General features: G+C 40.4%; 12 protein-coding genes and 2 long non-coding RNA genes across 21 annotated transcripts in view; 4 read left to right on the top strand and 10 right to left on the bottom strand.

Annotated features, from left to right (window-relative positions):
• commd5 (COMM domain containing 5) overlaps positions 1-685 on the bottom strand; it is a 6,808-nt gene extending 6,123 nt beyond the window's left edge. The window contains exon 1 of the mRNA XM_044363292.1: positions 401-685. Coding sequence (XP_044219227.1) covers positions 401-521 — 121 coding nt within the window. The 5' untranslated portion in view covers positions 522-685. The remainder of the gene's footprint in view (positions 1-400) is intronic.
• fam199x (family with sequence similarity 199, X-linked) lies at positions 684-9,873 on the top strand. The gene is made up of 8 exons (XM_044363291.1): positions 684-766; positions 3,001-3,179; positions 4,054-4,273; positions 4,412-4,570; positions 4,762-4,923; positions 5,631-5,814; positions 6,031-6,134; positions 6,439-9,873. The coding sequence occupies exons 2-8, from the start codon at positions 3,013-3,015 to the stop codon at positions 6,610-6,612; spliced, it is 1,170 nt and encodes a 389-aa protein (XP_044219226.1). The 5' UTR covers positions 684-766; positions 3,001-3,012; the 3' UTR covers positions 6,613-9,873.
• Positions 9,874-14,761: 4,888 nt separating this feature from the next.
• On the bottom strand, positions 14,762-18,649 carry LOC122990962 (lymphoid enhancer-binding factor 1-like). The gene is made up of 6 exons (XM_044364543.1): positions 18,617-18,649; positions 18,297-18,507; positions 18,099-18,206; positions 17,900-17,947; positions 15,049-15,221; positions 14,762-14,795 (listed from the first exon to the last, which is right to left on the bottom strand). Exons 2-6 carry the CDS (start codon positions 18,384-18,386, stop codon positions 14,762-14,764), a joined length of 453 nt encoding a protein of 150 aa, XP_044220478.1. The 5' UTR covers positions 18,387-18,507; positions 18,617-18,649.
• A 10,441-nt stretch (positions 18,650-29,090) lies between these two features.
• On the bottom strand, positions 29,091-48,177 carry LOC122990691 (extensin-like). The gene is made up of 11 exons (XM_044364147.1): positions 47,237-48,177; positions 45,916-46,179; positions 45,349-45,717; positions 32,751-32,882; positions 32,458-32,535; positions 31,872-31,936; positions 31,552-31,762; positions 31,354-31,461; positions 31,153-31,200; positions 30,633-30,680; positions 29,091-29,665 (listed from the first exon to the last, which is right to left on the bottom strand). Exons 2-11 carry the CDS (start codon positions 46,084-46,086, stop codon positions 29,639-29,641), a joined length of 1,257 nt encoding a protein of 418 aa, XP_044220082.1. The 5' UTR covers positions 46,087-46,179; positions 47,237-48,177; the 3' UTR covers positions 29,091-29,638.
• On the bottom strand, positions 41,669-45,310 carry LOC122990692 (transcription factor 7-like 1). Its single transcript, XM_044364148.1, has 6 exons — positions 45,177-45,310; positions 44,591-44,655; positions 44,271-44,481; positions 44,073-44,180; positions 43,436-43,483; positions 41,669-42,243 (listed from the first exon to the last, which is right to left on the bottom strand). The coding sequence occupies exons 1-6, from the start codon at positions 45,177-45,179 to the stop codon at positions 42,217-42,219; spliced, it is 462 nt and encodes a 153-aa protein (XP_044220083.1). The 5' UTR covers positions 45,180-45,310; the 3' UTR covers positions 41,669-42,216.
• A 1,802-nt stretch (positions 48,178-49,979) lies between the features above and the next one.
• Positions 49,980-51,547, top strand: smim19 (small integral membrane protein 19). Its single transcript, XM_044363653.1, has 3 exons — positions 49,980-50,263; positions 50,683-50,807; positions 51,008-51,547. Exons 1-3 carry the CDS (start codon positions 50,130-50,132, stop codon positions 51,070-51,072), a joined length of 324 nt encoding a protein of 107 aa, XP_044219588.1. The 5' UTR covers positions 49,980-50,129; the 3' UTR covers positions 51,073-51,547.
• A 931-nt stretch (positions 51,548-52,478) lies between these two features.
• On the bottom strand, positions 52,479-61,870 carry pld7 (phospholipase D family, member 7). 3 transcript variants are annotated; one of them, XM_044363063.1, is made up of 12 exons: positions 61,488-61,870; positions 60,857-60,964; positions 57,676-58,656; positions 57,292-57,479; positions 56,810-56,990; positions 56,596-56,710; positions 56,276-56,403; positions 55,713-55,916; positions 55,211-55,350; positions 54,483-54,648; positions 54,285-54,384; positions 52,479-53,546 (listed from the first exon to the last, which is right to left on the bottom strand). In XM_044363063.1, exons 1-12 carry the CDS (start codon positions 61,611-61,613, stop codon positions 53,344-53,346), a joined length of 2,640 nt encoding a protein of 879 aa, XP_044218998.1. In that variant the 5' UTR covers positions 61,614-61,870; the 3' UTR covers positions 52,479-53,343. The 3 variants fall into 3 exon arrangements, with proteins under 3 accessions (XP_044218998.1, XP_044218999.1, XP_044219000.1); XM_044363064.1 differs by lacking the exon at positions 61,488-61,870 and adding an exon at positions 61,160-61,443; XM_044363065.1 differs by lacking the exons at positions 60,857-60,964; positions 61,488-61,870 and adding an exon at positions 58,736-58,870.
• Positions 61,871-61,911: 41 nt separating this feature from the next.
• gpr137 (G protein-coupled receptor 137) lies at positions 61,912-68,434 on the top strand. The gene is made up of 8 exons (XM_044363068.1): positions 61,912-62,012; positions 63,491-63,957; positions 64,232-64,281; positions 64,436-64,676; positions 64,853-65,002; positions 65,501-65,626; positions 66,205-66,317; positions 66,461-68,434. The coding sequence occupies exons 2-8, from the start codon at positions 63,577-63,579 to the stop codon at positions 66,555-66,557; spliced, it is 1,158 nt and encodes a 385-aa protein (XP_044219003.1). The 5' UTR covers positions 61,912-62,012; positions 63,491-63,576; the 3' UTR covers positions 66,558-68,434.
• A 539-nt stretch (positions 68,435-68,973) lies between these two features.
• On the bottom strand, positions 68,974-77,509 carry syvn1 (synovial apoptosis inhibitor 1, synoviolin). The gene is made up of 16 exons (XM_044363067.1): positions 77,308-77,509; positions 75,129-75,280; positions 74,937-75,029; positions 74,652-74,804; positions 74,327-74,375; positions 73,945-74,048; positions 73,001-73,127; positions 72,768-72,867; positions 72,485-72,550; positions 71,938-72,054; positions 71,656-71,816; positions 71,237-71,383; positions 70,988-71,140; positions 70,382-70,565; positions 70,079-70,194; positions 68,974-69,895 (listed from the first exon to the last, which is right to left on the bottom strand). The coding sequence occupies exons 2-16, from the start codon at positions 75,258-75,260 to the stop codon at positions 69,699-69,701; spliced, it is 1,899 nt and encodes a 632-aa protein (XP_044219002.1). The 5' UTR covers positions 75,261-75,280; positions 77,308-77,509; the 3' UTR covers positions 68,974-69,698.
• A 1,612-nt stretch (positions 77,510-79,121) lies between these two features.
• Positions 79,122-90,650, bottom strand: smad5 (SMAD family member 5). 3 transcript variants are annotated; one of them, XM_044363706.1, is made up of 7 exons: positions 90,394-90,650; positions 85,995-86,945; positions 84,090-84,377; positions 82,790-82,897; positions 81,104-81,325; positions 80,727-80,983; positions 79,122-80,601 (listed from the first exon to the last, which is right to left on the bottom strand). In XM_044363706.1, the coding sequence occupies exons 2-7, from the start codon at positions 86,395-86,397 to the stop codon at positions 80,458-80,460; spliced, it is 1,422 nt and encodes a 473-aa protein (XP_044219641.1). In that variant the 5' UTR covers positions 86,398-86,945; positions 90,394-90,650; the 3' UTR covers positions 79,122-80,457. The 3 variants fall into 3 exon arrangements, with proteins under 3 accessions (XP_044219641.1, XP_044219639.1, XP_044219642.1); XM_044363704.1 differs by lacking the exon at positions 90,394-90,650 and adding an exon at positions 89,884-90,073; XM_044363707.1 differs by lacking the exon at positions 90,394-90,650 and adding an exon at positions 89,659-89,743.
• Positions 90,651-91,823: 1,173 nt separating this feature from the next.
• Positions 91,824-103,085, bottom strand: ap1ar (adaptor related protein complex 1 associated regulatory protein). 2 transcript variants are annotated; one of them, XM_044363838.1, is made up of 10 exons: positions 102,724-103,085; positions 100,437-100,485; positions 100,309-100,335; positions 99,795-99,820; positions 99,597-99,693; positions 99,291-99,389; positions 98,262-98,326; positions 97,594-97,667; positions 97,144-97,266; positions 91,824-96,886 (listed from the first exon to the last, which is right to left on the bottom strand). In XM_044363838.1, exons 1-10 carry the CDS (start codon positions 102,792-102,794, stop codon positions 96,615-96,617), a joined length of 903 nt encoding a protein of 300 aa, XP_044219773.1. In that variant the 5' UTR covers positions 102,795-103,085; the 3' UTR covers positions 91,824-96,614. The 2 variants fall into 2 exon arrangements, with proteins under 2 accessions (XP_044219773.1, XP_044219774.1); XM_044363839.1 differs by having other exon boundaries at positions 98,262-98,323; positions 102,724-103,084.
• A 759-nt stretch (positions 103,086-103,844) lies between these two features.
• cfap100 (cilia and flagella associated protein 100) lies at positions 103,845-110,405 on the bottom strand. Of its 3 annotated transcripts, none has more exons than XM_044363756.1 (16): positions 110,232-110,405; positions 109,214-109,285; positions 109,030-109,101; positions 108,829-108,929; positions 108,516-108,729; positions 108,283-108,347; positions 107,361-107,524; positions 107,113-107,193; positions 106,751-106,935; positions 106,547-106,652; positions 106,152-106,191; positions 105,883-106,037; positions 105,113-105,242; positions 104,771-104,973; positions 104,565-104,658; positions 103,845-104,113 (listed from the first exon to the last, which is right to left on the bottom strand). In XM_044363756.1, the coding sequence occupies exons 2-16, from the start codon at positions 109,230-109,232 to the stop codon at positions 103,988-103,990; spliced, it is 1,755 nt and encodes a 584-aa protein (XP_044219691.1). In that variant the 5' UTR covers positions 109,233-109,285; positions 110,232-110,405; the 3' UTR covers positions 103,845-103,987. The 3 variants fall into 3 exon arrangements, with proteins under 3 accessions (XP_044219691.1, XP_044219690.1, XP_044219692.1); XM_044363755.1 differs by having other exon boundaries at positions 109,214-109,288; positions 110,232-110,404; XM_044363757.1 differs by having other exon boundaries at positions 106,571-106,652; positions 109,214-109,288; positions 110,232-110,402.
• Positions 104,120-104,907, top strand: LOC122990402. The gene is made up of 3 exons (XR_006405346.1): positions 104,120-104,455; positions 104,643-104,706; positions 104,816-104,907. It is a non-coding gene; the product is annotated as an uncharacterized LOC122990402 (long non-coding RNA).
• Positions 110,406-125,712: 15,307 nt separating the features above from the next.
• Positions 125,713-126,435, bottom strand: part of LOC122991064 — a 15,529-nt gene continuing 14,806 nt past the window's right edge. The window contains exon 3 of the long non-coding RNA XR_006405521.1: positions 125,713-125,724. This is a non-coding gene — a long non-coding RNA (uncharacterized LOC122991064). The remainder of the gene's footprint in view (positions 125,725-126,435) is intronic.

Genomic DNA, 126,435 nt, shown 5'->3' on the forward strand with positions numbered 1-126,435 from the left:
TTTCCTCATCCAGACCACATTAGACTAGGTCCAGATCAAAAACCACTATTCTTAGACTCATCAAATCTGGACTAGATTAACAAGGAGACTCCAGAGACTCATTAAAACACAGTTTCAGATTTGTGAAATATTTATTTTGTTCATGAAAAAGGGCGATTCCACTGCTTTTTCTATCCAGTCCACATTAGACTAGATCTAGATCGAAAACCACTGTACTTAGACTTGTCCAATCTGGACTAGATTATTATTATTATGATTTGACAGGTCAGAAGATTTGAAGCTAACTTCTGCGTCTTGTTATAAGATGCAATTAGACGGCACAGGTCCGTAATAAGTGATATTAGAAACATTTAAATCTTATGCTATCTGTTTTAGAGACACAGTAACACCTTTCATGTACCTTTCAGTATTTTCCTGAACATCTCTTGGTCCACATCCTTGAGGTTTTTCGACATCGATTCGACTTCTGGTGGTATCCTGCTTCCCAAAAAGCTGGAGTCTTTTGCGTGGCTCGAAGACATGACTTATCATTCAATAATATGCGATATGCACGAATAAAAAGATAGAGAAACTGTAAATGGAAGTACGGGACTTTGAGGTTTTTTTTAATGTTCGTTTTCTGTTTATGTGACAGCTTCCGCCTCACGTCACGTGACACTGGTCTCGTCCCCGATAGTCTCGCGATGACAACTAAGATCATTGGTGTGGAAAAGAAAGGATTTGCAAATGGAGGTGGCAGAAACGGTTAGTCTTTGAACGACAAAAGGTGGGTGTTTCTGTTTGGACAGCTCTCTTATATAACACTTAAAAGGTGTCTAATGTGTCCAGAGTCAGTATTGTGGGGAAGAAAAATTTTATTTCTGTGTTGTTATGTGGTTTTGTAAACGCTACGTGGACACTTGGAGCATTAGCACGCAGCTAACGATATTAGCTAGCGCTATGTTACAAAAACATAATCTGTTTACCAAACGTTGTAACTTACATAAAGTATATCCAATCTGTTATATCTCATTTTAAGCTAGATTAGTGTATAGCATTTTTTGTACGATGACAGGATTGTAGTGTAGCTTTAGTGACAATTGTTAAGAAAAACAACAAGTGTGTGTTTAGAATAGGAGACATCTAACAGTTAACCTTAGTGCGAGTAATTAACGTTAACTACAGTAGTCTCTTAGAGAGCATTAACTTAGCAAGTGAAAATATATAGATACAGTACAATTAGTATAAAACATAGATACAGTATGATTAATACACATACACACAGAATAATTCATATAAAACGTATAGACACAGCATTAGTATAATATAGATACCGTATAATTACTATAAAATGTGTAGATACAGTATAATTAGTATAAAACATAGATACATTATAATAAATATAAAGCATATATACAGTATAATTAATATAAAACATAGATACAGTATAATTAGTATAAAACATATAGATACTGTATAATTAGTGGGTAACTAACTAAGCTAGTTTTGCCCACTAACTTCACTATACTACCAAAAACAAAATTAGCCTTAAATGCAAATTTGATCTGTATCACTACTCTCATTTTATTATATACTAGGTATATAATTACTGCACAATGTAAAATAACAATTTGTTGTATTCTATTGTGTGTGATGTGTGCTGTTGTGACACTTCAATGTCTCTCGGGATCAATGAAGTATTTCTTATCCTTATAGCTTATTTCATATTCTTATTCTTATTATATTTCTATAGCTCAGGTCATGTTATTGCTTGAATGAAAGTTTTGCTTTGGTCAGTGACTGTATGATATTTTTGTAGTATTTTTTTTCTGTCATTGTTTAGCACAAAGAGGCATAACGACAGCCACTCTAAAAAAATACAGTGAAATCCTTTTACAAGTAAGCAAATTCCTCTAAATTATAGAAAGTTGTCTTTGCTTTTTTGGTTCTTCGCATCTTTAATGAAGGTGTTATACCGTTGGGAGTTTGATAACATAATTATATTCAATTCAAAAAGACTTTATTCGTCCCTCAAGTGGCAATTTGAGGCAAGCTAGTTTGCAAACAAGTACACATATACAATTCATTAACACCTATAAAAAAGAAAAACATTACAAACATGACAATGTTCGAAAGAGTTTAAATATACAAGGATTAATGACAGTGGTTACATCAGTAGCGTTGGAGGCAGAGCTTTGAGTCTGTTTTGATTTCTAGGTGTGAAATGTGCCAAAAAGTTATCAGCAAGTGGGATATGTAGAACAACACTTAAGATACAACATACAACATCAAATACATCAATCTGCACATTATTAGAGCTGCAACAATTAGTCTATTAATTGATCAATTGCCATTGCTATTTTGATAATCACTTAATCGTTTGAGTCATTTTTTAAAACAAAAAATGTCAAAATTCTCTTGTATCAGCTTCTCAAATGTGAATACTTTGTGGTTCCTTTAGTCCTCTATGACCACAAACTGAGTATCTTTGGGTTGTGGACTGTTGGTCGGGACAACACAAGACATTTGAGGACATCTTGGGCTTTGGAAAACATTGCCCAACATTTTTCACTGTTTTCTGACAGTTTATAGACCAAACAGCTAATTAATTATCTGAGAAAATAATCAACAGATGAATTGATAATGAAAATAATCGTTAACAGCAGCCCTACACATTATTCATTATCATTAATATTGTAATGTGTCCAAATACAACAATAAATTAAAACTACAGTAGCTAGTTAGCTAATGTTAGTCGCCATTGGGGTATTAGCTGAAAAGTCAAAATATAAGCAGTGTTTCAGTAGACGTAGCATCAGTAGTTTTGCCACAAACAAACTGTGTGAAAGATAAAAACTGAGTGTGTGGACAAACACCTGTGCAACCCATCACAGTCTCATGTTATCTATCTAACAATACATACTAACTATTTTGAAGCCCTTGTTAAGACTGTGACCGCTGTGTGTATGGTAATAATTCAGGCTGTTGTAGTTGTATTGTAATATGTTGTTTCTGTTGCAGGTACATATAGCCATGTCTGATTCTCTATATGAGAAGTTTTTGGCCCCAGAGGAGCCTTTCCCTCTCCTCTCCCAGAGGGCCAACCTCAGTGATGTGGGAACTCTGGACGTCAGTGACTTTGGCTGTCAACTCTCCTCTTGTCACAGGACAGATCCTCTACACCGCTTCCACAGTAACAGGCAAGTAAAATGTGGGTTCACACATGCAGTATATACACAGTAGGGTCCAAAAGTCAGACTTTTGGACCCTACTGTGTGTCATCTGTCTGTGAGGTAAACTGAATTTCAAAAGATACTTTGAAAGTAAGATATTGCTATGATTGTATCATATATTTGATATGAAGTATCATATATTTAATATATCCATCTGTATTGTGGAGTATCTTTAGCACAAAGCTGACAGATCCTGCAGTTGGAGGCACTCACTGTACTCTGCCATTGAGAAATGTTTATAGGCTTGGCAGGTTTTGTCTGACCAAAAGTCCAAAACCTAAAGCTATATCATCTCTACATCTCACACCATGTTTATATGCTTGCATTGTCAAGCCCACTGTAACGCACTTAACAAGTCGGTGTAATTTACAAGTTATGGAGTTGCTGATGAAATAAAATTAACTAAAAACAAAGGCTTCCACATATACTCTGATAAAACCATCTTTTCTGCTGTTCTGACATTTCAATTATCTCTTGGCACTGAAAGAGAGGCAACAGTATGCAGAAAGCTACACATTACAACCTGAAGCCGCACATAATTATTCATAGCTCTGTCACTGGAAATTGTTGCCTTTCAAATGTGTGAAAGAGCAGCATATTGTTCTCTTAATTTAAAGTGCTACGTAGAACAATATCCCCAATGTTTTTATCTATATATTCAATATATGTCCTCTTCTTAAGACAAACTATTGTTTTCAGAGATTCACTTGTATAAAAGGCTTTTACACACAACTGAAACATACATCTGTATTTTGCATGGACAGTACGTCTGAACAATTTCAGCAAAAGTAAAGAAAATGACTCATTATATACTTTGATGCCCACTCATTGTTCTCCTCAGGTGGAACCTTACTTCCTGTGGGACCAGTGTTGCCAGTTCGGAGTGCAGCGAGGAGCTCTTCTCCTCTGTGTCCGTGGGTGATCAGGACGACTGTTACTCCCTCCTGGATGACCAAGAACTAACATCTCTGGACCTGTTTCCAGAGGGCAGTGTTTGCAGTGACGTCTCCTCCTCTATCAGCACCTACTGGGACTGGTCTGACAGCGAGTTTGAGTGGCAGGTTGGTTGTTAGCTGGTCAGTTAGCCAAGTTATATTTTTAAAGACTGATTTTTTCCAGCTTAAGTACTTTCTGTTTCTGTCATGAGATTCTGATTCAATCAAACTCCCCACGCATCACATTGTTGGTTTGTTTTCCAGTTGCCGGGAAGTGACATTGCCAGTGGCAGCGATGTCCTGTCTGACATCATCCCGAGTGTGCCAAGTTCACCCTGTTTGTTTTCCAAGAGGAAGCCCAAGCCCCACCCTCATCGCAACCTAGATGAGCTGCCTTGGAGTGCCATGACCAACGATGAACAAGTAAACAAAGCCAAACACACCTTTCTGTGCTGTTAGGGTGCTCAGAATTAGCATCAATAAAGCTGAAAAACTGTCAAACTGCTAGTATTGTTTTTGCCAGATATTTACCTGCTATGCATCATTAGGCAAGTAAAGACGCTTGGACAAAAGGAACAAAACTCAAATCTCCTTGTGTGTGTTTCCTCTTCCAGGTGGAGTACATCGAGTACTTGAGTCGGAAGGTCAGCACAGAGATGGGTCTGAGAGAGCAGCTGGACATCATTAAGATCATCGACCCGTGTGCTCAGATCTCTCCCACCGACAGCGAGTTCATCATAGAGCTCAACTGTCTCACCGATGAGAAACTCAAACAGGTGGGTGTAACTCTGAAACACATCACTTTCATATTACAGGACCGATACACCAGTAAACAAGTCTAATTTTCTTTTGCACAGAACCTCACACCTTTACCAAACTGTGAACAGCCCGACACAAAATAGGTGTGAGAACCTGATTTTAAAATAGCTGCTTGTTTGCCACCACCTGAGGAGTCCTAAAAATGTATGAAGTAATTTCACTTCCTGTGAAGTTTTAACAGATCACCAGTCAAAGTCTGGTTTTAAAATTAATTTTAAGGTATTTAAATTTAAAAATTGTACATCATTGGTATTGACCACACTTGTGCTTTCAGAGGTTATTTTTCAAGCCCATTTGACGCCTTAAATGCTTTAGGTAAACATAATAAATGCACTTTTTATGTGATTACAGCAGGTCCACTTGGTAATTAGTTTGTGTTAGTTAAAATAACATGTCCAATACATGGATGTATAATGAGAACTGGATACAGCACTGGAGGCGGGGCCCCGTTCAAGCCTATGAAAGATGCTCAATGGCCATGAAGTAAAAACAGTTAAACTTCCGGGTACAAAATTACTCGGATCTGTGCTTTCTCAATATTGGCTGTGTATTGGATAGGAGCGCTCCCTGCTATTGCATCAGTAAACCAGGGTGACAAAGATAGTAACCCAGAGTAGTACAGCATGTGAAAACGTTCATGTTTTGTCTCGTGCACTGTCACCAGGTGCGTAACTACATCAGAGAGCACAGCCCCAGGCAGCGAGCCAGCAGCACCAGAGAAGGCTGGAAGAGGAGCAGCCACAGCAGTGCCAGCACTGGTGGTGTCAGTGGAGCCAGCAGCAGTAACGCCAGCATGGTCAGCTCTGCTAGCTCCTCCACTGGCTCTACAGCCTCCAACTCTGTAGCAGGTAAGAATGCCACGTAGTTGACTAGCAGTTTGGTTACAGCCAGTAGTCCAACCACCAGAGCAGCCGCAGTGCTTTGAGCATTTACAGCTCAGTTTACTGGACAGAGCAGTGACAGACGGAGAAAAGTAATATTGAAGTATGGTGTTACGCTTCAGTTCAATGTAAAGTATTTTAGCTCCTCTTGGTTGTAACTGTTTCTATTATCTTGTGTTCCAGGTGGTACAGCTTCAGCCTGTAGTGGAAGCAGTGTTGCCAACATTAGCAGAGCTCACAGTGATGGCAACCTTTCCAGTGCTGCAGAGCGTATACGAGACTCTAAAGTAAGCAACACTTAACTGTGTGTATGTGTTTAAACTTATAGATTTGCAACTATGTTCTTATATGCTGTATGTTCAGAAATGAACTGACTAACATAACTTCTAATTGCATAAGTATGTTTGTAAACATGAAAAAGCTGTTACACTCCTGCATTTTTTCTTTACTGTACAATGCAGGAATTTTGGTGGGGGAAAAAAAACAACAGGGACAATTTTCTGATGTCACATGACAACCTTTTTTGTTGTTTTGTCTGGAAAAAAGTAACTAATACCTGTGTATTTTTATTATTACCATATCTCTTTTCAGAAACGTTCGAAGCAGCGTAAGCTTCAGCAGAAAGCTCTCCGGAAACGGCAGCTGAAAGAGCAGCGCCAGGCCCGCAAGGAGCGTCTGAGTGGTCTGTTTCTGAACGAGGAGGTGCTGTCACTGCGGGTGACGGAGGAAGACGACCACGGTGACGACCTGGACATACTGATGTGACACCAGTGAATCAATCAGTGCTCCCTCTACGTCTGCTCTCTCACCACCCAGGCGCTACCATAGAGCTTATAGATCGCGTTAATCCATAGGCCAAAACAGACCACTGTATGCTTTAGCTTTGGCTAACAAGCTCATAATGCATTTTGTAAGACAAAAGTCTGATAGGCAGTACAGTAGTAGCTTCTAACATAGCTCGACATATTGCTTGCTAATACTAGTGTAACACTGCTAGTGCTAAAAATGAATCACTGCTAAGCTACCGACAGTAATAGTGCTAAAATACTGCTAACGCTTTGATAGATCCTGACCTCTGTCTAACCTGCTGCTGCAACAGCCTAGAAGCCTGCAGATGCACATAATTATAAACCACTTACAGTTATTTCAGCTGAATATAATCAACATGAGGATTGCTTATAGATGCTGTAACAGCATATATCCACTGCTACTAATACAGCCACCACTGGCAGAGAGACAGATCAGGCATCAGAAAGCAGAGTTTGGCCAAATTATACAGCTGCAAATAGCAAAAAGTGTATTTCTTCATACCATCACAGGGAAGCATCGGCAGCGATGGTGGAGATTTTGAGCCAGGCTAAAAGCTGTTGTAATTTTCACTGCTCACTGTTAATGTCACTTTATTAAGTTTTAATATTTTTTCAGGCGAGAAAGTAACCATTTACATTTCCCAATATGTGGTCAGCCTATTTGGAAATTTGCTTTCGGAGATGTGAGGAAGATATACAGTAATTCCTTGTTGGTCTCACAGATGAAATCTTAATAATTGTAGCTGCCACATTAGTTTGTCTGAATGTAAAGTGAAGCATCATGTTTTTACTGGCGAGAACAACAGCGCTGAGGGGCTGTATATGTACAGATATCACCACATTTACATAAATATAAATGTATTAAAATGAACAGATCAGTCTATATTAACATACACTACACTACAGACTGAATAATATAATTTACTGCATCTCTCTGTCAATCAGGTTATTTTTTTGTGAGGAAAAAAAGTGTGAGTGGAGCTTTGAGTTGAGATTATTTTGTCATATTACAGTCAGGTAGTTATGTTGAAGCTGAGCTGCTGCTGTCAGCAGGCAGAATCATCATACTGCGTCCTCCTGAGTCAAACTTGCTAAATCCAAACTAGCAAGTACGCAAGTCTGAACTTGGCATACTGTCAAATTCAGTTAAATCCTGACGTACTTCCTGGAGGCTTGGTTGCCACTTCCTGTATCTGTTGTTTCAAAGTAAGCTTAGTTTTTTTTAGCTCGGTAGTAGTTTTCACCCATCTGCCTCCAAATACATGCATCCTCTGCAGGGCTGCATCTGCACTGGCCAAACTCTGCTCATCTGTAGCTCTACTTTAAACTGCTGCAGGTTAGGTTACTACAGACGGGAGCAGATACCTCAAGGCTAACAGACAACGTGGCTAGAGTTTAAAGTATCAGTATCAGCAGTTTCAACATGATAAAATATGGGGAAAACATACAAAATTCTGAACTTGAATGATAAGCAATTTCTTCAAATGGTGAATGATTTAAGCTTGATCTGATAACCATTCCAGGTGCAGATGCTGGTTTCTTTGTCTATGCAGAGAAATGTGACAAATCGCACAAAATGTGGTAACAAATAATGCACAGTTAAAACATTTCTGACGCGGAAGCTGAAGTGAGCTGTTCTGTCTTTCTATCTGCTGAGTGTTGTGGTCCCATTTCACTCTCAAGGCTTAGAGGGAGCACTGAAACACTGCATGTTTAAACTGTCACCCACACTGAGTCTCTGTGTGGTTCAATAACTAACAACTTGCATCATTATTTGCATCCACCTGTTAAAATAGCTTATCTGTGTTGTAAATACATGATAAATAACAGCATATTTACTGCTTGCTTTCAAGTTTTCCTTGGTGATAAAGGTTTAATTTAAAGGTTTTTTTTCCCTTTATGTGTTTATATATTATGACAAGGTAGTGAATTAATTGGTCATCAAAGCTTAAATGCTGTAAATTGCCAGTTCTTTTGAGTCTTTTTGATGCATTTAGTTGTTTTTTTGTTACATGTACTTTGAGTTTGGTCGTCGTGTCAGACATCTTTTGAACGTCTCGATATCGACCATGATCCTTTGTCAAGTCTTTGTTTTTCTCTGATAGCACTCCGACTGCATTTCTGCTTGAGACGACTCAAATAATCACACTGTCATTTTAAATGACAGATCTCTGTCATTCACTTCTGAGGAAGTTTCTGAGTGAAATGACCGCCAGTTTTAAGCATTCAAGCATTAAGTCTTATTAGAGGTTTTTACAGATCATATTGTGTCTGTCCATGTACTGTATGGCTGGTTTGGTTTTGGTGCTAAACTTGCACGGGTAGGGTTAGGGGTTGAGCCATTAACTTTCAGATGTGTGTTCATTTTGCTCTGTTTTAAAATCTGCATCTAAGTGTTGATGAAGCACTAACACCCCGAAAACAGCCTTTTGTGGAGTTGTAGCTACCATGTCGTTTTCAGATTTGCTAGAAGTAGCAACCTGAGATATTGTTTCTCTTTTTTTTCTGTCTACCTTGTAAGAAACACTTTTCCACAGCTTCTCAGCTGTAACCTGATGAACCACTTGCAATCCTTTTAAATACTTTATGTACTGAGCTTTGACTCTTGTCTCTGTCTCCTGTATAAAGTTATTAATTACAGCAATTGTGTTGAAAGCAGCTTTATGTATTATGTAGTAATAAGTAGTAAAACTCTATTTTGAAAAATAAGATAATTTTGAAAAAAAAAAAATTAAAAACAAGCCACAGTGTGATGCAACACAAAGTTATTTGTGTAAATAAGGTACCATGTATTTGCTGAAAATTAAAGGCATTGAACTGATAAAACATGGTTTTAAAGAAGTTTAATTAAATTAATTTTGTTTGGGTAAATTTACTTTACTTCCCTCAGTGTCATTGTTAGAATTAATTTACGCAAGTCACCTGTTGAGGTAAAAACATTTTTACCCTCAGCAACAATAACCAACACTGTTTCTCCATGTATTAGTTCAAACATATAAACCCCTGTGGAATCTGTATTTGTAGTCCCAGGTGCAATTCACACAGTTGTTGCAGCTGGTGTTGCCTGACCAGTGTAAATGTTGACTGTGTTATCACTGGCTGAAACATTGAATACCACAGATGCCATGTTAGTGCTGCAGGAAGGACTGTGTATAGTCCACTCAGTGGTTCTGAGACATTGAAAACTTGACAAATAAACTTACATTGTTGCATCCTATTGTTGTTGTCTTTTGAATTCTTCAAGTGTGAATGTGTTATTTTCTCACATGACAAAACCACAGCATATAAACCATAGTGAACAAAGGTGCGGGTGTCAGCCCAACTGGAAAGAAATGTGTGTGTGCAGCTCCTCCATACCAGCACCAATAATCTGAGAAAATTATATTTAGACAATATTGTATTACTGATTGAGGCCCTTAGAACATCTTCCGGATTTTCTGTTTGTTACTATGAAAGTGTCACACGTTTCCTGTTATCGCTGCACAGTCTGCATTTATAGTCAACCATTCACTGCACTGCTTGGTTTATACAATACAGAGATACCATACAGATGTGGTGCAGTCACAGACCCTTCTCGCCTTCTCTCAACATATACAAATTCACATCATACTCCATTATTAAATCGCCCATTTGAATGTTTACTTGGTCACAGGGAAATGGGCGTATCTCATGAGGCATTACTTTATTTATTAACAGATTCGTCAGGGTTTTCTAAGTAATTCGGCATTCATATAATTCCCCATACCGTATTATAAGTCAATTTTAATAATAGTCTCTCAACTACTGTCAGAAATAAATGGTGATGTTCTCTCTGTAGGATATGGTTAAAACCCACTGGGGCCTATACGGTATCTTTGTCTCACGTCGAATCTCTTAATATTCACGTATAATTTAGAAACAAGAGGAAGATCATGCGTATCTTCACTCTGCCTCCAACCGCTGGAAGCAACCCGGAGCCCAACTTCTACGACAGCCTGCAGAAGGTCCGCCTGCGACAGCAGCTGGAGATGTACTCTCTGGGTGAATCCGGTAGATGGTTCCATAGAAGAGGAGCCTGATAGCTGAAGGCTCTGCCTCCCATTCTACTTTTAAAGACTGTAGGGACCACCAGTAAGCCTGCATACTGGGAGCGCAGTGTTCTAGTGGGATAATACGGTATTATGAGCTCTTCAAGATATGGTGGTGCCTGACCATTAAGGGCTTTGTAAGTTAGGAGAAGGATTTTAAATTCTATTCTAGATTTTACAGGAAGCCAATGTAGCGAAGCCAAAATGGGAGAAATGTGGTCTCTTTCTCTAGTTTTAGTCAGAACACGTGCAGCTGCATTCTGGACCAGCTGGAGAGTTTTTAGAGACTTGTTAGGGCAGCCTGATAATAAGGAATTGCAATAATCCAGCCTAGAAGTAACAAATGCGTGAACTAGTTTTTCTGCATCTTTTAGGGACAGGATGTGCCTGATTTTTGTGATATTACGTAAGTGAAAAAAGGCAGTCCTTGAGATTTGATTTATGTGGGAGTTAAAGGACATATCCTGATCAAAGATAACTCCCAGATTCCTTACGGTGGTGCTGGAGGCCAGGGTAATGCCATCCAGAGTAGCTATATCATTAGATAATGTGTTTCTAAGGTGTTTAGGGCCAAGCACAATAACTTCAGTTTTATCTGAATTTAGTAGTAGAAAATTGCAGGTCATCCAGGTCTTTATGTCGTTAAGGCATGTTTGGAGTTTGTTTAACTGATTGGGTTCATCTGGCTTCATTGATAAATATAATTGGGTGTCATCTGCGTAACAATGAAAATTTATGTTTGTTTTTTTTATGAGTGTTTCCTAATAATATTACCTAAAGGAAGCATATATAAGGTGAATAGAATTGGTCCAAGTACAGAACCTTGTGGAACTCCATGTCTAACTTTTGCCTTCACGGAGGATTCATCATTAACATGTACAAACTGAAATCGGTCTGATAAATAGGACTTAAACCAGCTTAATGCAGTTCCTTTAGTGCCAATTAAATGTTCCAGTCTCTGCAAAAGGATTTGATGGTCAATTGTGTCGAATGCAGCACTAAGATCTAACAGGACAAGTATAGAGACAAATCCTTTGTCCAATGCAGTTAGGACTTTCACCAGTGCTGTCTCTGTGCTATGATGCGCTCTAAATCCTGACTGAAAATCCTCAAATAAACTATTATTATGTAGAAAGTCACATAACTGATTAGAGACTGCTTTCTCAAGGATCTTAGATAGAAATGGAAGGTTAGATATAGGTCTATAATTGGCTAAAATGCCTGAATCAAGAGTAGGCTTCTTAAGAAGAGGTTTAATTACAGCTACTTTAAAGGGCTGTGGTACATAGCCTGTTACTAAAGACAGATTGATCATATCTAGTAAAGAAGTGCTCACTAAGGGTAAGGCTTCCTTAAGCAGCCTAGTTGGGATGGGATCTAAGAGACAGGTTGATGGTTTAGCTGAACAAATCATTGAAGTTAGTTCAGACAAGTCTACTGGAGAAAAACAGTCCAAATATATGTCAGGATTTACTTCTGTTTCTAAGGTGCCTGTGTTTGGGGAGAGAACAGTGCCTGTTGAGAGCAGGAGGTGGTTAATTTTGTCTCTAATAGTTAGAATTTTATCATTAAAGAAGCTCATAAAGTCATTACTACTGAGAGCTATAGGAATACATGGATCAGTAGAGTTATGACTCTTTGTCAGCCTGGCCAAAGTGCTGAAAAGGAACCTAGGGCAGTTTTTATTCTCTTCTATTAATGCTGAGTAATAGGCGGCTCTGGCATTACAGAGGGCCTTCCTATATGTTTTAAGACTATCTTGCCAGACTAAGTGAGACTCTTCTACTTTGGTGGAACGCCAAATCCTTTCCCAATTTTCGCGATGTTTGCTTTAATTTGCGGGTTTGGGAGTTATACCATGGAGCTAACCTCTTATGTTTTATTATCTTCTTTTTTAAGGGGGCGATGGAGTCGAGTGTTTGTCTTAGTGAGCCTGCAGCACTATCAACAAGATTATCAATTTGGGAGGGACTAAAGTTAACATACGAGTCCTCTGTAGTATTAAGACATGGCAGTGAATTCAGTACTGACGGAATTGCTTCCTTAAATTTATCTACAACACTATCAGAGAGACATCTAGTGAGGACATTTTTGTCTAATGGTGTGTAATCCAGTAATAGGAATTCAAAAGTTATTAAAAAATGATCTGATAAAATAGGATTTTGTGGAAAAATTATTAAATGTTCAATTTCAATCCCATAAGTCAGAACAAGGTCTAGGGTGTGGTTAAAACGGTGAGTGGGATTATTTACACACTGAGAGAAGCCAATTGAGTCTAATAATGAGATAAATGCGGTGCTGAGACTGTCACTATCAACGTCCACATGAATATTAAAATCACCTACTATAATTACTTTATCTGTACTAAGGACTAAATACGACAAAAACTCTGAGAATTCAGATAGGAATTCAGAGTACGGGCCAGGAGGACGATACACTATAACAAATAGAACTGGCTGTAAAGTTTTCCAGGTTGGCTGAGAGAGACTAAGAACAAGGCTTTCGAATGAGTTATAATTAAATTTAGGTCTAGGGTTGATGATTAGGCTTGAGTTGAAAACGGCTGCAACTCCTCCTCCTCGGCCAGTGTCTCGAGGAATATGAGTATTAATATGACTGGGGGGAGTGGATTCATTTAGGCTGACATATTCTTCCTGACACAGCCAGGTTTCAGTGAGAAAAAATAAATCAATATGATGATCTGAAATTAAATCGTTTACTAAAACAGCTTTAGATGATAGAGATCTAATGTTCAAGAGTCCACATTTAATTATCTTATTTTGTTGTACTATTGCAGTAGTGGTTTTAATTTTTACTAGATTTTCATGAATGACTCTTCTTTTGTTTACTTTGGATTTAATTGATTTATGTGGTCGGGGGACAGACACAGTCTCTATGTAGTTTTGGGTGGGTAACTGCTCTAATGGAAGCGCAGAGAAGCGTGTAGGACTGCAGCTCTGCCTCCTGGTCTCAACTCTGGGTTGTCATGGTTTTGGTCTACTAATAAACTTGGCCATATTTCTGGATATGAGAGCAGCCCCATCCAAAGTGGGATGTATGCCGTCTCTCCTAATCAGACCAGGTCTTTCCCAGAAAGTCTGCTAATTATCTATGAAGCCCACATCGTTTGCTGGACACCACCTCGACAACCAGCGGTTGAATTGTGACATGCGGCTATACATGTCATCACTGGTCAGATTAGGTAGTGGTCCAGAGAAAATTACGGAGTCCGACATTGTTTTTGCAAACGTACACACCGACTCAACATTAATTTTGGTGATCTCCGATTGGCGTAATCGAGTTATTACAAAGTTTTTAATAACTTTTGCTCAGCACAGTGTGATAAGTCATGTATTAAAGTTTGAAGCCGATACCATTAACGCCCTAGGAGGAGATAGCGTTTATTCAAGGTCCAAAATTGGCACAAAATCGTATTTTGAAATTGAGATTGCAGACTTCCTGTTGGATTTAGGTCAGGGGTGTCAGCATATGATTTGTAGGGCTTGATGAGACGAATAATTGAGTTTTGGTTCGATCTCTCTACGACATTCCTATGGGCCGTGGCGGCCATTTTAGATACATAGGTAGCGCTCTCAAGCACATTTTGGCACTTCAGGGGTTAATTTTTACATTTTATCAAATTTTTCACCAGACCTGATGTGCGTGCCAGATTTGGTGAGTTTCTGAGCATGTTTAGGGGGTCAAATTTAGAGTTAAAGTGGCGTAACAAGAAAGAAAGAAACACACGAAAAACAATAGGGTCTTCGCCCTTTGGGCTCAGGCCCTAATTAAGTGTTGCTGTCAACTTCTGTCAAAAGCGCTGGCTTGAAACTCTATGCCAGTTTTTGTTTGGTGTTGATAAACCAAGTAAAAACGGAGATACGTTGATATAAAAATCATGTTTACTCAAGTGTAAAAGCGTGCGAGATGGGACGGGGCAGACGTCACATTTATTTTATATCTTCGTCATTTTTTGTCATATGACGAAACGGAAAAAAATGCTCAAATCTGCTGATCGTGCTCCACAGATTCAACATTTCAGGAATAGAGGATTACGTACTGTGAAGAGCACCTACGGAGGAGAAATGCGGGCGAGAGAAGCGGGAGAGAGAGAAAGAAGCGGGAGAGAGAGAGAACAACAGAGACACGTGATGAGATATAGACTTTCTATCTTACATCAGTTTATAAAAAAACAAGATTCTTGGCCGTGACTGAGTGCCAGGAGCTCTGATATTGTGATGTAAACATGTGTGTATGATGATGTAGACTGGTCCATGTAAGACTGTGTTGTGCCAGTCTGTGGAATAGACTGCATCCTGTTAGACCGTGTCATGTAAGGCTGTGTCATGTAACACTGTGGCGCGACAGCAGTTGCTATGTTCTGACATGTGGACAGCACATAGGGCTCCCTGGCTTGCTGTGAGTCTGCTGCTGGTTCTTCTGCACTCACTGCCACTTGCACCTCATTGAAAGCCGTATTCCTCTTCCTCTTTTTGCCCTGCACAAAAACAAACACATTAGACTTTTCTACTCTTCTTACATCAGTTTATAAAAACAAACTAGATTCTTGGCAGTGACTGATTTCCTGGAGCTCTGATATTGTGATGTAAACATGTGTATGATGTTGTGTGTGAGCAGGGTGTACTTACATAGTTGTCCTTGGCTGACCACTCAGGGTGCTGCAGGAGGTGTTGCTGTTTCTCTATTTCTGCCTCATTGTAATATTTGCTCTGCTCCTCCTTCGACAGAGACTTCCACTGTGGACAGACGATGACACACAATCAGTTAGCACACACACCTACCTAAAATTACCATGAAGATGTAAAGAGAGGAGTAAACATACTTACCTTCTCTCCCAGGATTTTGTTGATCATCGCACTGTCAGTGATGTTATATTGTGTCACAACATTAAACCTTTGCTCCCGCCTATAGAGCATAAAGGCGTTGGGCGGCTTCTTGATGTAGGACTTATCCTCTTTCTCGTGCTTGGTGACAACAGGCACGTTTATGATATGAGGATTTAAGTAGTTAGGAAGCTCATACACAATCTCTCCATTCCTACACAGATAAAGAGAGAAAGCAAAACACACATTAGATAACAGAAAGTGTGTGTGAACATTGCTGAACAGCTTAAAGTTGTGTACAAAGTCACATTTGTGTTACTTACACATATCCAACAGGACGTAGGTTCTGCGGAAACACTCCAGGGAACTGGTTTGCTGGCACGTTATACTGCAGACACAAACAAAAACACAAATTGATTACAGAAGCTGCAAAGATGTCATTTACCCAGCAGGTGGCAGATAATCCCCTCTCTTTTTTGTCATAATAAGTGCCTCAATAACCTGCTGTGACAAAAGCGCTAGCTTGAAACTCTATGCCAGTTTTTGTTTGGTGTTGATAAACCAAGTAAAAACGGAGATACGTTGATATAAAAATCATGTTTACTCAAGTGTAAAAGCGTGCGAGATGGGACGGGGCAGACGTCGCATTTATTTTATATCTTCGTCATTTTTTGTCATATGACGAAACGGAAAAAAAATGCTCAAATCTGCTGATCGTGCTTCACAGATTCGACATTTCAGGAATAGAGGATTACGTACTGTGAAGAGCACCTACGGAGGAGAAATGCGGGCGAGAGAAGCGGGAGAGAGAAGCGGGAGAGAGAGAAAGAAGCGGGAGAGAGAGAGAGAACAACAGAGACACGTGATGAGATATAGACTTTCTATCTTACATCAGTTTATAAAAAAACAAGATTCTTGGCCGTGACTGAGTGCCAGGAGCTCTGATATTGTGATGTAAACATGTGTGTATGATGATGTAGACTGGTCCATGTAAGACTGTGCCGTGCCAGTCTGTGGAATAGACTGGTTCATGTAAGACTGTGCCGTGCCAGTCTGTGGAATAGACTGGTCCATGTAAGACTGTGCCGTGCCAGTCTGTGGAATAGACTGGTTCATGTAAGACTGTGCCGTGCCAGTCTGTGGAATAGACTGGTTCATGTAAGACTGTGTCGTGCCAGTCTGTGGAATAGACTGGTTCATGTAAGACTGTGTCGTGCCAGTCTGTGGAATAGACTGGTTCATGTAAGACTGTGCCGTGCCATTGTAACCCACACTGTGGTCGGAGGTGGGATTAGATCCATAGTGTTAATGACTTGAAAAGCTCTACTATTGAACTGTGTAAGGTTACTGTGAACGAGACTTGGCATATACATTCAAGACTTAGTGCTGGATGTCTCAGGCACGTTCGGATATATATTAAAAATACCTCATAAACAACGTTGCTTCTGCTTCTTCTGCACGTGGATTCAACAAGCGGAAATACAGACAGCGCCACCCTGCCATTACAACCCACATCAAGAACTACCATAGAGAATAAATTTAAAAAGTTTAGAGAGTCAAGCTCTATTCCCGTAACCCTTAGGAGTCGCCGATCATGCCGGCGTGATCAAATGACATGTCTGTTTCAGGACGTCGTAGCATAAAAACAAAGTCAAAAGCGCTGGTTTGAAACTCTATGCCAGTTTTTGTTTGGTGTTGATAAACCAAGTAAAAACGGAGATACGTTGATATAAAAATCATGTTTACTCAAGTGTAAAAGCGTGCGAGATGGGACGGGGCAGACGTCACATTTATTTTATATCTTCGTCATTTTTTGTCATATGACGAAACGGAAAAAAATGCTCAAATCTGCTGATCGTGCTCCACAGATTCGACATTTCAGGAATAGAGGATTACGTACTGTGAAGAGCACCTACGGAGGAGAAATGCGGGCGAGAGAAGCGGGAGAGAGAGAAAGAAGCGGGAGAGAGAGAGAACAACAGAGACACGTGATGAGATATAGACTTTCTATCTTACATCAGTTTATAAAAAAACAAGATTCTTGGCCGTGACTGAGTGCCAGGAGCTCTGATATTGTGATGTAAACATGTGTGTATGATGATGTAGACTGGTCCATGTAAGACTGTGTTGTGCCAGTCTGTGGAATAGACTGGTCCATGTAAGACTGTGTTGTGCCAGTCTGTGGAATAGACTGCATCCTGTTAGACTGTGTCATGTAAGGCTGTGTCATGTAACACTGTGGCGCGACAGCAGTTGCTATGTTCTGACATGTGGACAGCACATAGGGCTCCCTGGCTTGCTGTGAGTCTGCTGCTGGTTCTTCTTCACTCACTGCCACTTGCACCTCATTGAAAGCCGTATTCCTCTTCCTCTTTTTGCCCTGCACAAAAACAAACACATTAGACTTTTCTACTCTTCTTACATCAGTTTATAAAAACAAACTAGATTCTTGGCAGTGACTGATTTCCTGGAGCTCTGATATTGTGATGTAAACATGTGTATGATGTTGTGTGTGAGCAGGGTGTACTTACATAGTTGTCCTTGGCTGACCACTCAGGGTGCTGCAGGAGGTGTTGCTGTTTCTCTATTTCTGCCTCATTGTAATATTTGCTCTGCTCCTCCTTCGACAGAGACTTCCACTGTGGACAGACGATGACACACAATCAGTTAGCACACACACCTACCTAAAATTACCATGAAGATGTAAAGAGAGGAGTAAACATACTTACCTTCTCTCCCAGGATTTTGTTGATCATCGCACTGTCAGTGATGTTATATTGTGTCACAACATTAAACCTTTGCTCCCGCCTATAGAGCATAAAGGCGTTGGGCGGCTTCTTGACGTAGGACTTATCCTCTTTCTCGTGCTTGGTGACAACAGGCACGTTTATGATATGAGGATTTAAGTAGTTAGGAAGCTCATACACAATCTCTCCATTCCTACACAGATAAAGAGAGAAAGCAAAACACACATTAGATAACAGAAAGTGTGTGTGAACATTGCTGAACAGCTTAAAGTTGTGTACAAAGTCACATTTGTGTTACTTACACATATCCAACAGGACGTAGGTTCTGCGGAAACACTCCAAGGAACTGGTTTGCTGGCACGTTATACTGCAGACACAAACAAAAACACAAATTGATTACAGAAGCTGCAAAGATGTCATTTACCCAGCAGGTGGCAGATAATCCCCTCTCTTTTTTGTCATAATAAGTGCCTCAATAACCTGCTGTGACAAAAGCGCTAGCTTGAAACTCTATGCCAGTTTTTGTTTGGTGTTGATAAACCAAGTAAAAACGGAGATACGTTGATATAAAAATCATGTTTACTCAAGTGTAAAAGCGTGCGAGATGGGACGGGGCAGACGTCGCATTTATTTTATATCTTCGTCATTTTTTGTCATATGACGAAACGGAAAAAAAATGCTCAAATCTGCTGATCGTGCTTCACAGATTCGACATTTCAGGAATAGAGGATTACGTACTGTGAAGAGCACCTACGGAGGAGAAATGCGGGCGAGAGAAGCGGGAGAGAGAAGCGGGAGAGAGAGAAAGAAGCGGGAGAGAGAGAGAGAACAACAGAGACACGTGATGAGATATAGACTTTCTATCTTACATCAGTTTATAAAAAAACAAGATTCTTGGCCGTGACTGAGTGCCAGGAGCTCTGATATTGTGATGTAAACATGTGTGTATGATGATGTAGACTGGTCCATGTAAGACTGTGCCGTGCCAGTCTGTGGAATAGACTGGTTCATGTAAGACTGTGCCGTGCCAGTCTGTGGAATAGACTGGTCCATGTAAGACTGTGCCGTGCCAGTCTGTGGAATAGACTGGTTCATGTAAGACTGTGCCGTGCCAGTCTGTGGAATAGACTGGTTCATGTAAGACTGTGTCGTGCCAGTCTGTGGAATAGACTGGTTCATGTAAGACTGTGCCGTGCCATTGTAACCCACACTGTGGTCGGAGGTGGGATTAGATCCATAGTGTTAATGACTTGAAAAGCTCTACTATTGAACTGTGTAAGGTTACTGTGAACGAGACTTGGCATATACATTCAAGACTTAGTGCTGGATGTCTCAGGCACGTTCGGATATATATTAAAAATACCTCATAAACAACATTGCTTCTGCTTCTTCTGCACGTGGATTCAACAAGCGGAAATACAGACAGCGCCACCCTGCCATTACAACCCACATCAAGAACTACCATAGAGAATAAATTTAAAAAGTTTAGAGAGTCAAGCTCTATTCCCGTAACCCTTAGGAGTCGCCGATCATGCCGGCGTGATCAAATGACGTGTCTGTTTCAGGACGTCGTAGCATAAAAACAAAGTCAAAAGCGCTGGCTTGAAACTCTATGCCAGTTTTTGTTTGGTGTTGATAAACCAAGTAAAAACGGAGATACGTTGATATAAAAATCATGTTTACTCAAGTGTAAAAGCGTGCGAGATGGGACGGGGCAGACGTCACATTTATTTTATATCTTCGTCATTTTTTGTCATATGACGAAACGGAAAAAAATGCTCAAATCTGCTGATCGTGCTCCACAGATTCGACATTTCAGGAATAGAGGATTACGTACTGTGAAGAGCACCTACGGAGGAGAAATGCGGGCGAGAGAAGCGGGAGAGAGAGAAAGAAGCGGGAGAGAGAGAGAACAACAGAGACACGTGATGAGATATAGACTTTCTATCTTACATCAGTTTATAAAAAAACAAGATTCTTGGCCGTGACTGAGTGCCAGGAGCTCTGATATTGTGATGTAAACATGTGTGTATGATGATGTAGACTGGTCCATGTAAGACTGTGCCGTGCCAGTCTGTGGAATAGACTGGTTCATGTAAGACTGTGTTGTGCCAGTCTGTGGAATAGACTGGTTCATGTAAGACTGTGCCGTGCCAGTCTGTGGAATAGACTGGTTCATGTAAGACTGTGTCGTGCCAGTCTGTGGAATAGACTGGTTCATGTAAGACTGTGTCGTGCCAGTCTGTGGAATAGACTGGTCCATGTAAGACTGTGTTGTGCCAGTCTGTGGAATAGACTGGTCCATGTAAGACTGTGTTGTGCCAGTCTGTGGAATAGACTGCATCCTGTTAGACTGTGTCATGTAACACTGTGGCGCGACAGCAGTTGCTATGTTCTGACATGTGGACAGCACATAGGGCTCCCTGGCTTGCTGTGAGTCTGCTGCTGGTTCTTCTGCACTCACTGCCACTTGCACCTCATTGAAAGCCGTATTCCTCTTCCTCTTTTTGCCCTGCACAAAAACAAACACATTAGACTTTTCTACTCTTCTTACATCAGTTTATAAAAACAAACTAGATTCTTGGCAGTGACTGATTTCCTGGAGCTCTGATATTGTGATGTAAACATGTGTATGATGTTGTGTGTGAGCAGGGTGTACTTACATAGTTGTCCTTGGCTGACCACTCAGGGTGCTGCAGGAGGTGTTGCTGTTTCTCTATTTCTGCCTCATTGTAATATTTGCTCTGCTCCTCCTTCGACAGAGACTTCCACTGTGGACAGACGATGACACACAATCAGTTAGCACACACACCTACCTAAAATTACCATGAAGATGTAAAGAGAGGAGTAAACATACTTACCTTCTCTCCCAGGATTTTGTTGATCATCGCACTGTCAGTGATGTTATATTGTGTCACAACATTAAACCTTTGCTCCCGCCTATAGAGCATAAAGGCGTTGGGCGGCTTCTTGACGTAGGACTTATCCTCTTTCTCGTGCTTGGTGACAACAGGCACGTTTATGATATGAGGATTTAAGTAGTTAGGAAGCTCATACACAATCTCTCCATTCCTACACAGATAAAGAGAGAAAGCAAAACACACATTAGATAACAGAAAGTGTGTGTGAACATTGCTGAACAGCTTAAAGTTGTGTACAAAGTCACATTTGTGTTACTTACACATATCCAACAGGACGTAGGTTCTGCGGAAACACTCCAGGGAACTGGTTTGCTGGCACGTTATACTGCAGACACAAACAAAAACACAAATTGATTACAGAAGCTGCAAAGATGTCATTTACCCAGCAGGTGGCAGATAATCCCCTCTCTTTTTTGTCATAATAAGTGCCTCAATAACCTGCTGTGACAAAAGCGCTAGCTTGAAACTCTATGCCAGTTTTTGTTTGGTGTTGATAAACCAAGTAAAAACGGAGATACGTTGATATAAAAATCATGTTTACTCAAGTGTAAAAGCGTGCGAGATGGGACGGGGCAGACGTCGCATTTATTTTATATCTTCGTCATTTTTTGTCATATGACGAAACGGGAAAAAAAATGCTCAAATCTGCTGATCGTGCTTCACAGATTCGACATTTCAGGAATAGAGGATTACGTACTGTGAAGAGCACCTACGGAGGAGAAATGCGGGCGAGAGAAGCGGGAGAGAGAAGCGGGAGAGAGAGAAAGAAGCGGGAGAGAGAGAGAACAACAGAGACACGTGATGAGATATAGACTTTCTATCTTACATCAGTTTATAAAAAAACAAGATTCTTGGCCGTGACTGAGTGCCAGGAGCTCTGATATTGTGATGTAAACATGTGTGTATGATGATGTAGACTGGTCCATGTAAGACTGTGCCGTGCCAGTCTGTGGAATAGACTGGTTCATGTAAGACTGTGCCGTGCCAGTCTGTGGAATAGACTGGTCCATGTAAGACTGTGCCGTGCCAGTCTGTGGAATAGACTGGTTCATGTAAGACTGTGCCGTGCCAGTCTGTGGAATAGACTGGTTCATGTAAGACTGTGTCGTGCCAGTCTGTGGAATAGACTGGTTCATGTAAGACTGTGTCGTGCCAGTCTGTGGAATAGACTGGTTCATGTAAGACTGTGCCGTGCCATTGTAACCCACACTGTGGTCGGAGGTGGGATTAGATCCATAGTGTTAATGACTTGAAAAGCTCTACTATTGAACTGTGTAAGGTTACTGTGAACGAGACTTGGCATATACATTCAAGACTTAGTGCTGGATGTCTCAGGCACGTTCGGATATATATTAAAAATACCTCATAAACAACGTTGCTTCTGCTTCTTCTGCACGTGGATTCAACAAGCGGAAATACAGACAGCGCCACCCTGCCATTACAACCCACATCAAGAACTACCATAGAGAATAAATTTAAAAAGTTTAGAGAGTCAAGCTCTATTCCCGTAACCCTTAGGAGTCGCCGATCATGCCGGCGTGATCAAATGACGTGTCTGTTTCAGGACGTCGTAGCATAAAAACAAAGTCAAAAGCGCTGGCTTGAAACTCTATGCCAGTTTTTGTTTGGTGTTGATAAACCAAGTAAAAACGGAGATACGTTGATATAAAAATCATGTTTACTCAAGTGTAAAAGCGTGCGAGATGGGACGGGGCAGACGTCGCATTTATTTTATATCTTCGTCATTTTTTGTCATATGACGAAACGGAAAAAAATGCTCGAATCTGCTGATCGTGCTCCACAGATTCAACATTTCAGGAATAGAGGATTACGTACTGTGAAGAGCACCTACGGAGGACAAATGCGGGCGAGAGAAGCGGGAGAGAGAGAAAGAAGCGGGAGAGAGAAGCGGGAACGAGAGAGAGAGAACAACAGAGACACGTGAGGAGATATTGAGATAATTTTCGGAAGATATGAAGTTTTTGAGTCGGAAAAATGAAGTGAACGCTTGACGTAAGCCAAGCCATAAAGTTGTTTTTTCAAGAGGAAGACGCTGATGACAGCTCATTGTCGGAATCAGAGAGCAACGACCAGTTGGGTTAAGCTTTTTCAACCCAACCGTTTGAGAGAGGGGGGAGTGGGGAGAGAGACACAGAGAAGCATAATAACAACAATAACAGGGATAATACTAATAGATATGATATAATAATAATAATAATAGCAATAGTAACCAGAGAAGGTGTCAAGGCAGGACACCCACAACTGTTTTGAAGAGTGGCACAGCTGAAAAAGAAAAAAACGCCAATGGCTACCCCTGCTTTTTGTTGTAAATAGCTCTCTATAGTTTGATTTTATCTCAGTGTTACCTTTACATATTATATTTGCACTATTTGGGAACCTCACTAAACTCAGGGAATGCAAGGCCTGTAATATAGTTTTGTGTCTAATAGTTTACATCAACTTTATTGAAGAGTGGCATAACTAAAAAGTAAAAAACGCCTATTGTTACATCTGCTTTTTGTTGTAAATAGATGTATATAGATTGATTTTATCTCAGTGTTACCATTATATGTTCACATTTGCAACCTGTGTTTACATTTGCAACCTTTAAAATGCTTTGTTGAACATGTTTGTGTTTCTTATAGTGAAAATACTACAGTTTTCCTGATCGGATTTTATGTATTTTGTGTGTTTTTTGGTCCAATATGATGATATAGTATGTCAAAGTGAAAAAATAATTGTCTGGTCAGATAGGTGATGTTGTGCTGAAAAAAAAGATACCAAACATTGGCTTGTTAAACATTTTTTAAAGTGATATATAAAGGCAAATTCAAACATATGCAAAAACGGCCAAAATAGCCCAAGACTCCTAAGGGTTAAAGACATAGTGCAGGATGTCTTTGGAACTTTTGAATGGGCACTACAGTTCATCTGATCAACTTCAAACTCAAAATTGTAGTTTCCAGATATTCTGCATTTGAGGCGTTTAGAGAGTATCAGTACATTGTACCATCTACCGATAGGCTGCATGTGAGGCGTTGAGGGAACAGTGGTAAAATATAGCGTCTACCGATAGTCTGCATGAGAGGCGTTTAAGGGACGGGCACAATTCTCTCTAGGTATTGAGAAATTATGTTAACATACACAAAAAAATAAATACAATTTCACTAACCAAGATCACTCCTTCTAGAATATGGATTTAATGGTTTATTGGGAGTGTGATGGAAGGCAGGGTGAAAAGGAGGAAGGATAGTTAGAGGGATGGTTGGAGAGGGAAGGATGGATGGGGGAAGGGAGAGGGTCGGGGGGTGTGAGGATGCGGGGGTGAGGGTCGAGGTCGTGGGATGCGGGATGAGGGGGTAGGGGTCGAAGGGATGAGGGTCGAGGGATGGGGAGAAAGAAGAGCAGGCGGGAAAGAGGGGAAGGAGGGAGTGGATAGGAGAGTGATAGATGAAAGGAGGAGATGCGTCGACGTCGGGAAGGTAAGTGGGAACAGGGGTTGAGACTCAGGGTGGGGGTGCTGTCTCGATGATCTGGCATCTGTACGAGGCCCCCAAAGAGACTTCAACCAGAGAGGCGAGAATGTGATTTCTTAACGTTATCCGGGTCGTGATGGATGTAGGTACGAGAGTGGGACGAGGCTGGGCATGGTGCTCCGGGAATCCGGGAATTGATTCCGCTGAGGTAGGTCTGTATGGTGGAAGACTTGATCTTGAGTTGAGTGTGAGAGAATGTAATGAAGCAGGAGAGGGTAAGAATGTCCGGTGAAGGGAATGGGAGTCCGTGGGAGACGTGGAAGGTTTTAAAGGAATTCCAGCCGGTGAAGTATGGAGATAGTGTTCAAGGGGTGACGCTGTTGATGATGTTGTCCCGTGAATTGGTGACCAGTTGTTCCAGTTGCGGGTTCAGTTGTAGATTGTGGCTGAAAACGGTGGGACTGGAGTTGGAAGAGGGTTGGAGGCTGGAGCTAATTGTCTGAATTTCTGAAACATGAAACGAGAGAGTGAATCGGCGATTGCGTTCTTTGTGGCCTGGAATGTGGAGTGCACGGATGATGAACTGGTGCTGGGCTGAAACCAATGTGAGCTTGCGCACGAGCTGCATGATGTCCAGATGTCCTTGAGGATTTCTTGTTTATAATGGTCAGCAACGATATAGCGTGGAACGAGGATGACTAAGACCTCTTTTTCCCCCCAAAGAAGGGCTTCGATGATGACGTGGTTCGAGCAGGGTGGGGGAGGGGGCAGTTGAGGTGGCCGACTGGAGGTGAACCGCCTGAAACTGCTGTAACCCCGGAAACAGAGAGAGATACTGGGTCAGTGCAGCTGTGTGTTGCGAGAACGGGCACTGTGGTTGTCTCCGGAGGGGTCGAGTGTCGGGACTTGGTGGAAACTGTGGGACAATCACGTACGAAATGGATGGAAATGGATGGTCTGGCGGTTGAGATGGTTCTTTGGAGTTAATGGCGATTAGTGCTTTATGATATAGTGGTGTCATGGACCGTGCTTGGTGGGGTTCTGAGGGCCACTGCACCTAACATAGGCACCACTGAAGGAAGGATACTGTACGTGGGTATCAACAGGCGTGATGCACCTGGATGGGTACGATGGCCGTCGGAAGCGAGAAGAGAAGTGCGTGGCCTGCGATGAGCTTTAGCTGTCAAGACTTCAGTAGCCTGTGATGGGGCTTGAGACTGTCAGGACCTATGAAGCCTGCTGCATGAAGGGAGTCGAAGAAGGGGGGAAAAGGGGGAGATGGTTGGGTGTGGGGGCTGAGTGCGAACTGTGGGATAACCGTTTAAAGGAAAACTGATGGTCTGGATGGCTCTTTGGAGTTAACCGAATGGAGTGGGTCGGAAGAAGGAAGCTCCGTGGCCCGCTGATGTCATGAACTAGTGGTGGGGGAATAGAGGCTGACTGGAGCACTGAATTGATGATGAATGGTTGTATTGGAGATGATTCGTTGTGTTGAAGCATTTTATATAGTCGGTTGACGGCAATGAAAGAGTGAGGACGCACCCTCCATGGTGCCTTGAGATTCAGATGAAGGTAGAATGGATGAAAAGAAAATGGATGGATTTGAGTGAGCCGTGTCGGCTGTGGCTAGAAAGCGAAGAACGAAAAGGTGCTGTTTTATGGATAATATGGGAGGATGGAGGCCGAAGTGATATAGGAGGAAAAGATAGGAAGTCTGGAGGGAGGCACGGGGGATGAAGGGGTGAGGGTTGGAGGGATGAAGGGTGGGGAACTCAATTCTATTCTATAATATAGCGCCGAATGACGACGAGGTCGTCACGTGGCACTTTAGCGTAAAGCAGGTCTAGACCATTCTCTTTAATTAACGGGGACCCAACAATTCCCCCCGTGAGCAAGCACATGGCGACGGCGGTGAGGAAAAACTCCCCTTTAACGGGAAGAAACCTCAAGCAGAACCTGGCTCTAGGTGGGCGGCCATCTGCTTTGACCGGTTGGGTTAGGAAAAAAAAAACAACAACAAACAAACAAACAAGAACAAACAAAAACGAGGGGGGAGGGGAGGGGGGGGTGAAGGAGGTAAGGATGAAAAATGAAAGGGTGAGGGTAAAAGTAGGGTGGAAAAGGAGGAAGGATAGAGTTAGAGGGATGAGGGGAGGGGGACGGGATGGAGGGGGGAAGGGAGAGGGTCGGGGATGTGAGGATGAGGGGGTAAGGGTCGAGTTCGTGGGATGCGGGATGAAGGGATGAGGGTCGAGGGATGAAGGGATGGGGGAAGAAGGAAATATTTAGCATACTGGTCGAGAGAGAAAGGGAGGAAAAGAAGAGAGAGAAAGGGAGGAAAGGAAGGGAAAGGAGAGAGAGATGATAGTGATGGGGGTTGAAGGATGAAGGGTCGAGGGATGAAGGATGAGGGGATGCACGTATGGCTGTGGGCATGAGGTCGCTCGACCTGGCCCTCGGCAAATGTGGGAGCCGTCCGCTGCTCCGCTGTAGTGGGCAGTGTGGTGCCGTGGGTGTGCCCCGTATCAGAGACGTTGGGCAGGGAACCCGGAGGTGAGCAGCTGGATACATCGGTGATGAGCTGGAGGCTGTGTGGAGCGGGAAAAGCACGGCTTTTGAGACGAGGAGGTGGTGTCTGAGTCGGGTAGAATGCGTGCATGATACGCTGGGGATGATCGATGGCCCGTTGTTTGGAGAGAAGAGGGTGAGAGTTCCTGAAGAGAAGTAGAAGCGTTAACGAAGAAACATGAAAACAGAAAAGTGAGTTAGTATGAACCATGGAGTTACGTGAGCACTTAATAAATAAGCAGGAAAATGGGATGAAGGGTTAATTCGGAAAAAATAAAAAAAAAGGAGGGAAGAAAAGAAAGTGGAGTGTGCCCTGGCCAGAGCTGGAGAGTCGGGGCTCCGTTGTAGCGGGCAGCGTCAGCGTGGTGACGTCATCGGTGTGCGGCGTGCGTCGGGTTAGCGTTAGGCGGTGAACCCGGAAGAGCGGGACGATTTGAACTGCCGGTCGGAAAGGTGAGGAAAAGTTTCCGTAGAGTTGGAAAAGTTTGGCAACGCTATTGTTTCGCTGGAACGGTGTGTCCGTCTGTTTGGGAGCACTCTGTAGGTGAGTGAGTGTCCGGCTGAAGATGTTGCTTGAAGGAAAACGAGCCGGGTCGGAATCGGCTGAAGCGTGGGTGTGTATGGGTCCCAGCTGATCAGCAGTGTGGCGTCTGAGGGAGCTTTTCTTCCGAGGAGCAGCGGTGTAAACGGCCTCTGCGTGGATGTGGTGGTGAAGGAGGTATCTTGTTGGTACTGCAGGATCGAGTCGTGGATGGTATTGCTGGGGAACGTGGTCCAAGGAACGCGGGCGAGGGGTAAGCGTTTGCGATGCGACCCTGTCACGGGTCACTTGCAAGCTGAGACGAAGGGAAGAGGAGCGGATATGGTGTGTTTAAATACCCTGTGGTGCGGAAATGAGTTGCGTACAAGGCGTGGTCTTTGGTTCCCGAAATTTGTTTATAAGTCTATAAACTTCATTTAAATAGCACTCATGGAGTTAGTGTTACCATGTTACCAAAGCCTAAATGAATCCATACATTTCTTGCCCTATGTAAAAACTATTGTCAAAATTATACCAAAACACTGAAATCTAAATATAATTAGATCTATTGAAAAAGCGTTACTTACTAATGCCATTCTGTATTCGCAGCCTGTTAACTTGTGAGCTAACAGACTAACTTGTTTGTTGTCATGGTTTTTGAAGAACTTGTTGTCAGAGGACAAATACAACTCAAACTGGTGGATCTGACATCCAGAGGACCTTCTGATTCACTCTATTCAAAGCCAAATGCAGAAAGGCAATAGGAAAGGTCTAAATCAGAAGTATTTGACTCTGATGTATCATAAACGTGAGTACTGGTATTGTCGTGCTTTGAGAAGTGCCCGTGAAGTGATGTCATCACCTGTTTCTGCTCTGTGCTGAATTCTCAGTTTGATATTCAGCTGTACAGACGCAAAACCATCAATATCTCAGGAACGGCTGAAGATAATTTGATCAGATTTTCAACATACTGATCAGAAAAAGGAGCTGATTACATAGTCGTCAGTTGGAAAATCACTGAGCCTGCACTTTAAATCTCATCAAATAATACTCTCACTGGCATGACTTACTGGGACACTTGAGTGGAACAGATCCATCATTCATATTATTAGTATCACCTGAGCTTTTCCTGCCATTCTTGTCTGCTGTGAGAAAAGGTTTACTGAATACCTTTGGTCGTAGTTAAATAAATTAAAATACCTAAACATAGAAGTGTCTGGGTGTATTTCTTTCTGGTTTGTTCATATAATGAACTGGAAATGAACAGAGGTAGAGAAGAAGGAACATCATATTTGGGACAGCAGAGTTGCTTCTGGATGTTTATTCATGCTTTTTTTTCCTAATATTAAAATTTCTAACTGATGTTGTTTATGGAACCCAATCACTCAGCCGGCTATATTTTGGGATTTTGAGCTTTATGAATAAAATTGACTTGATTTGACATGCTGTCACTTTTGTGCAAATGTGCAAACATTTCCTTGAAGAGGTTTAAAATCTGAACATAGGACACCCTCTATCCTTAGACCCTCAACTCGGATGAGGAAAAACTCCCCCAGAATCCCTTTAATGGGACAAAAAGGAAGAAACCTCAGGAAGAGCAACAGAGGAGGGATCCCTCTTCCAGGATGGACAGATGTGCAATGGATGTCATATGTACAGAATGGACAGAAGTAGCAGTAGATGAAGTACAATATTAAGGAAATTAAGTAAAATGTATAATGTACTTAACATTATACATTTTACTTAATTAACAAGTTTCCGGGAGAGTGTAAAAGGGTTTTAAGTGAAGACTGTGGATTAGTGAGAGGAAGTGGAGCAAGAGCTGGCAGGACATCAACCCTAAAACCTCCCCTGTGCCATGGAGACCTGGAGAGGATGGAGCAGAAAACACATGAATCAGGTTGTAATTTGGGTGAAACACAAACCTTTAAAAGTCTATTATTGAGTCAATGATTTATGATTTTTCTTTTTCCCTTTTTTATCCTGTTTATGGTAATATAAAAAATATATCATCTATAAAGTGTTTTTTAAGAAGAACAAGTATTTACACTGTTAAAAAGCTACAAGTAAGGGTGAATTCATTATGTGGTGAAGGTTATGACATCAATATTTAGGGTGTGTGCTGCATTCAGAAATACTGCACCAAGTCCACCGTTGTAGGCCGGGTGGGGCTGGAGCACCATTGAAGCTGTGTCATGTCAATCTGTGAAATAGACTGGTTCATGTAGGACTGTGTCGTGCCAGTCTGTGGAATACACTGTGTCATATAAGACTGTGTCGTGCCAGTCTGTGGAATACACTGTGTCATGTAAGACTGTGTCGTGCCAGTCTGTGGAATAGACTGGTTCATGTAGGACTGTGTCGTGCCAGTCTGTGGAATAGACTGGTTCATGTAGGACTGTGTCGTGCCAGTCTGTGGAATACACTGTGTCATGTAAGACTGTGTCGTGCCAGTCTGTGGAATAGACTGGTTCATGTAGGACTGTGTCGTGCCAGTCTGTGGAATACACTGTGTCATATAAGACTGTGTCGTGCCAGTCTGTGGAATACACTGTGTCATGTAAGACTGTGTTATGCCAGTCTGTGGAATCAACTGTGCCATGTAAGACTGTGTCATTCCAGTCTGTGGAATAGACTGCATCCTGTTAGACTGTGTCATGTAAGACTGTGTTATGCCAGTCTGTGGAATAGACTGCATCCTGTTAGACTGTGTCATGTAAGGCTGTGTCATGTAACACCGTGGCGCGACAGCAGTTGCTATGTTCTGACATGTGGACAGCACATAGGGCTCCCTGGCTTGCTGTGAGTCTGCTGCTGGTTCTTCTGCACTCACTGCCACTTGCACCTCATTGTAAGCCGTATTCCTCTTCCTCTTTTTGCCCTGCACAAAAACAAACACATTAGACTTTCTATCTTACATCAGTTTATAAAAAAACAAGATTCTTGGCCGTGACTGAGTGCCAGGAGCTCTGATATTGTGATGTAAACATGTGTGTATGATGATGTAGACTGGTCCATGTAAGACTGTGCGGTGCCAGTCTGTGGAATAGACTGGTTCATGTAAGACTGTGCTGTGCCAGTCTGTGGAATAGGCTGTGTCATGTAAGACTGTGTCCTGCCAGTCTGTGGAATAGACTGTGTCATGTAAAACTGTGCTGCACCAGTCTGTGGAATAGACTGTGTCATGTAAAACTGTGCCATGTAAGACTGTGTCATTCCAGTCTGTGGAATAGACTGTGTCATATAAGACTGTCATGTAAGGCTGTGTCATGTAAGACTGTGGCACGACAGCAGTTGCTATGTTCTGACATGTGGACAGCACATGAGTCTGCTGCTGGTTCCTCTGCACTCACTTCCACTTGCACCTCATTGAAAGCCGTATTCCTCTTCCTCTTTTTGCCCTGCACAAAAACAAACACATTAGACTTTTCTACTCTTCTTACATCAGTTTATAAAAACAAACTAGATTCTTGGCAGTGACTGATTTCCTGGAGCTCTGATATTGTGATGTAAACATGTGTGTATGATGTTGTGTGTGAGCAGGGTGTACTTACATAGTTGTCCTTGGCTGACCACTCAGGGTGCTGCAGGAGGTGTTGCTGTTTCTCTATTTCTGCCTCATTGTAATATTTGCTCTGCTCCTCCTTCGACAGAGACTTCCACTGTGGACAGACGATGACACACAATCAGTTAGCACACACACCTACCTAAAATTACCATGAAGATGTAAAGAGAGGAGTAAACATACTTACCTTCTCTCCCAGGATTTTGTTGATCATCGCACTGTCAGTGATGTTATATTGTGTCACAACATTAAACCTTTGCTCCCGCCTATAGAGCATAAAGGCGTTGGGCGGCTTCTTGACGTAGGACTTATCCTCTTTCTCGTGCTTGGTGACAACAGGCACGTTTATGATATGAGGATTTAAGTAGTTAGGAAGCTCATACACAATCTCTCCATTCCTACACAGATAAAGAGAGAAAGCAAAACACACATTAGATAACAGAAAGTGTGTGTGAACATTGCTGAACAGCTTAAAGTTGTGTACAAAGTCACATTTGTGTTACTTACACATATCCAACAGGACGTAGGTTCTGCGGAAACACTCCAGGGAACTGGTTTGCTGGCACGTTATACTGCAGACACAAACAAAAACACAAATTGATTACAGAAGCTGCAAAGATGTCATTTACCCAGCAGGTGGCAGATAATCCCCTCTCTTTTTTGTCATAATAAGTGCCTCAATAACCTGCTGTGACATCTAGGGAGACCCTATGATGCACATACAGGCGTGTCTAGATGGTAATCCTAGATTTGCAAAAGCTCTTGCGACTGTGATCGTTTTAACCCAAACCATGATCTTTCCCTAACCCATACCAAATGTTTTTTTGTGTCTAAACCTAACCAGATATTAACCACAGCATTGTCAAATCATAAAACATCATTATTTTTTACAATGACAAACAACGTGCACAATGAAGCAAAAACAAGTAAGAATCTCACGACAGTTTTGCAAATTTAGGTTTACCATCTAGATACGACCCAGGCAGGTAAGTTTTGACTGCTCTATCAATGATCTCATTCTACCACTGCAATGAGTTACAGATACTATCTAACTGAACTACATCCACAACCAGAAAGTGAATCAGGGTCTTACCATTTGTGGAGGAGCAGCAGGCAGAGTGCTGGCTGCTATCCTTGGGACATTATACACAGGCTGCTGATTCGCCAGGTACTGTGGAGAGAGAGAGGGAGGGTTAGTCAGCCATATTACACACACTCCATTTATCATTTCAAGTTGTTTGACTGGAAGAAGCAGCTTCCAAGTCTTAATTTCAGTGCAAATTTGATTTGTAATATTGTTAAGTATACATGCAGTGACCTCTGAGTTTTAATTAATGGTATCAACTCTGATCAAGTCTCATCAAGCTCAAGTTAGGACACACTTACCTGGCCCTGGACATAAGCACCTGCATTGGTGTGCAGCTGTGTTGGCTGAACAAAGTCCTGACAAAGAGGAACCTGTGGAGCAGGATTTATGTTGTAAGCAGCAGCACCAGTGAGTCCATTAGCTGGCATCAGTTGATACGGCATCACAGGTTCTCCAGGCAGCTCACAGGTTTGAGAATATGCACCCCCTGGGGTGGACATACTAAGACCTGCCTCTGGCTCAGTTTGGCTGGGGATGTCATGCTCGGCAGGTAGAAGAGGTGTTGGAGGTGGAGAAGGTATTGGAAGTGGAGGAGGTGGAGAAGGTGTTGGAGGCAGAGGAGATAATGGAAGTGGAAGTGGAGAAGGTGTTGGAGGCAGAGGAGATAATGGAGGCGGAGGTGGAGAAGGTGTTGGAGGCGGAGGAGATAATGGAAGTGGAGGTGGAGAAGGTGTTGAAGGTGGAGGAGATAATGGAAGTGGAGGAGGTGTTCGAGGTAGAGGAGGCTGCTGTGTCTCCATCTGGTAATCATTAAAAGTGAACACACACTGATCCATACATGTAGGTGAGGGAAATAATCATGTATGTCATCTTATACAGTGCTGGTGATATACAGTATAGTAATATACACACTAAAACTATTGATAGATTACATAAACATGTCTGTTTTTGGCAAATCTGGTCAAATCAAGATACTCCTGTGGTCAAATCTCTGCTGTCTTACCTGCTGCTTTACCACAGGTTGAGGGGTCGGCACAGTTTGATTCTCATCACTGTTGCTGGGAATGAAAATGTCAGGAAACAACTCCAGCATTAGTGTCTCAAGACTGGAGTCCTGATATTCCCAGTTTTGAATAGACAATATTGTATCCAGTGCATCAGGCATTATCTCCATGGCGCTTTATGTGACCGGACTGACAAATTGAGACTTTTGTCCTTAATTCACCTTTCCTTTTTGAGAGAATGGGTTAAATATGTCTGATAACTGTAAGATTTATGATATATCAGTATTTTGCACTTGTTGTTTTCTATTTTTGACCTTTGGAGAGTTTTGGGGTTTATGTATGCTGCTTAAGATTTATTGACATTTTTATATTGAGTCATTTTGTATCTTTCTAATCTTTTTAATGCTTTTTTCTGACTGGTGACACATGCTCTGTGTTAGTTCAAGGTGCTCATCAGTCAAACTAATAATCTCTGTAGTCTGATTGGATGATTGATACTATATATTGTATTGTGATGCTGCCTGTATAACCTAATGAAGGTCAGATGGACTGAAAGTTGTGATCTAATAAATATTCAAGCAGTAAACAACACAGTATGCAGGAGTTCTTCTCATTATTCTTAAGTGAAATTAATAGAAATAAACAAAACATACAAGCCAGCGTTTCCACTGCACCAGTTAACGGCCCTGCAATGAAAAATCCTGAACAAACTGGCCCTTGGTTGAACCTAATTGCTGACCCCAGTCCTAAACCTACAAACACTACAGACTCCCTCTCGTTCAAGAATGAATCCAGCATCTTCTTTGAGAAAAGTCATGTGTAACCTGTAAAGTTTTCCAGGTTGGCTGAGAGAGACTAAGAACAAGGCTTTCGAATGAGTTATAATTAAATTTAAGTCTAGGGTTGATGATTAGGCTTGAGTTGAAAACGGCTGCAACTCCTCCTCCTCAGCGAGTGTCTCGAGGAATATGAGTATTAATATGACTGGGGGGAGTGGATTCATTTAGGCTGACATATTCTTCCTGACACAGCCAGGTTTCAGTGAGAAAAAATAAATCAATATGATGATCTGAAATTAAATCGTTTACTAAAACAGCTTTAGATGATAGAGATCTAATGTTCAAGAGTCCACATTTAATTATCTTATTTTGTTGTACTATTGCAGTAGTGGTTTTAATTTTTACTAGATTTTCATGAATGACTCTTCTTTTGTTTACTTTGGATTTAATTGATTTATGTGGTCGGGGGACAGACACAGTCTCTATGTAGTTTTGGGTGGGTAACTGCTCTAATGGAAGCGCAGAGAAGCGTGTAGGACTGCAGCTCTGCCTCCTGGTCTCAACTCTGGGTTGTCATGGTTTTGGTCTACTAATAAACTTGGCCATATTTCTGGATATGAGAGCAGCCCCATCCAAAGTGGGATGTATGCCGTCTCTCCTAATCAGACCAGGTCTTTCCCAGAAAGTCTGCCAATTATCTATGAAGCCCACATCGTTTGCTGGACACCACCTCGACAACCAGCGGTTGAACTGTGACATGCGGCTATACATGTCATCACTGGTCAGATTAGGTAGTGGTCCAGAGAAAATTACGGAGTCCGACATTGTTTTTGCAAATGTACACACCGACTCAACATTAATTTTGGTGATCTCCGATTGGCGTAATCGAGTTATTACAAAGTTTTTAATAACTTTTGCTCAGCACAGTGTGATAAGTCATGTATTAAAGTTTGAAGCCGATACCATTAACGCCCTAGGAGGAGATAGCGTTTATTCAAGGTCCAAAATTGGCACAAAATCGTATTTTGAAATTGAGATTGCAGACTTCCTGTTGGATTTAGGTCAGGGGTGTCAGCATATGATTTGTAGGGCTGGATGAGACGAATAATTGAGTTTTGGTTCGATCTCTCTACGACATTCCTATGGGCCGTGGCGGCCATTTTAGATACATAGGTAGCGCTCTCAAGCACATTTTGGCACTTCAGGGGTTAATTTTTACATTTTATCAAATTTTTCACCAGACCTGATGTGCGTGCCAGATTTGGTGAGTTTCTGAGCATGTTTAGGGGGTCAAATTTAGAGTTAAAGTGGCGTAACAAGAAAGAAAGAAACACACGAAAAATTAAAGCTGCAAGCAGCGTTGAACGGGCCTTCGCGCCCTTGCGCACGTCGGGCCGCGGCGCAGTCAGTTGAGCTTCTGGGAACCAAGAAAACGTTTGGAGATGATTAGTGTGAGAGTCTTTTTACACACAATACTAACCAGTGTCTCTCTGTGAGCCCACCCCTCTGTTCACAGACAATTATGAAATCAAAATATTGTTAACCTTAATCAATAATTCAGGTACGAACTGTAGGAATCTGCGAAGAACACAGTTAATTATTTGCTATAATTATCAATTATCAATAATAATTAATTATAACAATTAACAGAATTATTAATATGAACTAACAGATACGAAGCACCACCCCGAAAACCGGGACCAATAACCGAGCAAGGTAGTCTCATAAATGGGAGTTCACCTAGAATGTTAATAACTGAGAGATAATCATTCAAGGGTGAACAAAGAAGGGTTGAATTCGAGCTCTGACTCCTTCAATCAGCCACTTTTCACAATATGTTACCAATAATAAAGAACTTCTCTTTAAAGATATAACAGTGTTTATTAAACTTAGCAAAATTAACAAAGTTAACAAATGCTTCATTCAATAAATAGCTATTCTAAAATCTAATTCTACCAAACAAAACACAAACAGCTTTGCACAGGGTTGGACACTTTTGTCCGACGTTATCTGACCATCAGATGTGCAAAACGATGTCGGTGCGTGTATCTGTGCGCGCGTGAGTATGGTGTTAGTCACAAGAGAGGGAGGAGGGAAAGCGATCGTGAGAGAGAGAGAAGCGGTTCTTTTTCCACAGAGAGCGCACGTATGGACGGCAGTCTGTAACGCACGTTGTCTGGTTTAAGATCGACAAATCAGTTTACTTTCTCACTCACGGCAGCACAAACACAGTAGTCCCGAGCGGGACAAACACAAAATAGTCAAGCGTGGTGAACACAACTAACAGGCAGCAAACAGGCAGCAGCGGAGCGTTAACTGCAGCATGACCGAAAGAAGCACAACCAGTTCGCCTCTGCTAGCCTCTCAGCTAACCCCGGCTCTCTGTTTAGATCCAAACGGAGCACCGAGTCCCGAATTGCTATTTAGGTTAAAGCGGAGAGAATCAGCGGGTCTGTCGGCCAGCTGAGTGAAGTGAAACCTGCGGAAAAAACACCGTGACCATCAAGGTAAAACAGGTCGGCGAAAACACGGCAGCTGGCTCTGAGTGGAGTGGCGGAGAGAACAGCAGAGACGACTCGGCGAAGACGCGCAGGGCAGAGCCGGTCCACGTTATCCCGAAGTAACTTCATTTCCTCTTTCTCGGGGGAATTTGAGGAGGCTGGTTGCAGCAGCGGTCTCTCTCGGGTCCAGGAATGTGTTCGGGTGAACACGGGCAAAGTCTCGTCTCGTCCGACGAGGGGAGTCTTCGATGAGGGGAAAACATGTTCGTGGGGTAGTCAAGCTAGCTCACAGGGGAACAGAAGTTACCCCTAGCTCAGTGACATGGGAAAGACGTGTAGTTTGGGCGTGCTCGCTTATAAAGGGGTGGTGATGTCATGGCTGCGTCCCTCCGCCAATGAGGGACCGATGTTGACTGCTCCTTGCTGAGGTGTGAAAATCGCAAAGCATCCTTGGAAATGGAGTTTGCTCCACCCTCATGGCAGGTCCATTACAGTTTTAATACGGAGCTCCGGAACTCCAGCCTTCCTGAGTTTTTCCCTCATATAGGCTATAGTTTTTCTTAATCATTACTACAATATATGATTACATATGTAATAGTCTCCTCAGCCAAGTCAGAAAAAATATGTGCATGTATGAACAACAGCAATCAGTCAAAAAGTAATTATGTTAAATAATCATGATCTCAATATTGAACAAAAATGATTGTGATTATAATTTTTGCCATAATCAAGCACCCCTAAAAACAGCAAATTGTGATTTACACACACACACACACACACACACACACACACACACACACACACACACACACACAGAGTTTAAATATGTATGTGATCAATTGTAAATATGTATGTAATGAATTGTTTTCTTTAAGAAACTCTTACTTGAACATTTTTCAGTGTGCTCCTAAAGTTATATGTATGCTCCTAATTTCTGTCATTTAGGAGCACATGTACTCTTTGAAAAAAAGTAAGGATTGAACACTGCTGTCAGATATGTAGAAGCATTAAGTAACTGGAGTGTGGTGCAGTCCAAGGGCTTCTGTCACAGGCAGTAGATGTTTACTTTACCCATCCCCCCCTCCCATTCTCTCTCTCTCCCTCACAGTTGGAAGGAAAGATTTCAAAGTGATCTTCTTGTGAAATATCCTCATAAATCCCATAACTTTGGCCAAGTCCTACATAAAAATCACATTTTTTTGTAGGAATTTGCGTCGCGAATCCATTGACACAGGTTTGAAAGTGGTCGGACTTATAGTTTAGACGCCAGATGCCCCAGTTTGGCACAAAGTCCATGCCCAGAGATTGCCTCCCCATTGGTTTACATTGTAAGGTGTAATGTCGCACTCCAACTTTCAGGGCTTACTAAATCAAAACTGTTCGAGTTATTACAAAGTTTTTAATAACTTTTGCTCAACACAGTGTGATAAGTCATGTATTCAAGTTTGAAGCCGATACCATTAACGCCCTAGGAGGAGATAGCGTTTATTCAAGGTCCAAAATTGGCAAAAAATCGTATTTTGAAATTGACATTGCAGATTTCCTGTTGGATTTAGGTCAGGGGTGTCAGCATATGATTTGTAGGTCTTGATGAGACGAATAATTGAGTTTTGGTTCGATCTCTCTACGACATTCCTACGGGCCGTGGTGGCCGTTTTAGATACATAGGTGGCGCTAGAGAGCACATTTTGGCACTTTGGGGTTTAATTTTTACATTTTATCAAATTTTTCACCATTCCTGATGTGCGTGCCAAATTTGGTGAGTTTTTGAGCATGTTTAGGGGGGCGGATTACGTACTGTGAAGAGCACCTACGGAGGAGAAATGCGGGCAAGAGAAGCGGGAGAGAGAAGCGGGAGAGAGAGAGAGAACAACAGAGACACGTGATGAGATATAGACTTTCTATCTTACATCAGTTTATAAAAAAACAAGATTCTTGGCCGTGACTGAGTGCCAGGAGCTCTGATATTGTGATGTAAACATGTGTGTATGATGATGTAGACTGGTCCATGTAAGACTGTGCGGTGCCAGTCTGTGGAATAGACTGGTTCATGTAAGACTGTGCCGTGCCAGTCTGTGGAATAGACTGGTTCATGTAAGACTGTGCCGTGCCATTGTAACCCACACTGTGGTCGGAGGTGGGATTAGATCCATAGTGTTAATGACTTGAAAAGCTCTACTATTGAACTGTGTAAGGTTACTGTGAACGAGACTTGGCATATACATTCAAGACTTAGTGCTGGATGTCTCAGGCACGTTCGGATATATATTAAAAATACCTCATAAACAACGTTGCTTCTGCTTCTTCTGCACGTGGATTCAACAAGCGGAAATACAGACAGCGCCACCCTGCCATTACAACCCACATCAAGAACTACCATAGAGAATAAATTTAAAAAGTTTAGAGAGTCAAGCTCTATTCCCGTAACCCTTAGGAGTCGCCGATCATGCCGGCGTGATCAAATGACGTGTCTGTTTCAGGACGTCGTAGCATAAAAACAAAGTCAAAAGCGCTGGCTTGAAACTCTATGCCAGTTTTTGTTTGGTGTTGATAAACCAAGTAAAAACGGAGATACGTTGATATAAAAATCATGTTTACTCAAGTGTAAAAGCGTGCGAGATGGGACGGGGCAGACGTCGCATTTATTTTATATCTTCGTCATTTTTTGTCATATGACGAAACGGAAAAAAATGCTCGAATCTGCTGATCGTGCTCCACAGATTCAACATTTCAGGAATAGAGGATTACCAACTGTGAAGAGCACCTACGGAGGAGAAATGCGGGCGAGAGAAGCGGGAGAGAGAGAAAGAAGCGGGAGAGAGAAGCGGGAACGAGAGAGAGAGAACAACAGAGACACGTGAGGAGATATTGAGATAATTTTCGGAAGATATGAAGTTTTTGAGTCGGAAAAATGAAGTGAACGCTTGACGTAAGCCAAGCCATAAAGTTGTTTTTTCAAGAGGAAGACGCTGATGACAGCTCATTGTCGGAATCAGAGAGCAACGACCAGTTGGGTTAAGCTTTTTCAACCCAACCGTTTGAGAGAGGGGGGAGTGGGGAGAGAGACACAGAGAAGCATAATAACAACAATAACAGGGATAATACTAATAGATATGATATAATAATAATAATAATAGCAATAGTAACCAGAGAAGGTGTCAAGGCAGGACACCCACAACTGTTTTGAAGAGTGGCACAGCTGAAAAAGAAAAAAACGCCAATGGCTACCCCTGCTTTTTGTTGTAAATAGCTCTCTATAGTTTGATTTTATCTCAGTGTTACCTTTACATATTATATTTGCACTATTTGGGAACCTCACTAAACTCAGGGAATGCAAGGCCTGTAATATAGTTTTGTGTCTAATAGTTTACATCAACTTTATTGAAGAGTGGCATAACTAAAAAGTAAAAAACGCCTATTGTTACATCTGCTTTTTGTTGTAAATAGATGTATATAGATTGATTTTATCTCAGTGTTACCATTATATGTTCACATTTGCAACCTGTGTTTACATTTGCAACCTTTAAAATGCTTTGTTGAACATGTTTGTGTTTCTTATAGTGAAAATACTACAGTTTTCCTGATCGGATTTTATGTATTTTGTGTGTTTTTTGGTCCAATATGATGATATAGTATGTCAAAGTGAAAAAATAATTGTCTGGTCAGATAGGTGATGTCGTGCTGAAAAAAAAGATACCAAACATTGGCTTGTTAAACATTTTTTAAAGTGATATATAAAGGCAAATTCAAACATATGCAAAAACGGCCAAAATAGCCCAAGACTCCTAAGGGTTAAAGACATAGTGCAGGATGTCTTTGGAACTTTTGAATGGGCACTACAGTTCATCTGATCAACTTCAAACTCAAAATTGTAGTTTCCAGATATTCTGCATTTGAGGCGTTTAGAGAGTATCAGTATATTGTACCATCTACCGATAGGCTGCATGTGAGGCGTTGAGGGAACAGTGGTAAAATATAGCGTCTACCGATAGTCTGCATGAGAGGCGTTTAAGGGACGGGCACAATTCTCTCTAGGTATTGAGAAATTATGTTAACATACACAAAAAAATAAATACAATTTAAATAGCACTCATGGAGTTAGTGTTACCATGTTACCAAAGCCTAAATGAATCCATACATTTCTTGCCCTATGTAAAAACTATTGTCAAAATTATACCAAAACACTGAAATCTAAATATAATTAGATCTATTGAAAAAGCGTTACTTACTAATGCCATTCTGTATTCGCAGCCTGTTAACTTGTGAGCTAACAGACTAACTTGTTTGTTGTCATGGTTTTTGAAGAACTTGTTGTCAGAGGACAAATACAACTCAAACTGGTGGATCTGACATCCAGAGGACCTTCTGATTCACTCTATTCAAAGCCAAATGCAGAAAGGCAATAGGAAAGGTCTAAATCAGTAGTATTTGACTCTGATGTATCATAAACGTGAGTACTGGTATTGTCGTGCTTTGAGAAGTGCCCGTGAAGTGATGTCATCACCTGTTTCTGCTCTGTGCTGAATTCTCAGTTTGATATTCAGCTGTACAGACGCAAAACCATCAATATCTCAGGAACGGCTGAAGATAATTTGATCAGATTTTCAACATACTGATCAGAAAAAGGAGCTGATTACATAGTCGTCAGTTGGAAAATCACTGAGCCTGCACTTTAAATCTCATCAAATAATACTCTCACTGGCATGACTTACTGGGACACTTGAGTGGAACAGATCCATCATTCATATTATTAGTATCACCTGAGCTTTTCCTGCCATTCTTGTCTGCTGTGAGAAAAGGTTTACTGAATACCTTTGGTCGTAGTTAAATAAATTAAAATACCTAAACATAGAAGTGTCTGGGTGTATTTCTTTCTGGTTTGTTCATATAATGAACTGGAAATGAACAGAGGTAGAGAAGAAGGAACATCATATTTGGGACAGCAGAGTTGCTTCTGGATGTTTATTCATGCTTTTTTTTCCTAATATTAAAATTTCTAACTGATGTTGTTTATGGAACCCAATCACTCAGCCGGCTATATTTTGGGATTTTGAGCTTTATGAATAAAATTGACTTGATTTGACATGCTGTCACTTTTGTGCAAATGTGCAAACATTTCCTTGAAGAGGTTTAAAATCTGAACATAGGACACCCTCTATCCTTAGACCCTCAACTCGGATGAGGAAAAACTCCCCCAGAATCCCTTTAATGGGACAAAAAGGAAGAAACCTCAGGAAGAGCAACAGAGGAGGGATCCCTCTTCCAGGATGGACAGATGTGCAATGGATGTCATATGTACAGAATGGACAGAAGTAGCAGTAGATGAAGTACAATATTAAGGAAATTAAGTAAAATGTATAATGTACTTAACATTATACATTTTACTTAATTAACAAGTTTCCGGGAGAGTGTAAAAGGGTTTTAAGTGAAGACTGTGGATTAGTGAGAGGAAGTGGAGCAAGAGCTGGCAGGACATCAACCCTAAAACCTCCCCTGTGCCATGGAGACCTGGAGAGGATGGAGCAGAAAACACATGAATCAGGTTGTAATTTGGGTGAAACACAAACCTTTAAAAGTCTATTATTGAGTCAATGATTTATGATTTTTCTTTTTCTCTTTTTTATCCTGTTTATGGTAATATAAAAAATATATCATCTATAAAGTGTTTTTTAAGAAGAACAAGTATTTACATTGTTAAAAAGCTACAAGTAAGGGTGAATTCATTATGTGGTGAAGGTTATGACATCAATATTTAGGGTGTGTACTGCATTCAGAAATACTGCACCAAGTCCACCGTTGTAGGCCGGGTGGGGCTGGAGCACCATTGAAGCTGTGTCATGTCAATCTGTGAAATAGACTGGTTCATGTAGGACTGTGTCGTGCCAGTCTGTGGAATACACTGTGTCATATAAGACTGTGTCGTGCCAGTCTGTGGAATACACTGTGTCATGTAAGACTGTGTCGTGCCAGTCTGTGGAATAGACTGGTTCATGTAGGACTGTGTCGTGCCAGTCTGTGGAATAGACTGGTTCATGTAGGACTGTGTCGTGCCAGTCTGTGGAATAGACTGGTTCATGTAGGACTGTGTCGTGCCAGTCTGTGGAATACACTGTGTCATGTAAGACTGTGTCGTGCCAGTCTGTGGAATAGACTGGTTCACGTAGGACTGTGTCGTGCCAGTCTGTGGAATACACTGTGTCATATAAGACTGTGTCGTGCCAGTCTGTGGAATACACTGTGTCATGTAAGACTGTGTTATGCCAGTCTGTGGAATAGACTGGTTCATGTAGGACTGTGTCGTGCCAGTCTGTGGAATACACTGTGTCATATAAGACTGTGTCGTGCCAGTCTGTGGAATACACTGTGTCATGTAAGACTGTGTTATGCCAGTCTGTGGAATCAACTGTGCCATGTAAGACTGTGTCATTCCAGTCTGTGGAATAGACTGCATCCTGTTAGACTGTGTCATGTAAGACTGTGTTATGCCAGTCTGTGGAATAGACTGCATCCTGTCAGACTGTGTCATGTAAGGCTGTGTCATGCCAGTCTGTGGAATAGACTGCATCCTGTTAGACTGTGTCATGTAAGGCTGTGTCATGTAACACCGTGGCGCGACAGCAGTTGCTATGTTCTGACATGTGGACAGCACATAGGGCTCCCTGGCTTGCTGTGAGTCTGCTGCTGGTTCTTCTGCACTCACTGCCACTTGCACCTCATTGAAAGCCGTATTCCTCTTCCTCTTTTTGCCCTGCACAAAAACAAACACATTAGACTTTCTATCTTACATCAGTTTATAAAAAAACAAGATTCTTGGCCGTGACTGAGTGCCAGGAGCTCTGATATTGTGATGTAAACATGTGTGTATGATGATGTAGACTGGTCCATGTAAGACTGTGCGGTGCCAGTCTGTGGAATAGACTGGTTCATGTAAGACTGTGCTGTGCCAGTCTGTGGAATAGGCTGTGTCATGTAAGACTGTGTCCTGCCAGTCTGTGGAATAGACTGGTTCATGTAAGACTGTGCTGCACCAGTCTGTGGAATGGACTGTGTCATGTAAGACTGTGTCATGCCAGTCTGTGGAATAGACTGTGTCATGTAAAACTGTGCCATGTAAGACTGTGTCATTCCAGTCTGTGGAATAGACTGTGTCATATAAGACTGTGTCATATAAGACTGTTTTTGCCCTGCACAAAAACAAACACATTAGACTTTTCTACTCTTCTTACATCAGTTTATAAAAACAAACTAGATTCTTGGCAGTGACTGATTTCCTGGAGCTCTGATATTGTGATGTAAACATGTGTGTATGATGTTGTGTGTGAGCAGGGTGTACTTACATAGTTGTCCTTGGCTGACCACTCAGGGTGCTGCAGGAGGTGTTGCTGTTTCTCCATTTCTGCCTCATTGTAATATTTGCTCTGCTCCTCCTTCGACAGAGACTTCCACTGTGGACAGACGATGACACACAATCAGTTAGCACACACACCTACCTAAAATTACCATGAAGATGTAAAGAGAGGAGTAAACATACTTACCTTCTCTCCCAGGATTCTGTTGATCATCGCACTGTTAGTGATGTTATATTGTGTCACAACATTAGACCTTTGCTCCCGCCTATAGAGCATAAAGGCGTTGGGCGGCTTCTTGATGTAGGACTTATCCTCTTTCTCGTGCTTGGTGACAACAGGCACGTTTATGATATGAGGATTTAAGTAGTTAGGAAGCTCATACACAATCTCTCCATTCCTACACAGATAAAGAGAGAAAGCAAAACACACATTAGATAACAGAAAGTGTGTGTGAACATTGCTGAACAGCTTAAAGTTGTGTACAAAGTCACATTTGTGTTACTTACACATATCCAACAGGACGTAGGTTCTGCGGAAACACTCCAGGGAACTGGTTTGCTGGCACGTTATACTGCAGACACAAACAAAAACACAAATTGATTACAGAAGCTGCAAAGATGTCATTTACCCAGCAGGTGGCAGATAATCCCCTCTCTTTTTTGTCATAATAAGTGCCTCAATAACCTGCTGTGACATCTAGGGAGACCCTATGATGCACATACAGGCGTGTCTAGATGGTAATCCTAGATTTGCAAAAGCTCTTGCGACAGTGATCGTTTTAACCCAAACCATGATCTTTCCCTAACCCATACCAAATGTTTTTTTGTGTCTAAACCTAACCAGATATTAACCACAGCATTGTCAAATCATAAAACATCATTATTTTTTACAATGACAAACAACGTGCACAATGAAGCAAAAACAAGTAAGAATCTCACGACAGTTTTGCAAATTTAGGTTTACCATCTAGATACGACCCAGGCAGGTAAGTTTTGACTGCTCTATCAATGATCTCATTCTACCACTGCAATGAGTTACAGATACTATCTAACTGAACTACATCCACAACCAGAAAGTGAATCAGGGTCTTACCATTTGTGGAGGAGCAGCAGGCAGAGTGCTGGCTGCTATCCTTGGGACATTATACACAGGCTGCTGATTCGCCAGGTACTGTGGAGAGAGAGAGGGAGGGTTAGTCAGCCATATTACACACACTCCATTTATCATTTCAAGTAGCACCAGTGAGTCCATTAGCTGGCATCAGTTGATACGGCATCACAGGTTCTCCAGGCAGCTCACAGGTTTGAGAATATGCACCCCCTGGGGCGGACATACTAAGACCTACCTCTGGCTCAGTTTGGCTGGGGATGTCATGCTCGGCATGTAGAAGAGGTGTTGGAGGTGGAGAAGGTATTGGAAGTGGAGGAGGTGGAGAAGGTGTTGGAGGCAGAGGAGATAATGGAAGTGGAAGTGGAGAAGGTGTTGGAGGCAGAGGAGATAATGGAGGCGGAGGTGGAGAAGGTGTTGGAGGCGGAGGAGATGATGGAAGTGGAGGTGGAGAAGGTGTTGAAGGTGGAGGAGATAATGGAAGTGGAGGAGGTGTTCGAGGTAGAGGAGGCTGCTGTGTCTCCGTCTGGTAATCATTAAAAGTGAACACCATCCATACATGTAGGTGAGGGAAATAATCATGTATGTCATCTTATACAGTGCTGGTGATATACAGTATAGTAATATACACACTAAAACTATTGATAGATTACATAAACATGTCTGTTTTTGGCAAATCTGGTCAAATCAAGATACTCCTGTGGTCAAATCTCTGCTGTCTTACCTGCTGCTTTACCACAGGTTGAGGGGTCGGCACAGTTTGATTCTCATCACTGTTGCTGGGAATGAAAATGTCAGGAAACAACTCCAGCATTAGTGTCTCAAGACTGGAGTCCTGATATTCCCAGTTTTGAATAGACAATATTGTATCCAGTGCATCAGGCATTATCTCCATGGCGCTTTATGTGACCGGACTGATGAGGAACGATCTGCTGGACCTGGATCTACTGTAACTGGGTCAAGGTCTGATGGGTCTATCACTGAGTTCCTGTGACACAGATTGACGGGAAACTGGTTTTGAGACACTTTCAAAGGAAGCTGTTTACAACTCTGCTCACAAATATGACTCACTAACACTAAATTATAGATAAAAAGTGTAGGACGGAGCTCCATAATGTAAAAAATGACGATATATTGTTCTAATCTTTTGTACATGTGAAAAAACTAATTATCCTTTAGGACATCAGGGCTCTGCAGATTAGTGGTCATGAGTGCTCATGTATTAACCCAACAAGCTCAACTTCCTACATTACAAAATTGTGTGTAATATATATCCCACCAACCAATTTGTCTCAAGATTTGTGGATATCGATAACAAATGTGATTTTTACAAAAATGAAGAAGACACAACATTTATTTCATGAATGTCAGTACACATCAGGATTCTGGAAAAAATTAGGATTATTTTTACATTCAAACCAACCATTCAGTTAAGCTGGAAGCCAATGATTTAATACTATACTATGAAAACAAAAACCAGAAAGTTCCACATACTATCCATTTATTAATTTTACTGGGAAAATTTCACATCCATAAATCCAAGTTTTCCAGGTCTTGCCCATCGTTTCAACTTTTCATGATTATTTTTTTAGATTTATATTTAGAAAGTATTTTGAGTATATACAACTTAAAAACAATAAAAAAATGTGCACATACAGTTAGTAAGCTCCAAGAATTTTTTTGAAAGAAATCTGACTCTATTGCGTACTTTTTCTGTTATTTTTCTATTTATTTGTTATTACTTCTACCCTTTGTCCTGTTATCTTTACTTCATTAAGATACATGATTGTTGTCTGTTATTGTCTTAATGTCACACATGCTGTAAGTGACTCTAGCTGAACTCCCTTAACGTTGAAATAACGTAAAACAACCAAAAACTTGTGTTGTGAGAACATGTGTTGCTATTCTAGCTAAACTTAACATGAAGTTGAGTTATTTTTCTGTTTTATACAAAATTACTTTAATAAATTAAAGGTTACTCTAAAAACTACTGTTAATAATAATGTAATTGGTATTGTTTAGCTAGCTATAGAGCTCAGGTGTACCTTGGTCGTTGTCTCAGTGTTCAGTTCGGCGCTGTAGAGGTTAATCTCGCCGTCAGTAACTCTCTCTGAATGTATTTCTGCACTGATTTCAATCAGCTGCTTTCTCACAGGTGAAATGAATCAACTGTCTAACTCCCAGCTTTCTGCAACACGTCATAACCACTCAAGACTTTCATGCGTCATGAATGGAACGCATCCGTTCTAATTTATGTACATTCGTGACGCAATCAACTCCAATGGAGGGCAAAGAGCGGCCCGGAAAATTGTTTTTGAAAAAAACAAAACAAAACAAACGTATTCCTTACAGTGTTTTTTGCAAAACATATATGCATTGACTCCTCATTGATAGCCTCTATAATATTTATTTTACTATTTAAATTATATGGATGTTACTTTGTAGATTACTAGTGAATTGGCATTTATTCATTTATTAATGCTATTTATTTATGCTATATGTTTATGCCATTGTACATCATTGACCTGTGACAATTTAGTGTCATTTAGAGGTAGATATAATGTTTAATGTATGATAATATTGCAAAAGTTTTCTGACAAATTTAGACTTTTGTCCTTAATTTACCTTTCCTTTTTGACTTTTTGAGAGAATGGGTTTAATATGTCTGATAACTGTAAGATTTATGATATATCAGTATTTTGCACTTGTTGTTTTCTATTTTTGACCTTTGGAGAGTTTTGGGGTTTATGTATGCTGCTTAAGATTTATTGACATTTTTATATTGAGTCATTTTGTATCTTTCTAATCTTTTTAATGCTTTTTTCTGACTGGTGACACATGCTCTGTGTTAGTTCAAGGTGCTCATCAGTCAAACTAATAATCTCTGTAGTCTGATTGGATGATTGATACTATATATTGTATTGTGATGCTGCCTGTATAACCTAATGAAGGTCAGATGGACTGAAAGTTGTGATCTAATAAATATTCAAGCAGTAAACAACACAGTATGCAGGAGTTCTTCTCATTATTCTTAAATGAAATTAATAGAAATAAACAAAACATACAAGCCAGCGTTTCCACTGCACCAGTTAACGGCCCTGCAATGAAAAATCCTGAACAAACTGGCCCTTGGTTGAACCTAATTGCTGACCCCAGTCCTAAACCTACAAACACTACAGACTCCCTCTCGTTCAAGAATGAATCCAGCATCTTCTGTGAGAAAAGTCATGTGTAACATCATTTCCCCTCAAAGTCTATTAGTGATCCAACTAAAGACAAAAAAGGAACGACAGTTTCTCATTAACAGTCCTGTCAGAGTCTGTTTTTGTTTTACTTTTAGCCATTTCTGACCATGAAGCCACGGTTAGGTGTAAAGTTGAAACCACTGGAAACCACATAAGTTTGTTCTGTGAGACTCCTTTGGAGTAACTTTATCACTCGAAATATTGATTTAACATTTTTGTTTTAACTTTTCATCTGCAAACTGTGAGATGAATATTTTTTATATGATCATTTTATGGAAGAAGAACTAGTAATTGTCAATAAAGAAATAAAGAAAAAAGTTTGTTCTTGTCCTGCATTGAATTGTCTGTAGTCTATGTACAGACGCTTCTTTAGGACTATTGGAGCGGAATACGGACTGCTATACTTTCCTTGATAATTTGACTAGAAGTGAAGCCATTTGTTGATTAATCAATCACAAAATGTCACAACAAAAATCATCTCAAAGGTGAATAGTCTGTGTTTCTCAGTACTTTATAGTAAATATATCTGAGTTTTGAAGCATTGATCAGACAAAAGAAGCAATTTGTAAACATCAACTTGGGTCTTGGAAAGTTGTGATGGACATTTTTCAATATTTTCTGACATTTTATAGCCAAAATGATTAATAGATGAATCAAGACAATTATTTCCAGAGTAATTGTTGGTTGCAGCCTTAAGTTAGACTCTGCAGTAATTACTGTGAATAGTCTGTTTACACAAACCAAAATGTTCACTGTCTTATTTACAGTGTGTTAAGTAGGTAGGTAAGTCTGTATTCAAGTATTTTGTTGTAAATAATGGGTATCTCAGGGAGACATTACTGGGAAACAAAACTGAAGTTTGGGAAAAACAGTGTGAACAATGATATTCTGTGGAGCCTATAAATTAATTATGGTAAAGTGTATTTCACAGTTGAGATAACAAAAGAGGCTTTGGGAAAATGTTATACTATGATTACTTTATGGTATCCAAACGTAATACACTATTTTATACTGTGTTGTAACTGATAATAGACTGAAACTGAGAGGAAAACAACCTGATGGTAGTGTGACTCTGGTTTTAACAGTATTCCATTTATTGTTGACGTGTAAAAATATGCAAAAGAGATAAACGCATTGTTAAAATATATGTGTTTAACATCTGGTTATCTCCTCTTTCCCCTATTTTAAGTGGGGTCTGGGGACCTCCAGGGGTCCTTGAGGGAGGTTCAGGGGGTCCCTGGCAAAACGGAGAATAATTTATTTTCACTATAATTCCATTTATAAGTACACAAATAACAGAGTGTGTGATTATTTGGTCATGTTTCTGTGATAAAAATTCTAAAAGCAGATGGGGGACCCTGGACAAAATCTTATCAAATGGGGGTCCGTGGTCTAATTTCTGTCAGTTTAGAAGTCCTTGGTGTGAAATAATTTGAGAACCACTATAGACACGATTATTTTGGGACGTTAAGCTCAGACTGTGGGAGGCGCCAGTGTGCGGGCTGCCAACACGGAAACAGAAAAGACGAAGAAAAAGAAGAAGAAGGAGCGGAAGAAGATCAGGAAGTGACCGTACATCGATAGATGGAAGTGACGCAGTGGTGTTTACATCACGCAGCTGAGCGATTTCACAGAATATCTCTTTGTGTTCACATATTTATCCGCTGAGTTTGGTCGCCGTTATCGTATTTCAATGGGTGCACACGGGGTTTTGGGCAACGAGCCCGAGTCTATAGACTACTCGGTGCACGAAGCCTGGAATGAGGCCACCAATGTCTACCTGCTGGTTATCCTGGTCAGCTTCGGCCTGCTGATGTACGCCAGAAAGTAAGCACAGTCTGCATTTATAGTCAACCATTCACTGCACCGCTTGGTTTATACAATACAGAGATACCATACAGATGTGGTGCAGTCACAGACCCTTCTCGCCTTCTCTCAATATATACAAATTCACATCATACTCCATTATTAAATCGCCCATTTGAATGTTTACTTGGTCACAGGGAAATGGGCGTATCTCATGAGGCATTACTTTATTTATTAACAGATTCGTCAGGGTTTTCTAAGTAATTCGGCATTCATATAATTCCCCATACCGTATTATAAGTCAATTTTAATAATAGTCTCTCAACTACTGTCAGAAATAGATGGTGATGTTCTCTCTGTAGGATATGGTTAAAACCCACTGGGGCCTATACGGTATCTTTGTCTCACGTCGAATCTCTTAATATTCACGTATAATTTAGAAACAAGAGGAAGATCATGCGTATCTTCACTCTGCCTCCAACCGCTGGAAGCAACCCGGAGCCCAACTTCTACGACAGCCTGCAGAAGGTCCGCCTGCGACAGCAGCTGGAGATGTACTCTCTGGGTGAGTATCACTGATACTTCATACATACTTCATAATACTGACAGTTTTGAATATGTATGTGATATTTTATTCACCAAAAGTTGTTTATATTTCCTAAATCCATCTTTCCTCACAGTTTAGACTAATGTATCTGTAGCAACTGTATCTATATTGCTATTCTGGATGATCTCGAGGTAAATGTCTACCATCTTGTCTTCTAGCCAGGAAGTTTGAACAGCAGCAGCAACAGGGCCAGACGGACAGTGTGCAGCTCTCCATGGAATGAGAGCACAAGGGCGTTCATCCCTTTCTGTCTGAGTCAACACTCCCTCATCTTCAAGCCCCCTCTGCACACAGATAGGAAGCCACATGGGATGGCTGTCGAGACTGACTAGAGCCCAGAGAAAGAGGCTACTCCTGTACTGGTTGTTGCTGTTAAACTGCTGTTTGTCTCTTCTTCGTCTGTACTCATGGACCAGATACAGCTGGACCGATGGAGAAGCCGGGAAGGCTCGGGGGAGTCTGGCATCTTACAGGTTCGCTGTGTGACGCACAGCAGCGACGTGAACTTTGTGAGAGGTATTATAAACCTGTAACTGCAGCAGATCACTGAGGTTTTTTCAGTGACATGTGGGGGGAAAAAGTCCACCACAAAGAGTACCTTTCAAATCAAACCAGATGTTTTTTACTTGTCTGTTAGATATGTTTTAAGTAGTAAAATTAAATGTCTTAAATGTGAAAATAAAGGCACACAAACTAGAGCAACTGAGTCAGTGGATGATTTGATGACCTGAGTTCACCATAATGACGCTTCATCTGGGTTTTATTTGGCTGTGTGTCAAATCAGTTTCATCCCATGTTCCTTAGAAATAAAGTTCAGAAACTTTAAAGGGTCAGTTAACCCAAATTACAAAAAACATTTTCTCACTTACTTCTAGTGGTACCCAGCTGTGCAGATAGGTTTAGTTCTGGTGAAAAAGTGATGTAGCTGTCGAAGCCACGCTAGCGGTGTGACTCTAGAGATGGCCGTGTCTGTCAGTCTGTCCGCCACTCTGGTCCAGACTGAAATACCTCAACAACTTTTGGATGGATTCTAGGGAAATTTTGTTCAGACATTCATGGTTCCCAGAGGATGAACCCTAATGACTTTGGTGATCCCCTGACATTTCCAGTGGCACCACCATGAGGCTGACATTCATTCTCAACTATTGGGTGAATTTTCATTAAATTTGGTACCGATATGAATGCCTCACTTAGGATAAATTGTAATAATCGCTTTGGTGATCCCGACTTTACAAACAAACAAAAAAAAGAACTTTGTATTTAGTGCTAATTAGCAAGTGTAAACATATTAACAATAAACTAAGATGGTGAACATGGTAAACATTTTACTTACTTAAGATGAGCATGTTCACATTATCATTGTGAATATATTAGCACGATGATGTCAGTGTTTAGCTTAAAGCATCGCTGCACTGTAGACTCTTAGTCATGTTAAAAAGTTTTGAGTACTGCAAACTAAATCCCATTCACCCCCACTATGAATGTCAGAGCTAAACAACTCAAGAGGAAAGTAAGAAAAAGCTGAGTGTTAAGTGTGAAAACTTTGTGTGAACCATCCCTTTAAATGACTCTTATAACCATTACTCCTCCTCACTCCGTTCATAGTACTCATGAAGCACAAATATCACAAACTGGGGAGCAGATTTTATTCATGGTGAAACATACAGTAAACCGTTCTGTTTATCAGAGATAAACCGAAATATTCCCTGTTTCATCCAGAGCCAGGAGGTCCCTTCGTTCAACAGTCCAACAGTTTAAACAGAAATATCAAGCATACAATAGATAACCCTGGTAATGGAATGATTGAGGCGACACCACAGGCACATTCAGTAATTATCAGAACAGTGAAACAGTAAGAGATGCCACACTGGGAAAAGAATAACCACTTCAATCAACAAAACAAAGCACGCTCACACTATCAACTGAGCGAGGACACAATGAGTTCTTTTTTTGTATTAAGTGGTACACACTCAAATTTGATTTATCAGTCAGCCATCAATTATGAACGGAAAATTCAGAGTATTTACAAGAATCTAGTGCTGATGGACTGACATTACATTAAATGGCTTCATTACACATGAACATTAAGAGCTGATAGCTTCAGCAGTGTAAACATGGCCATGGTGTAAACACCTCTTTGGAAATATTGAATTTCCTGCATGAGATAGGTAAAGCTCAGCACCAACGTTTTAAGGGAAAATATACAAAATGCTCCAGGCATAAAATTAATTGTACAAAGCGAGTTCCCTTGCGCTTCAACCCTCATGTAAGAAAGTTGAACAATACAGAGTATAAAAAATAACATGTTTTGAAACTAAATATAAAAACGCAATTATATACAGAAGATTTGCAGCAGCAGTCAGGAAACCGCAATAAAATAAGATGTGTTCGTTCACACAGTACAGCAAGCAGATTTTGCATAAGTGAAATTAAGTTAAAATGGCAAGAGCAAGCAAGATGCTCATCTACAATGCAAATGCTTTATTAAACAACCTCAGTGTGAGCCACGAGGGCAGATATCCACGTCGTTGACGGTGAGTGCTTTGGCGTAACTGGACCTCCAGTCTCTGAGGAAGAGCTCCTCTGCTTGACTCTGCAGAGTCTGCTGGCCTTGTCCAACCACAGAGCCCGTCTGGTTCACCACCAGGCCCACTCCAGCAGTCTGGGTGAAGTAGTTCTCTGACCAGTTGGACGTCCCTGTGGACACACAAACAGGAAGTGATATGACGAATAACATATTGGTATTATCTGCAGCTAAAATTTGTTTGTCAAAAGCAAACCATTGTTACAGCCTGTTCAGATCCTTTATATTACTCCTTTACTCCAATTTGTACAAAAGTCTTGCATGAAGTCTTATTTGGGTAAAAGAACAGAAGTATTAAGGTCTATAAATGCTCCCTTTTACAGTGTTATGTCTATTAAAGGATTATTTGCACTGATGCATTTGTTGTAGTTAACTGAGGTGCAGCTGGCTTTAACTGTGTAATAAACTGTTGGGCAGTTAATATGCACAAACCACCATCTTATAAAGTCATTTATGTCTGTAATTGAGTCATATAAACTTTGTTTTGCAGTCTATTAAAAATATTTTAACCATTTTGTAATTTAAATCAAAAAAATGTGACAGAGTAAACTGAAATATTCGTACTACACTGGTAATTCTTTTGACTTTTTATGAGAATAAAACTTTAAGGACTCAAATCCAGACTAAAATGACTTGATAAGAGGAAGATTTTTTTCCATCTCAGAACAAATCATATTTTAGAAGTTGATCATACTGTATGTTTTGTATGAAAAATAAACTGGAACATTAACTAAGTACCTTGAAACTGCACTTAGGTATAGTATTTAAGTAGATATACTTAATTATATTCAAGCTCTGTGATAGTGGATATTAATGTTTGAAGGGTTGCAGTAAAAACAGTGATAGCATACCGATATAGAGCACTCTGTCTGTAACCATGTACTTGGCATGATTGACTCGTGCAAAGGGGATCTTCATCTGCTCCGGTGTTGAAGGCACAGTAAAGATATTCTGCACAGAAACAAAAAAAGAGTTTAGGATCCATCACTATTCAGTTAGGGACACTACCGTATGTCTCAGCCAATCATGAATGAAATCTCAAAACGTACCACTTCAATGTCACATTTCATTGGAGGTCTGTTGAGCACCAGCAGGGACTGCAGGAAGGTGAACATGGGGGCGGGGGAGTGCTCCCAGCAGCTGACCAGCAGTCTGACCTGCACCCCTCTGGTACAGGCAGCGCCACGCAGGGCCGAGTCGATGGCGGGCCAGAACCTGAGAGCAGGAGACCAACACACAGTTTTAACACAGAAACTCTCCAGAAGACACGTCGATACAGTCAGTAGCTGAATGACTGACACAGAAAGGCAAAGAAAAAGATGTATCTGCTACTGATGGAAAAAGATAACAGAACATTTTCCTTCATTTGTATCTCAGTGTAGAGTGTTATCTACACTTTATGAAGGCATTATCAAAAGTCATTTCTTTGGATATCAGTAAATGACATCACAACTGGACTTGAACCTGATTGGCTTTCATCCAGTCAGGCAAGTTTCCAGCATTTGAATTAGAAAGCCTGCAGTCAGCAGATATACATTATCTTAATTAAAGAAACTGCTTTATCAGCCAATCAGGATCCAGTATTGTGACTGTTAATTCAATACATACCATTTAATTAATCAATATTACTTTGGTACTTACATTAACACAGTAGCCTGTATATGGTAAATGACTTGACTAATATAAGTCATCACATAAAACTTTAATATATTGCGTCTGAGGAATTTGATTGATTTAAATAGTGGTGCTTCTGTGTGAGTTGAGTGTGGTTTGTCACCTGAGGGGCTTGGTGAACTCAGACAGAGGAAGATAGTCCATGACAGAGATGTAAATGAATTTCTGGGCGTCGTCGATAACTGACAGGATGGTGGTAAGATCGTCTGAGCGGCCGCGGGCTGAGATCTGTGGAGGGGCACTCTACAGGAGACAGATAATACACAGGCAGTGAGGATCATGGGAGCAACCAGGGAGAGTATAAATTCCCTTCAAATTAGTTAATTAAATTAACTTAATTAAATTAATCAGGATTTACTCGTAATTGATTATCTAAATAGTTTTCTTTAATCTCTTCCACTCTAACGGAGGTGCGATTCCAGTTTAAACACTAAATGGTTTAATTAAAAACACAAAAAGGCTGTTTTTGACAACACCCGCTGTCTAAAAATATCAGCATCAGCCTTTACAACCCATATTGGTCTGAAAGAATTACACTCATAAAAAAGAGCAGAGAATCAGATTTTTTAAGCTTGACGGAAGCTCATAGAGTCTGCAGAACTTACAGACAGGTAGACTTTGGCGGGAACTCCGTTGAACTTAAGATGCAGAGGATTCTGGGAGCTGGACAGGGCAGAGAGGCGAGCAGGCCAGTACAGAGGCAGGGAACCGTTGTTTGCGCCACTGATGCTCCAGTACACCCCAAAGATCCGAAAGGCGTCCTGAGCCAAGCAGCTGCAGTCCTCCACTGACAGGCCGACCTCCTTCACCTTGGATCAACAAAGCAGAAGATGTAGTCTACAGCATAACTTGCTCTAAATATACACATCAATAATAGGCAGCACTGTATAGTCTAAGCATCAATATCACAGCTCATAAAGTTGAATCAATTCAAGGATCAATTGTGCAGCTCTCCTTGAAAGTTTGCTTCAGTCTAAAGCTCATCTCAAAAATGCTTTCTCGTTGCAGCCCAGTTAGTTTTATGTGTCTTGAAACATGTTTGAAAGTTTAGTCATTCCAAATAAAAGTGTGTTACTGCTCAGTTTCTTTTAGCCTGCAGCCTTATGCCACCTCCACACTCACGCAGATACATTTGAAAATGCACATTTTTCCTTTCTTTCCATTTTACCTGACTCAAAGAACGCCAGTCCATGTTAGCGCTACCCAAGTAGAGGTGCTTTTGATCAACCACCCACAGCTTGGTGTGGACAATGCCTCCAGTCAGAGCCTTCAGGTCCACCTCTCTGACCTCTGCACCTAAAAACAGGAAACATCCATTCAGACTGTTTCAACCACCAGCAAAATTTACTTTTCTGTATCTTAGTTTGTGTACCAATATACTGTATTTAAGTACAATTGTTTGATCAAAAATATCGCTCTTTAAAAAAATATTTTACAAAAATGCACAACACAATGTGCTCCATATTGTCCATATTGATGATGTTGTACCTGCTGCAGCCAGTTCAGCTGTGTCTTGATTTGAGGTCTGGGGGGCGTTAACGGCGACCTCTAGATTCACACCTTTGGATTCAAGCTGCTTCAACTGCTCAAAGACCTTTCTTCCCTACATAACATGGAGTAATGATATCACACACATCAGAAGTGAAAATATTTAGTTAGAATTACTAAACACACACACTGTGAGACTGAGGTGTGCCACTACCTGAGAGTCTGTAGGATCTGCGAACTCCACATCGTTGCCCCGTAGTGTCAAGTAGAAAGCAGCGATGTGGACTGAGCTGTTGGCCTTGTCCAGAAGACTGAGCCAGCTGTCTGCGATGCTCCCTCGGGATGAGGGGTTAGATGTGTAGAGACCCACTGGGATGCTCTCCACCAGATGCACTCTGAACAGGGACAATGAGACTCAAACTACAACCACTTACACACCACATTCAATCCAGACAGACAGCATTTCAAATGAAAAATCGTTTGTTAAACTCTCAAGTTTGATCGGTTTATAATGATTTAGTAGAGCTTGCATGACACTTTTAGTCTCTCATATGTCACCTTCCTACCTGATAATTGAAATATTAGAAATAATTTGCATATGATTTTTGATGATGATTTTATTAAAAACACAATGAGGTGAATTTCACAAATTCTCATGTTTGCTGAGAACAAACTAGATTGGAAAGATTTTCTTACCGACAATCAACGCTACAAGGCTCTGGTGTTAAGCCAAAGCCCTCCAGCCAGTGCAGCTCCAGCTGAGCAGTGAGCTGGACCACAGACATAGGCAGCCCATAGTGCCAAACATGCTGACCAAACCCCCCGAGAAGCAGCAAGGCGGTAGGCAGGAAGCAGAAGAGGGAAAAACTGGAGCATCCTGAGCTCTGCATAATGACAAGTGTAAAAACGGACTTCAGAAAGTGGGAGACAGCTTAGGATTGTGCTGTGCTCTAAAGCCATTACTGCAAGGTGTGGTCAAATTACTCTCTCTCTCTCTCTCTCTCTATATATATATATATATATATGAGTGACTCAGGTGAGACCATTATAGAAACTAGTATGACAGACAGCTAAACTCACCTTTGTTGACTTGGTTGATCTAGCTTTAGCAGGCTCCTCTTTAGCTGCAGAAGTTGATTCATGAATGTTGGCTTGTATCCCTGCAGCATCTTTGAGCTCAGACTGGCTTACATGTGGCTCATAATGTTCCTTCACCTCCCCTGAATCATGGCCCTTGGACGGTTCAACTGCTATATCCTCCTCACATTCAACGTCTGATGAGGATCTACTGTCCTTAAATTCAAGTGTGTTCGTCAGTTCTGTCTCCCAGGGTGGTTCTTCATCCATGATAGCCTCCACTCGGCCAACCACAGCTGTGTGAGCGACCTCTGCAGACTCCAACTCTACAGTGTCTCCAGAGGCAGTGAAGTCAATCTTGCTTTTAACCTCAACGTTGTATCTCTCTGCTGCATCTTCCTGTGGTTTCTGGCTGAGAAAGTCCTCACATGGAAGGTGTCTTATGGGGGCATCGAACATGTCGGCTTCTTTTTCAGAGTTTTTGCTCTTGTCTTGCTCTGGTAGATGTTGCTCCGACCCGTGCTCTGATCTGAGGGCAGGCCTGGGGCTTACAGTCATATGAGGTTGCTGCACAGACTCAGACAAACTCCAGCTCTTAGGTGTAGTAATTTGGGAGCTAGGAGCTGTCGCAGCGGCTTGTTCTGTGCTGCTGAACAAAGTGGGGGCTTCAAAGCCGATTTTGGGGACGCGAACCGTTGGCTGGGGAAGTGCTTTTTCTCTGACATCGGGTAGTTTGGACTTTGTAGCTTCCACGCTTCCAGTTTTCTCAAGAGGCTGAACAACATGGGTGGATGGAGTATCTTTTTTGGAGACGGGCAGCTCGTTGTTCTGGCTTGCATTGCTGCGCCGATTATGAAAAGTAGGGATTCGAGACACAGGTTTCCCACCTTTGCGGTTCATGTCTTCTCTCTCCTCAAGCTCTTTTTTTGCAGCCTTTTCGTCAACTCTGAGACGGTCCAGCACCACACTACAATGCTTCAGATCCTGCAGAAGACAGAACTTTATTAGAAAACAAACATGCATCTCACATGTGTATGATGAATACTATAACACTGTCCATTACCTCGAGAGGCTTCCGTAGCAGTGCAATGGCTAAAATAGCCACACCTATTCAAATAAGCACTCCTGACTGGTACACCTCAGAGTGGCCGCTGCAGACTGGTGTGGATGTCAGTATTTGTTTATGGACATGACATTGGTGTTGCCATGGCTACCGCATCATTTAACTTAATATTTTGATGGCAGTCAAAGTTCAACTTGCTCTGCTTCAAGCTCTGTCCACAATTCTAATTTCCATAACTACATAATGATGGTTGCCATGTATTCCATAGCAACCATCTGTAATTTTTCCTAAGCAAATACTCAGGATGAGTATGAGATCAGGGCGTGGTCTCTTCAGAGATTGTATTTCTCTCAATGCTGCATGAATCTTCCTACAAACATGTTGTTTGGCCAAAACTCCACTTTTAAATTGTGTTGTTTAAAGCTTCTTTCCTAGCTTTTTTCTCTCCCATGTTTGTATTATGTCTGTAGTTTATGTTGGTTTTTAGTGCATCACTGTTTCCCTAATTTTTGTGAATGATTTCACATTTTATAATTGTGACACACTTGTAAGCTTTTGAAAGTGGCTACATGTATATATAAACTTCCTTGTAACTAATATTTTCACATGCTGATATTATCTCAGATGTATCAGTGCTGAATGTATGTGTGCAGATATGCAAAATGTAAATTGCATTACATTAATTTTTTGAATTTTTATCCATGTGACACTTATTTTATGTTACTTTTAATCATGATATCTTTTTTATTGTATGTTTTTAAAATACATGTATTTTGAGTTTGTCTCTGAGTCTCTGTTTCTACTGTTACTGTCATCTTTAATGATTATTATTTTCATCATTGATTAATCTATTAACTTTTTAATGGATTAGTCTATAAGATATCAAAAAAAGTGAAAAATGCCCTTTAAAGTTTCTCATAGCCCAAGCTGTTGTCTAAAAATTGCTTGTTTTGTCTGACCAACAGTCCAGAGCCCAAAGATGATAGTTAAGTTAAACTAAGCAGAGAAAAGCAACTCAAATTTGAGTTTGCCTGTTTTCTTGCTTGACATATGACTTTAAGCTGGAATGTGGGACTTTTACATATAAATGAATGTCTGTTACATTCAAGTCTTGCCAAACAACTTCACACAATGCTAATTAAGCCTATCACTGCCAGGTAAATCTCTCTGTATTTCGCAGTATACCAAAGTTTTTAAATCCTGTGTCTGTGGCGACATTCCCGCCCTGGTGCACCGGTAGTTATGTGTTTTACGTCAACTAGCAATGATTGGTTTGCAACTGTCAACCGGGGCGGACTGTCCACAGTGCGCCCCAACCATGTTGCGTTGCCAGGGTGGGGACTGGCTCACATAAAAAGTGCCAAGGGCCTGCGGTGATGACGTCAACAGTGTTTGTGTAATGACTCTCACTGCCAGAAGGGGGAGACAAAAGTTCTGTACTGCAGAATATATATATATATAAATAATACACATATACTGTATGTGATGTGGGGCGTCAGGACACAGTGTTGGTTGTACAGTGAAGTAAAGCAAAAATAATATAAAGAAGCATACAATTAGTCACTTGTGAAAGTGTGAAATAAAACTTATCATGATGCAGCATGTTCAGTTAACTTGCTCAAAAGTAAGTTTTGGCTGGGTGCATGACAAGCATGTCAAATTGGTTGCGTATCATTTTTTGGTCAATCAAAATGACCAAATTTGAGGAATCTTGCCAAAAAAAATGTTTGTTTATGTTAAAATGGTTTATCAGTCAATAGACTCACATATACTGATATCCACATTGGCCACAGTACTCCAGTATCAGTTAAACTCTATTATTTATAGGTAAATAACTAAACTCATTTCTCTATATCTTAATATAGGAGTCAACTTTACTTCTCTGCAGACAGGATAAAGGAGATCAGGACACTTCCGCAGTAGCTTGCCAATATTTCCTGCTCATGATTACATGGTGCTGCACAGACACAAAGCATTATTTCTTTCACCACAGGGCTCTGTAAACAAGAGCTCTACCACACCTAGGCATCTTCTGTGGCTAAACTTTAACTACCTTTACAAAATAACATCTAACAGCGAGGAGGCGTGTGTGTGTTTTCTGGAAGGTGAATTTTAGCTTACCGTTACATCTGCCTCCTCAGCAGCTTCCTCCTCCAGCTCAAACGGGGCACTCTGGTGTATCTCCATCACTCGTTTCTGGACAGACTCAGAGTCTGACTCATCAGTGTCCTGACAACATCACGTTACACGGTTACATCGTCGCCCAACAAGCATTGTAATATAACATTGAATTGTACAGTGCAATGTGGGGCGTCAGGACAGTGTTGGTTGAACGGCAGAAGTAAAGCAAAAATAATATTAAAAAGGCATACAATTTGTCACTTGTTCACATAAAAAGCACAGTCAGTGTTAAGCAAAACTTACCATGATGCAGCAAGTTCAGTTAACTTGCTCGGTAATAAGTTTTGGCTGGAAGCAGGGGTTCACACTCACGACTGATGCAATTTTAGCTCTTAGTGGTTAAGCTAACCAGCTATGCGAATTATATACAAGTTAAATTGGTTATAGCTGTAAATATACTGCAATTTAAAGCACGTTGGTTCCTATATAACCTTTTTCTTGAGTCGTTTTTCTCGGGTTAGTCGGCTAACGTTGCTACCGTTAGCGAGCAAGCTACGTGGCCAACTGTGAAGTTTTCCGCGGTGGTGGAGGAAGAGGAGGCGGAAAAGCTGAGTAATAAAAAAAGACCCACCTCGTACGTAAGTCTGTCGACCAGGCGGGTCGACCGGCGCGGTGTGGCCGGTGCGGTGTCCCGTAACTCCTCCTCACTCGCCTGACCGTGGTGGTAGGATTTCCTGGAGCGCAGGACCATCGGCATCTTCGTCCGCTTTAAATTAACAATGCGGCAGCTTCGTGACGCGAGATTAACGGACGACCCGGAGCGTCTGCAATGCTGAAGTGTGTCTACTGGGGCAAACGGCTAACGCTACTGCTGTGGCCAACAAAACTCGCATTAAACAGCTGCTAGAGTTATCAAAACACCTCTTCCATTAACCTGCATTCAAACTGCGTGTTTAATCTGTTTATAAAAGCGCCTTGCGTCTCAGGATAAGTAAACAACAAATTGAAGAAACCGCGATTTCCTGTCATTTCTGATTGGCGGTTGGAATCAAATCAGTAGCTCCGCCTTGCAGACGTTAGGTCACACACACGGAAACACACGGATTACACCGTCGTCTGCTGCGTATCCCGAAGCTTGTTGTCCACCTAAAAGAAGGTCTGTTATTATCGTCAAATAATCACTGACAGCTTCAACGTCAGAGGTTTCTTGGGACAGTAAGAAATAATTGACGTTCAGGTTAATTAACAGAGTTGGTAACGGCTAGCTTAATGTTAGCTGTTGTAAATTAGCTTGAACGCAACACCGGCTGTTTATGTTCCAAAGAGCGCAGTGAAGACATCCAGGCTAATCGTCAGAAGCTTAAAAGGCCGCTAAGAATACCAAAACAAACGCCTGTAGCTACAGTTAAAATAATACAATAAAATAGTCCGTCGAACAATATGTTAATGAAGTTTAAAATGTTATTTTTGTGCTGTGAATGACTGAAAATGTGTGTGCTCTTGTATTGAATTGTTGTATCCAGTCCTATAAGCTAACCACCATAATGTGATTGTTTACTTTAAATCTATGTAAACACAGCTGGGCAATGTATGTGTATCATCTGACTTTGTTATTAATAAGGTGATATTGTAGTTACATTGTCATTAACGGTAAACTACTTCCAGACTCGCATTTCTTCTGCATATTCTCTTAAATACTCAGGAGTACATTGAGAATGACAGTTTTAATTTGACTTCCCTTCAAAAAATAGCCTGACAGCTTCATGTGATACTGGAGGAAGGTCCTCTAGTTATTGCTGAGTTGGGCAATATTGGCAAAATCAGATATTTTTGACCATGTCGCCTGATTTTGATATTTATGATTTGTGACACAACAGTGTTTTTACAATGACTCCTGGTGATCTCAGAAGCAATTAAAACACAAGAGGATGATACCTAAGGTTGTTTTTAGGGCTGCAGTTAATGTTCATCTTTATTATTATGCATTTCTTCAATCTGCAGATTATCAGTTGTTTGGTCTATAAAATGTCAGAAAATAGAGAAAAAACCCATCACTATTACTCAAAGCCTGAGTTGATGTCTTGATAGTCCAAAACCTAAAGATATTCAGTTTACTATCGTAGACAACTAGAACAACAGCAAATATTTACATTTGAGAAGCTCAAAACAGTTCATTTTTGGTATTTATGCTTAAAATAATAGATGACTTATTCTGATCTGTTATCAAAATTGTTGGTGATTAATTTCCTGCTGAATGGCTAATCTTAGAGCTCAGAAAACAGTAATGAATGCCTGTCACAGTTTCCCCTGGTGACTTCTGCAAATATCTTGTTTTGTCTGCTGAACAATCCAAAGCCCAAATATCTTCAATTTTTAAATATGTAAAATAGAGAAAATCTGCAAATCCTCACATCTGAGAAGCTGCAACCAGTGACTGTTATATGCCATGTTTATTTCATAAATGAGTAATTGATTATCAAAATAGCTTGTGATTGATTTTCTATCAATCATTTAATTGTTACAGTACTAAACTAATGATTTCAGCTCTAGTTGTTGTGTTATTTTCCCCATAAAGCCCAGCTCAGCAGGTTCTGTTCATGACCTACTGACTTGTTTATCTGTCTCTGCCCTCAGGTCTCTTATGTAAACCTTTCCAACTGAGAGGAGAAGGTCAGGCTGTTTCTCTGTGATGATGGACAGTTAGTCTTGTCAGCACCCCGATGGAAGCTCCAGTCACCGCTTCCCCTCCTCCCAACTCCTCCACCCTGTCACCCCTGGTCCCCCTGCATCCGGCTGTTGCCCCCACTGTCCAGCTTGGCTTCACTATCCTCTACACCACTCTGTATGCTGGACTATTCCTGGTGGTGTACGCCCAGCTCTGGCTTCTCTACCTCTACAAACACAAACGATGGAGCTACCAGAGCGTGTTTTTGTTCCTCTGCCTGCTGTGGGCTGCCCTCCGCACCACCCTTTTCTCCTTTTACTTCCGTAACGCTCTGGAAGCCAACCACCTACCTGTGGTAGTCTACTGGCTGCTCTACTGCTTCCCCGTCTGTCTGCAGTTCTTCACTCTCAGCCTTATTAACCTGTATTTTACTCAGGTAAGACTGCTGAAAAGGGAAAAGAGGAGGACAGACAGAATAATTCTAAAAAGTATTTATCTGACACAACCAATGACAAAATCAATGCGTATCATAATCAGCTGACAGGAAATCCTGGTCTTAGTCTGTGAGCAGGGGAATTCCTCTTCATAGCTGGCTGCCAAACAGAAAGCTGGAAGGGTTGAAATCAATATCAAACACTTATCTAAGGACGCACTGTTCCTTTCACTTTCATTTTTAATGTTCTGTTGTTTATTTGTCTCTTGTATCACAGGTGTTACTCAAAGTGAGAGAGACTTACAGCTCAGAAGTGGACAGAGGACTGTAAGTTTCACACTGTATCAAACTTCAGTGCAATTATATGGAATTGTAATGTGTAGTGTGGAATAATGTTGCCCTTTTTTGAACCTTGATACCTCTTAAATATAACATATTATTGCTAATCCATTCATCACTCTGGCTTGCATGTGTTCCTAAGCTGGCGGGCACGGTGCATGTACGGTGCGTTGAGTGCCATCTTCCTCTGCGTCAACGTGGTTTGCGCAGCTCTCGGGGACCGAGGCGGCGGCGGGAGTTTGGGGGAGCGAACCTGGGATCTGGTCCTGTTTCGAGTTCTAGTCAACGACTTGCTCTTCATCCTGGATGCAATCTTACTGGCCGCCGTGCTGTTGCTCCTGACACGACACTCTCGCTCCACCAGCCCTTACCTGATCAGCAAGGTGAGCTAATGTGACATGAAAATGTCCTGATGACGCAATGATTTTAAAATATTAAAATGCAGCAATAAGCATTTCAGTGTCAGATCAACAGAGAAATCATAGCTCAGACACTTGTTACCATCCTCAGTACTTCCTTATGACAGTCCAGGCTAACAGTGTTCTTTGTACCTGAGCAGGGGACCACAGTGTGCCGCACAGCAGCGCTCGGAGCAGCAGTTATCTTTTTGTATGCCAGCCGAGCCTGTTACAACCTGACCGTCCTCATGCTGTCCCAGAACTACCACGTGGAGTCGTTCGACTTCGACTGGTACAACGTATCTGACCAGGTAATCATCCAGTGTTTGGGCCCCATTCTTCATCTGTGGGTAACCAAGTTATCCAGATAAGAATGTTTTGACAGAAGTCTGTATTTTTTGTTCTTCTGAGCTGGTTTAAAATGTGTCTGTAACGGTTTGAGTGAAGCCCATTTCTGATACTAATTGTGGATATAATCATAATTTTAGAAGTTGCAGGTTATTGAGAAATCAGTATATGTTGGTGTAATTATTAGAATTTCATTTTCACACTTTCATCATCCAAATTTAGTCAGCCAATGATATGAGTGCTGATTGTGGTTTTGACTCTCTACTCATGTTGCCTTTCTCTCAAAGTAGAAGCGAACTGTTATTCAAGCCTGGATTAGTTAAACCACATTTAAAGAACTGTTCAAGTTGGTGGTTGTAATGCTAATTATGAGTTGTTCTTGGGTACAAGTATTACTAGCAGTGACCAGTGAAAATACCAATAACCTACTAGATAACCCCTTTTTGTTTGTTTGTTTACAGGCTGACCTGCGTAATGAACTGGGCGACAGGGGCTACTTGGCCTTCGGTGCCATCCTCTTCATATGGGAGCTGCTACCAACCAGTCTGCTCATCCTCATCTTAAGAGTTCGCCAGCCTACCCAGGAGGTACTCAAGAGACTGTCAGACAGGCGCTGGAGTGAATGTCAACTAAATAGAGCAGTTCTAACCTTGTTTTGTACGTTGTCGCGGTCTCTCGGGAGATGTTCTACATCTATAAACTACAAGTGAGACTGGTGCGACGTAGGATTGTGCTGTTTAATTCTGCTTTGTGGAGTTTGAGTCACCATCAGTCATGTAGCAAACATTGTCACCACTGCTAGCTACAGTAGTTAGGAAGCTCATCAATTCACAATAAGCAAGTGTTGATTTTAGCAAAAACTTCAATTAAATCAAATTAATTAAATTAATTAATTTTGTAATTGGTTTTTCCAGCCATCCATTTTTTCTGCCACTTATCTGGGTCCAGGTCACGTTAATGAATTCATCATATTAAGCATTATTTTCATATACAGCTGGGAAGTTGTACCCTTGTTGTCCCTACTGGTGTTCTGTCATCCTTTGATTGGTATGACTGTGAAAAAGGGTATATAATTGCATTCTATATTGTATTGAAAAGGTCTGTAGAAACCCTGTTTAGAAATGAATGATCGGCACAGATTCCGTGTTGTCTCTGATCCCCGCAGGTCAGCAGCATCAACAACAGGGCCCTACCTCATCCATATTTCTTTGATGACCCTCAAGCCGGGGATGAGGATGTACCTGTTCCCTGGGCACGCGGTTCACACCCACCCTCGAGGTACTATCACAGCCAACACCTCAGACACACATTTGATCTCCCTTTGTTGCTCGGTGTCTGCAACATGTATGTCTTAAAATCAAATCATCACCAGAAGGTACAGCTGTCATCTGTCGCTTCCTCTTGTTCTCGCTCTGTTTCAGCTGGTACGGATCAGAGACTGCTCCTCTCCTGTTCGCCAGCAATCCTCCAGACCAGAGCCACCAGCACCACTCTTTCTACTCCACCCCCCAGAACTGACCCAAGCAATCGAGCTCGCGACGTCCTTGATGATCTCAAGGACAAACTAAACACAGCAACCAGCCAGTAGTACGGCACCTCCTTCTGCGAGCAGTTGTTTGCACTGAAAACCTCAGGAAATCCTCACCAAACAGCAGATATGCACCTTCTAGTTTTCGAAGAGAGAATACTATATTTAAAATAAAATGAGCTGACGTTTTGTAGCTCAAAGGGAACAAACTCGGCGGGACAATCCCTGCCAGATATGAATGGCCAAATATTGTGCTCAGTGATCTCCTTATAAAGGTTAAGCTGAGATTCAAAAATAGTTATTGTCCCAAGAATGTGGATAAACAAGATAATACCTCTTATTATTCCTTAAAACGGCACATTTAGCTTCATTAGCATTCCTTATTGAATAAATAAGTTAATAAGCTCGCAGCATGTGATAACCCCTGGTAACAAACATCCACATCCAAGGAGGGTAACCTTTCTTACACTGTTACAAGTGTATAGAAAACACTCAAATCCAAATGATCAAGTGACATTTGGTATTTACAGAACAGGATAGTTTCTAAAATATTAACATCTCTAATAAATAATTCCAGCAGCTTCTCTTTAGTCTAATCACAGATCCATCAGTCGCTGTAGGTATTCGCATTGCTGCAATGTTTTTTTTTTGTTGTAAGTTTTCTTTTGGACCAGTGTCTATTCTTTTGATTTGTACATCCCATTTGTTTCATTTTAATTTTTTCCGAGTTGATTTTGATTCTTATTACTCCCTTCCTGTGTAATTATATTTTGATGGAAGTTTAATTTATTTTATAATTACGGTTCTGCGCTTAACTGTAGCTAAAAATCAAATGTTTTTCTGCTTTATGTCTTTATTGGAATGAGGCTTCCTCATAGTGAGTCACTAACCTGTGGGTTTGACTTTACCGCGTGACTGACATTTACTGTGTAAAGAGCAAACCTATAAAAACAAAAATGAGCTTGTTCAGCCTGTTGCTAAGCAGAAGACGTATGGATCAAACAAGCTGCTGCGGTTATAGAACTCGATACAGCAACCCTGGATAATTTGAATGTTTTGTTGATTTTCAATGTTAAACTACACTTAAAACACTACAACTGTTTTTACACGTTTACCACAAACCATGTTTACTTCATTAGAGCCAAATGTATTCCAAAGCATGCCAGAGTGGTTCGGATTATATTTTTACAACCTTCCAGTCAACCAGATTAAAGTTATACCTGCGTGTCCAATCAACAGACAGATAGGTAATACGTTGGTGAACATCATGTCTGCTTTTATTTTTGTTTTTTTATGTTATTGTATGAACTTCTATGCAAATTTTTAAAAATCTGTTTACTCTTTTCTTAAAAATTCCTGGTAAATTTCCTGGAAAGAAGCGTGTAATTTGGTGCTCGGTTGTAATTTTACAGGAGTTTGAAGATTTGTTCTCTGTAGGGCTTTTGATAACTCTTCTCACAGGAATTCAACAAAACACAGTTTGTCCAGGGGTGTCCAGATGTTTGCATTCCACTGTACTGCACATTATACGATTTGATCTGTTGCTGTAACTTGTTCACGGGGTCAAATAGGTGTTAACTACATCCTGCTGTTAGGCAGTGGTTTCCAACTTTTTGGCTCGTGAGTGTCGACTTGTGAACCTTCATCACAGGTTGAGGCCTCAGTGTGAACCTGAGCTGTGAGCAGTTCAACCAATGAGGGACTTTACCCTCTCAGATTGTTTTATGTGAAAGACTTTTAGAGGACTAAAGAGGTAAAATTATAAAATATAAGTGTGTACTTGTGAATGTTGTACACAGTAAAAATGTTAAAATGAATAAAAACTTATAATGACAAAAAGAGGAAAAATAAACATGATTTAGTAACAGATTTGTTACTTTGTCTTTCTTTCCCCTTATAATCTAGTGACCACTACGATTCATGATACTCCTGCCTGCCTGCAGGTTGGAAACCACCATTTAATTAGGTCAAAGTCATAAAAAGTCCGCTACAACAAAATCTGAGCACTATCCAGTCATGTTGGATTTAGAGTCTGGCTGCTGACTTGGATAGTTTCTTAGTTTTCCTGGCAACAGAACAACTTAAAAGCTGCTCTGTGGAGTTTTCCTGTTAACAAAATTTTTGTTAACATTTAGTGTTTCTCACTGAAACTCATGGTGTGTATCCCTGAGGTCTAAAATGTGTTGAGTGCATTTCTTTCCATACAAAGCATTTGCAAAGCAGATTTTGAAAATATTAAAAATCTTTCACTGTTTTCATCCATGTTTGCTTGCTAAACAGCTTCCTTTTCACTGCCTTTGTTGGTGTGTTTCCTCCACCAACTGATCAGCAGAACAGCGTGAAATTGGAAAGTGTTTGCGGCATCGGTTTTGTTAAACATACAAACCATTATCCTTGTTGTTCCACTGCCTTTTCAGTCAAACGGTTTATTCTGCATTATGTACAGATCATCCTATTAAAACTCTTTATACAGTATGTACACATTCAAATAAATCAGTATGTTACAACATCTGCAGTGGCAACATGTTGAGAAACAAAGAAACAGAAGATGAATGGTAAAGAAAAACAAAATGAAGCGAAAGCCAAAAGTAGTTGATCAACCTCCCTCGATTTGAATTCACCGGGTCGGACAGTGATCCGTGTGCTGTGTAACAACGTTGATGTAGCGAGTGTGACCACCTTTATACTGGAGACAGCTGAATTAAACAAAAATCACAGTGCAGGCAAGGACCTCAACGACAGTAAAACTACCAAACATAAACCCAGACACGTCTCTCTCTTTCTCTCACGCTGACCAGATAAATGAAACGAGACTTCCTCTTCCACCTGATTCAACTTACAAACATCTGCAGTACACTTATTGCAGTAGTCATTCTGTGGGGGGTAGGGGGGGGAATAAGCAGTGGGAGAAAAAAAAAAGTTGTGCTATTGCTTTCTGACACAGAAACAGTCCAGATAAGCTGTAAAGACCACCGCGTCTCCCGGCAACCAGAGTCCAACTGGACGCAGTCAGAAACCTGAGCCTGTGGAAGGCAAGAGCCACAAATAAGAGAGGCAACGACGAACCAAAGCAACAGATGATCCATGTCCACAGTTCCTGTTGGTCCAGAGCGATATGTCCGAGTCATGGATCAATTGTCAGGAGGGGGTGACGACGACGACGACGACGTCTCTAGCTTACGAAGGCGACGACGCCTCAGCTCAGCGGCGTTCGGCTCTCCGTCCTCGTCCTCCGCTCCCTCCTCCATCGTTTCTTTTCTGTCAGTGTCCGAGCCGGCGGAAGTCGAGTCGGCAGGCTGAGAGACTGTAGCTTCACTCACTTGATCAGCTGGAAACAGAAACGATCGTCTTGGTTAGTTAAGACAAATAAATGTGTTTTAATTTGGCTTTCTGTTTGACATGTTTACATCATTTTAAACATTTGTACATAAATAGGACTGAAATTGTCTGTTTTTGGGTGAGAAAATTTCATTTCACGTGTTTCAGTTCATGTGACTCGTCAGTTACTTACAGCTGGTAGAGTCCTTCTCCTGCCTGGGACTCTCTGTGCTACTATCAGCTGAGGGGGATGAAGCAGAGTGGGTCGTCCCGCTGGCTTCTCCAGCGCCGCCCTCAGCCCGCGGAGGACTGTGGAGGAAACAGCAGCACAGAGACAAAAGAGTATTCAACTGAATGTGACAATTTATGGAGGGAAAAATATATATGAAAAGGCTTATGTCATAGAAAACATTTGATAATAGTGCAACAGTGTGGGGGTTTTAATGATTTTATCTTTTCCAGAAGTTAAGAGTGTCTGTAGAGAAGGTTCAGTTACGTGAGTGTGGCGACGGTGCTGAGGTAGTGGTGGATGTTGAGCATGGCGGCGTCCAGCAGGGTGTGGATGTTTTGGAGACACTGGAGTCTGGCCTCGAGGCCCCGTCGGCCCTCTGCCTCCAGCTCCCTCAGCTCCTCCTCTGACAGACGGGACAGAGACGGAGGAGGAGGAGGCATCGACGATACTGAAGGAGAGGAGAGAGGAGTTCACACTGACCGGTCCAGATAAAATAAACTCGGCTGACATGTTGACTCAACAAATGGGTTTGTGTAAATGCTTGCTGAGCCTTGTCACTCTTGTATAGACTAGGTGACAAGAATGAGACATTACACACTCAGTAGAGAATGAGGATGAGGAATTTATGTATAACAAGCTATTAAGAGTAAAGCAATGGAGTTGGAAATCTTGCTCATGTTATTTTATTTTATTTATTTACTCTTAGGCAGGATGGAAGAGGTTGACTGGACGATAACTTCGCTTTATTATTGTTTTTCTACTTATAGCTGCTAAGATAAGAATGTGTGGTGAGTTGTAAAAGGTCATCTTTTCTCAAGAGACAATTGTGAATTAAAATTTAGTGTTAACAGAAATACCACTAGTGCTTACCAAAGGGAGGAGGTGGTGGCATGGGAAGCCATGGTGCAGTGGGGAAGGGAGGAGGGGGGAAGGAGAAGGGGAATCCTGGGATTGTTGACCCTGGAGCAGCAGCTGCTGCAGCAGCAGCGGTGTCTGCAGTAGACGAGGTGGGCTGGCTGGTACCTGATGGGAAGAAACACACAACATTTTGACTACCTGGATACACTTTCAGAGTGTTGACGACACAGCTGGCTGCAGAATAGTAAGAGGTATCTTTACCAGCTGCCTGCGTAGCCTCTGTGCTGCTTTGTGGAGCGTCAGTAGCACCAGGAGCTGCGACGGCTGCAGCAGGAGGAGGCACTGCGGGAAAGGGACCCCAGAAGGGGAAAATACCAGGAGGAAAGCCAGGTAACATGCCTGGAGCCACTGGACAGGAGACAGAGCAAAACAGATCCTTACCAACACTGGAAAAGGTTCAAACTATGCATTTACCAGCAGGCGCTTCAAAACATTAATTAATACATGCAAGAAAGCAAGAAAAAGCAGACTAACTTCATTTTATTTTTTTGACCGTATGAAAGATTTCTGGATTAGTTCATCATGACTGAAAATTTTCCTCTTTGCTTTTAATTTAGGTGTCTTCATGTGGTGCTGACAGAAGCAGGAACATGAACATGTGCACTGGTTTTGACTCTCACCGTTGGCAGGCGGGGCTGCTGGAGCGTTGGCGGGGGCTGCTGGAGCAGGGGGCGGAGCCTGTGCTGGGGCCGGAGTCTGATTGTTATTATTAGACGCCCGGAGGACGTCCATGCGACAGGTGGGACAGGTCTGCTGCCTCTGGAACCAGGAGCGCAAGCAACTATCGGGGGGTGGAGGGGAACGCAACATTAGCTGAGACACTAAAGAACACACCACAATCACAAGTCACCTTTGTAGATTTGAAATAGAGCAACTAATGACGTAATGCACTGTTTGTTTACCTGGAGTGGAAAATGTGATTACAAGGTAGTTTCTTGGCTCCTGTGACCATTTCTTCCCGACAGATGATGCAGACGTTGTCAGAGGCCTGCAGATCTTCAGGAGTAGCATCGGGGTATCTGAGCACAACATTGACACAACAAATAAACAGCGACTCCAGCCAGAGAACTTACCAGCTAAGCTTTTATTCAGGCTTGTATTACTATACATGTATTATCCTCCTGCCAACATCCCTGAATAAAGACTAGCACAGCACTAGTTTATTCTCAGCTTACAGACAGTAAAAACTAACTAAACTAAATGTTTGCACACAGCTTAACACTTCAGATATGTTAGTGTATGTCAGACAAATGTTTTCTTATTAACCAGAATAAAGACTTGTTAAAGTTACTTCAATTCCCAACAACAACAAATCTGAAAATGGCATCAGTTTGCATATAATCTATAAATCTAGAGATATGAATCTAGATATAAATGAGTGAATAAAAAATGTGATGTCAAATCTTAAACACAAAATAGTGGAATCAGTAAATTGTTAAAATTACTCACAGTGTATTCATGTTGCGGATGGCTCTTCGAGACATTATAGCATCTGTTACAGCTTTCTTAAACTGCCTGAGAGGAAAGAGAAGCAATACAACACTCAAAACAAGCCTTATATATGAATTCAATCTTGGTGTAAAACTTATCAAATACTGAAATATAGCTTGAAATATGACACTTAATACCCAAACTGCTATTCCATAAGTTGTAAGACTATTTAGACCTTGACTTATAACTACAGAAAGTAGAGTTGCTCAACTAACAAAACATGTTAACTCAACATGCTCACCTCATAGCCAGATACATGGGGCGGATAGCAAACAAGGGGAAGGTGTGGACCTTTATCATGATCGTCATAAAAGCAATGTACAGGAGCACTTTGATGAAACCTGGAATAAAAACAACACTCATTGTTTGAATATGCTACATACACATGTTGTACACATGGTCATCTTGAGGAAAACAGCAGGAAAAATAAGTATTTCCTCTTTCCACATGTTCAGCTGGAGCTGACTACAGTACCTGTGAAGAGCTCAGTATAGAGCATGTAGACAGCCTTGTTGTCCCAGGGGTTTTCACTCTGCAGGTCAATAGTGTGCAGGACGTACTTGATGAAGGTTGTCAGCACCATGGTCAGCAGGATGGCGTACTGAAGCGGTATATATCGAGAGGATTAGAAAGTGAGAAACATGTAGGGACAAAAGTATGAAATAGGCGGTAAAAGGTTGTGGTGAAGCAGTCTGGGGATGCAAAATAGTTCACCAATTATTTAGGTAGACAGCGCTGTTCTACTGTTAAACACCCACTTAATCATCACCTAATTTGTCTTTTATCTCTATAATGGATGTAGATTTAAGGCAGGTTTGTTATTTCTGCGGTCTTGAAAATTGTAATGTGAATGATAGTCAGATTGATGTTTCATTGGTCAGTTTATTATTCCTGTGGCCTCAGTTAAGTGAATATTCACCTGTGAGCTATAAAATGCAAACAACTCTTATCAAAGGCTGGAAAAGAAAAAGAAATTTGGAGCCCATGAGAGGAAAACGGGAGTGGAACTGATTAATGTGTTTCTTGATATTTTACACAAAAATTTACTTAATTGTGAATTAAAAAGGTATCCAGTGTGGTACAAAAAAATGTGCTCAACCCTAAGAAGAAAAATCCCTCCCTTTTTACGGTTGTCCTCTTTAGTTTATTCCTGATGTAGTGTGACATCCCACTGACACCTTATCATAGTAATCACAACAAAATCATCAAAACACGACAGACATTAACTGATACTGACGGCCAATTAGTCTTGGCCAAACAACAAACATTTCAAACTACAATACAGCAAAAAATGACTATAAAAGAATGACATCAAACAGAAATTAGACTGTTGAAATGACCACAGACGTGTCAAACAAGCCTTTTGTTTACAGTTAAAACACACAGCTCATATTCAGCTTTAATTGGGTATGACAAACCTCAAATCCAAAAACAAGCTGGACTGAGGCTCCTCTGGTAATGATGCTGTGACAGGCATGGTTGACGAACAGAAAGTCCAAGACACCCAGCAGAGCCATGAGAGCTGGAGGAAGTAAGGAAAGAAAAGGCTGAATTAGTCTTTTAGTCTGTTATGGGGCTCCATTTAAGTGTGGAGCACCTGGCTCCATAAGCACAGACTATGATTTGCATACAGTTTCATTTAACCAAAAGACTTACTTTCAAAAAGATACAATCAATGGATAAGAAAGAGAAGTAGAAGAGAGATGAGGGAGACCAAGAGAAGTGAAAGATAAAGAAAAAAAGGCCAACGCAGAATTGTGGTAAGAATGATTTGTGTCTTGGCTGATAGCGTGCACTTACATAATACTCTGAAGTGAAAAATCCAGGATATGTTTGGACTTCGTTCCATCTGACAGAAATAAACATTGTTAACATGTAAACAGAAGCATGGACAATCACAGAAGTGTATTCAAGCACTACACAACCCTACAACACCGTTACAGGATCTTTATACACAATTTAAAACTGGAATTATCGGTTGCAAAATGTCTAATAACAACGTTCAACTCTGCAACCTTTAGTCACACGCCATCTGTCTCATCCTTTGTCCAAAGTTCCCTCTCTACCTTTAAACAACATCCTGTACACGGATACAGTGGGGAAAGGATAATGCGTCATCACTCACAAAGTCCACCCGATCCTCAGCCAGCCAATGGAAGCACTTAAGGAAGAGCAGAAGAGTGAAGAGGGCGACGAAGCGGGGGGAGAAATCATCCCTAAACACAGTGAATGCCAGGCACGTCTCGGTCACCGCGTACCAGGAGCGCTCGATGAGGTGCTGATGGTAGAGGCAGGTAACGTGTTAATGCACACATATGACAAAAGGCTGATCCGATACACTGTCATTTACAGCTGAGGCCATGCATCGAATATTAAGTGTTACAATGTGAAAAATAAAAACGGAAAATACCTCCATTTCTGCAGCCCTTAACTGTCCAAAAAAGACCTTCCTCATGAACTTTCCCAGCAGAAACACCAACACAAAGGCTTGAATGTACAACACCTGAAAGCAGAATTGGAAAAGCAGATTTGAAAGTTGGAAGATTTTAATATTGGTACAATTTTAAAGTCATTTAAACCAAACTAAAGCTTTGATGTTTACCGCCATGCTGGGGCTGCTCTTGGTGAGGTAGACCACAGTCGGGTAGAACTGGTGTTTGAGGAAGTAAGCGTGTGCCACCACGGCTCCAGTCAGTGCCAGACTGGTGGCGGTCACCAAGGCTGCTCGCACCATCTTGGACTCAGCTACAGATACTGTGGAGAGGAAACAGATGATAGAGGGGGAAAAAGAACAACAGGTTGTGGAGTGTGAAAGCTGACAAATCAAGCAGAACAACATGCAAATAAAAGGGTAACACTTTGTTGGAATGTGATCATTTTGGTCAGATATCTCTCTACTATGTATCATTTAGACATGTGCAGTCAAACAGGTTTATATTTTTAATTTATCTACCAACATATACAAGCTTTTCCATGGCAGGAAAATACCACACTGAGCTCACCAACAGCCAGGGAAATTACCAAACCGTCCACCTCCCTTCCTACAACCATGAAGCATTAAATTATAAGATAGTTTGGGATTTCAGGAGCATTAGGATGCAGTAACGCTGATCTGTTGTATCTGAGCCTCTATGTTTGTTTTACTTGTTTTTCAATGAGGAGTGTCTGTTTGCTGCAGGCATGACAGCACTTGTGTCTCCCTCAGATTTGGGTGAAAAGAGTAGAAAGTCCATCCTTTAAGGAACTGAAAAATAGGTTTCAGCCGCAGCACAACGGCTGAAAGTTTCTTTATCTTGCTGTCCGTGTTGCTCTGTTCTGAATGGTAGGTTATGTGTGAATTGTGATAAAAGGCATCCAACCAGGACAAACAGCAACACTCGAGATTATACAAGTACAAAATTATTTACAGATATACAGATGTAAATTACCAGCATTTCATTTTTTTAAATAAATAAGACAATTTCTGAAGCAGCTACAGGTCTTTTTGCACACATTAGCACAATAAACGAGAAACTAAAATGGTTAAATATTAATTATTAGAACAATCCTTTATATTGTGCCATTTGTCCCTCAGAATAAAATCCAGGTGAAGACAAATGATAGGTCTCTTCATATTTTACTTAATCAGAGGATGTTTCAGACACTAAATGTTGGATTTTAGGGAAATGAAGCATCTCACCAATCTCATTTGGCACTTTCAAAGATTACACTCATCAGCTCTACATTTAGATTAGATTTACATTTAGTCTTTGTATAATGTCCCATGTCTCAGACGACACGGACTGATGTCATTTTGATTTGACTTGTGGTAATCTCTCAAGTGCAAAGCAGCATTTTCAAGACTCTGATTGGCCCACGTGGAGGCACTACAATCATAGGTCTAAACAAAGTGATACTGGCGGTGAGCGGGACAGCATCACTGGTGGGAATCAACATGTTTAAGGTTAACTTGTGTTTCAGATAAATAAGAGAGTGAAGATTTCCTCCAGGGTTATACATTATCCACACTTGTTCTCCAGTGTCAATTACACACTAGTTTGCTAACAGAGAGCCTTTGGGACTGTTTGAGTAAGATCTTGTGAGAAAAAAAACACTGAGCCGTCAAGCTGCCAGGTGATCCAAAGTGTTGAGTTTGAGCTTTTATGAATGACATACTGATCAGCACCTTTGAATGGGTCTGTGGCCTTGTTTTCAAGGCAAGATATAATGTTGTACTCATGTATGAAATGCTACAGCTGATACACTATTACATTTCAATGCATATGGCTATCTATCGTTTGTTAGGCCACACACATTGAAATAAAATGTATCTATATACAATGAGCAATATAATCTAGTTACAACGCATCAATGTACCTAAAATGTTCAAGATGTGACTGTTTCTTGCTTGACTTTATTTCCCTCCTGCATAGATGCTAAGCAGTTAAGTGCACCCCTACTACTGCAGCTATCCCATCATTGCCTCCTAAGCAATATAATAAATTATCTAACGTTTAAATCTGAGTAAATACCAACACTTGCTTCCCTGGTGAAGATGCAGCTCTTTTAGCTCCCTTAGCTCGCTTACCTTAAAGCTAATCTGTTCAAATTAAGTTCAAGAAAAGCAACTAACCGTGACAGCTTTCCACGAAGCCAGCACTGCAAATATAAGCTAGCAACACATTACTAAATAACTAAAATATATAGTCCAGGGACGACCTCCCTGCATTAAAACAGGTAGCTAATTAGGTTAGTTAGCTTGTGTTAGCTTGTGTTAGCTATCGTTACAGCTGTCAACTTACCGACTCGATGTCCGCTGGAAGACTCGCTCCTTGGTTGATTTCACGGGTGTTTCCTTGCGTGCTAAAATCTTTATATTCTTACCAGCTACTCCATTTGGACCGTTTAAAGCAGCACTTTCTGAGATATCTTCTTATCCTCGCCCCTGCTCGTCTGGCTACGTGTTTATCTTTGGCTTGCTATGTAGGGAGCCACATCACTTCCGGCTCTTAAGGTAATTTTTACGCAAGAGCAATTCCATGCATCATGTGACGTGTTATCTGTTTTACCTGTCATTTGGTTTGGTGTAAAAAAACAGTCCGAAGGATACTTTGATTAAGATATATGCATCATTACTAAATATTTATTTTTTACAGAGCAATTTTCTGTGTTGTATTTGTAAGTGTGTATTGATGTATTGTATTTGTTGCCCACATTTTACGATGTTTACGGTAAACACCAACGTGGACCAATAGGAAGCAGTCAGGCTGATTCTAATGCTGCTTAGATCCATACAACTTATACACAATAAGACGTGCAAATACAGTTAATAGGCTGCAAGATTTTTATTAAAGAAACCTGGTTTTATTGCCTACCTTACCTCTGCTAAATTATGTTTCTATTTATTTGTTCATTATTACTTTGACCCTTTGTCCTGTTACCATGTTGACTGTATCAACAAACTGAAAGTGAAGTCATGTCCTTTATGTTATCTTTATTTCATTATGTCTAATTGTTTTCTGTTACTGTCTTAATGTCACACATGCTGTAAGTGACACTTTCTATAAATAAAGTGATGGAAGAGAAAAAATGATGCTGCATTAGAGACTTTGGGAACAATTTGCAGATAAAATAATAATGGCAGTAGAAAGTGGAATATATTAAAATATGTATTTGGCAAATATGGGCGCAAATCAGTTTACAAAAGTAGGTTAAGAAAATATTGTTTGAAAAAATTCTTTTATCCAAGGACAAAATTCAGAATAAGTAAAATCAATTAAATGTTTGACGGATGGAGATATGTGATCTGTCTCTACTGCTGCTAACTACTGGAATGAGTTTTTAATTTAATATCTACTTGGTAAGGGTCTGGGAGCAGTTTGTCATCAATAATGTAAATAAAGTTTCAAGATTGTTTATTTAGATATTTATATTAATAGACCATGAGTAAGCCTGGGTCTGGCATAGTTCATCCTTGCTCCAGATGTGGCTTTTAGAAACATTCTGTACTATATTTGGATTATTCACCTCTTAGGCTTGAAGGATAAAATGCATTTACAATTTAAACTTATCCAACAAATCAATAGAAGCAGAAAAATAAATAATTCAAAATACAGTTTAGTGAATATGAAAAACAGTGTTGAAGAGTTTCAGACATCAAGACAGAAACAAAACAATGCATCTGCTGTGAAATTCACTAAAGTGTATAGACATCAATGTGTAATAAACCCAAACTCATAACACTATATAAAGTACTCAACTGTATCATGTGTTGTACCTGTATGATTTTTATGCCTTTGTTTACAGAATAATGTAAACAGACATTTTACCTTTAATATTTGCCTTTTGCACCTGAAATAGTTTATTCAGAATTTGAAACCATCATCACAGCAGGATGATCTCATTTGACTAAAAGATGAATTTTCTAATGCAATTGATCAGTGTTTTGAATTAAATGCTCATTTGAGTATCATAAGCATCAACTTTGTGAGCCACAGTATATTTAGTGATTCTCTAAGCTTTAATAAAGCAAGCTGTAGGCCTCATGTCCTCAATCTTTAAGTTATTAAAATTCATTATTGTTATACTTGTCTGTGTGTGTTTTTTTGAGTCGGCCAGGGCATTTTAAACTGGTATATAAAGTTTGACATTAGACTAGCACATAACCATGAGTTAATAGCATTATGTTGATTAGAAAATCTATTCAGGAAACATCAGGGTGTTAAAAGAGAGCCATGTATCAGTGACACACCATGATGGTTTAAGAAAGCCTGAAATACAACAAAAATATTGTTCCGCGTCACAGTCAAGAAAAAAACAGAAGCAGAGCTGACTGGAAGAACCGTGAAATCTCAAGTAGAAGGAATTATGAAGACTCGGAAAACCTTTAAGTAAATTCAACAGATGTATACACCATTCACGTATAATAAAATATGTTTTCTGCTTGTTTGCATCTTGCCAGGTGAAAGCACCGACAGATGCAGAGAATAAACAATCACTGTTACCAAATAACTTGTTTATTTCACTGAGCTAATGAAGTCAATTATCTATCAACATAATGCCTTGGTACCCACGCCAAAATTTAATATGCCTCCACAAAATCCATGAGTGCACAATATTGTTAATACAGTGAGTATGGAAAATACAGTCATTCTTACTTGAACTCGAGAGTACAAACAAGAATCAATAATGATGATGTCCATTGTCTGATTATATCATAAATGACTACTTCTATTGCAATAGATGTAACATTCACAATGTTGTTAGCTTATGGCGTGTTAAACTTGTTCAGTGATTGATCTCCCATATCAAAAACTATCAGGTCGGCATACATAACTTTATCAAAAAGGCAGTAGCTCAGTGTTCATTTCTAGCAGTAGAGACTATAAAAAAGCATTTGTTATATCTGAGCCTAATGGTAAACATAATCGTGTCTATATCATAATTGTAAATATCTGACATTGAGACAACATTGTAAGAAAAGTGTTCAGTAAAATTCCAATTTATCTGTCAGACATAAGGCAGAGTAGTGACAGTTCTGCTTCATTAAAAACTACACATATAGAGAAATAAAATCATTTGAGAAAACAATAAAATTTGATGCAAAAAATTAACATTTGACAGATTCAAGCTTGACAATGGAGCCCTCTCTAGTTGCAGGTGTTGTAGTATTGTCAAGCAGTAGTGTGTCCGTGTCGTTACTGCTACTTGGGCGTTCCTGTTTCCTCTCTTTCTCCAGGTATTCGCTTGTAACGTTACTCTGTTACTGGATTCTGGCTGCAGCTGTTGCATTTCCGGCCAGATTTCAATATCCCTTCCCAAAGTAAGTGTAAACAGTTCAGCCATTAAGACCACCTTAAATTATAAAATCACTGAGGGGGGAAAAAAGGAAAAAAAAAAAAAAGAAAAAAGAAAGAAAAAAAAGGATCTCCCAAGCTCCCACAAGTCCATCATTAGGACACAGAGGAGATTGGGTTGAGAGGCGAACCCATTTGTGTTAGCACCTTGTCCAGCCACTGGAGGGGCCCGTGCAGGTGCACCTCGATCCAGCAGGGGGTGCTCGTGACGTCCTGTCGGTGGTACTCGGCTCCCCAGCCCTGTGAGGAGGCAGAGCAAGTTACAGAACAATGACATTAATACTGATGATATTTGCCTATTACATGTTGAACTGTTCAGGCTTCCTCTGTCCACTCTCTACTTTATTACACCACAAGGCTCTTACCTTGACAAAACTCATTCTGATGGTGCACATCTTAGTGAGCTCATAAACGGCCTCAAAGCCGTGGTTGACTGACTGGGCCAGAAGCTGAGCAAACTCCTGGTTGTTGAATATCTTGAGGCTACAGCCGCTGGGGATCTTGCAGACAGTGGTGGGGTGGAAGCCGTGGTGGTAATTACAGTTACGGCTCTGGACAAAAATGCTGGTGTCACTGAGGCACTCTGCGTACACCTCCCCTCCCACGTAGTACAGGTGCACTCCTGGTAAACACAGACAACGGACAGTCAGCATATTCAAACCTCAGTTACTGACTTGTAAAAGCACAAAAAAAAGTAGACTTCATCAATTCACCACTCCTGCTGTGTGACTGTTAGTCATACCTTTGCCAATGTGTCGGCGGGTGTTCTCAATTGTGGAGTTGCGGTTGACGTTGGACAGCAGTCCGAGGCAGAAGCGGTTCTTGTTGTTTGAAGGGTCAGTGAAGCCATCCACAAGCACACTGGTTGACGAAGCATGGTAAGCCTCACCTACGCGATTGTTGAGTTCATAGTAGACAATAGAGCACCAGTGGCTTGGCTCCTCATACTCCACTGGTTGCACATCTGGGAAACAGGTCAGACAAGAACAGAAGAGTTTGCCATGACATTTACAAAAACTCCTCTGAGGTTAGAAGACACTGTTTAAGATGTGTCTTATAGGTTAATATGGTTTTAGCTTCAGAGAATATTTTAGGCAGAGTAGACCTGTGAACATACAGCTGTATGTTACTATCATACTACACACATCTACAGCTCCAAATCAACTAAACAGAAATACATCTAATGATAAAACTGAACATTACATGTTAAATTCATTCGTATAGTTAAGAGTTAGTAGACAAACAATGTGTCTGATGCAGAACCGTATGGAAAGCCTGAAAGGGTCAACCTATAGTTAACGAGAGCCGTGGTCTCTAACATCAATCATTACAGACGTTCCTTACACAGTGAAATATTATAGCAGTTGATTCTAATTAACAACACATTTCCCAGGTTGTTACAAATCATCAGATATATGCAGGCGGCCTGGTGGACAGAAATCTACTATCTCACATTACAACAGTCTGCCCCTCCAAATGTCTTTTCAGTCCCTTCTCTTTATACATAAAGACTTCCAATAAGGACAACGTGTTGGTGTTGATGGATTCCTATCAGGTAGTCATTTTTGTCCATTTTATTGATCTATTTTATGATTAATTACCATCTTTATACAGTCACTGTACTCAACAATGACATCCTCTCTCAACAGATATCATACCAATAGAAAATAATGTAGAAAACAATTCATAGAAAGCTATTATACACATTATGTTATTACTGCAGTGCCTTTTAGCTGTCAAACACATAGATAGCTTTGCTGATTTTAGTGTGTAGACCTATTGTGGGCTACATGTGCAAGCACTGTGCAGCTATATTATGTAGAAAAAAACAAAAACAACTAAAATACAATAAACATTGTATCTGTGTCGTTCCTACAAACTATGCTGATTATTTCTATACACAAAATACTTAACTAACAGAAAAACACATGACAGCATCTGAAGTGACAAAGTTAAAAAAAATGGTAACTATGTAATGAAATTCTATAATTTTCCAATTTTGTGCATTTTTTCAACCATTAGACAATGTTTACAACAATAGGATATGTAGCATAAAAAAATGCTGCTTTCTCATTCATTTCAATGAAACCACTGTGTTGGGGCAGCAGGAGTGCGTCCACAGAGGGCTGCGTCTAAAGAACAAACTAGTGCAGGCCAGTCAATAAGCTGGTTTTGGCTCTACTTTTGTGGCAACCATCCGGCACTGCACAGCATTGGCTCGCACACCCAAATAAGCATCATTATTGCTGCATGAACTTTCTATATCAGTAAAATCATACCTCGAATGAGTTAGGATTTAATGATATAATGAGTTTAACTGCTGTTCAGAGTGTTGACTTTTGATAAACCTTTAAACTGGACTATTGGCTGGTGTTTCATCCTTTCATCAGTGTTTATATTATCACACCCACACCCATGCACTCCTCACCTCCTCTGGCCACGTTCTGCGGCACCAGGCTGCTGCTCGTTTCCATTGACTGGCTCTCCTGGCCCAGCTGCTCATCAGGGGGCATGTAGGCTGGGGGTGGGGTGTCAGCTGAGACATTAAGAGAGCAGTTAGTGAGGATAAGACCAGTTGTTGCTGCTGGTAAATGGTCTTGCACGCACACACATACGCAAGTCTCTCTAGATTTGAACAATCATCAGAGGATCTGTACCACTGAAACGGTGTCAGATTTCACATGCATGCTGAGCCACATGCTGACCCATTCCCGACAGAGATGCAATATGAGCTTTTCAAGTCTGTATTGTGGCACACGGGAAAAAACAATGCAGAAAACGCACACTTAGGTGGCAGCGGGACAATGTTGACGATTATGATGCCTTTGAGGTTAGACAATGGCGATCAGGGCTTTTCTGCACAAATGCGCAAATCCTAAAATCCTAAATTGCCATTAAAAACTATTTCTGCCTGACTGCCTACAGCCACCGGATGTGTCAGCAGATCTAGACTGGAGCAGAACAGAGCATTAGACACACACACACACACACAAACACACACACACACAGCAGCAGTCACATCCTCACACATTCAAACACAGGCATGATCTGGATGGTCAAAGGTATTTCACCACAGACTGTTGAACAGGACAGAAAGCACTGTCTCTATTAATTGATATTTATTCATGTTAGATGTATCTGTTCTGTGTCCTGTTAGTACCAGTGAGGGAGGGAGGCTGTCTGGTGCACTGAGTTAGTGCCTTGACAGCAGCCAGCAGCCCTGGCTCTGGTGGACACTGCTTAGCTGGCATTTCCTTTGTTCTCATTTAGGGGTGTAGCTTGATTTGGATGAATATAATAAGTTGACCTGGTTAAAGTACTGTTAAGAAGCTTGAAAACAGTTTTCATCAGATGCCACAAGGCACTTGCATGAGTTTCAACCACAACTGGGTTTCAAGATGAAATTTTATGATAGTATTTTAGTAGAAAATTCACTAAGGCTTCAATTTATTGCACTCAAAATGTCCCTTGACTGACAGTGTTGTAAATAATACCAATGAAAGTGGATCCCCCTAGGACTTTGGCTAAAGACCATTGTTCCTTATTTGTAAACAGCATTTTAAAAACACATTTCCTTATATTACACAACTTGAAAAACACAAATCACCAGAGACCACTGCTCATTAACTGTCAGTACGCTTCTTGTTGGCAACATGACAGCGACAATCCAGAGAAACACAATAGTTTGGCTTCCTGCCCAGGGTCAGGTACATGAGTGTATGGCGTACCTGGGAGCTGGAATGGACTGGAGGGCCCCGAGCTGGCAGGAGAGTTTGGATAAGTACCACTGCTGGCTGGAGAGGGAGGATAAGGAGAGTTGGGAGAAATTGGAAAAGAGCCACCTCCTCCACCTCCACCAGTGCAGCTGCCCCCACTGTGTGGCTGCTGGAAGGACTCTGGAAAGGTGGCGTTCAGGGGCATGTGCGGCTCGTTGTGGGTGAGGTTGCGGAACTGTACCAGCAAGCTGTGCTGTGGGTTGAACTCGCTGTGCCGTGGTACCAGGACAGGAGGGAGCACTGGACGGCAGAACAATCAAGGAAGGAGAGGAAAATGAATCAACACGAACCATTTAAAAAAGACAAAGAAAATTTGTTGTTCAGAACACTAACCAATCCATTATATGTGACACATGTTCAGCTCACACCTTTCTGCAGAAATCCTGTATAGCCTTCAATGGCTTAAATGCTTTTCCTGTTAATAATTTATTCTTTCCATTATTAACAAGGAAATGCAGCCAATGTCAGAAAGAGAAGCCTTAGATGAGCTCACTCTTTGAAAGCTCACTTTGGTGCACTGAACACAAGAATATGTAGACAAAGAAATCACTGAAGGGCCAACATATTTATTTGAAAAATCTGACTTGCTTATTTTTGAAGCTTATTTAATATGATGACTTTCCTGAAACCAATTAGATTTATTTTTATTAATTTTATAAATAAAAATAAATTTAATATGATGGCTGTCTTGTCACCAATTAGATAGCGGTGACACGTTGTTTCTTTCACGGAATGTTTACAATTATCCAATTTCAAATCGATTTTTATATACAGACTGTAAACTGTTCAAACAAAAAAATACCACTGCAATGTATGTCTTGGAACAGTTAAACATAAAATACAAAGCACTGTCCAACACCAAGAATCCAGCATTCCTCAAAAGCCTCTTCAGACCTTGATTAAGATAAAGCCACAGAGGTCATCTTTATTTATTTTCATTTTCAACATTGTCAAAAGGATAGAGCGCTTTTCCCCAGCCTTGATTTTCTTCCACTAACTGATGTTAACCATCGTGGCTCCAAGGCTGTCCTTCCAAAACTACCCAGCGAGCTTTGCTTTAAACGATATAACGTGCCCTCTCTCCTGACCGACATGTGATCCACATCCTTGAGCCGGTCAATACAGAGCTTGCAATCCCAAACTAGCCTGGTGTCAGAGAGACTGTTCCTTCAGGGTCATCCATGAGTGTATGGGATGTGGATGAGAGTGACAGAAAGAGAGAGTCAGAGAGGGTGGTGATGAGAAAGTGCTGGGAGTTTAGTCTGAGTGGTTTATGCATTTAGTAAGCCACTCTCTGATGCCACACCCCATCTGGAGTGCCTGAGGCATATAATCTAATAAGACTCCAAAAGAGCTAGTGATATTGATTTTCTGTGAAATGGAGGGGGCGGGTGGAACAGGCCTGTGTGATGACAGCCTCCTGACCTTTGTGGATTTGTTTACCAGCTCCACAGTTTACTCAGAGCTCTAGCTTAGGGATGTATACAGCTCTACAGTGGTCTAATCAGTCCCATTTTGCTATCCAGTAATAAAAACAAACACTGTCACAGTTTTTCCAATTCTGTGTGTTACATACATTTCAAATTAACAGATTTTGTAATGAGTGCATCTTTCAGGAGATGCTTTTAGAGTTTGGAAGCAAAATTGGAAAGGTAGCATGAATGAGAAACTGTTCCATTTATCTGGAGATCTTCATTTAAATATAATTTGTTTAAATAGCTACCTGTTCCATATTTCAAAGAGCTATAATGTAGCTAAGAGTATCTGTCAAATGTCAAGCTTACAGCATGAAAAAAAACACATGTGGTAAAGTCACTATTCTTTACAACCCTGTTTGAAGACAGCATGAGTACCTACCAGGACTCTCCACTCGCTTGTAGTGATATGGGTTGATGCAGACCTCCTTCTGTTTGGAGCCAAATGGATACTCGCACACCTCCAGGGGCTTGAGCTCGTGGTGGGACTGGAGGTCTGGCCAGCGCCACACTCTGCAGTAGATTACATGAGGAAGACCTTTCCTGTGGGAAACCTGTAGCCGGCCGTCCAGTGATCTTGGAATGGTAACACACTTGCTGGGCTGCCCGGGGCAGCTCAGGGCTTTCTCCAGGTCCTCCATGGCACCTTTCTTCTTCTTCAGCTTTTTCACAAGAGCATCCACTGCCTTTTCTGCCCATTTCTCCTCCTCATCTCCCTGCTTCCAGCCGAGCAGGCGTTTGACTGCTGGGCTTGTGAAGGAGAAGAGACTGGACATGGAGGTCATGCTGGAGGCTGTAGTATAGGTTAAAACAAACAGACAAACTCTGTGGTTGCTGGTCACTCCAGAGGGATCAGGAGGTCTGCAAGTCCCTTACTGATGATTTCCAACTAGCGTTAGTAGCTTAAAAAGGTGTGCGAGCGTGTGGTCAACAAGAGAAACCACTTGAGTGTGTGAATGCAAGTGTGTGTGGGAGATCAGGGGTGGGGTAGGGGAGAGGAGAGGAGGCTTTGGCCTTGTCTGACCAAGGACAGGAAGCAGGGGAGGGAGGGGAGTCAGCAAGCAGGACGCAGCTGCTGCTGCTCAGGAAGGGCCCTGCAGCAAGCTGTCCGGAGTAGGGTCACCACCACTGATGGAGGGAGGGGGTGCAGTCTGCAGGAGCTGAGATCAGGACTTCTGTCCAACAGACAGTCTGTAGCAGATCTCACCGGAGCAAGCTGACAGGCTAAGAAATCAAGAAGTGACCTCTTCTCCTCAATAACTCCCAGCTCCTCTCCACCTTGACTTGGATCTCCAACTAACTGGTGCAATCTGTGTTTTAGTCCACCAGCCTTCTGCAACACAGAAAAGAGAGCAGAGCGATGTTAAGATCAGCAACACATTTCGTTCTGACATTTATATCAATCAAAAACATTCATAAATAATATCACAATTCAAATATTTACAATTCTGAACCTTAGCACCATATGTGACAAACACTTTTATTATTGAACAGGATGATTAAAAAACTAGTTGTCCCCTTACTCACTTAATTACACTTAATCACTACCCCTTACTCTTAATTTCCACAAAGAGCATCAGCCGTGTGGCCTGACCAACATGCGAACATATGTTCATCAGTATCAAACTGTGGAATTGATACTTTAAACATAGTTAAAATTCCACTAAGTAGTAAAATTAAGTAAGAAGCAAAATACCTTCCCTAGAGCTGCTAGTAAAGAAAGCATCCATCAATTCATAAACTGTGACTATTTTCATAATGACTCCAGAAACCATATTTTCAGTCTGCATATTCAGGGTATGCTTAAAGCGGGCAAAATGATGCTTAAGTGTGGGCTGAAACAACATATTCACTTCCTTCGTTTGAGCATGTGCACTGGGGGGAAAAAGTAAAAAAAAAAGTGAGGATGCCAGCAGATATGTGAGCAGCACCTAACCCTTTTAAAAAAAATTAAGGCTTACTTCTATTAAGAATATGCATCATAGGATGTATAAGATACAAACACGAAGGAACATCTGGCTTGACACCATCTGTAGGTACACAGCGATTAAGAACGAACGAGGTGACATATTGGTTAACCTGCTGCCACACAGGCAAATAAAATTAATCAGAAAAAAATTGTTAAATAAAAGTGGGTGGTCTGCTTCTTTTATTTCTTACTTTCAACCATTTCAGAATTGTCCAGCTTGTCACCTTAAAAATTAATATTAAAGTATGTTTCCAATTATTTCTGCCCCTACATGCTCCTGTTTTAACTTACTAGTGTGGAGACACTTCCAGTCTTCCTGACATACAACTACACTTATGAACTGGACCAAACAGCAGCATATGAGACTTTATCCATATCATGCAGCTCCAACAACCAGACAGTCAAACATATGTAGCCTGAAGCAGCAGCAGCTGTTTGGGGGCTTGTGAAACCGGCCCTAGTAGAAAAGGATGTGACCACAAAGAGCTGCTTCCTCCCTCATCCCATCTCTGGCCCGATCCCTCCCTTCCAGCACACAGCTGTCCAACAGCACTGCACCCACTTCCATGGTTCATTGTTCAACATGCACATGAAAGCGGAGGGAAACCTCCAAAAGTAGGACATGTAGGCATATATACATGACATTATCAGCCAATAAATGAGTTTTGAAAAGAGTTTTTCTGACATTCACCAGACTGTTTCAGCATTTGTTTCCACAAAGCCTGATCAGTCAGAGACCCAGACACTGCTAGGCCTCTTTTAGACTAGATCAGCAGTGATTCATCAGTTTATTGTACAGGGTGAGCAACGACAAGTAACAGATTTCAACATCAGGACATTTCCAATCCGGCTGAGACAAGCAGAAACATATTGTTTGATGAACATGTTTTAGATATAACTTGCCTGAATGGACGACTACAAAAGCTGATTTGCATCTGGATGACTAACCCTTCAGATAAAGCCGATCATCTCTACAAACTGATAACACTTCACACTGATAGCTCTTTGTGTTTTCACCATCAAAGGCTACCACTCAAATAAATCTTCACCGAATTTACATTTTACAAAGTCTCCTTTTGAAGGGGGGTTGGGAGGGGGGGGGGGGGGACCTGAGGTACCCCACTTACAGATCAATAAGAAAATTAACCTTAGTCGTGATTAAAGAAGATCTGTGGTCTGTCTTACAACAATTACCAGTGACATCCTCTGAATTCCTGAGTGTGAGGATGACCAACATATTTTGTACAAAACAGAGTAAAATGCATTCTTCAAATTAACATATTGTATGATCACAGTCTTGCTACTAACACATGGCTCTTATCCAACAGAGAGACCATTTGTTGCATTTCTCATGCACAGATTTGATATATTTAAACAGTTAAAGTCACAGGATACATCCAACAGATGATAACATACTAAAAAACAGTTTCGCAGCCCTTAAGATGTAACACTTTGACACTCGTTCTAAAGCCTAGCTGTTACACAAATGTAAAGGAAAGGGAAACTTCAAGTTATAAACAATGAAAATCATCTCAAAATCACTTTCACATTGGCCTTCACAGACATCAGTTTATGCCAGTTTAGCTCCTGAGATAAACTAACTGGTCTAATAACGTTACCGACGTTCTTGCTCTAAGAAGTAACACCGGAAAACACAAGAATAGCATTTACTTTACTGTGTGTGAAATCTGTCTGAAATGCTTGACAAATGTGAAGTACAGGGAACAGACAATATGGAAGAACGAGTCGGTGACTAGTAAGCACCCCCCACCCAGAGAAAGAGTCAGGGATTCAAGAAAGACGCGTCTAACATTACACAAATCCCCAAACAGCTGTAAAAAAAATACTTAAATACACCGTGACAATACGCGCTGTCATAATATAATACATCATGTCAGTGGTTTGGCTAACGTCGGTATGTAAGCTCATGTAAGTAACCTCGAGATTTTGCTAACTAGCGTAGCTACCAGAACACAACTTGCTCAGCTTAAAACTTCACTGTCGGACGCCTCATAACAACTTCCACCACACAGTCTAACATTTTAACACGACAATTCCTCTTTTAAATATAACTTACAAGTGTTCTACCTCTGAACAGCTAGTCTCAGCTACTTCACCCTTCTTCCTCCTCCTCTTCTTCTTCCATTCCCGAAACTTTTTGAACTTCTCACAACTGAAGCTAAGCTAAGCTAGCCGTTAGCCCCAGCCCAGGATCCTGCGGATGAAGCTCGCTGTAGTTCACAACTCTACGCTTTTAAAACAGCCTCCCTTCTGTCGAATAAGCCATCGTTAAGTCACATACCTTTTTAGCAATAGTCATAAGACATTGCAGTCAGTTTTTCTTGAGGCCGTCAAAGATTTACTTCCCACCTTCTTAAGGATTTTTCTCCGTTTTCCGCCGCTTCTCCCCATGCCATGTCCTACAGATCCCGGAGACAAGTACACTGGAGAGGCGGAGTGCATATCACTCCGCTGTACTGACAAACTAGTGCTTGCTTTGGCGTTGCAGCTGGGGAGGATTTTACGACACGATGCCCCAAAATACTTCCATCACGCTAAATATAATATATGTTTTTATATGCAGTTCAAAAATAAGCTATATGCTTAAAAAATCCAAATTCTCCAGAACAGTTATGCACTTTCCTTGCGCACAGCTCCGAGTGAACAAACTTTTTTCTATCTTTATCAGTTACATCTAGATTATCACAATCATTAACGCCACATCTAAAAGCAGCATGTATCAAAGTAAGCATCACTGCTGGTGTGTTTTTAAAGTGTGTGATGTTTCCGTGTGTGAAGTTTGAATTCTTACAGTGGTCGTGCTGCGGCTCTGGGACGTCTCACTAGTTGCTGGCTCCACTCAGTCTGGAGCTCTGCGGTTTGTTCTGTATTGTTGTCCTTTGTCGTCCGTTGTTCGGTGCTCCCACAGTGCCCGCGATGTTAATTCATTTAACTTTAATTAATTAATCTGCTAATCGCTATTCCACACCCATTTCCGTGGACGAGCCGCTACTCTCCCGCAGATAGTGGCCGGAGAGCGGATTCTTCATTCAGTCCTCAAAGTCCACATACAGCAGGGTCCATGTTCAGCCACTAGTGGGCAACCTGCACTCAGTGGAGGACTGTGTAAATTTACATGTTTTATCTTTTTAATGGCTTTTAATGGCACATCATAATTTCACTGGTGGGGTTAAGGCTAGTTAAAGTCCCTCTCTTCATTTAAAAAAAGTTTCTCTTTATGTTCCTTCAGTTGAATGTTTGAGCTTCACTGTGCAGAATGATGTCTGTGCAGTTTGAAACTAGAAGCCTGTTTCCACATTTATATGGTGTTAGTGGAAAATTTCTCTGAGCTCATTGAAAATCTGATTTTAAAGGGCGGGTCTATGAGCAGGATTTGTGACATCACACCTGGTTTGAAGCCAATCCCGGTCCAATATTCAACTTATATCAGTGTGATGTGGAAACTTGAAGCCTCCAGTGCACAAACACTGAGAATAGACTTTACAGTGAAGTAGGAGACATCTTGTGCCCAGCAGGTAAGCCTCTGAAATGATCAATATTTACATATTTATAGATTCTGTATTTTTAATGAGGGAGGAGTAGACGTCATTTTAAGGAAATAACAAGATCTTAAAACATGTCTGGAGGGGATCTTTAAGGTTAATGAAACTGTATTCTTTCGTTCCTTCCTTGAAGTGTTTGCTTGTAACATTGGTGGTAAAGTGACTAAACCACATATTTATTTATAGATGACAAGGTCATCATCAAGAAAAGTAACTCAATTTTCAGCAAGGTAGTGTGTTTCCTGTCTTGAGAGTCACTCTTACTTAACAGTAAAAAAGTATTGTTGATTTTTAATCTCTATAGAACAAATTATTGCTTGTTACATGTAAGATGCCCATAAACCCACACATGAATGTATTCCTGTTTAATACAACAGTGAACATTTTCTAGATACCTTTCAAGAATTTTCTGAGCAATTTCCAAACTTGAATTTCAAAACTGAAATTTTATTCTCACAACTTTCCTTGTGTAGGAACCTCTTATTGTTAAACAGTGGATAAACATTACCAGTAAAACCTACCTTTAGTTCATGATGAGGTGGATTTACTGTTTAGTCTGAGATTTAATGGGAAGAACTTTATGGAATTGATCATAATTATACATACTGAGTGTGTGGGACCTTTCCTAGGTTGACTATATAATATGCACCATAAAAATTACAGGAAAGATTACACAACATGACATAAGTACCAGTTTATTTTGAGGTTGGATTCATTGCCATCAAACAAAACCCACAGTGCTGCATGCTGAAAAACATTACATCCTGTTGTATTTACCCTATAATCACAATTATAGCAGGTCAGGATTTGGTCCTTGACATGAGGAAAAGAAAATGTTTACATTTTGTGCTCAATTTTCTTTCAGGTTTTCTTTACTGTCTCCATCAAAAAAAATCTGAATGAAGACAGAAATCATGTTTTCAAATATAATAGCCAGCAGAGGAATTGATTAGATGCTAAAGAAATACAACACAAGAGGTTGTGACAACCCCAGTGCCACAATTACTGCAGTGCAGTTTACGGTTTACACTGACCTTGATTAAATATTCACAATGAACAGACGTAGTGACTCATAGCCAAATCTGGAAATTGCACTCGTGTATATGTATGTATATATATATACACACTCATGTCAAAATCATATAAACTCAAACCCTGGTATCAAGAAATCAAATGTTTTGTCCTCTGATGTACAAAAATAAATGATAATTCCTACAACATTCCCTCTTGTAACAGGAAAATATGCCATGACGATGCAAATATGCAAAGACAACTTTTATTTACAGAGAAGTCCAAGCTGCAAATGAGACACATCATCTTGTAAAGCTATTCACTGTCTATAGTCGCAAACTTTTAAAAGACAGATCAACCTTCCAAAACATTTCACACACAGTCCACCCACCATGTTTATGTAATTCAAATGTCCCGTTAACTCTCTTTTTAAGATGGAAACCATCATCAAGGGACAGTGCAGTGGTAACACTTTAATGGATTCATTTTGTTCTTATCTAATGAATAAAATGAAGCTTGTAGGAACTGTTGGTATAATAATGTAGTGTGAATATGATTAAAAATGTAATGTAAGGGTTTAGTATTAAACTACATTACATTGTTCTATTTATTGGTCATTGCTACTTCAGAAGGGCTGAGACATTTAACTTATGCATTAAACATCTGGATTTGCAACCCTTTGATAATTAATTATGTGATGTTACTGGATTATCCAATATAGGATCAATTTGAAAGGTTTGACTATATTAAACTTTGTCTCCATTTTTGGTGCTACGTCGTGTCATAATCAGTGTGACATTTACTCACTGCACATTCCAGTCAATCACGTTCATGCTAGCATCGCTAGCATTAATCAAGTGCTAAAAATATCTTCAGTATCGTCTTTTCTGTTTCTATTCACTTCAAAAAACAGAAATATGAAATTTATCACTTCCTGTTCACTGAGAACAAATGAGTAACACTTTTATGAACTGGCTTGAGGTTGAGTCACTACTGTATTTTAAACAAGGCTGCTAAAGGGACACTTTCATGAAATGTCACGATTAATAACAACCCTTTCCTCAAAGAAACTAGAAAAAGCCACTCACGTCAGACAGAGGGCCATTATGGATGACATTCTGGGAGCGAAAAGTGTTTTAAGAAGAAAAGCCTGTTTTAATGCTGCCTGCTGCTGGCTTGTGTTTCTGGTTTAAGCACACACACACACACAAAAAAATCCTGCTTCAGCTTTTAAATGTGTCTGCGCTCCTGTGTGTTGTTGAGATATTTTAAATCAATTAGTCAGTTTCTTCAACCAACTCTTGAATTTTTGAACTGTACTGTATGTGTAATGCTGGTGAGACCTTTTGCATCATTTTATCAGTTTCCTTTTTTTAACTTTCTTGACAGCAATAAACATCATGCATGTTCTCTAAAGCTGAAATTCAATTGTGCAGTTTGCCTTTAAGGAGATTTATACATTCAACATGATTTAAGGAGGTTTCAGTGGTTGTTTGTCCTCGATTAATTTTAGAAATCACATGAATGAGCAGACATAAATGAGTTACATGTACCATCTTTCACAAAAAGCTGTACAATGTAAATACATCACTTTGGTGGATAAGCTGACAATTTGTCCATTATGAGTATGGATACCTGTTAACGGACTGGTGTAGTGGTCTACAAACTGAGCGAAGACAGATCACGATCACAAAGGCCTTACATCTGCTTAAAGTGATATTTCAACTCGGTAGAACATTTTTACTGTTGAAAAGGCAAAAATGTCTTTCAGACTTTTCCCAATCTCTTAATTACTTTTAAATTTGTATCGTGGTCTAAGTATGACTGTGAAATGATGATTTACTTTGGTTTGTCTCTCTTAGCATCTTGTACTTTCAATATATACACAGAAAAAGAAAAATCAAACATTCTGCCAGCGTAAAATATCACATTACAAATGACAAGATGCACAGAAACTATTCACTTTTTGCAACAGCTAACAAGACTGTTAAAAATGAAGGCGATGATGCTTCTGTTGAATAATGACACTTGTAAATGTACCAGTCCCAGCTGTACTTAACACCTCATGTACACTATGTTCACTAAAGTGAATCTATGTGATGCCAAAAACATTTTTCTGTATTTTATTTTTTTTTTCCTTAGGCTCATTGTGACAAGGAATGTTAAGATACAGTTTGTTTTTTTGTTTTTACAGAAAATTCCAGTGATTAATCAAGACATCATGTCATCACAGCAAAACATGATATTGAAATGTGTTCGATTGATTCTCTTTTTTAAAAAAATTACACACTCAAATATTAAGAAGCTATTAAACAGTGATGTTGAATCTCTGCGAGTGAACCTGTGTCTCATCTACATACTTCAATAACAGTGCACATCTGTTTCCTTCTCACAAGTAATGAAGGAAACATATTTCAGTGAACGTCTTCTAGGAGCTGATAACACTCTAATTCATTCATCTAAATTCAAAATCCACACGTTGGGAGTGCAACCAGCAAGCTACTTTTGATTCAGAGATTATATAACTGACTCATGCTCAACCATGTCAGATGTGTCAAATATCAGGATTTAAAAAAACAAAAAAAAAAATCAATGCACAAGCAAAGTGTGAACAGCAGATTCCTTCGGAGAGCAGCATTCGATCAAACATAGGAACATGACAAAGTAGAAACCAAAGGGTCTGATTCAAGCCGATCTCACATAATTTCCACAAACATTGCTTTCAGTATTTGCAGTACACAGAAATCAGCAGTGATTTTCAAACTTATGAATGTTTTTAGTTCATACTATCTGGTTTGGATTTCATAAACACACATACGAAAAGATTTGTCTCTTGAAGTACCACCAAGTGCTAGCAACCAATCAAAATTAGTTGTGTCAGGGTGTCACGGTAACCTAATAATAATGTGAAGTTGATTTCCTGTCTAGCTCTACTGTCCAATGAAAGGCAAAAATGCCAAACAAACAAAAAAGTGTCAACACACACACACACGTACCGTTTAAAGGTGGTAAACATATGTTATAGTTTAGGTGAAGATTGTCTCCTGTTACATTTCCACCTATGTCAGATATTCTACCGTTATTCCATTGGACTGCAATGCAGCTACTCATATTGACTGCTTGCTAATTTCGCTTCACACTGGTTGTTTGAACTGGTGACACAGCAGAAACTTACATCCAGATTAGTGGCCAATACATTCAGTTCGCCTCTGCATGGCAAGAATTTGTGTTGAAAAGATTAGTATTCAATCAGATATTAACAGTAATTATCAGTTAATTAATGATAAAACATAATTGATGATCAAGATAAAAAAAACAACAAAAGATTGCAAATGTGACTATTTTCATGTTTTTCCATATCATTCCGTACTTTCCAGGCTGTTGTGAAAACCCCGACTCACAATCATGATGAACCAGAGAATCAGATGAAGAAATGACTGATATTTCAACATATATGCACATGATGTGATTTTTCAACATATGCAGATTAGATCTATGAAAAAGGCCAGTTGAAAACTCAGACGTCCAACAACAGGTTGATGGTTAAATGAAGGACGAGGCCTGAGACACCATATGTGCTTAATTATGTTGTTTTGTAAAAGGTTTTTTGTTGTCAGATGGAAATGTGAATATTAATAAGATACTACTGAGCAGTGAAGGTGTTTTCATGCTTGGACTGTTCATGATACATTTAATTAACCATGAAAGCTACTTTGAGTCTGGATGGGGTTCATTTCATATTTGTCAATCTATTAATATCAGAGAATCACAGATTATAGTTACATTATAGTTACTAGTGTTTTTCATATGTGTCCCATAACCATTGTGTATCACTAGTGACCCTATCCTTGTGCTAATTCACCTGAACAGTCTGCTCTAATGTATCAGCAACCTTTACATGGCATTTAGTTCCTTCTTTTCCATCATGCAGCAACATTGAAGGGAGGGTTGAAAGGGTTCGTGTGGTTTCTTCTGACCTCTAAACAGATGCAGGAACAATCCTGCCATTGCCACTGAGCAAGGCACTGGCCTCTGATGGATCAAACACTGAGGACGACTTTCCTTTCTAGGGTTTATCATTTAATACAGAACATTGTTTTGTCTGAAGCTTCCTCAGACTTTTGCAATAAAGTTTCTGTATGATCACCTGGACGCTGTGCACTGAACATAAGCACTTACTGAGCATTGGGTCGAGTGGTAGTGGATGGTAACTGGTCAGTTATGATGCATAAAATGGTCAGCAAATTTAGCAAATGAAGGCACTGAAAAAATGAGTATTTGTTAAAAACATCACTACACTGTACTGAAGTGTAGAGATCCACAACACACATTCCCACAGTCTCAGATTACAGAATATGAAGAGCAAGTGAGTAAATTTCCATTTCATGAGGCAAAAAAAAAAAGCTGGTGAGCTTTGACATGAAGAGGGCACAAAAAACGTCTCCTTTGGTGCTGGACACTATCTGTCCTGGCTGTCCAACCTGAGGCCACAGTCCGAGGCGTCCTCAGAGGGAGTGTCGAGGACAGGATTGACAAACCCTTCAAATTCAGTGTCTGCATTGTCCTCTGGGTGGGTACTCACAAAATCATTCTCCCACTCCAGTGCGTTGGAGTCCTCGGAGGCAGAGGTCGGGCCGCTGGTCGTCTGCTTGCCGCCGGGCCTCAGGGCCGCGCGCAGGATGTCCTCCTCTGTCCGAGACCTCTCCCAGGCTGGAAGCGCTCGGTTGATCCCTACGACGCAAGCGTGCAAGCTTTAGTTCTGACAGCAGAGCGCTAGCAAAGTCACTGGAGTCAAAAACTGCCACAGGGACTATTGTGGTGGTTCACATTTAACTGTATTTATGTCTTTCAGAGCACCAAACTTAGATATTTCATATGCAGCACAGTGTTTGCATTGTTCACAAAAAGCCTGTTACATGAATGTTTGACGGATCAGCGATTTGTGACCAGCCAAATATTGTTTTAAGTAATCGACTGCAGACCCTTACCTTCCTCATCCTCCCACTCTAGATCCAGCGAGGTCCCGTCGTCATTGGTGGAGCGGGTCTTTGTGGTGAAATCCCAGCTGTACTCCGTGTTGGGAGTCACCACGTTTGTGTCAGAGGGAAGTCCTGGTGACGAATATAAAATCATTAAAACAGAATATATGTTACTCTGGTACTTTAAAAATACTCTTAACCAGTGTTTTTCAATCCTGGTCCCGGGGCACTCCTGCCCTGCATGTTTAAGATGCTTCATCAGCTCGTCATCAAGCTCTGCAAGCGCCTGATAACGACCCGTTCATTTAGATCCGGTGTGTTGGAGCAGGGGTGCCCCTGGACCAGGATTGAAAAACACTGCTCTTAACTGTCAAACCATAAAGCTATGGTTTATTATTAGATGTTATGCACCTGCACTTTGTTAGAGGTAATGTGATTAAGGCTAGACGGTTCACTCACTGTTGCTCCTGAAAGCCTCAGACTGGGCTTTTACATGCTGGAGGTAGACGTCGAAACTTTCCCCAGAGGTTTGCCTGAAACAGGTCAGGATGACAATCAACTATAAGACCGTTCACTAACTGCACTGAAGACGCATAAATAACAATACTGGTTGTACAAAAATCATCAGGACAAAAACTCAGCCATCCTGAGTCGCTTCTTTACATTTGGAAAAGATGAAAGCTGATACTGTGCTCAGCTTTGTTTAAAGCCGCTTCCTTTCATTACCGCTGCAAAGTCGGAGCATTTATGAGCTTACAGATCCCTTCTGGCACAGTGAAAATTAGTTAAGCATTGAATTTTGAGACTGGATACCTCGCAGTGCTTTCATATCTGTTCTGCAGCCTACACACTGCACGGTCAAACAGGGAGCTCTTTAAAGCACAAATTACTGAATTAATGTTTCTGTTGGGAACATATCGTCTAATGGCAGTTATAATACATCTCTGAGGGCCTGATAGAGTTGTTGAAATAAAGTAATGATTTGCGAATCTCTCTTTATGACTGCCACCGAGTGATGTGGATCAAACATATTACTATAAAAAAAAAAAAAGAAAAAAAAAAAGTGCAAAACCTCATGACCTCAGCTCCACAATTATCCTGTTGTCTAATGAACTTAAGTGACTCACTTTCTTTGTTGAGTTTCACCGCCGGAGCCATCTGCTTTCCCCCGTGTCCTCTGGGCAGACAGCTGCTAACAAAAGCACCACAGATCAAGTACAAAGACAGTCAAGAATTTTGGAGCATAAAAAATAATAGACTATATTAATAAAATAAGCACTTTCTGGTGCTATATAGGAAACATGTGAGCAAATAACTCTAACAAACAAAGCAACACCAGAGAAGCAGTGGAATGTGGCATGAAAACCAATAAGGAAATCTCAATACTAGATTTTTTTATTTTTATACCACTCCCATTTTCATTTGATCAAATAAGAAGTCATTTTTCCTGCATCTGGCTTTTCCTTGAAACTTTACAGGAAGTATGAAACCATGATATTGACCAAAAACCTCTGCTACAATGTTATTAGATTCTAATAGTCCAGATATCTCTATTTATTATAGCTGATGTGACTTGTGGGGACGGCAGCATTTTATTATACAGCTGCACTCTTTTTTTCTTCAAATGGGACTTGTAGTTTTTATTTCGCTGCTTGTGCTTAGAAAAAAAGCTCAGTTTTATATCAACTGGCAGTTAATTCCTCCACATATTAGCTTACTGTATATTATGCATCATCTATTAGCTATTATTACATCCTGAACTGCCCACCTCAAATGAATGACATTGTTTTAACTCTCTACCATGTGTGCTAGTATATACTTTACATATCTTACATTACTTACATCACTATATGAGTTAAACCAAAAAAAAAAAAGAATCCTCCCTGTTTACAGAAGGCTACTTGGCAAATAAATTACATTAAATTACAGCTGTGGTGTTCTGAAACACTGAGACAGCAACAATTTTCCTTACTGGATAACAAGTTAATGAGAACAAAAGGAAGACCGAACAGAAAAATATCCATGTCCCTGTAAGACACAGAGGATACAGAGGACTTGCTGGGTAGCCTCTGCACAGGCTCAGCGGGTTAGAGGAGAAGTTGTTTAGTCAAGCAGTAAGGTAAACTGGCAGAAGGGAGCGCTCAGTGCCGCCTCACCTCCTTCAATTTGCGTTCACGTGCCAGCCTGGCGGCCTCACGCTGGGCGGCATTTCTAGCCTCCTCTTCTAGCCTCAACTTCTCCTCTTGTGCCTCTAACTGAGCAGAAATAACAAAAATGAAACAAAAACACAGAACAGAAAATTACAAGAACAGAAAAAACAATGCAGCAAATTAAAGATAAGCAAAAATAGGTTTAAACATAAAACAAAAATAATGGGGAGGGGGGGGCTGATACCCGATGACAACATGTTCATCTAACAAAGACAGATCGCTCTAAAGATGCTCTTTTAAACTGCGTCTTACCTCCGCTTGTAGCTTCTGGTCTATTAGGATCTGAGTGTCTGAGATAGCAGCGTAGCGGTGTTCTCTGAGGTTCTTGAGCTCATCTTCACTGATGGGCCTGAAAAAATAACGGCAAAAAAAAATTACTTAAAACAGAAGATTTTTTTCAATTGTAAGTTAATAATTATTTATTTACAGTCCACTCAAACGTCAACATACCTCGGGCAGGGCTGCGGACTCTCAGCCTGCAATGAAACAAAACACATTTTACCAGACAGCACTGAATTCCAGCGTGAGATGCATCTCCACTACTGCACTGTTTCAAGTGCTACTCGTCTGGGACTCTGCAGACAGTAATCAAGTTACTCCCCGCAAGGAAAAATGGAAGACTGCCATATCGCAGAGATGGGTGTGTAGCGGGTGCACCCATCATTTTCTATCCATCATGGGAAGAGGACGGCTATCAGAGGGAAGTCTGAGAGTCTCAAAGTAAAAAGTATCCTGGGAGTACCAGTATAATGTGGCTTTTAATTAGGATGTACGCCTCACGAAACACTTTACTCAGACTTATACAATGCAACTGGGTCCTAAGTAGTAGAGCAATAACAGACAAGAGAGGGAAACCCTCTAACACTGGTATTTTCTTTTAACCTTCATTAGCAACTGAATGCTCTTTAATATAAATAATCAAAACATGCAGAAGGAACAACATCAGAAGGACGATCACACTCACCTCATCGCTTTCTACCAGGTTTTCAAACTGCAAAGTTAAAAGTCACAATTAGACAGATATAATGATATCATCATGATCAAATCATCTTCACAAGAAGAGAGCAATACCAGTAAACGTATGACTCATACCTCGATTGTATAATGCTCCCCTGTGGTACTGCTGCGGAAATATTTTGACCTGTATGAATAATTAAGAGAAAATGAACACACAATACTCTAAAAACATGTTAAAGCCATGTTCATTTCAGTCAGCTGTAGGGAATGACGGACATCAAGATGATAACAGAAACAGACTTATGACAGGAAAGGAAGAGGAAGTCTAAGGGAAGGGATTCATTAAGCAGCTACTGGTGAAGGAAGACAGCCAGTGTTTAAGAGAAAGACATGCTGGTCAAAATGTAGCAGCTGTGATGAGGACAAGGACATTAAAATCAGCAGCGTGTTCCCGGTAGATCATCGGCTCTGGTTGTGTCTCACTTCCAGAAACCAAACAATTTTGTTTACAATGATCTTCTTGCTATAAATAATTCAAGAGTCTTTCTGCGACGTATGTTTAAGTGTTTAAACAGTGTTAAGTGTCTCAAGATCACGGGGACTGGAGCTCAGAAAATGTCGGAGGATTAAAACGAACAGAAGCAGTCGTTTCACTGGCTCTGAACTTTGAATTCAAATACAAACTCTTGGAAATGCTTTTCTGACGGGCTGAAATACGTTTCCTTCTTTAGCATAGCTCTAGTACAGATGATAGTGGATGAGCAACTTTAGGAAGAAATGGTGCGTTCACCAATCACGCTGCTGCAGATGTTTGAGTTATTAAACTTGGTTGACTATGCATGATGTGTTTTATATGACAAAGGAAATGTTTAGTTCTAGCAGTCTGTCTACGTCACATTACTGACATGTGACAACTCAAGTTTACACATGTGTCATTCTATCAAAACACGGTTTGTTCCTTAAAAAGTTCATCAATATTGAATCGTATACGGCAGAAAACTGTGGCTGAATAGACAAGTTACATTAGGAGAAGCACAGGTGTAACTAATAACATTAACGACGGCTCATTAAGTGATGCCAGTGTACACAATATCAGCACCTTAGAACAGGCTCCGCTGAATCTAATAGATCTATAATTAATGATATTGATTACACCTGTGATGTTCCTGCTATGACATGTCAAAATGACTGCTGTGAGAAGGATCTGTTGCTCTCTTTTGGCTGAAACTTTAAAGCATGTTGCGCTTTAGCTACATCCAAATAAGTGCCGTCACAGCAGGTGTCTGGCCTTTGACAGGTGATGGGAAACACTAACGCAAATGTTCTAAATCCCTGTCTGGTTTGCTTCCCTTCCTATGAGAAATTCAAAGTCTTACTGCCTTACTGCTGTCTCCATACTTAGAACTCACTTATGTAAACCTGTAATCTTTCTGTATCTGTTATTTATTTTCCTCAGTTCTCTTATTTCTATGTTTTTAAAAAAATATATGATTCTTTTTAAAAAAAATTTTTGGGTCTGGTGCCTTTTATGTTGTTCTATGTCCTTGTTGGATTTGTCTGTTTGTTTTTTTATGATGGTTTTCCTGTATTTGTGTATTATTTGTGTGTATTGTGTATTTCAATATTTGTCCAATAAAGTTGGAGGAGGGAAAATGAGGTGATGGGGAAACACTTTTTATGACATCATTGAATAATTAACTTGTCATTGCTGATTATGGTTATTGCTTTGGTAACTGTTAGAGATATGCTGCCTCGTGGTAAACTTCCTGGCCTAAAAACCTTTCTATTCAGGAAGACTTTTCATCTTAAGGCTCATTATTTTCTTCATGTTGTATGTTCTACTTTATTAATACTGTAGCACTTATAGTTTAACAATGAATGAAAAGTGCTGTACAAATAAAATGTATTATTATATCTCTTTATTGAGCATGACACAAAGCCCAGAGCATTATAATAAAAACAGCTGCTATTAGGAAATATTATGTATAAAAACATGACCATGTACAAGATTAAAGTGAGGTTTCCAATTTGCCAATCACTGACATGACAGATGAACATCTGTCAGCTCCAGGACTGAAGCTTCACATGTAAAGTTAACTAACCCTCAATTAACCTCCAATTTAGTGACGTAATGACCAGTAAATGATGCCAGAAACGGACAATGCTGGTGTCCTCAGCCTGTTGACAATAGGGGTGGGGTCTTGGTGTCTGTTGCTGGCTGACTGCAGGTTGGTTTAGACCCCACAGACGGTCAGCAGTCTACTGACAGGCCGCTGTGTACCAGTTAACACACGCAGCTATCAGACAGTCTGAACAGGCTCACTGTGGTATCAGGCATCAACAGTAACCAGATAAGCTGGTTCAGTTCAGATGATGCCTTCATGCTAGTTAGCTCACCGAGCTAAAGCCATGTTTCACTCACCCGCCTCCTCTCTGGATCCTGTTGGCTTCCCTCCTGAAGAGCCCGACACAGTATGCACAGCAGTTACCCATCGCATTGTCAAATATTGCTATAATCTAGCTGCGTCGCTAGTAGTCTCCTGCCAGATGCTGGTGCATTGGTGTGGGCAGCTACATCTCCAGTCCTCCTCTTCCTCTTCCCTTCACCAGCCACTTCCTCATCCTCCTTCCGCTCCCGGTGACGGTGACACACCGGACAGAAATGTTCAACACCACCACCTGCTGTCTTTTTCTAGTAGTTTCTGACAAATGTGACCAGGTTCTGACTATGACTGTATATAAATATGGACTGACAGCTCCTTAAACGTGAAACCAAAACATCTCGATCGCCCCCTGGTGGCTGGCTACAAAATAGCTCATAAGTCCCGCCCCCTCCATGTTAGCGGATGGGACATGAGCCAAACTAAAAAATAAAAGTACACGTCAAATACATTTTTCCTAAAGATGATTTCTGTCGTTTTAGGTAGTTCTTGTCACTCTGATGTATGTTCAAGTGCTCATTGTTCTAATAAGTTTGTTTTTAATTAATTATTTGACGATATAAAAAGGGGATATGACGTCATGATCGACAGCTGTCACAGCCGCTCTCAAACCCCCGTCTGCCGGCGGGACGGCTGAGGGGGCGCGTCCATGGGTGTGTCCCGCGGACACTGAGAAATCTACTGAGCAAACGCCGGCTCCAAATGACGTCACATAAGCAAGATGGCAGCTCCAAGGAAAGGAGATATTTTGGCCTCACTTTTGCACAGCTGTAGGAACATTATTATTGTTATTGTTATTGTTATTGTTATTGTTATTGTTATTGTTATTGTTATTGTTATTGTTATTATTATTATTATTATTATTATAAGAGCTGGATACCAGATCAGATTTTCAATGAGCACAGAGAAACATTCCACTGTCAGATGAATGTGAAAACAGTCTTCTAGTGTCAAACTCTGCAGATACATCATTCTGCTAAGTGAAGCTCAAACATCCAACAGAATTAACAAGAAGAAAAACACATTTTTGAGTGGAGGGGGGCTTTAAACACACTATTTAAAGTTCTAATATTCAACAGTAATCCAATCAGGGACTCAGTTATTCAATCAATCTACTTTATTGTACAATAAATCTGTCTGATGTCATGTTTTGTCATGAGTGTGATGTACCAGATGCACAATGTTGACTCATTTTCACATGGCATGATTGCATGATTTATTTATTTTTTTTCTCCGCTATTTTCTTTAATCTATGTCCTCAGAGGTGAAGAGGTAGGCATGGATCTCATCCTCAGCAGGAATGTTGTCCACATTGCTGACTCTGACCTTCTGGGCGACAGGGATGCATCTGGGCATCAGCTTTTTTCCACTCTGAAAGAGAAATGACTGGAGTTTTTTAGCCTCGCCCATGTATTTGTTTTTTGTAGTTCCATCACAAAACACTGAGATTCTGTTAATGTTTTATTCATTAAAGGGGAACATTTGTGATCTCATGAGGGAAATGATATCATAAGATCACAAAGGGGATGTTTGGTTCCTTTGTTATATGGTTAGTGTTTCTCCAAATTAGCACTACACAGCCCATAAACCCTGTTTCATACATCCCCTTTCAAAAAGGAACAAAAAAAATGCAGTTTTCCACTGTTGAAGGCTTTAATGCTGACTACTGTGAAAGAACACAGCCCAGTGGAGGATGTCATCTAAATAAATGTGGTAATGACTTACTGTTATTACATTTTGATATACTGTCCAACAGTGCTAATACAAAAAAACAGAGAATAGTATGAAATGCTATAAAGAAATGATTTAGTAAATGACTTACTGTTTTCTTGGAATCAGCCATGGATCTCTCCAAGTATCTCTTCATCCTTTCTTTCTGTTTCTCTCTCTGCTCTTTCAGCTTCTCTTCACGCTGCCTGCAACATGAAGAGAGAGGGTTTTTCATACAGTAACAAGCTCTTTGGGTAAACATCTCTGTCTTTTTTATAGTCAAAAGAAAGTAAGCAAAGCCTAGTCACTGAGACGTACCTGCTCCTCCTCTCGCTGTCCTTGACCTTCTTCATCATCTCCAAGCTTTCTTCAGGGATGCTGTCAAGGCTCTGCAGCAGCAAAGACATATGGTTCTCAATACTGGCCAGCTTTTCTAATGTGCTGAGGTTGGTCACCCTGTCATCCACGCAGCAGCGATGCACCTCGGCCACCTTCTCCCCAAGAGCATCCAACATTACATCCTGCAAGCAAGAGGAGGAGATGAGAGGGGAGGAGAAAATAAGAGCCAGATCTCTGCTGCTCAGATCTACTAAAGCCACCTTACATGATTTCTGAGTGTTGTTACTACACAGATCCTGCATTAAAATGCTGCTTCCGTACCTGGTCTTCTATGTTCAACGAAACATGGAGCTGAACTCTCTGCTCCAGCTTTGCAGCTCTCGCCTTCTCCTTGTCAATTCTCTGGTTCACGTCGTTTATCTGCAGTGTTAGCTGCTCTTCATCTTTTTCACTTCAGACAGAGAGGGGCAAGCATTCATTTAATGTTCGACAAAGGAGGGGTTGAAGAAATGAATAGTGTGTGGGAAAAAAATTAAATATAAAACACTGAAATATACTGTGGGTCTGAAATTCAGAGCAAAAAAGTTTCAGCAAGCAGAAAAAATGGACCTGATGGACGTCGCTGTCATGCATAATTATTTAGCTGAAGCTCTCATCCACAGTTAGGTTAGTTTAAGTTAGTTTAGGTTAAGTTAAGTTAAGTTAAGTTAAGTTAAGTTAAGTTAAGTTAAGTTAAGTTAAGTTATCTTTATTGTCCCACTTGGGGAAGTTAGTTTTGCAGCCAGGGTTCACATGAAGACAGAATACAAAGGGACAACATCAATGACACATCAACACAATGAATCACAGAACTAGTGCAGGGAAATGGAAATTCATAAGTACATAAATACAAATGTGCAAGAGTGCAGATGTGCAAATGTGCAAGGGTAGTGCAAGGAATGCTGCGACCCAGTGACCCAAAAGGAATGCAAAACATTCAAATAACCAATAGCAAGATGCAGAGAGGACTGGGCTGTCTTGTCTTTATGGCAGATGGCAGGTGGTAGTATATTTTTCAAATGAAGGCAAGCCGCCAAAATCATGATACTTACATCTTCTTCCTGGTTATCTCCATGGACTGTCGGAGCTCCTCCAGTTTCTCTTCCACCCTTGTGGAGTTCTGAATCAGGGACAAGTTCTGCTCCGTCAGCTCCGTCACCAGATCTAGAAGCTGCTGGGGATCAGTAAAGTACAGCTCTGGCTCATCCTGCGCAGAGGTGACAACACAAGGCGAGAAAGATATAGGCCACTGTGAGCAGCGCAAATAAAAGATATACTGTAGCTGCAGTGAATTTAAGATTTTCAGCTCAGAAAAACTGACCTCATATTCGGAGTCACTGTCCAGTTTGGAATGTATGACCCTGAAATGCCAAAAAAAGAGTTTAAGATCAGGAGAGAGTTTTTAAGAAGCATGTACCAAATGTTTTTATGCACTGCTTTAAGGCAGCTACAAATACAGGATTTCAAATTTTCTACAAGAAATGATACTAGAACATAAAAACATGACATGAAAATGTATGCTCAAATCAATATATAAAGATACTGTATATATGCAAAAAATAATCTTTTTATTTCTATTGCCCTGAACACAAAAAATAAGTCACAAATGAGCCACCATATATGTTACTGCATCAGTGTGTATGAATTTCAAAGGCAAATACTCAATGTGGTGCATAGCGGCCACCAGTGTTGTGACTGAGGTGTGCTGGTGTTTACTGTGTGTCCGTGTGGGCTGAGGACCTGCTGCTCTGTGCAGAGGACAGCCTGGACTCTCTGATAGAAGGCAGCTCTCGACCTGGACTGGATGCCTTGCTCTCCAAATCTGTGTGCATGTTAATTGATTTAAAAAACAATATCAAGGTATTGTGTCACCAGTATTGTTCCTAACAATCTACCTCATCATTATTCTAAAGTACTTGCCCTGCCTCAGTGCTGACTCCTCAGGCTCCATGCTCTGCTCATTCGGAGCATTTCCATCAGACAGGACGTTAGCTTGCCAAGCCTTGTCCCTCTGGGCCTCCTGCCACTCTGGAGGAGACAACTTGAACAGAAGCTCCTTGTATCTCTTGTAGTCTTGTAGGATTTCTTCAAAATTGGCGAGCTCACTGTGGAGATGAAAGAGTAGATTTAGATCCGCATAATGTGCCACCACATTCAGTAACCAAGTAGTCACTGCAAATTCATAATCCCAAATGATTCATTTTTACTATAATTCTTCTCTTTGTAACTTTGTAACTATACAGTACCAGTATATTAATTGTAAAACATTATCAAAGTGCTACCTTTCTATTATTCCTATTTCCGCTGTCAGTTTCTTGATCTCAGCATTCTTCTCCTGTTTGGACTTGGCCTCCTGTTCAAAACTGACAACAGAGACCACCATGTTTACTGTGCATTTTCAAGCTGCGTATGAATACACAGCCTGCCTTCAATAGTCATTTAACAGGAAAACACAATCTTAAGAACCATACTTCTATCTTTAGTCACAATGATAAGGTAAGACAACACCTTATATCTAGATTCTTCTTACAATGTTCTGGCCTCCACAGATTTCTTTTCGTTCTCCTTGAGGAATTGTTCGAAGTGAAGGTTGTCTCTGTCAATGATCTTTTCGAGCTGTTTCAGCTGTCTCTCCTCTTTTGCCATGGCCTTGTCCATCTTCAAAATCTCTGACCTCTTTGTCATGAGAGATAACTGAGGAAGAGAGGATGAGCATTGGAGATGACTGGAGAGGAGGGCAAAGTCAGTCAAACGTGTAACTACCGGCAGTGGAAAAAGAAGATACTGAGTTATCAAGTTCAGTTAGTCTCATTTTTAACGACCCTAGAGTGATTTTATTTCAAAGCATATAAATCCTTTAATTTGCTTCATTCATTACCAATCTTTTTTTTTTTTTAACTCCCATTTCTTTTGTTTTGGATAATAAAAATGTATCATACCTGATTCTCACCACTTGGAGCCTTTTGACTCCACATGACGATGCTGCTCTACTCTCTCTATTTCTTTAGGTGTTATCAACTGTTTGAGCTACACAAGGTCAACAAAATCACTTCAGTTGTAACACGAGAAAACAGAGCTGGTAAAAGTTTGGCTTTGCAAATGTTTTATAAGGAAGGAAATGCATTCAACATGTTTGTTAGACATCAGGAAACACACAATTTGACTTCTATTGGTTAAAAAGAACACTCCACAGGGCATCTTTAATCTTTCAACTAATTGTCTTTATTAGGGCTGCAACAACTGATTATTTTCTCAATTTGTTGTTTGGTCTATAAAATGTAAGAAAATAATGAAAGAGCCCAAAGTGCCATCCTCAAATGTCTTCTTTTATCCCGACCAACAGTTCACCACAGCAAACATTCAAAAAGAATCTGTCACAGCTGACTGAGAAACTGAGAACAATCCAGGTTTTTGACATGACTCCACCTTTATTAAGATCTGAAGTCATTTACCTCCAACACTGCCTTCTGTCGTTCCATAGAGATTAAGTCATGTTTGCTGTCTTTGATAATGTTTTCTGAGGACAGAGGACAGACAATAGTTGACATTTAAATTAGCTACAGGGTGCATGGCCTGCCTTCTAGTGTCTCAGTCTAGTCTTAGTGTCTCCAGTGTCTAGAATCTATAGTAAGTAGGATTTTACAAAATTTGAAGTGCTTTGACTCTGTACTATCTCTCCACTTACCTCGTTTCATCATGGCCATCTTCAGCTCATGTCTCCCGGGTGTTTGTTTAGGGAGAGCTGTCTTACTCTTGGTTTGTTTTAGACTCTTCATCTTCTCCTTTTCCTCCTCCTCCGCCTCCGGCTGTCCTGAAAGCTCTTTCCTCAGCTTGGCCATCATTCGAACATTGTTGGCTGTCTTCTGATCAATTGGCAGAGCCAGGAATTTACGCATCTCCTGAACATAGAGGAGAACAGCAGCATGACTTGAACATAACAAAGATGATTTTTTTCCCCTTTTTTGCAGACATGATTGAGTTCAAATAAACACACAAACCTCTTTTCGGTCCCCTTTTTCATTTACGCTCAGTAGAAAGATGCTATTATCGTCTGGCACTTTGAATGGACTCTGTCGTGTCTCCCTCCTCCTTCTCATGTCTACACAGAATAGAGAGAAGAAAATGTGTTTGAAAAAACACCACATACAATTTTTCTATAGTTTTACAGTTCCCTCTCTTTACAGACTTGTCTGCTGTACCTGGTTTATGTGATTTGGCAGCACTATCATTCTCTGAAACAACAAGGCTGCCTGAAGAAATCTCTGGTCCTTCTGTAATGAAACATTTGTTAATAATGGTACAGATGAAGTATTCAAATTGATTGTATTTACTGTATATTATTGCTTTTTATGTGTGAAGCATGGCATTATAACAGATGCTTACTTGGTTGTGGTGAAGACATCTCTGAGGTTGCTTATGACATTTGGCGCTGCACTGGTTCAGTGTTTAATTTGGCTGCTGGTTGCACAGAGAATACACATGTAAGCCTACCTGTGGTTGATATGCTGCTGTATCTCTCTATTCACCCAAATAGGAAAGACTAGTTAGACTGACTGCCCTGTAGGATTCAAAACAGAGCTTGTAGAATCAATTTTAAAAGTTGTGTGGTTATTAAACTGGGAAAACTGGGTTTGACACACAACTGCATTTCTGAACGTTTACCCCCATATGAGCCAGATCGCAGCCTGAGGATGTCTAGCAGAGGCCACTTAGCTATTCCTCACACCAGGGACTGATTCTTGATGTTAAGGCATCTCACCTGCCTGCCAGAGAAACTTTAGACTTTCTACTTCAGTGCCAATTTTTAAGTTCCCTCTTCAGACATATTTTTACAGAGAGCATGTCATATTGTTAACAACTCTCAATTTGCTATATGCAGACTGGCATTTTCTTGTTTAAATTATATTCATTATTATTATTATTAAAGGCCCTGCACACTCACACAAGTGTTTTAGTTTCTTTAGTTTTGTTTTTAGTTTAGTTTGCATGTAGTTTAAGGGGAGGGAACAGCAGTCAGCAGTATATTTCAGTCAGAGGGAATTAGCTTGCTTACCTCTATAGTAGTTTTTATAGCTCCTCTGAAGTAGCTAAACTAGTTTGTTTTGAAAAGTACAAAGTTTTGTTGTTGAGAAAAGATAGGTAGGCTAGTTATGATAAGATCTGGATAGAGCAGTTGAATGTTTTCTTCATTTTCAAATGAACTTTGTGTACTTTAAGATAAGAGTGAATCACTCCTTAGAATTGCAGTAGGCTATACTGTTGGCTGCCACAATAAAGCTGCAGGTACAGGAAGCCCTTTTAGTGCCTCTGGTGATAAACACTTTGGGCCTCGCTACAAGTTAGCACACAACAAACTATTAAACACTTCTTCAATTTTATGTTAAGAATAAAATCAACCTACCGTCTGATAATGCAGTTAATACACATAAAAACTTGAGCAAATCAGCTCCCAACACTGATCTTCAAGCTGGGCTGCTCCTCTGTGTACTGTTGTCATGGTAACTGTTGCCTTCACGGTCTTCTAGTAATCCCCTTTGGTTGTCATGGCTTGTATACACTGTGGGCCTCCAGCCTAAATGTCTGTATGTATTTATTTAGTCTTTGTATTATGTTTACTATAATATATAACATCTGACACTGCTGTCACTATTGTCTTTGATACCATCTGAAGGTGTCTTGTGTTTTTGCTGAGAGATTTTACGTCTTGTATATTGTAAGAGTTTTATTGGTTATTTGATGACTTAAAAAATAAATGATTAAAAATAAATGTTACTTTTCATTTCATGGCTACCCAGCTAACATTTGGCAGAGATACAGGAAGAGATTGAGCTTGCTCATCGATTCTGTGGGTCAATCCGATTCATCCTCCACTAGATGGCACAAACAGATCACTTCTGTTGCAGGCAGACCTCTGTATGTCCTTACTGTCTTGGATTATCTTTTTGAAAGGAGAAACCCAGATTTCAAGACTATAAGGGATCCTGCTGTTTGTATTTTACAAGTTGACTGGTGCATCTTTTAGTGATGATTTCTCCTGAAGTTAAGTTGACTTGATTGCCGACGCTTCTTTTAGTTCATTGAGTGTGCAAGTGAATATACTTAGAAGCCGATACTGTACAATCCCTCCCACGCATCCACACATGACCCTGCACATCTCAGCTTCAACAAAGCAGCCCACACACTACACTCGCTTGTAGGAAATCCCAGTGTCAGGTTAAAGTAATGCAAACACATGGGGGAGTGTTGGCTCTCACAACAGAAAAGGGCACGCTGTGTAAGGAGAGAGGAACTGTGTTTTATTCGCATTTGAAGGAACTGTTATAGAGTGTTTTTAGACTAAGAATTTAACATAATGTGTCATGTGAACAAGCAAAAAGTATAGTTTACACCTCCTGCATGTTGCTGCCTTTCACCGTGGATAGTAGTGGTTGCTGTAGTATGAAGATGCTGTGAAGGTTTCTTCCAGCTTTGCATGGGTTTTTTGAACATTACAGATTGCCTCCACCTCCTCCGCTTTGTAGCCCAAAGACAGTGGATATTTGGTATTATATAAGAGGTGAACATTCAGCCCACTGTGCATAATGAGATCAGCAGCTTTTCTTTAAACATAATTAACATCGACACCTTCAATAAACACAAATGCATTTTAAATAAGGACATAAGTGCACACATAGCCTATTACCAGACAATTGAAAATACATAGAAAAAAAGTCAGAAAAGAAAGCATTTCTCGGTTAGTGAGCAACATTTTGATTTAAAGTCTGTCTAAGAATAAATATAAGATAGACAGGTTCTTAAGAGTAAATTCTCTCCCTCGTGTCTTGCAGTGACTTTAGGTGGCTGAGTCAAAAAACAGCACTGACCTCCTGTCATGAAACTAACATTAGAGCAGAGTGGGAGCTGCCACACTGTCAGGCAGCTGTTGAGGTGGCTGTGAGATGCAGACTGAGCTGCAGGGCTCCAAACTGAGACAGCATTTGCTGTTTCACACAGCTGCTGGAACTTCACTAAAGTTCACCAAACCACATACTAAAAGTCATCAACTGTATAATTAAACAAAAAAGTCATAATTTCTGTTCAGAGTCAATAAGCAACAGTCACAGAAGTTTGCAAAATAGCATATGCAAGCACGAAGGATGAATATGTATTTGTTATTAATTGATGAGATATACACATTTAAAGAATCTTCCTAAATTATAAATTCTAATTCAATTTCAATCGCTTTCTAATTATTAAGTGACGCTACTACTTTACTTTGTTCCATTAAAGATCTATTGAAGAAGTGATTATATGCATGTTGTCGATGTGATGAGGACCTGCAAATGCAAATATGTTAATTATATTAGATTGATAATTAACAGTTTTTGGGGATTTATTCTCAAATTTGGAAACACATACAGTATATGTGTTAAAATATTATAATCTCAAGGTTCACCTCCTAGCTTTTCCCCCAGAACTTTTGGCCATATCATATGACATTCTTCTGAGAGCTTGCTCAGATGTCATCATATGACCTATGTACGGACCTTCGGTCAGGTTATAACAGTATGTGACCACTTACAGTACATTAGGTTAAGTGATGACACCCAAGCAATTTCTATTGGCTGAAGGAGGCCAAGGGATACAGTTGAAAGTTCTGGGAAAGAAAACATTGTTAGTGAACTTTGAGTTCAGAATATTTTAACACAGATTGTCAACCAAACATGTATTATTGTAAGCTTAGCCTTAGTAAATCTGACCATGATAACTTCACTAAGCACAAAGGGCTATGACATGATATCAGTTCAAATATCAAATAAAACTCACAGTAATAGGAGTTCCACAGATAAACAACGACACATGCTCATACATGAATAATGAAGCAGAAAAGCTCTATTTTCTCCCACAGGATTAAGGGTACTAAAGGTATAAAGGTGTACTTTTGGCTTTGTTTGTCCTTTTATTGGTGTAATGACAGTTTCTAAATGACAGTTTGATTTTCTGAGCTTTGGCAAACAGAAAATCTGACAGCTAAAAGTGAACTATGCCATGTTCACCCCTATTATATTAAAACACTTTTAATCAAGCAAATTTCTCTCCTCATTGAGCACCAGCTGTAGACAAGCAGTCAGTTCTCCTTCAGTTTTTCATTTTGTGACCACATGGAAGGCTTTACTGACCTCACTGCAGCTCTTTGTGTTGTACTTGATAGTTTTTGCAGTGGCTTTAGAAATCGCCTCCGTGGGAGGTGATAAGAGGGAGGCAGAGAAAGGGATCAGGTTGGATTTAGGGGACATACCGTAATATGTCCCGTTGTACTGTAGTTGAATTATTGTAGGTCTAATAAGTGTCAAAGGGTCAAACATAAACCCAGACATAAGCTCAGAATCATGTAATGAGAACGTAGCTACTAAATGTAGATATGAAGACGTGTCTTGCTCTGTGGTTATGAGTGCCAAGATGTCCTCATATTAAATAATAACTGATCTATAAAATATTGTTGAAATGATTTGCCCCGTGTCTTCTGACAACCTGCTATTTCTCCAGCAGCCAGTAAAGGCACATCTATTCCACGGCTCTCATTTGATTTTGTCAGCCATATCATAACTCTAATAACATGTAACAGCCACTTACAGTACATTACTACCCTGTTTGACCAGTGTTTGGCATAGCACCAATGCCACCATCAACATGTCAACAAAAACTCAAGACCTCAGTTTGACAAGTGCATTTCCAACTCTGACCTCTGCATTTGTTTCATCGCCTACTGAAAAAATTATTTCATTGGTAAAAAAAGGTTTCTGACGTCTAAGTACAAGTCTGTCTCTTCACTTTTTCACTTGTCCATGTATTTTTGTAAGTATGTCAAATAATCATCACATCACTTATACATATTTAATAAATGCTGGAGGGGCGTGATTGTCAAAGCCTCAAAATGTAATGAATATGCTCAATTGATTATATTTGGTATTATGATTATCCTTTCCTGTGCTCACAGACAATCTACTTAATTGAATGAATTATTGCACTGTGAATTGGGAATTTGGAAAGACATTTTCTAAATATAGCACACTCAGAAGCATGTCTAATGCCAGTTTACACTGAATAATTATTTACTGGGAAATGAGTGAATCTTCAGCTTGACAGAAATTGAGACATTATTCAAATCCCCCAAATATCTGTCTATCAACAGAGCCAGCTCAGTTTATTTTTGTTTTTCATGCAAAGAAGGTCCTATGAAAGGTCTGAGAGAATTAACATTTTAATTTTCCTGTACTCATAAAAAAATTGATTAGCGGTCTTTAAAGGAGACATGGTCCAAATATAGATTAATGTGAGCAACATTCATTTTTACACACATACTCAGTGCAACAAATCTGGAAGGGGAATTAAATTGAAATCTTGCCAAGACAACAGTTGCCTCCAGTCAGGCCATTTTTACAGCATTCGAAATCCTTGTTTGAAATCCTACTTTGCAGTAGGTCTTCATTTCTTTGATGAACTTGATCGTGTGTCCATTCAACTGTGTGGCCACTTAGGCGACACCTTTTTCTTTGAATTCTGTCAGTGGATTTAAAGTTTGTTTAACCACCTACAGCATCTCTGTTCAGCCATGGTGGCCATTATAGCTCATCCTTATTAGCCAGATGTTCTTGTGTTTACTAAAGCTCCATTAATCAATATTTTCACATTAAAATTAATCTGAATGAATGAAAATCTGTATGTCAAAGAGGTCACTCACAGTAACAAACCCACAGAGAATTATCAGCCATGTGGGTCTTCAAAAGCTTTTTAGCCTCTTTTAGCTCATTGTTTTGGTTTTTAACGCCCCAACATTTATGATATGATTCAGTCTTTCATTCAGTCTTACATCAACCTCATTTCTAGCAGCAGCAGACACATGTGTTCAGCAAAAGTTCGGATAAACCAACAGTATGTTACTTCCTCTGAAACAAATGACCAAGAACCAAAGTTAGTGACTAGCTGGTGAAGAAAGGTGAGCATGTAGAAGCTAAAGACCCAGACATCTTTCTTAGCGGTAGGTGGAGACCAAACATAGGGCTAAAATAAGACTGATCATTAGACTTAACTTTGTCAGTTTGTCAGAATCACGACACCAAATGAACACTAATGTAGCTCCATGTCTGTTGGTTGGGTAAATGGACAACTGTTTGTTCACACATTAGCAATAACAGCTATATAAGGTCAGAACTGTGTCTCTGTCAGTTTGTTGCCCCCTAGTGGCAAAAAACGATAAATGTGGCCTTAAAAAACACCAAAAATCAAATTGTTTCCTGAGTGCCAGGAAGTCATTCCAGAGATATGTAGCAAAGGCAAAACTTTCATAAACTGGCTGTTAGTTGATCATAACCTCACAGATTATCTCTTGCTGCTGAGGAGACCTGAGAAACACATACTATGCCCTCAGCTTATTTCAGTCTATCTATGAATGGATTTCTTGTTAGCACTCCAAACCATAATGAATTAATACTTTTTTGTTTACATTCCCATTTGCAAATTTAGGAACTTGTGAATGATGTCTTCATCTGTCAGTGGAACTGTACTTCTGAATATTTGGGGGATCCGTCCATGCCTGACGGCTTTGATCCCAGCAGAATTAATCCTCATATAATTAAAAACTCGTTAGCAGACAGACGCCTGGTCTTGTCTGGAGAAAATGCTGTCTGTATCTGGATACTCTGGTGACAATTTGGCAGCAAAAGGACATCTTAAAGGGAAAAGCTTAACTGGTGAGGACTGGTAGGCCTGAAAGTTTTTGTATGTCATCTAGCAGTATTGTGGGAACTATTCCTGAGGCATGAGTAAAAGTATATGGAAGAACCTTAACTATAAAGGTTGCACATGAGTACATGGATAGTTTAGTGCTCTACCCGATGAAAGTTAATTGCCATTGAGACTGCTGAGAATTATGGGATCCACCTCTTGCACTAAACCACTAATGACAAAGGATAATGAGCTCTTTCACCTTGGCCCACAAATTTACTTAATTTAAACCCAGTAATCACCCCAAATCTGGAATGATTTACTCTGCAAGGATAATAATAGTCTTTAATGCTTCCATCAACACTTTATATTTGTTTTTCTTCCAGTGGGATTAAAAGAATAATGTGATTGATTTTGATAATGTGGTGTTGTAAATTGTGGTCATCAGGACATTTCACTTAATTTACCACCCACTGTCTCCATTCCTTATGTGTCCAGAGTCACATGTGGTTGCTACAGGACAAAAACAGGAAAGCAGAGTAATAGTCCATGTAACTTACATTTGGGGAGCAATTTGGGGTTCAGTGGAGTGCAGATCAAGGACACTTTAACTTGTGGACAAGAGTCAAAAGTTTGTCAAAAGGCTTTTTGATTTCTGAAGAAGACAATGATGGATGAGAAGCGAAACATCTTCAAGAATCTACAAGTCCAGTTGCTCTTGACTCAAGTCTTTTGGATATAACATGACCTGAATGACTTTGAGAATGTACAGGACATAGACAGGAACTGGGGATCAAACCACCGACCCTATCAATGCATCAAAGAACTTGTCCAGTTTGTAATATCTTGACTGGTACACCAGCGTCTAAGGTTGCATCAAATGGCATTCTGCTGGCTGTCTTCCCCCAGCTGTATGGACTGGTGCTGAAAGTCCTCTATTTAAAAAAGGACCTATAACAAAGACTGTCTCATCATGGAGGTGTAAAAATAGATTAGGATTTAATCAGAAGACAATTGCATGCAAATCAGTTTCCCTTGAAGTGCTGTGCCACTCAAGGGACTGAAAATGAAGGAGATTTGGGTTAGATTCCTTTCGGCAGCCATTTTACTCCTCTGAGATTTCCCTGGTTTTTTTCTCTCTCTCTCTCTCTCTGCAAGCATTACAACATAGCCACTCCATTCACTGCTGAAAACTACCCCATTCATTGTTTAACAATTTCATTACTTAAATGCAACTGCCCACCAGTCAGACAAAAAAAGTCAAAGGCACTCTGTTAGGTGAACCAGTATCGGTTCTTTGTGACGCTTCTTTGTGTGGGCAATGTTAGTGGCCCATTGTAAATGAATTTGACTTAGTTATCATCTCTGATGCCATGAGCTCACGGTGGCAAAGATACTGGAGTAAATGACATAATACATGTGGTCACACACTGTCACTGCTTGATTACCTCTCAGACTCATTAGGTGTTGGACACAAATAGGGACCTTTATTGTGAACTACTGGAAACATGACCATATTTAACTAGTTCTAATCCAATCTTCCAATTCATTGTTGAATTCAAAATATTAATAAGCCCCAAGAAGAACATGATTAACCAAAAATAATCACAGACCTCACAGTGAAGAAGATATCTTGTTGTGACTATTGGGGATCTAATTTGGGCCAGCATTTTTCCTCTAGATCCATAAAATATGTGATGTTGCCAAAGTGCCAGTTTCATCACTGCTTCATCCCTCCACAACCACTAGCCTCAAGGCCTCATCTATGGCTCATCTATGGCTCTTCTGGGGGATCTCCAGTTGGTTGCTATTTATAGGGCTCCATCCCTATATATCCATTTAATCAACAGAGGGTCAACACCAAAGACTACTAAATAAAGCTTTTGAATTCATGTCAACTTGTGTCTTCCCTGATTGAAATGCAGTTCTCCTCGGCTCTATGTAGTGTTAGCTTCTCTCATTGTTTTGGTTTTGCGGCCCCCAACTTTACTGTCCTGGATTACTCTTACTACTCTCAAAGCATTGTTGCCAGTTGCAGAAGGCAGCTGTTTTCTGTGAAAAAATGCTGATAAACCCGCTGTACACTACCTGCCCAGCAAACAGCAGACAATGTTAGCAACTAGCTATCAACCATAGTGGAGCATGTAGCAGCTAAAGAGACAAATATTTACCTCTGGAGTTGGTGGACACCAAAGCAGAACTATCAGAAGAGTATTGGACTTCGGTTGGTTGGGTGACGTTGTTTCTCTACTACACTACTTGCTAATAAATGAACAGCAACAACAGGTAGTTCCCCAATAACTCTGAATCAAACACTATATTGTAGATATGCTGCAACAACATATGATACATAATTGAGCATATGAATGGCCATCATATATTTCCATCATAATGTTCCAAGCCCTCATACGCTCTAAACTTTAAAATCTGAATAGGTGCCTAACCAAAACACAATGTTTAGTACAGATTTATAACTAGAAAAAAATGACACACAGTGCTGAGCTGCATCTCAAATTAAGGTGCCCAGCTTTCAGATGACCACTTCTATGTAGCATAAAATGTTGACCAGCTAGCTCCCCCTAAAGATACCCTGTCCCCCCCCTAAAAAAGACAAAAATGGGTTTATGGTGGGTCTCTAAGGGTTAAAGCCATCAAAAATAAGTGTCAAGTTTCATTTTTAACAAGTTGCACTGTCATCACATATCTGACGGATATGGAAAGATATTGTGGGATGGATCATGATTCATTAGTGCCTTGTAAGGAACATGAAAGTCTTTGGGGAAAACATGTCTGTTCATGTACAACATAATTGTGACGTTATTCAGAGCAGGGATGGAGAAGAACAAGTAAACAGACCTGCTCAGACAGTTGAGGGTAATTGCTCTGGATGTCATGGCACACAGTAAATGAGGCATAAAGGAGTAAATGGATAGTAAATGAATAAATGTTTTGGCTGCAGGAGGAAAAAGTCATTTTGAAACAAATTCAGTGCATCAAATTTAACAGTAAAAAAGTTTCCTGTATGAGAGACTACAGTAAAATGTGGCAGACATGCTGATTCAAAAGATTTTTTTCCTACTCCTTATGACTACCTCTTTTCAAAATGTGAAGGGATTCCACAAAACCCTCATTACAGTCCAGATGTCTGTAATGTTCTGGCCTACATCTCAGTGTTGGAAACCTGGCCATTGGTCCAGGCTCTCTCCTGAGAGGCTCCTCTGAGAGTGAAAGGCTATTTCCAGTGTGCCTATTTATACAGCGCCTGCCTCAATAGAGAGGCGAAATGAAGCAAGATCTTCCCAGCAATCAGGCCAGGAAACTGAGGACTTTGATGGATCAAAATCTCATTTTTACTGTTAGACGTGAACTTATCCCAGCATTGCAACAGTTCACAAAATCAATACAATCAATGAAACATGATTTCCAAGGAAGTGTGCAGTGGAGGAAATATTGTTTCTATTAAAACCCAGGCTTAACATCTGGTCACGAGTGGTATTATTATTAATGATTCTTCCTACAGTAACTACACTTATTAACATGCACACCATGGTAATAGTAGGGATCCTCAGGTATTCCATATTTTATCTGGTAAAGGTTAATTTTAAAGATTGTTCATTATAACCAGGATAAATGTTTTGAGAAATCAGATCATAAGTCATTTCTCCTGAGCAAGAACATTTAATAATATCCTGATTATTCTATGTTATAAAGGTTCATTTTTACCCTAAAACTTCACCAGAGCAGCACTTGCGCTGCTTAAGTACCCCTCTGGTGGAACATTAGGGCAACAATAAAGCACAGAAGTGTCCCATATAAGAGCTGTTGTCCTGGCGTCCCTCTTGGACTCGCTGCTGTTCCACAAGCTTCTGTAACTCACTGCAATCTTTTATTGAAAGTTTCTTTCATCTCCCTTTCTGAAAAAATTAAACATGTCACTCTCACAAGATGAATGAGTATCTACGGCACACCTATGTTTTAAAAAAAACAACAAAAAGGAGACATTGTGGTTTAGAGGTAGTGAATGTTACCTTCAGTGACTGCATTAAATCCGGCCCTCTCAGTGAAGCTGGATTGTTCTCACAGCCTCCATCTCTGAACTAAACCAGCTGATTCCTGGATGTAGCCTTACCAGTGGCTAACGTTACCCAGCCACTAAGAAGCCACAACATATGAATAAGACGACTTTGGAGTTACCTGGAGTTACATATCTCGTCTTTTGGTGGTGGCTAACCGTGTCCCCACACCTTCAGCCCGCGCATCAAGCACGTACATTGTTGGTACACTGAATGCACAAACTGATATCAATCCTCCATCAAACTACCACTAAGACTGCCTTCATATTGTTGAAGTAACAGAGCATTAGTGGGATTTGTAACTGTAATGTAATTACTGAATTTCAAACTGTAATATCTTACACTACTTGTTACAGAAAAAAGTAATGACATATTACTGTAACACGATACAGTAATGTGTTGCTGCCCTACACTGCACATCATATGTCATCGTAACTTTCACATCAAAACATCACAACAATTTCTTCTTTTCAATTTAGCTGTAATCTCTGCTGTCTCGCCATTTGGTCCTCACTGCCACCCAGTCAGACTAGTGACACTTGGCCTGCGACAGTCTTGGACTTGTGGGAAATGTTGTTTGTTAAAGGCCAAAGAAAATCCAAATATTAAATAAATGACTTTATTATCTGTGATAAAATGTGCGAAACTCAAGGTTCACTTATTAGTTTCTCCAGAGCTTTCAATATCCCACAGCCTTCTTCAGTGAATGGAAGTTGCTCAGGTGTAAGTACATGACTTAAGTCATGTACTTACATGACTTAAGAAACAGGTGCTGGCTTGCACATTAGAGGAAGGATCCTTTCATAGCAACCGAATTCATTAGCCCAATCTTCTGGGTTGGATACAGTGTTTTTTCCCCCTGCTGAAGTCTCTAATGGTTGGATGATATGTCTGCTCCAAGCTACTGATAGTAAAATGCCACGAGGGTGCTGGAACAGCCTGCTTTGTGTTTCTATTCACAAGATCTACTAAGGTATAAATGTCCTTTAACAGGGACTCTCTGCAAGAGCATACCAAATTGTGTAATTATATATTTGTAATGTGTAAGGATGAACAATACTATTTATTGCATACATCATTCACACCAAAACGTCATTTGCTTCAATTGTTTAAAATCTGACCTGCTTACAGTATGTACTGTGTGTTTTTTTTTTAACTTTTGTAAGAGCCCATAATCAAGCTCATGAAAATAGACCCCAAAATTGGCATCGAAACTCGACTCAATGTCTTCATGTTGCCTGCAGAGATAAAAATGATGACACAGTTTCCATAGTGACATCCCAGGTTTGTCCTTGTGTGCGCGGGTGTGTGTGCCTTTTGTGTGTCAATGATGCCAAGGTTATCTGGTGACACCCTGATTCTGTTGCAATTGTCATGGCTCAGCAAAACGGCTCAGTAAAGTGTTGTGGCTACATCTGCTGCGACTGTTGGGGGGTCCGGGCTGCTGTGGAGAAGACTGAGGAAGCGGAGCAGGAACAAACTGGGATTGTTTCCATCATGTCCTCCGCCAGGAAACACTGAGTGCCCCATCTGAAGGACTGGGATTTGTTCATTTTTGGCTGCACAGAGAATAAAATGTCATTAAGGGGATTCAAACCAGTAATTAGGTGGTTTTTGGCATAAAACAACAACAGATCCATGGAACAGTCACAGATGTAGTAATTTGAGTTTTATCCTCCTGTCAAAAATTATATATTCAGGTGATTTCAACAGTATAGTTAGTTTACTCTGAGTTGACTCACTATTATCCGCACAGATTTACACGGATTCAAAGTGGGTGATAATTAAGTTTAGAATATTTTTCCTCCTCACATCTGATCATAGTTGTTATAACCTTTACTTTTAGCTTTGTGTTTTAAAAACTTGAAGCAAAGATGGTTTTCTATGTGGTACAAATAATTTATTCATGAAAACCACACTTGCATATGTGCACACGTGCACAGAAACACACTCACACACCATTTGCTGCAGGGGAAACATTCTCCCACCAACATTTACGCCTCCTCTTGCATCTCCCACAGGCCACGTCCCCTACAGACGGATTCAAAATCATCACCAGAAATGATCTATAAATGTGTGAACGCCTCATTTCCGCCTGTGTTTATGAAAAAAAACAAGGCTACCGCCCACAACAGCTGGGCTCCTCTGCATGCTGGAAACTGTATGCTCATGTGCAAAGATTAAATGAATAATTTTCTTAAAATTACAAGTTAATTCAGAAAAAAAAGATTGATTAGAAAACATATGATGGTTTCATGAGTATTTTACTTCACTTTCATCTAAACAGTTGTCTATGAGAAATTAGATCTCTTTAAAGTTTATGTTGATTTGTAGAATCTCCACACTGATACACAATATAGTCAGATATCTTTTTTTTTTTTTTTTTTTAAATTGGACATAAAGAGAAAGCTAAAGTGGATAAGCAGATATTATTATCATGCTGTTACTGTTGCCTCCTGGCTCCAGCTTTGTACTCAACACCCAGACATGAGAGTGGTATGAATCTTCTCATCTCACTCCAATAAGCCAATAAAATTTTTTCCCAAATGTTGAACTATTATAACCTGACACGTCAGATGGTTTGTTAAACAGAACCATCTGAGAAGTCGTCTTTGGAAACTGTTTGGAAAAGGGCAGGCACTTTCAAAAAATACCTGGCAGGCGATTGGATGAACCATCTGTTTATCACTGTCTAACCTTGTGAGGCAGCTGGATTCACAAGATCACTCAAGAATCTTCATAGGACGCTGATTGGTCCGAAGCATCTGTGGTTCTGACACAAGCGCATAATTTGAAGCCTGACAAGATGGATTCTCATGTAATCTTGTGATCTCTTTATGGAATTATTAGCAGCATCACTCAAACACACTTATTTTACTTTTGAGAAATGTACAGCTGGTTGAACTAACTAACAGTACATGTGTTCATTTGAATATTTATGGAGCTGTTAGTTTCACCATTAACAATAAAATCTAAATATATCTATCTACAAATATTCTGTTTACATATGATAATACTACTGTTATAGCAGTAGTGAATACAATTGCTCTACCTTGAGAATTGTGAGATTAGTGAGAAAAGATCCAATAGACATCCAGTAACTGAGCTGAGATGGGCTAACTGTACTCTTCAGCATACCTTCACAGAAACATCAAAGAGACATCCGTGAGTTTGTCTCACACCAGGAAAGTAGAAAAAAATAGCACAATTCCCCCAAAACCAAACTATTATAGCAATGAGGTAACAACTTTGTGGGAAATAATATACTCAATGGAATAACTCAATGTTTGTGTGGTATAGTGGGTCTGCGTCTGAGTTTCAGGCTGATGGAACAAAGTGAAGACAGAAAGAGACCATAGAAAGTGTATAAATCCAAATCCTGCTTTTCATGAGGCCGTTCTGAAGTGATCAATGCAGCACACTTGAAAATGAAGATTAGCTCAGCGCCCACCTCATTGGTTGGCTCAATAGCCCAGACCTAAACTTCATGAAGGTGTGACAGAGCGAAAATTGTCTCGCAAGAGGGAAATTCGCCATCTGCCACCTCATAGGGCACTCAAGTGTTGTCGAGTACTTGCATGTAATGGGTGGGCCGGCTTACTGAAGTAGATGAGAGGGCACTAGGCCACAGTGGCGCATAAATGACTCCCAATCACTCAGATTCACAAGTGGTTCAAAAGTGGTTAATGGTTCAGGATGAAGCTCCCTTTGCCTTTGCATGGATGACTTTGTTTCCATGATCGTGGACAGCAATAGCAATGACAAAAAGGTGCTTCATGCGACAAATTAAGCCACTGTTTTATGAATGCTTCTCTGAATGATATCATGTTCTTGGAGGACTCTTCGGTGCCTAGGGATCACACTTTAATCCTGTTGGGGAAATGGAGAGCCTTTCAGACAGGGGACAGTTTTGTAATAAGAGCTCTGGTTACAGCCTCTGTGTCAAAGCTTTCCTCTGTTGTGGTCACAGATTCCCAGTTGTTTCCATAAAGTCTTAATAAAGGTAGGAATTGGCCAACAGCAATGTGGGCTGCAAGGTGGTAACTACAACCCTGAAGGAAAGGATTTATGTCAATATTTTTTCTTCTGAACATAGATGAGTGGAATTTATTGTTATTTTTTTAGACTGGTGGATCAGTAAAGGTGTTTTTCATATTGCTGTTTGAACCCTGAGGGGAAAATCTCCTTTTAGTTCCACCTCCGCCTCTACAGGGAGATCAGAGGTCATGGTCAGCTACAAAACATCATCCCTGTCTTCCAGTTGAAGGACAGACTTCCTGCTCATGTTCGACTTTCTGTATAAAATCAAAGTCTATTCCGAGTGCTGAGGGAGGCATGAAAGTGCAGCCTCGGTGGAGAAATGCACCCTTGATGAATGTGAGCCAAAGTTTAAAATGAGGGGAAAAGGATTAACTAGCAGTTTGGAGGTTCAGTCTGACAAATATTTCTATGAGGCTCCTTTGGTGGCAGAAATTATCTTATTGGTTGAGTGAAACTGCAGTGGGCAGAGAAAAAGCATTATACGTGCCATTCCACAATACAGCATTAGTATTATTGAAACCCTGTATGAATATACTGTATACTATACTGTACTAGTTGTACCTGTAAGGGAAATCTTTGAAACAGCATTTAGATATATTACATTTACAGTGGGAGAGATTTTACAAAAATATGTCATTGAATAGTTCAATGAATTAATGAAATGTGAAAAAATTAATAACCTGAAAATGTTATTAGCTTTATTACTGGCAAGTCAGAAACTTTGTTAGGGGTAGAAGAGCAGACAGCTATGTAGGGTACCTTTCCTTTTCATGGTAAACCACCAAAGTCATTTGCAGTGGGCTATTAACATTTGTACTGGACTTCTGATGACTGGAAAATGTTCACCACATCATCACCCGAAGGGTAAAATTAGGGTAAGTAATAAATAACCACATGAGTTTACAGCAGCTACAAATCAGACTAAATCCATTAATGTATCCCCAAGTGAGTCATTATTGTAATGAAGATCATGTTGCCTGTCAACAGTGCAAGAATCAACCAGGAATAATTCAAGGAAACATAAGAAATGTGGGATAAAGCTGCACTTATCAATATTTTCTCTTTACAGTCAGTCACATAACGATGTGGAAGAGGATGTGTATATTATCAAACCCACTGAGAATCAATGCCTGACTCTGCAGTTCCTGTTAGTGACTAAGAGCGTTTAAGCATCTTTCGGCTTATTGTTTTAGCTTATGCAGCTTAGTTGTTTTGGTTCGATCTCACCACTCTCATTGACCTTGAAAACCATCTCTTCCTCCCCCGCCTCCCAAAAAATTAATGCTGCTTTAAACTTGGAGCATCTACCACTCAGCCTTGGGAGTTTGCATGAAGCACTAATGTATAAATCAATTTTTGAGTCAGTGCCATGTTGTGTGGTAGCTATTATCAGGGCAAAATGTGGTCTAATGTGGCATTGAAAGGGGAGGTCCATTAGTCTGGCACCTGATGTGCTATTCACAGGTACTGTTAAAAATGAGGAGAAATCTTTCTACCTTAATCTGTAAAGCACATTAGGAAACATTTGAATATTTTTGTGCTTTTGTTTACAATTATATTTTCATTCCTGATGCAACCGTTCTGTTTTTACAAGCTACATATTCCTATTGTAAATGTGTATATGTGCTGACACTGTAATTTGTGTGTGGTTAAGCTGAAATGCATGTTCAAGAAATGAATTAATGTTGGAGTAAAGCAGTGCCATAAGCTCTGCTCTCTGGTGTCTCATTTTCAGTTAGTCTGTGTGTCTCTCCCTCTGCATTTGTTTGGAGTTGAAGATGTCATGTTGGGTGTTTTTTTGGGGGGGCGGTGTGATTTCCCGACAGCTTGACTTGTGGTTCTGACTCATTAGCTTCTTGCACTGCCACAATGAGCCTCATCAATCGTAACCCCCAGTGCAAAAAAGCTGCCTTCCCCCTACCTGGCCATTGTGGCTCTCTTTGCTCAGTAACGCAACCTAGAAACAGCGTGGCATTGCTCGCTGCAGGGAAATAAATAACACTCACAAACATTTTTCCTAATGCTGTCAAAACAGAGAGCATTCTGACAGTGATTCATGCATTTATGTCATTCAGGCTGTAATGAAATGGAAAACACATTTTGCTATGTCATTTAGTTTTACGGGGCACATGTTGCATTGGACCATATACTGTGTGGTTTGCAGGTGTAAAAGATCCAACACATGAGATGCATTGATCAGCTGAGCAATGGCTACGGGCTTTTATTGTGATACTGAACAAGTAGGAAATGGGCCTGTTCTAACTTATAGTCATAGTAACAATACCTCCAGCAGGAAGGACATGGATTTGATTGTATGAAATATATTCATTTTTTTAAAGAAACAGTACCAAACATCAGAAAGACAAAGTTATCGACCCACTGATGAACATAGTTGATCACTTAGCAGCTAAGCAGCCAGATATTTCCTACATGAGTTGCTGGAGACCAAAATAGAGATAAATGAAGAATGTTGGACTTATATACATTTGTCACTCAAAATGGATGCTGATGTTGCTCTGTGCCTGCTAGTAAATGCTCAGCTGTTTGCTAACATGCTCAACCTGACAACTTTAGGGGGTGACAATGTGTTAATATTGTGTTTACAGCTTGTTCTGCTGTTCCTAAGTGGCCAAAAAACAATCAATGCAGCTTTAACCTAACTTAAAGATCTCACCCATACATGTTTTAAGACATGACATTACTTTGGTTTGAATAATAATTTGTATCTGATATGGTTTTTCAAAAAAAAAGACCTTGTTAAAAATGGTTAAAATGAAATCTATTACT

This window comes from Thunnus albacares, chromosome 10 (assembly GCF_914725855.1).
Source record: "Thunnus albacares chromosome 10, fThuAlb1.1, whole genome shotgun sequence".
In the NCBI taxonomy this organism is placed as follows: Eukaryota; Metazoa; Chordata; class Actinopteri; order Scombriformes; family Scombridae; genus Thunnus; species Thunnus albacares.

What these genes read in the sequence shown, in the direction of transcription:
- fam199x (XM_044363291.1), top strand. Translation starts at nt 3,013, where the DNA reads ATGTCTGATTCTCTATATGAGAAGTTTTTGGCCCCAGAGGAGCCTTTC. An exon ending in ACAGCGAGTTTGAGTGGCAG is followed by an intron (nt 4,274 to 4,411) that starts GTTGGTTGTTAG and finishes TTTGTTTTCCAG; the next exon opens with TTGCCGGGAAGTGACATTGC. An exon ending in AGCCTCCAACTCTGTAGCAG is followed by an intron (nt 5,815 to 6,030) that starts GTAAGAATGCCA and finishes CTTGTGTTCCAG; the next exon opens with GTGGTACAGCTTCAGCCTGT.
- LOC122990962 (XM_044364543.1), bottom strand. Translation starts at nt 18,386, where the DNA reads ATGCTCTATAGGCGGGAGCAAAGGTTTAATGTTGTGACACAATATAAC. An exon ending in GGTCAGCCAAGGACAACTAT is followed by an intron (nt 17,948 to 18,098) that starts GTAAGTACACCC and finishes GTTTTTGTGCAG; the next exon opens with GGCAAAAAGAGGAAGAGGAA. An exon ending in TCAATGAGGTGCAAGTGGCA is followed by an intron (nt 15,222 to 17,899) that starts GTGAGTGAAGAA and finishes GTTTTTGTGCAG; the next exon opens with GGCAAAAAGAGGAAGAGGAA.
- LOC122990692 (XM_044364148.1), bottom strand. An exon ending in CTACGTCCTGTTGGATATGT is followed by an intron (nt 44,482 to 44,590) that starts GTAAGTAACACA and finishes TTATCTGTGTAG; the next exon opens with GAATGGAGAGATTGTGTATG. An exon ending in GGTCAGCCAAGGACAACTAT is followed by an intron (nt 43,484 to 44,072) that starts GTAAGTACACCC and finishes GTTTTTGTGCAG; the next exon opens with GGCAAAAAGAGGAAGAGGAA.
- LOC122990691 (XM_044364147.1), bottom strand. Translation starts at nt 46,086, where the DNA reads ATGGAGATAATGCCTGATGCACTGGATACAATATTGTCTATTCAAAAC. An exon ending in GTGCTTATGTCCAGGGCCAG is followed by an intron (nt 32,536 to 32,750) that starts GTAAGTGTGTCC and finishes CTCTCTCCACAG; the next exon opens with TACCTGGCGAATCAGCAGCC. An exon ending in TCAATGAGGTGCAAGTGGAA is followed by an intron (nt 30,681 to 31,152) that starts GTGAGTGCAGAG and finishes GTTTTTGTGCAG; the next exon opens with GGCAAAAAGAGGAAGAGGAA.
- smim19 (XM_044363653.1), top strand. Translation starts at nt 50,130, where the DNA reads ATGGGTGCACACGGGGTTTTGGGCAACGAGCCCGAGTCTATAGACTAC. An exon ending in CTGCTGATGTACGCCAGAAA is followed by an intron (nt 50,264 to 50,682) that starts GTAAGCACAGTC and finishes CGTATAATTTAG; the next exon opens with AAACAAGAGGAAGATCATGC. An exon ending in GCTGGAGATGTACTCTCTGG is followed by an intron (nt 50,808 to 51,007) that starts GTGAGTATCACT and finishes CTTGTCTTCTAG; the next exon opens with CCAGGAAGTTTGAACAGCAG.
- pld7 (XM_044363063.1), bottom strand. Translation starts at nt 61,613, where the DNA reads ATGCCGATGGTCCTGCGCTCCAGGAAATCCTACCACCACGGTCAGGCG. An exon ending in GATCAACCAAGTCAACAAAG is followed by an intron (nt 57,480 to 57,675) that starts GTGAGTTTAGCT and finishes GTCATTATGCAG; the next exon opens with AGCTCAGGATGCTCCAGTTT. An exon ending in CAGATCCTACAGACTCTCAG is followed by an intron (nt 56,711 to 56,809) that starts GTAGTGGCACAC and finishes CATGTTATGTAG; the next exon opens with GGAAGAAAGGTCTTTGAGCA.
- gpr137 (XM_044363068.1), top strand. Translation starts at nt 63,577, where the DNA reads ATGGAAGCTCCAGTCACCGCTTCCCCTCCTCCCAACTCCTCCACCCTG. An exon ending in GGTACAACGTATCTGACCAG is followed by an intron (nt 65,003 to 65,500) that starts GTAATCATCCAG and finishes GTTTGTTTACAG; the next exon opens with GCTGACCTGCGTAATGAACT. An exon ending in TTCGCCAGCCTACCCAGGAG is followed by an intron (nt 65,627 to 66,204) that starts GTACTCAAGAGA and finishes TGATCCCCGCAG; the next exon opens with GTCAGCAGCATCAACAACAG.
- syvn1 (XM_044363067.1), bottom strand. Translation starts at nt 75,260, where the DNA reads ATGGTGCGAGCAGCCTTGGTGACCGCCACCAGTCTGGCACTGACTGGA. An exon ending in AGCTTGTTTTTGGATTTGAG is followed by an intron (nt 73,128 to 73,944) that starts GTTTGTCATACC and finishes ATACCGCTTCAG; the next exon opens with TACGCCATCCTGCTGACCAT. An exon ending in GGAGAAGGACTCTACCAGCT is followed by an intron (nt 69,896 to 70,078) that starts GTAAGTAACTGA and finishes TTCTGTTTCCAG; the next exon opens with CTGATCAAGTGAGTGAAGCT.
- smad5 (XM_044363706.1), bottom strand. Translation starts at nt 86,397, where the DNA reads ATGACCTCCATGTCCAGTCTCTTCTCCTTCACAAGCCCAGCAGTCAAA. An exon ending in CAAGCGAGTGGAGAGTCCTG is followed by an intron (nt 84,378 to 85,994) that starts GTAGGTACTCAT and finishes TCTGCCGTCCAG; the next exon opens with TGCTCCCTCCTGTCCTGGTA. An exon ending in GCAGAACGTGGCCAGAGGAG is followed by an intron (nt 81,326 to 82,789) that starts GTGAGGAGTGCA and finishes CCTGTTTCCCAG; the next exon opens with ATGTGCAACCAGTGGAGTAT.
- ap1ar (XM_044363838.1), bottom strand. Translation starts at nt 102,794, where the DNA reads ATGGGTAACTGCTGTGCATACTGTGTCGGGCTCTTCAGGAGGGAAGCC. An exon ending in AGGATCCAGAGAGGAGGCGG is followed by an intron (nt 100,486 to 102,723) that starts GTGAGTGAAACA and finishes TTATTCATACAG; the next exon opens with GTCAAAATATTTCCGCAGCA. An exon ending in ACCTGGTAGAAAGCGATGAG is followed by an intron (nt 99,821 to 100,308) that starts GTGAGTGTGATC and finishes GTTTCATTGCAG; the next exon opens with GCTGAGAGTCCGCAGCCCTG.
- cfap100 (XM_044363756.1), bottom strand. An exon ending in TGCCAAATCACATAAACCAG is followed by an intron (nt 108,930 to 109,029) that starts GTACAGCAGACA and finishes TATTCTGTGTAG; the next exon opens with ACATGAGAAGGAGGAGGGAG. An exon ending in GATGGCCATGATGAAACGAG is followed by an intron (nt 108,348 to 108,515) that starts GTAAGTGGAGAG and finishes CTCTGTCCTCAG; the next exon opens with AAAACATTATCAAAGACAGC.